The sequence below is a fragment of the Zalophus californianus genome, chromosome 10 (assembly GCF_009762305.2).
Source record: "Zalophus californianus isolate mZalCal1 chromosome 10, mZalCal1.pri.v2, whole genome shotgun sequence".
NCBI lineage: Eukaryota > Metazoa > Chordata > Mammalia > Carnivora > Otariidae > Zalophus > Zalophus californianus.
Window position 1 is genome coordinate 2,075,515 of NC_045604.1, and position 123,733 is coordinate 2,199,247.

The following is a 123,733-nucleotide window of genomic DNA, read 5'->3' on the forward strand; positions in this document are numbered from 1 at the left end:
CGGTACAGGTCACTGCATTGTACAGATAGGAAGCCGGGGCGCCAGCACTGGGACTGGCCAACCCCGCCATGGGGCAACTTCCCGCACTTGGGAGACGCCCCCTCGTCCCTCTGTGCTTCAGCAGCACCGGCCTGTGCGCCCGCTGCTGGGGCCGAGCCACACCCCGCGTTTGCCCCTCCGGCAAGGCGGCACCAGGTTGGGGGGCCCTCGGGGGGGGCCCTCGGAGAGCAGGGAGAGGCTCCCTGGCACCGTTAAAGCACCTTGAAGGGGGAAGAGGGCAGCCCGCGTCAGTGGAATCCACGGCGAGTTCTTGCTGGTGGCTGGAGCCCTGCCCCCCATGACCCTGCTCCTGACCTGGCCTAGGGCACTGCTTCTCTGCCTCTCGTGCCCCAGGGCCCCCCGTGTGGCTTCCCCCAGGACAACCCCGGCCCGTGTGGGGCAGCCTCTGCTTCTGACAGGACCTGGAAGAACCGCTCACCTGAGACCTGGGAGCACCCCTCACCGCCCCGCCACCGTGCTGAGCGGACCCTCGGGCCACCCTGGTCCTCTCCTCCGCCGCCGGCCGCGCCAAAGAAACCAGAACCCAAGCCCAAGTATCAGAAACGTGTATTCTTTTTAATAGTAAACCTCTTTACAACAAATATAGTGAAAGAGTTTTCAAACAAAACTCATAAGAATCCCGAGGACTTTGTCTCCTTATTGTGTAGAATACTAAGAAAGCATCACCATACAGCACGGAAAGAAATATTGAAAACAAATCAACAGCCACACACTTGGACTCGCCCTGCCCAGGACCCAGGAGCAGCCCCAGGAGTGTGGGTGATTGTCGGGTTTTGGGGGGGCAGCTCCATGCCTCCCTCCCTCTCCCCCTTCCCTTTGGGACTTGAATGGGGAAGACAAAGAGAATCCAGATTCTCCATAGAACATTCGAGCCCCTGCCCCCACACAAATCCCACAGCTTCCACCATCGCTTAGGGGGTGGACAGAGGTGGCAGAGGAGAGGACAAGAGTTCCCAGGCTCCAGGTCTCCTCTCCTCTACGAAAGCCTAAATTCACCCCCACCCCACCCCAGGGGATTCCAAAGAGTCAGTTAAAAATATATAGATATAGATATTTCTAGATACACTTTTACATCATTTCTGTCTCTCCAAACAAATAAATAATCATCAAGAGAAGGTGCATTAATTCCTTCCTGTCCAAGGTGGGGAGGGCTGGGTAAAGGTCAGGGGTCAGTCTTGCTGCATCGAGGGCACTGCTGGGGAGGGGAGGAACGGTGCGTCCCAGTGGAATGGGAGGGTCCTCTTGCCCACTGTCCCTGGAAGCTGTGGGAAGGCTGGGGGAGGGAGGGGCACGGGGTGACTCCAGTGATTACTTTGGCAAACGCCCAGTTCTTCGGAGGAAGGAGTAGGTGGAGGCAAATTTGGCTTTGCGAGAGGAAGAAATGAAGCCCCCCCCTTGAGGTCTGGGTTCCCAGGGACCCATGCGTCTGGCCAGCCAGGAGCCCCTACCCCCAAGAGAAACCTTGGGATACTGAATTGCAGAAATGTCACATATTCATTCACAGACCCACCCCCTGCCCCAGGGAGAGAGAGGAAAGACACACACACACACACACACACACACACACACGGTAATCAAAAGCCAGGTTTGCCATTACAAGGCAGAGGGCAAAACTGGTGAATATTGCACCGTGAACCACAGGGGCTCTCGTCCCCACCGTGTGTCTAGTGGCGGCCAAGCCCAGCTTCCAAAGGTGGGCGGACTGCTGCCCGGAACAGCCTGAGAAGGGAAAGCCAGTCACTTGAGTTTTATTGAGCACCTATCGCTCACCCATTCGGCATTTACTGTGCACCAACTATGTGCCAGACACCGGGCAAGGCTCTGGGGACGCGTGCATGCGCAAGCCTATACCCTGGTGTACTTTGAGGCCCTGATCAAGTCTTGTCGACTCTTCAAACTCCCTCTAGGAACCCACGGAGTAGGTTGGGACATGCCGTGTGCCCAATCAGCAGGTGGGGCTTGAACTCTGAGTAAGGAAGGATCACGGCCCAAAGAAGAAGCTTCAAGAAGGAAGAGGATCATGAGTGTCACCCTGAAAGCAGGACTGGGGTGGGGGACGAGCAGGAAGGGCAGCTGCGTGTGTGTGCAAAGGACCAGGGACCGGGTGGCCACTTGTGCGTGGAGCCCAGGAGAAGCAGGGCCCCAGGGAGAGGCGAAGGGGGCAGCTGCCAGATCCCCCCCCCCAACTGTGGTCCAAACCTGTCAAAGCGGAGGGTGGACTGGGGCAGGGGCCAAGCAGGAGGGGCGTGGAGCTGAGAGCCAGGGCTGTGCAGCCCAGCGGCCACTGTCCCTCCGCAAACACCAGGCACGTGCACACACGGACATGCCCTCGGAGCTCGATTCACACAGATCCGTGGATAGGCCCAGATGGGCTCAGAGACACACACCAGTACGTCCACGCCACCATACACACACAGATACCGGATGCCCTCACGGACACGCTCAGGTACACGTGTGGTCACATACGCTCCTGCTTCTGGTTCCCTCCCTGCGTCAAGTGTCGGAATACTGCAAGCGGCTGGGTCACAGAGGCAGGACCGCAAAGCTGGGCCTTGTCTACTGTCTACTGTCCTACTGGGGTGACACCCCCAGGGAGCGGTGCGCCCCTGGGGCAGAGGAGCTGGGTGCAGGTGTAGGACCGGGGCAGACCCCCTGTCCGCCTGCACACGCCACCTGCCCACTCGGGCCAGCCCCCTCTGGATGGCAGGCTGGGGGCCTGCCCCCTCCCGTCTGATCTGGGTCCAGCCTGAGGTCCCAGCAGAGAGGGGCGGGGCGGGGAGCAAGAACAACAGCAGAAGAGTCTCATCTGTACAGTACGGGCCGCTTGAGTCATTATTATTACAATATACTTTGACAAAAATAGAATCTCATTTCATATCAATACAACGACAACAAAAAAAACAGTTTCCTGGACTGTTACACTGCTAACGTTTTCCAAAGGTTGCTATTTACAGTTACAGTAGCCAAGAGGGAAGGTGGGCTGCGGGGGGGGGGGGGGGGGGGGGGGGGAGGTGGGGGTAGGTGGGACAGGAGGTAGGCGACCAGGGAGGTGGGGTCGGGGCGGGAGGAGCTGGGAGGGGGCTGGGGAGGGCCCAGGACGAAAGGAGGCAGGCTGGCCTCCCACCCTCACGCCACCCCAGTGTCCCTCCTTTGGGGATGTGTCCGTGCAAGGAAGAGAGAGCCCCCACTCACACTTGCCCCTGGATGCCGGGGCTCCGGTCCTGCTGAGCCACCTCACTGGAGCTGCCCCCCTCCCCGTCCTCCCTGCACTTTGTGGCCTGCTCTCGGGGGCCGGTGTCAGCCCAGGGACGGGGAGCTATTGCACTGTTCATCTTAGAGAAACTGCCAGGGACGGAAGGGGGCCCCGAGTCACCCCTCACCCCAGCTCTCGGCCCCTCCTCATGGCTCTCCGTCTTTCCAAATGTGCTTCCGAGGGGCCCCCACCTCAAACCCTGCCCCCAGCCTCCGAATCCCAGGCAGCCTTCCCAGCCCAGAGGCTCGGCCGGCACCCCCACACCTTGGGGGTGCAGCTCACACATGAATCCGTGAGAGTGTCGTGTGTGTGCAGGGGCACTGGGGGGCCAGGCTTGGGCATTTCACCCCATGTGCCTGTGGCCAAAAGGAAATAGCCCAGACACAGAAACTCTTCAGAACCTGGGCTCTCTTGCCCCCTGAAACACAAACCCACCCATCAGGCCGACTTTGGGGTTTCAGTATATTATAAGGGATTTTGTGGTTTGGTAGGTTTTTTGGTTATCTCCCTCTATCTGGGGGATGGGGTGGGAGGGCTCCGCATGCAGGGCTCGGCACCTGTCCTGTCCCAAAGGCCTATCGGGCTCCCCACCCCCTCCTGCAGCATATGTGTACAACGTGCAAAGTGTCCCCCCTTCCCGCAAAAAATAGCCCCCCCCCAGCCAGTAAAATGGCGGGGGGGGTGCAGAAAGAGGGGACAGGAGCATCCTCCTCTCCAAAGCGAGAATCCAAATTAAAAAAAATATAATAATAATAATAATAATAATATAATAATTATACACAAATGTAACCGTCAACAGGACACGGAGCACAAAAGGAAGTGGGGGTCGAGCGGGAGGAGCCCAGGGCTGGGAGGGGTGGGCGGTGAGATTGTCAACTCTTCGTCAGGGAGGCTGAGGAGGGGGCTGGGAATCGTCACTTTAATGTCTGCAGAGAGAGGAGATGGAGAGCGGGGTGTCAGGGCCCTGGCCACGGGCTGGGGGTCCCTCACGCCCCTCTCCCCGCAGGGCCAGGGCCTGCGGCGGGGGGTTGCAGAGGTGGCCCAGAGGCCTCCCGGGTGGGGGCTCAGGGTGGGGGCGGTCCCGGGGTGCAGCACACACTGGCGGGCAGGAGGGGTGACGCTACAGTACCCAGGTGTCGAGCCGCATCCTCTTCACAGCGGGGCCCTCGGCCTCGGGCTCCTGGGCTGGGCGCAGCAGGCCCAGCGTGGGCCCGAAGTCCCCCCGTCCGTCGTCCCGGTCCCCGGTCTCGTAGGAGCTGCTGGCCGGGCTGCTGAGGCCGTCGCCAGGCTCCGGGCGGGCGGCCGCCGGGAACACAGCTGGAGGGGGCGGCGCGGGGCTGCGCTCGCGGCTAGGGGACACCGGCTCCGACTTGATGCTGATGTGGGGGTGGGTGGTGACTGTGAGGGCGGCCCCCACGTGGGGCAGAGGGCTGCCCGGGCTGGGCACCGGGACAGAAGCGGAGGAGGTGCGACACACAGAAGGGATGAGGGGCCCGGGAGGGAGAGGGAGGAGGTGGGGCGGGGAGGGGCAGGGACAGACAGGAGCCGGGAGAAGAGGGACCAAGTGAGGAAGAGAGGAGAGGGAAGGAGCCACGTTAGTTTTCTGTCCCCATGTCTCCCACGGCATCCTGGTGCTCCAGGCTGGCTGGGGAGGGGCTCCGGGGGGGGGGGGGGGTCTCCCAGGCCACTGTAGTGTCCCAGGTCCCGTGCTGTCCGCTGGTAACAGAGCACCTCGAGGGGGCCACCCCTTCCCTCCCGACAGGAGCCTCCTCTTCCCACCCCCAGCTCTGCCGTCCCCGAGCCTCCGGCGCCCCGCGCCCCCCACCCCCCGCGGCGCCCCAGGACTCACATCAGGCTGCTGAGAGACACGGGGACCAGATGGGGCTGCGGCTGGGGTGGCTGCTGGGGCGGCTGGGGTGGCTGGGGCGGCGGCTGGGGCGGCTGGGGCGGCTGGGGCGGCTGGGGCTGGGGCGGCTGCGCAGGCTGAGGCCAGGCGGTGACACTGCCTAGCGACAGCCCCCCGGGCGAGCTGAAGGTTGGGAGGGAGGAGAGCTCGGCACTGCTCAGCTGGTAATCTGCAGGGGTGGGGGGGTGAGAGCACGGGAGGACTCAGCAGGGCCCCCCAGCACAGGGCCCCCCGCTAAGGGAATGCACGTCGACACAGGCGGCAAGTGCCGCTTCTTAGCAGAACGAAGAGAGGTGTGTTTTTAAAATAGTGTTAACTTTTTTTTTCAGTACCACGTGTAGGTATCGCTTTCAGAATGTCAACTCAAAAAAGAAGGGGAAAGAAGTCAGGAGGGTCTAATACACGTCTGTCATCTCTTCAACTGCCAGGTCCTCACGTGCCTTTCTGAGACAGGGGCGTCATGGGGACGCGAGAGGGATGGCGCACGGAAGCTAACTGCCATCACCGCCCTGCCCCCCGCGGCTGCGGCCCCGCAGCTCATCTCGAGACTGTCAGCGCGGCAAGGGTTCAAGCCGCCGTGCCCGCACACCACCCCAGCGGACGGACGCGCACGTGCCCCTGCTGGGCCTGCAGAGCCTCGTGGGGCCCAGCGCACCGGGCCAGGATTCCATCACATTCCCCATGAGGCGGTGCTCCTTGCTTTTGACCACTCCTGTCTTAAATGAAGAAGCTGATGTTTGCACAACCAACAGCACGCTGGGGCGCTCCAGGCTGCAGCCAGTCTGGGGCAGCTTAGTAAAGGTCCCCCGAGGAGCCCAGGGCGATGGTGCTGTGGGGGCGCAGGGGCACACCCCGCGTGGTCCCACCACCGAGCTCACTCAAGGGATCACGGGCTGCAGCTCCCGTCTCTGCAGGGACGACGGCACTGCCGCGCAACCGAGCAGGAAGGTGCAGGGCAAGGGCGAGGCCTCCCGAGGCCCCGTGACCTGGGGCAAGGGACTTGCTCTCGACTTAGCAGTGGGCAGAGGCAGAGGAGTCCCGCCTGTACCACACAGCCGTGGAGGACCACGGAGCAGTGAACGCACACGGGGCACGCACAACCACGTCTGGCACACGGGACGTTTTCCGAAGGCTGGCCTGGTGCTGTTACTAATTCACAAACGAGGCAACCGCAGCCTCCAGCGTGGGGAGCCCCGGGTCCCAGAGCCAGTGGAGGAGCTAAGGCAAGACCCTGGGCTCCTCGCTTACCCGTAAGTCTGGCCTAGAGATGGTCCCTGCTTGCCTCTGGTCTCACAACATTAGCCAGCAGCTTTGAGCCATTCTTAAAAAAAGCAGAGCGAGGGCAGGAAGGAGCCCCTCGGACTCATTTTACAGACGAGGATGCCCACCCTCGAACAGCGTTCAACCTCGCCCGCCACCCCTCCACACCCGAGAGGCAGGGGCTCCCGCACGTTGCCACCACACTCCAGCCCCGTCTATGCGGAGGCCCGGGGCCTCCTGGACAGGAGGAACATGGCCCACAGGCCACCTCGCAGCCCATCCACAGCCACCAGACCTCTGCAGCCAGTGTCAGCAAGGGGCCACGCCTGTCCCTTACCCAGGACGTCACCAGAGCCAGATCGCCCGCAGCCAGAACTTGGACTGGGGCCAAGGACTACGAGCGGAGAACAGTGAAACAGCAGTGTGTCTTTGTTTACGTACATAGGGGCACCTGAACACACCCGCTGTCGAAACTGAGGCCTGCTGACCGACTGCGGCAGCAGGAGGAACCGGAGCCCTGGCTCCTGGGAGGGTGTGAGGAAGCCCACACTTCCCAGCAGGGCCCCAAGGGCAGGCCCAGGGTCAGAACCTGCCTTCACACCAGACTGACAAACAGTCTAAAGTCTGGCCTTGCCAGGCGCCTGTCCCAGCTTCACGGACGCCCGCCAACCTCCCCTCCTGCTTCAAGAGACTTGCAAGGGCCAGAGAGGATGGCAGGAAACCACCGCCGCATTGTGGGATTCCCAAACACGGCGGCTCCTGAACAGTGGTCTGTGCTGCCCTCTGCCAAACTCCCCGCCCGCCCACGGCTCTCCCAGGGGAGGACACTGGCCCCCAGGGGCACGGCCATCTGAGGTGGCCCGAGGACCCCATGCATGAGCGGACGAGGGACTGACCACACCCCACCTGGGTGGGAAGACCTGGATGCAGACATGCACGGCGGGGTCTGGCCCCTCTCCACAGCGGGGCGGCTCCAGCTCTTTCCTGCCCCCAGGGCTTCCCTGTGTCCGAGCCTGGGCCCCAGGTTTTTACCCAGGGAAGAGGTCAGAGCGTGAGAGGATCTGTACGGTGTCTGGCGTGGGGGCTTGGGGAGGAGGGAGAAGTTTAGGGGCCTTTTGATCTAGTCTGATCTCATCACAAACAGCCCCAGCACAAGCCAGTCAGGGCTGAGGGACCGTGAGGGGTGGCTGAGGTCTCGGCAGTGAGATTTCCCCACGGGGACGTCCTTCCTGACACGACAGTGCGGAGTGCAGGCCAAGACGGCCCACAGCGTCACCGACTGGTCCTGGGAGGGGACAGCGGGTACCCAGGACGGCCTGGGTACTGGGTGTCCGGTCTCAATTCTTCGACCCAGACACCTCTCCCGTGTGTCTGAGCAGCTCTCCGCCTTCACTCCCGTCCCCGACCTTCACCGGTCCCCCCGCTCCTCTCCCCTCCCCATCACCCCACCATGGAGCCACCACCAGGGTGAGGGGCCCTGTCCTCCCTCCTCGCCCTGCCCCTCTCGGCTTTCCCGGGAGGCTGGGTAAACCCTCCTGACAGGCCTTCTCTCCCGGGCCTCCTCTACCTGTGTCTCCTCTTCCTCCTCCCCCAGGAAGCCTTGCTGCACCGACCACGCCCCTCCCCTCTCCCCAGCCCTGGGCTGCTGGAATCATCTGCTCAGCCCACCTCTGGCCGGGCTCCTCCTCAGTCCCCAAGGGCGGGGGCTCCTTTCTCCATTAGGTCCTTTATTAAAAATGGGGAATACCTACTTATTAATTTGCATTTCAGACAAAACAATGAATAATTTTTTAACATTTCAGCAAATGTCTTTGACGCATATTTACCCTAAAAAATTATTCATTGTTTTATTTGAAATTCAAATTTCAGTGGGCATCCTGTTTCTATTTGCTGGCGACCTTCATCAGGAGGGGGCTCCCCCAATCCACTGGAGCATCACCCAGGACTATCTCCTGCTCCCCATCTGGTCCCGCCCCCGCCCCAAGGCCAAGCAGCTACAGGGGGGCTGAGGGGCTTGAGGACTCACCTGTGTTGTAGGCAGTGGGCATGGAGGAGAAGGGGAGGCCCTGGCTGAGTAAACTCGGTGTTGCCACGGAAACCACTGGCGTGGTGAGTGAGTGGGTAGACTGGGAGGCCCCAAGGCGCTGGGCATTGTTCTGCAGGAGGAAAGGGTCTGTCACCAGGCGGCAGGAGGGTGGGCTGCGTTCCCCTGGCCCTCCACTGCAAGGCCCAGGTGGGGCCCCTGCTCCCCACGGCCCCGGGGGGACGCTGGGCACAGAGGCGCCCGCACACACGAGCGCTGGTGCATTCCCAGAGAGGCTGAGATCCGGGGAGGGGGGCGTGCACACGTGCATGGAGGTCGGCATGCCGGCCCCGGGGCCGAGTGAGAGCAGGTCCAGTGCCTTCCCCACCCGTCCTGGGGCAGCGCACGCCCTGCCCGAGCACGCCGGCATGTGCACGGGGAGCGCGGGGCCCGGTGTGGCGTGTGCCTGCGTGTGTGCACACACGTGTGTGGGGCTGTCAGCTCCATCTGCCGCTGAGTCACTTGTTTATTCCAGCTCTGCGCTAGGGCCGAAACTGCCGCCGTGTTGGCCGCCAAAGCCCGCCTGCCTTTTCCAGCCTCTCTGGCCGCCCGTCAGGGAGCTGGGGAGGGAGGAGCCCCCGCCCCACTCCTGGCTGAGGGTGAGTACGCGAGTGTGACGGCGCGTGCGCAGCGGCATGTGCCTGAGCGCATGTGAGGCAGGCTGTGCAGGGCTGAGTACACGGGGAGGCAGAGAGGAGGCGGCGAGCCCCTGCCACGGGCAGCTCTGGCCTCTCCTTGGGCCTCAGCTGCCCCGGGGGGCCATGCTGTCCCGGTCTGGCTGGCTCTCCTCCTAAGGAGGCCCCTGCCCTGGGTTCCAAGCATGCTCAGTGGGACTGAGCCAGAGGGCCAGTCCGGTCCAGCCCCCCTAACGCAGGCATCCTGGGGCACATCCAGACGGGCCCCCTGAGGCCTGGGGTTGTCCCCCGCGGCATGCACGTGCGTGCGCACACACACACACACACACAGAGAAAGGGGTGTCTGCATGAACACAACGTCACATAAAGACATCCACATACACACAGGTACACGCGGGCATATCTAACCCCTGACCCCCGCCCCATTCACCTCTGTACCCTGTCTGGCACGGAGCACGGCTCCTGGCCAATAACCAAACAACACACAGCACACCCGCTGGTGGAGGGACATGGCGCGCTCCATGCTGTGGCACAGAGCCACGGGCGGACCCAGGCTTTCAAGCCACCGCACACATCTCAGGGCCTCACTTACCAGATCTAAATGGTCCTCAGTCTGGGAGCGGAAATAAAACCAAGGGGGCGGTTCAGTCTGCGGCCTCTGCCCTCCCCTCACACCCCGGCCCCACACCCGCCCCGTCTACCTCTTCACACATGAGCAGGACAGCTGTCCAGCCTGGGACAGAGCTCTTCGCTGTCCAGACCGACTCCAGAGAATGCCACATCCCAACATCCACCCGTTAGCAAACCTTCATCCTTCCGCTGTGGTGGCAAATCCCTCCCAACCTCCTCCCCGGCACAGAACCTTCTCTCCCACCTCCTGTCGCTTCCTCCTGCCCTTGTGGGTGGCACGTCCACGTTCCAACCTCTCATGAGGCCCTCTGGGGAGAAAGAGCTCCCGAGAAGTCCGGCTTCCACGGTCTCCCTCCGGCAGTCCCACCTATTGGCTAGCCTGCATCTCTCCTGCTGGAGGTTGGCTCTTCCCCAGCCCCAGCCCCTGCCCCTCGGTGCAGACACCCACTCACCAAGTGATGCATCAACCCCTTTCCTCCCTGGGAAGTGATGACCCTCAGGTCGGGCTTGCGGCTGGGGGCTCCAAGCTGGGCGCTGTGGGTGGGCGGGGGCGGAGACTTGGCAGGGATGCCCTTGTTGAGACTGTTGCCGTTGGTCACAGGGAGGAGACCAGGGGAAGCCCGGGCACTGACGTAGCCATTTCCTGAGAGGAGGAGATGGGGGTCAAAGGTCAGACACGGACCCAGCCGCCAGCCCGTGTGCCAGGACTCCATACTCAGACTCTGATCTTCCCCCAAAACCACCCTGTCCTGGGAGAAAAGGGAAGCCCCCTCACTCCGGAATTACTGGTTATTCCCCTGCCTCTAAGCGACGTGTGCCGGAGTGGGGGCGGGGAGCACTGGAGCTGGATGCCGCAGTGGCGTCGCCTCACCCCCTTCCCTCCTTCTGGTCTCACAGACAGGGCGTCCAGCACCTCCCAATCCCACAACCTGCCCCGACCGCTCACAGGGACCTGGCTGCAGATGGGGAGGGCAGCCTGGGACTTGGGCCTCCATGAGGACCCCCGAGGCACCTCGACCACTCAGAGTGCAGCTTTGGCCAAGAGACAGGGGCCCATGACAGGATGCCCGTGGCTCTGGGGAAGACGAGCCATCCGCCGGTGGTGGTGCTGTCATTGGTCACAGGGGACTGATAACACAGCCACCACCAGAATGAGACTGGCGACGACCAGTGTCGTAACGACCTTGCGCATTTGCGCCACAATCCACACAGGGTACGATCTCACTTAACCCTCATGCTGACTGTGTGGCGAGGCAGACGGGACGTGGGTCAGCCCCGGTCACAAAACCGCAAACTCGAGGCCTGGTTGGCAGAGGCACAATGACTTGTCCAGGGCGACGCAGCTGCCTGGAAGCCATGCCAGGCCCCACCCGTGCTCTGCATGCTGGGCCTGAGCGCCTGGAAGGACCGTCATGGCCCTTCAGGTACTTCTCCAGCCCTCCGTGGAGAGGAAAGGGCGGCCACCATCCCTTCCACTTCCTGACCCCAGTGCACAATCACTGCCACGGAGACATTAGGTGGTGCCCGGGGCTAAACTGGGGGTTCTGAAGCCCAGAGAAGTGGGGCTGACCACAGTCCCAAGTGTCACCTTGCTCTGTCCCCTGGGAGCACACTGTTCCCCTGGAAGTGTGGGGCTGCCCTCATCCCAATTCCCAGATCACTCCGGGAATGGCAGGAATGTCAGCGTGACGTCAATGGTGACATTTGAAGTCACAGTCACCGGCCGGACAACAGCACAGGGCAGGGGAGAGGCCGTTGGCAGCTGGGGGTCTGTATGGGAGCGCGTCAGCAACACCGTGCACACCCTCCAGATCCCACCCAGATGCCCCCACTCGATGGGGAACACTTGCATCCTCTCCCCCAGCTGGAAATGTTGGTCCCTTCTTCCAGCTTGCCCAGGATTCCCTGAGCCCACATCTCTGATGATCGCCCACACCCATCAGGGCTGCAGACAAGCCTCAGGCTCGACTCGGGTCCTGGGACCTTCCTCCCGTCTCATCGGGGTCCCTCTTGGTCCCTGGGCCCGCGAGGCCGCTGAGAAGGCAGGCGGGCAGCCACACTCACCGACAGGGCTGGGGCAGGCTCCATTAGCACTGTTGAGGTCTCCCCCCAGCATGGCCCCTGGGGACAAACAGAACCACGGTTAGCTGGTGGGACAGCGCCTTCCACGGCGGGTCCCCGGACCGAACAGCGGGAGGAGCCCTGGTCCTTCCCTCAGGAGCCACACAAGCGAGCGGCACAAGCCGCGCGGGGCGAAGGGAGACGGAACCCCCCAAGTCCCCAGCACACCTCGTCCCCACCTCACCTGCACTGGCCGGCCGCTGGGGCAGGCCCGGAGACACGCTGTTCCTCTGCAGTGCGGGCTGCTGGGGGGACAGGAGCCGCGGGTCCGTGAGGGATGACGTCACCAGGGAAGGGGTGACCAGAGAGCCGCTGGGGTTGCTGAACGGCAGTGAGCTCTGACTGGACACGGGCACCGTGACGGGCATGGCAAAGTTGGGGGCCGGCACCGCTGACTAGACAGAGGACGGCGAGGCGGGGTCAGGCCAGGCGCCGCCCCCACCCCGGACCCACTGTGCCCAAGAGAGGGCGGGCGCGGGTTCCTGTGGTCTCTGGGCTGTGTGTCTGAGGGCCCGCAGCTCGAGCCCTCTGCCCCGGGCCCTCTCAGAGGAAGTCTGCTGGAGGGAATGCTTTGGGATCAAGCTCTGGCCCAGAGAACGAGAACAGGCTCTGCTCATGGCGGATGGGACCAGGGACCCCCGAGGCCCCCAGTGGAGGTGGGTTAGTCCTCAGCCAGGCAGGACACACGGGGAGCAGGTTAGAGGGCCTGAATACAGACCCACGTGCACCCACACAGCTAGGGAAGGCCTGCACCGAGGGTCTCGGGCCAGGGGCGGCTGCGTAGGCCCCCGGGGACTCTGCCCTGAGAAGACCTGGACAAAGAACACAGCCCCTACTCTCCTGCCATCTAAAGCCCTCACGTCATCTACACACGCCTTGCTGGCGAGAGGGGCGCTCCAGGCCTCTCCCGGCCCGTGCTCCATCCGAAAGGAGTCCACAACCCAGGTCAGCGGTGCCTCAGTGGTCACCGCCAGCCCCGGCACGGCTCAGCGCGGGACGTGCGTCAGGGGCGGCCGGGGGCCGGCGCGAAGCCACACCATGCACCACGGGGAGACCGCTCCATGCGACTACTCACGGCCAGTCTATAACTCTGCATCATTTTATCAAACTCCTCGTCTATCTTTTTATACTTCTCCTCCGTCTGGGGGGTCAGGGCAAACACCTCGTCCACCTCGGGGCTCTCACACTCCCTGTGCTTCTTGTGCAGCGCCTGGGGGGGGGCCGGGAGGGGCCGACAGAGACACGGTGAGTGAGCTCACCCCGTAGCGCCGGAAGAGCCCGTCCAGCTCCTCGCTGGCGCGCCGGTACTTGTCCTCCAGCAGGGGGCTCTGCTCCAGCGAGTCCTCCCCGTCGGGCTCCGGGCTGTCACAGCCGTTGAAGCCCTTCTTCCTCAGGGTCTGCAACCGCACCAGGGCGTCAGCCAGCCGTTGGCAGGGGAGGAGCAGGGGCAGGGTCCCCGCCGCCCCCCTACTTTCTCCCCACCTCCTTCCTCTGGGTCCCCAGCATTTCCCGGCCATCCCCCTTCCCCGCCCTGCCGCACCATGTGAACGTGCTGGGTGGGGAGGCACCACCACGGGAGGGGGGTGGCGCGCCATGGGGCCTCAGGCCAAAGGCCCACCGCAAGGAATGCGCAACACACTTAGCAGAGACCCCTGCTTCCAAGGTGACAGGTGGGGAGGGGCCCTGGGGGGATGGGCTGGGGGCTGAGACCCTGTGGTAGCTCGGGGGTGGGGGGGGTGGGGGGGGAAGCAGTCCAGGCTGGTGTTGCCCAGCCTGGTCCCTGGGCTCTGCTCACAGGAAGAGGGGGAGAGAAGCAGAGATGGAGACAGAGGGAGAGGAAGGAGGGGGAGAAAGGCCCAGAGGAAACCAGCGTTTATAGAGCTCCTGCTGCTGTCCTTGCCCAGGGGCCCACACCACACTGGGGCACTCCTGGTAGGTCTGGAGTAGACCCCAAACTTCCCTCTTCCTGCTCAAAACACCTTCACAGATACTTGGTCTGTTTTTAGAATAAATAACAAATGTATGTTTTCCATTCCAGTCTAGAGTAAATCTGTTTTCTCTATTGTAAGGCTAAGGTCACTTCCTCCAAATCGTGGAGTTCGAGTCCCTCTCCGGGAAGGCAAGCCTGTGGCTTCCCGGGCACCAGCCTCCCTGGCAGAAGTTCTGTTCCCTGAAAGCACGCACAGCCCCCGTGTGAGAAGCAGGAACCGGGCTGTCTTGTTCAAGTCCCACCACACCCTTCAAAGCTCACACTGGCCCCATTTCGTGGAGGTGGGCACCACGGCCCAAGGCCACGCGGCCAGTAAATGTCACCACTGGATTCCAAAGCCCGTGTCCTTCAACAGCCTGTAATGCTGGCTTTTTTTTGAAACAGAAAACTGAGTCCCAGGAACCCATAAAGGGACAGAGGCAGAGCAAGAGAGATGGAAACAAAGAGGGAGACAGAGACAGAGAGTCAGATGCAGGAACAGACCAAGGATGGACAAGGAGAGCAAAAGACAGAGAGAGAACCGGAGGGAAGACACAGCAGAGGATGTCCCGCCAGCCTGACAAGCATGAGCAAAGACGCAGCAGGCTGGGTGGACACCGGACTGGGTGGGGAGCGGGCCGGGGTGGGCACCGGACTGGGGGGGCACCAGACTGGGTGGGGAGCGGGCTGGGGTGGGCAACAGGCTGGGGGGTGGGTAACGGGCTGGGGTGGGCAACGGGCCAGGGTGGGGAGCAGGCCGGGGTGGGGAGCGGGCCAGGGTAGGGAGTGGGCTGGGTTGGGGAGCGGGCCGGGGTGGGCACCGGACTGGGGTGGGCACCAGACTGGGGGGGCACCGGACTGGGTGGGGAGCGGGCTGGGGTGGGCAACAGGCCAGGGGGGTGGGCAACAGGCCAGGGTGGGGAGCGGGCCAGGGTGGGGAGTGGGCCGGGGTAGGGAGTGGGCCGGGGTGGGCAATGGGCTGGGGTGGACACCGGGCTGGGGGGTGGGCAATGGGCCGGGGTGGGGAGTGGGCCGGGGTGGGCACCGGACTGTGTGGGCAGCGGGACATGGTGGGGAGCAGGCTGGGGGTGGACACCAGGCTGGGCTAGGCACCGGACTGGGTGGGGAGTGGGCTGGGGTGGGCAATGGGCTGGGGTGGGGAGCAGGTGGGGTGGACACCGGGCCGGGCAGGCGTGTACGTGCTGCGTGGGCCCACCTCGATGATGTCGGCATTGGTGCGGCTCTCGTGAGGCTCGTTGTACTCCGTGTACTTGAGCAGCACCTTGTCCATGTCGGTGCTGGCATACTGGAACAGCTTGTTGGAGTGGTTGAAGATGATGAGCGCGATCTCACAGTCACAGAGCACACTCAGCTCGTACGCCTTCTTCATCAGTCCGAACTTGCGCTTGGTGAATGTCACCTGCAGGCGGTGGAGAGGGGGTGGCCCAGTCTGGCTCAGTCAAAGCCTGTCCTGGAGCCCCTGGCCCGGGGGAGAGATAGGCCAGCACCTCTCCGCCAACGCAGGACCAAGATGCAGCCTAGAGCGGCCTCACTGAAGGGAGAGGATGGATGGACAGAATTCCACACCTCTGTGCCAGGGGCTGTGAAGGGGTCGGGGAGGAAAACGGAAGGGCTTCTGGATCCTCCCCTGGGGGAGAAAGAGGGGGAGAATTCATCTTGGGGAACAGGGCGTGCCCAGGCATGGCCTGAGGCTTGTGTACGGTTCCTGGGTGGGAAGTGGGTGGGGGTTGGGGGTGGGGGACACACAGGTGCACCTGCTTACAGCAGCAGACGAGCCTTAGAGTTCTGGGGTACAGGGCTCCAAGAGCTGCAGGGAGGTGGGAGTTCCTCTCCTCCCAACTCAGTCCTTCCCCTTCCATAAGAGCCTTCAGAGGCCCCCTCCTCCAGGTAGCCCTCTTGGACTGGCAGGAAGGAGTAGAGGCAGAGGCCAGCTCCCTGCCCTCACCCACTCTACATGGCTCCAAGACCTCCTCACCTGTCGGTTCCGCTCATCAGTGATTCGCTGGATCTGAATCTTTTTCCTCCCCATCTTCTCTGGGGATCCTCAGTGCTAGGGAGGGGAGGGGATTGCTGGGTAGCAGGTCTCGGCACGCCTCACACTGTGCTCATGAACAGCCTGGAACCAGGGCTCAGTTCATGGTCTGCAGGACACCTTCTGCACAGCGTCCTGGGAAAGGGGGGGGTCATGAGAGGACTGTCAGCCCCGGTGACCACCAGCACACCGGCCAGGCTCACAGCACCCCTGGGGCAGGCTGACGGTGTCCACCCCATCCTCAAGACGAGGAGATGGGGGTGCCCTGAGGCAATGGTGTGCCATGGCCAGGCACAAGTGGGCACCGACGCCCAGGGCCCAGGCCCTGGTCCAGGCTCTTTCTGTACCAACTCTGCTGCTCTTGGGTTCTAGATCACTCAGAGCTGGCTTCCAAGGGTCTGGGTCCTAGAGAACGCCCCAGGCCCTTTCCTCTCCCCAGAATCTGCCTGGAGTAGAGACATCTGGGTCCGCCAGCCACCCCTCTGGCCTAGAATGGTCCTTCTGGTCCTGGCGCCTGGTGCGGAGAGCATCCACCGAGGCCACGCACGACTTCCACGGGGTACCTGGTGCCAGGAGGGGTGTGCTCTGGTGGCCGGGGCTCAGGAACACAGGGAAGGCTAGAGCCTGGGGGCCCAGAGTGGGGCTGGGGCTGCAGAGCCCCTCTCCCCCTCCCCCCAGGGCTGCTCCACCCCCATGTCACCCGGTGGGCCTCGGCCTCAAAGTTTTGTTTGAAGAAACGGTTCTGCTGCTTAAAATAAATAAACACACCAGCCTTGCAGAGCAGAGTCTGCGAACTTTTTCGGTAAAGGGGTCGATGACTATTTCGGGCCTTGCAGGCCATTCGCTCTGGACAACTCCTTGACGGCTACTGCCGACAGCACGTAAACACGGAAGGGTGGTGGAACTCCACTACAACCAGGTCTGCAACAACCGGCCCTGAGGTCATGGTCTGCCGACTCCCGCTTGGGGGGGGGGGGGGACACGACAGGACAACGCGCTGCGTCCAGGACCCAAGCTCAGGCTGGGCAGCCCTTCCCAGCCTGGTTCACCCTGGAGCTCGGAGCAAGTACAGAGCCACTGGCGTGCACCGAGGAGGTTTCTGGCAGCCGGGCGGAGGCCTCCCCACCTCACGCACCTATAAATCGGCCAGGCTCCGCAGCCAGGACGGGAGTCGGAGCCCCCGCGCCACACGAGTCCAGGATGGGAGGGCGCGTGGGGTCAGAAGCCCAGCCTGACCCAGGAAATGCCCGCGCTCAGGTGTGGGCAGTGCCCAAACAGGCTGGGTGAGCCCTCGGGGACTGGAAGGGCCCGGGGTGGGATGGAGGCACACGATGACCCCAGGGCCCCTTGGGCTCTGTGAATCCAGGAGAATCAGAGGTGGAGCCTTCCAGGAGAGGGGGGAGGGGGCAGCGAGCAGGAGGCCATGCTTTCTAAAGCCACTCTGGGTCTGAGGAAGAGCCTTGTTCACAGAATCCAGCCCACCGCTCGAGACACCCCCATCCACAGAGGTCCAGGCAGAGACCCTACTGCAGAGTACAGGGAGGTGGGCTCTCACTGCCCCCCACTGGGTAGAGGGGACAGGCACGTCTATCATTTGAAACCCCCTAACCCCCTCCCCCAGCCCCCACTTCCAGGGGCTGCTCAGTTTTCCTGGAGCCTTTCCAGCCCTGCTCAGCCATGGCCCCCAAGGTACCACAGTAGATGCCGAAGTTCAACCTTGGCCTCTCGGCCACAGGGGGCAGGGGAGAGGGGAGGCAGGGAATCTGTGGACTTGGGAGGAGCCAGAAATACCCCTTCCCACCCTGCCCCATCACCAGGCCTGTCCCTCAGTTTCTCCCCAGCCCAGCTGGAAAGAGAGTGTCTGCTCTGTCCTGAGATCTTCAGGAAACAATGCTGCTCCCTCACAACTAGAGGGATCCCCCCTCCCCCCCCCCAGAGAGGGGTCCCAGAACCTCTTCCTCTGTTCCTTGTCCTCAAGGTGCTCTATGGGCCCTGGGCCTCCTACTGTCCCCCCTCACACACCCCTGGCACAATACCAACACAGCCCAGGCAGCCCCGAGTGGTCCAGCAGCCACCCCATTCCTGCCTAAACCCCTATCTCTGCCAAAGCCCCACTTGGAAGGCCCCAGCCCAAGGACTTCAGCCCCCCGCTTCCCAGTGCAACCCCAAAGCTGTGGTTTTCAGAGCCACGGTGGCCCGGGCTCCCAGGGAGGGTGGAGAGGGCACGCAGAGGACAAGGGGGCCCCGAAGACAGCTTTGTCACAGAGCCTCTCTGGCCTGGCCTTGTGTGAAGGCTTTCACTGCCGTACTCCCATGCTAGAGCATCCACCTTCCCTCCATCACCCAGTTTCCTAGCTCCCTCTCACCACCTTTTGTGCAGAAGCAAATTCTCGCTGAGATGTAGCTTCTATCAGGTTCGGGCCACTTCTGTCTCTTCCTTCAAGTGGGGAGAGAACCCTCTCTGTGCCCTCGTGGCCCCTGCAAAGTCCTTCCTGCAGTCCGACCTTGTTCCCTTGGTTCAGGGCACCCTGTCCTTCCCTTCTGGCACTTCCCACCACCGTACACTAGTACCACTCCGTGCTTCTACTCAATGCCTGGCTCCCCAGGAGCTGGAGCTTCACGAGAGCAGGATCCACAACTGCCCTTTGCACCACTCCACCCCCTGTGAGGAGGAGCTCGGGAAATGTCTGCTCCAAGAAGGGGCTTGTGGTCTAACTCGGGTCAGTGCCACTGCAGGACCCACATCCTGCCCCTCTGCCCCTGAACCTGGACGTTTGGACACCACCGACCAAACCACTCCAAGCAGGCCTGCCTCTGCAGGCCAGGCCTCAACCCGCCCCATCCTCGGGCTGTCTGGTGCAGAGGGTGAGACTCTAAAGTCTTCTATGGAGCAGCCCAGAGCACATGGAGATGGAGAGGATGGGGTTGCTTAGGCAACTGTCGCCTGGCAACCGGCTCCCTGGCTGATCTCCTACACCCCCCCACCCCCGCTTCATGCTGGGGGAGCTGGGATGCAAGAGGGATCAGGACTGAGGAGACAGGGAAGCCACAGGGACCCCCCCCGCCCCGCCCCCAGCATCCTCTGACCAGAGGGGAGTCAGCGATGAACAGACCTACCTGCCTGTCCATCCCAGTCTCTGCCAGGGTAGCCCCCAAGTGCTTTCCTAACTCCACGTTTCCCAGGCCCCCTGCCCACCACCGCTCCCTACCTCTGTACCAACACTACCAGAGGACGAGATGCCCCTGCCTTGGGCAGTCCCTCCTCCTATCTAACCAGGAGCCCTCCTACAGAGCAGACCGAGCCTGCAATAATCTCTCTCGCCTTCTATCCACTCTACCCACTCTACATTGCTGCAGCGTCGGAGAGCCCCAGGGCGAGAACAGGAACTCACCACTGACTTTGGAAGAGGGCGGCTGGGGCCTGGGTGGGCACCCTGTCCAAGCTGTGGAGGCCCACCCCGTCCCACTTCCCTCCTACTCAATTAGGAAGATCCTAATGAACACCTGGACCTCCTTAATTAGCCCCCTGCCTAATGACCTAACCAACTGCCCAGAGCCAGAGGCCTGGGCATCTGTTCTCCAGACGTGCACCTTTTCCCCCTGGCCTGGCCCGCCCCCATCCCTCTTCTCCTTCCCGGTCCTCTCCTCCTCTAGGAAGCCCTCCCAGACCTGACTTCTGGCTGTCTCTCCAGGGCTGGAGGGGGATTAGCAAGATGCGATGGACGCAGGGGGTTGGCTAGGATGGCTTTCCGGCTCCGATGGCCCCGCGGCCCGCCTGACCTCAGCCACAGCTATGACTCCTTGGGCTGGTGGCAGCTGTGTCACCAAGTGTAGCCCCTGGAAGGCTCCGCAGCTTCTGCTTCTCCCACTCAAGGCAGTGCTGGCCGGACAGAGCTGGGCAGGGTGGGCCTCCTGGGGGCAGGGAGTGGGGACAGAGAGAGCAGAGGGGCTGGGGGGAGGGCAGCTGGGCTGAGCCCTAGGGAGGCAGGCCAGACCCACCTTTTTTAGGGAAGAGTGGTGGCAGAGAAGCCTCAGCAAATGGAGAACAGAGAGGACACAGGGCTGGAGAGGCTCATCTGACAACACCCTTGACAAGGAGGAGGGGCTGAGGGAACCAGACATGGTGGGAAATCCAGAGCGACCCCGTGGACAGCCATTTGTCCAAGCTGGGATCCAGACCCAATAGAAACCTGTGGGTTGTATTTACATGCAAATGAGGTGCAAACATTATGCAAAATGTACCCTAAAGGGGGGTCTCAGGCTGGAGGGGGCATGGGAGAAAAAAACAGGCCCCTGCCTCCCCCAATTTAACACCTCTTGGTACCTGAGCAATATTCAAACCATTCTCGGGTTTCAGAATGATGCTATCTCAGTTCCTGTGAGGGCGGCCTGGGGCCAGTGGGGAGAGTGCGGGCCGGCGGTCAGGGTGGCCTCCTGGAGCTGCAGCTGTGTCGGGCTGCCCTTCCTGGGGAGCCCAGAGTGTCTCCTAGCTCCTCTCCTACTCCCCTGTGGCCCCCACACCCTCCCACCCACACCCGCCAGCCGGCGCCCAGCGGCTCCCGGTGCCCAGGAACTGGAGGGCATCTGCTTCCAGAGCTGCTGTACCGATGCAGGTCAAAACGGAGCAGGGGCCCAGAGAGGCTGAGTGAGCAGCCTCCTGCGCAGAGCACTGGGCTTCCACCCCGCTCTCTGCACGGCGAGAGAGGCAGCCCTCATTAGGCAGGCCCTCCGTCCCTTCCTCTCAGGCTGCTCCAGGCCGCAGGCTGGGTACTGGAGGGGAAGGCAGGAGGCGCCGGAGACAGCTGTCAGCCCTCCTCCGCCCCTTCCCCGTGGCTGGGCTGCAGGGCATGAAATAGGCAGCAGGCGCTGGGGGAGGGGGTGACAAGCCAATCCACCTGTCACCCCCACAGTCAGGCGGCCTCAAGCAGCCTGCTCACTAACGAGGGAGGAGGCGTGGGTGAGGCAGACACAGAGGAGGGTGGTAGAGGGGGACAGACCCACAGACCCGCGAGTAAGAGAGGCCAAGAGGCCAAGAGGGAGGCCGAGTGTGGGGTGCAGGCAGAGACAGACAAGGAGAGGGCCAGAGCAGAGAGGGCGAGGCCCGGAGCCCAGACTCAGAGGCAGCCCGACTGTGCCCCAGCGCTGGGCTGGGCGCGCGGCACGACCGGTGGGACGCCAGGCCTGCCCTCCGAATACCTGCAGTCCAGCCAAGAGACAGAGCGGGGGGGGGGGGGGGGGGGGGGGCAGGGGGGGGCAGGTCCCACTGAGGGCGAGGGCATGCGGGCTCCTGAGGGCAGGCAGGCCCCCACAGTGGGCAGAGGGGAAGCCCAGGAGCCCTCTCGGTCCCCCCACCCTAGCCCGGGGCTCACAGCCTTCGGCCTCTCCCCTCGAAGCAGAGACACACTGAGGTGCACTCTGGAAGATGGTGTGGGAAGGCGAACCCCAACACCAACACGCAGGGCCCAGGCAGAGGGTGCTGGGGTTCACAGCCCCCGGGGTACACACAGGGGGCCTTCCTCCGCAATCTCTGAAGTCCTCGGAAGCGGGAGCAGTGTCCCTCGCCCCCACCCGCCCAGCCCAGTTCTCACGCCCCCAGCCTGCTCCCCCCACCGCTCCCCTGCTCCTCTCTGCTGTCCCTCTTCCGTTCCACGCCCCTCCCCCAGCGCAGGGCAGCCGCTTCATTCAACCCAGAGTCCCAGCGTCTGCTTTCACAGGCACCGGCGATCCCCGTCCCCATCCCCAACCTCCTCCCCTCAAAGTTCTGTCTGGCAGGCTCCCTTCCCAAACCCCTGGTTCCCACCATCTTCCCCTCCCTCGGGAACTCCCCTCCCCCCAGCCCAGCAGCCTCAGGGCTGGGCAGGGGCTATTTTTAGCCTGGGCACTGAGCTAATTTTAACTCCCCGACAGGGACCTGGGGGCAGGCTGGCGGGCTGGGGGGAGGGGGAGGACCAGGCCGGGAAAGCTGGGCCCAGGGCAGGGGTGGTCTCAGGTCCCAGGTGCCCAGGAAGGCGAGTGGAGACAGGCACTGCATCCTTGGCTGAAGGGACAGGAACGGACTTGCCAGAGGAGCACCCCGCGTGGCCAGCTTGCTGGGCACCCTCCCTGCAGCTTCCGCTGGACACCTCTCCAGAGCCCCACCCCAGGCTTCCCGCCGGGACAAATCCCCTGGGATGGGGTCATCCTGTTCTCTGCCCAGGAGATGCCTCTCCAGTGAGGGTCTGTCTCCTGAGCCTCCTCCACTGCCTCCCCGCCCCAGCTTGTCCTTCCTGTAGTCTAGCTCCCATCCTTCCTGCAGTGGCCAGAGTGTGTCCAGTGCCCGCCAGAGGCGGCAGCCAGCCCACCCCCCAGGCTCCAGCACCGCCTACCGCAGCTCTGGCCTTCCCCTGGCGGCCTCTGGGCCGGCTCCTAGGAACCACCCCTCACCCCAAATCCTCACAAGTTTCTGGAGCCACTGGGCCCGATCTCAGGAAGAATCTGGGGTAACGGGAGATTGAATTCTAGCACAAAAGGGGTGGGTGTGGTTGGACAACAAACAGCCCAGGGAAGCATGGGGTCTTTGGGCAGGGCTTCTGGATGCCTGGGTTCTGGTGCTTGCTCTGGTCCTAAATGACTACGTGACCGTGAATAAGTCTCTGCCCCGCCAGGTGTAACCCCACTGGTCAGTACGATGGGTTGGGTGGAGGGGAGCAGGTACCCGAGTGCCCTTCTAGCCAGGACATTTGGTTCCTGTGCTCCTCAGAGAGGCCCAAAAGGAAGGGAGGTCAGGAGCGGGTTCCTCCATGGGGAGGTGAGAGAAGACATGGCCTGGTTCGGTCCACTGCCCTCTAGCCTAGGGGGAAGGACAGTGTGGGGGGGTGGATGGGGCTGCTAAAGGCGGAAGGTGCTTTCTGAACAGTAACCCTCGTTAACAGATGGCAGAGGGTTGAGAAAGGCTCATGGTCCGCCAGGGCGGGTACCAGGTGGGGCACACCAGGGCTCTGACTGCAGAGATCCAGCCACCCCAACCCCAAACACACCTGGAATGCCTATGAGACCCAGGGCTTGGGTAGTGACTGCCCCCCGAGGTCACGGTCATGGTCATTAGTGCGGCTGGTTCTGGAACCGAAGCCTGAGCCTTGCTTCAAGCTCTACCCGGGAGACTGATCTGTAATGACTCACTACCACCATTTGCATGGCGATTTGCATAGTGTCTCTGACCCTATTCCATCAGGCTCAACTTCCCATTCCAGGAACTGGGCCACCCCCACCCAGCACACCTAGGCACTTAGGATGCAGTTCCCGGCACCTTGTCTAGAAAGCATCCCTGAACCAACAGAGAATCCCTGGGGTACTGTCTAAACTCTCAGTCCCACAGGGCCCTCTGCTCTTGTCCCTCCTCTGAGTGGGGTGGGAGTGTGACCCTGAGACGAAAGCGAGCATCGGAGAGAATGGCGGCTGCCTGGGGGGCTCCCAGTAGACAGAGCCCGCACCTTAGTGCCCGGACGGGGGCGGCAGGAGGACGAGAGGAGACGGCCTCGTGCAGCACACAAGACACGTGCTAGGCTCAGAGAGGACGGCCCAGGGCTGCACTTTTGGCCTCAAAGTCGTCTCTGGGGCTCAAGTCCGCTTTGTTAGAAGTCACCCAACCAAGCAGGGGCAGCTGGTAAGGTCTCGGGGAGCACGGAGGCCCCGGCACAACGCTCCAACCAACGGGGACTGGAAGGCAACCCGTCCCCGGGCTTCCCCGAGGAGGTCGTCTGCGTGTCCAGTCAGAGCAGCACCCCTGGCAGCCCTGCCCTGGCCGGGTGGTCTGCTCTCCCACCGCAGCCAGTCCTTCCACTCGGGTCATCTAGATGAGAGTGGTGGCCGGGAGGCCCCTGGCCATCCGAAGCGGTTGGGACGGTTAGTGTGTCACCTTCTACCTCCCCACCCAACTTCCCTCTGGGGTCTCAGGAGACAGAAGTGAAAGTGGCAGCTGGGGCCTTGGGGGCGGGTCAGCTTGAGAGCCGTTGGTGAGCATAATGCCACCAGCGCCGCGTCTGGGCTGCCCGCCACGACAAGCGGGTGGGCTGATGGTTAGAGCAGGGGAGGGACTTCCCATGGAAATGAGGGCATGGGGTAACTATGGAGTCCAGGCCCCCGAGCGAAGGAAGAGCAGGCTGAGAAGGAGAAAGGAGACAGCAGGGCAGGAGACGGGCCTCTGAAGGACGCTCTTCCAGGGCGGCGGTGGGACGCTTCCTTCCCGTGCACAGAGCAGAGGCAGGTGGCGGGGTCTGGGCCCTGGCTGCCAGAACGGGAAGGCGAGGAGAGAGCACACAAGGCCCGAGGCCCGGGCCCTCACCCGGGGCAGCACCCAGCCTGACGGCAAGGCAGCTGGAGGGTCAGGTTGTGAGTGCCCACCTACAGTCACAGACGGGGCCCAAAAGAGGCCAATCCAATCAGAGGAAGCAAATCCTCCTAGAGACATCATGACCTCAGGGAGCCACCGAGGATTTAAAGGGGCCGCTCAGGGCGGTGGCTGGGTCTCCTCCTGACTCGAAGGACAGTCCTCTAAGCCCCTGGCAGGGGAGGGCGGGCAGGGCGGCTGCGTGGGCCTGCCGAGGCGGCCAGCCAGGCAACTCTTACAGGATTAGCTCGCTGCTTTCAGGAAAGGTGCCAGGTGAGGCTAAGATGCCCAGCCAGATGGATGGGGCCCAGGCGGGTGGGGGGGTACCTCTACACAGCTACACAAACCCTTGCCCCTAGATTCAATTCACAGCCTTCCCTTTCGTGAGTGGACTGTGCGAAGACCCCCGGCTATCAACCAGCTTTCTGTGCCTGTGACCTGGCACCATCCTGGCTCTGAGTGGGGAAGTCCTGCCCACTGTCTACTCTCAATCCTTCTGCCACACTTTACAAGCGACCCCCCCCCCCCGGCCCTGCCGCGAGCCCCAGGGAGCAGGTGAGGGGACCAAGGGGTTCCTACTCTCCCTGCTGGCCAGCCCCTCACGCCTCACCCCTGGGCTGACAGGTGGGAGAAACAAGAGCAAGCAGCTGGGCCAGGACACCTGTCCCCACCCGGTCGGTCTGGGCCCCACGGGCCTGCGGCGGGTGCAGAGGGGAGTGGGCAGAGAGGCGAGCAGCTGTGGGGGCCGAAGGAAAGGACCTCAAAGGTCAAGGAGAGATGTGACTGGAAGGCCTAAAGCCCCCCTTTCAGGCTCAGCGCTTCCTCCAGGGCCACCCCCAACCACTGTCCCTCACCCGTCACAGAGCACGCTCATGCTTTAAGGGCAAAAACTCGAGGTCCGAGGTCATCTGCGCCATCTCCTTGCCTCCGTGTTACTTGATCCAACCAGAGCCTGGAGCAGGAAGACTCCAGAAACGAGACAGTCCACTCCCCTCCCCTCCCACCCCCACCCAATGTTTTCTGAATGTTTTCTCTCGAGGTTTGGGGACGAGCTCCTTACTCCTTGTTCTCCCAACCCTCAACCCCAAGCATTTGCTGGCGGGGGTGGGGCGGGGAAATCGTGAGGAATAAGGAAGCAAGCAGCCAGGGGATCTGCTAAGACTCAGGGGGAGGTGGAGGTGGAGGGAAGGCTCTGAGGCAGGGAGACAGCTGGCTGGGGAGTGTCCCCGGCCCATGCCAGAGTCAGGCTGAGCCCCTGGCCTGGAGGCCCCCCGCAGGGCCGGCTCAGGCAGCTCCCACACACCAGGTCCTCGCTGGGACACTGCCTGCCCCCACCCCACCTTCTGGGCGGCTGCCTGAGCCAGCAAGTCCTGGGCCAGGCTGGAGCTGGGGTCTAGAAGAAAGGAGGCTCTCACTTCCCAAGCACCTGCTCTGGAGGGCCCCACATTTCCCCCACTGACCCTCCTTCCTTTCCCAGGGGAGGCGGCTCTTTCTGTCACCTGCAGTGAGGAGCAGAGGTGGGCTCACTGCAGGTCGGGGCTTCCCTCCCTCCCCCTGGGAGTCTGAGCAATTCCTTCCAGGACAGTCCCAAACTTCGGGGCCTGGGCAGGCTCCTGTCAGCCTCTCGCCTTCAGACCAGCCTGAGCTCACGCTAGCCGCGCATTACAGCCAGCTTGAGAGGGGACTGGCAGGCGTCACTTGGTCCCTTTTCTGGGGGCTTTCTCCCATGGCAGTCCATCGGGGTACGATACCTTCTCAGGACACCAAAGCAACATCTCCCTCAGCTGCCCTCAGGCAGGGACTCCTACAGGTTTGCACTTCCCTTAACGCCCCGTCCTCGCCCCCCGCGCCCCCCTCCCAGGTCTCTCTGGGTCTCCTGCTCCCTTGGACCCTTCCCTTAGCGGCAGACAAAGCCCCTAACACTTCCCAACCGGGGAAGAGGGACCGAGGTCTTCCCGCTCCAGCTGGATCACGTGACGTGGAGGCAAGGGATGGCGTGGATGACCCCCTTAGCAAATCACTTAAGTCTCTGACTCAGTTCCCCAGTTATAAAAAACAGTTATGCCAGGAAACCAACGAGTCTTCATACGTTCCCGTGCCCAGCACAGAGCCTGGCACACAGGGCGCGATGAACAGAAGCTTCCTTCCTCCAGTCCCCAGGGATCTCAAGAGCTTTAGTGTCAGGTCTCCAAAGTAAGAGCGAATGGGGTACTGCCCATGGCGGAGGTCCCCTGACCAGAGGGCAAAAACATCTCCTTTTCTATATGCTTCCCTGGTCTGCCCAGCTCCCCGGGGAGTGGCCAGAGCACCCAGCCAGAGGCACCAAGCCAAGGTCAGTGACCAGGCCTAGAGCCCAGAGCCTCCTGGGAGGGTGAGCTTAAATGAGTAAATATGGTCCCGCCTGGGTGTGGCCAGCAGCAGGCTGAGCTCTGGAGAAGCCCCTCCCCTCCTAGCCTACAGCAGAAGGGAGAGAGCTCGCCCAGCAGGCACAGCCGCCTCCCCACTCCTGCGAAGGCTCACGGGGTCCTGTGCACAGTCTGTGAGCATATCCTCTGGTCTCCATGCCAGCCAGGACCAGCCAGAAGCATGGCTAGGCTCCCAGGAAGGGGAGGTTGCAGCCACAGCCTCAGGAAAAGGAAAAAGCAGATGCCAAGGGCCTTGGGGACCCCCCCCCCAGGCCAGGGATCTACCCCACAATGCCCGAGGGCTCAGATGCAACCTTGATACATCGGGGTGGCCTTGCTCATCAGAGTGAATGGGGAGAGAGACAGAGACTAGCGCAAACCATCAGGCCTCCCAGGTGCTCTGATGGCCACCAGGCTAGTGCGACTCCTGTCCACCTGGAAAGCTGACTTACCCCAGGGCACGTGGTCCATGGGCGGGGAGGGGGGCGGAGGCGGGGCGAGAGCCACGGCCACGGGGAGGGGCCCTGGGGGCGCTGCAGGGGCAGTGATGGGAGTCAGCCAGCGCTCCTCGACTGGCAAAGCCACGCTCTAGGGCTGCCCATCTGTGGTCTAACCTCAATCCCTCCTGCTCCAGTCAGCCCTCCCTCTTCCAAGTTCTTGCAGGCCTCCGCCTCCTCGCCCCTGGTCCCCCACCCATCCCCAGCCTCCAATCCCTTAATCATCTTCCCATGCACTAGCCCTCGCCCCCTGCAGGGCAGCAGCGTGCTCCGTGGGCGTCTACATGCCCGTGTGTATGTGCTTGCACACCTTCATGCACATGTGCTACTAAATGCTGGGGACCTGCCGGGTGCGTCTGGGCACGGCAGTCTGCACAAGACCCTACCCAGCACCCCTCGGCGGGCTCCAGGACAAACTCTCCTCAGCCTCAGGCAGGGGGGCAGAAGAGAAAATAAATACCCCATCCCCACCAGGCCACTGCTGGAGGCCTTTCAGAAAGCAGAGCCACCAAGAATGGCTAGAGAGAAAGCACTTTGAGATCCCCACGTTTCCTAGGCCGAGTGAGAGCCACCCCTGTCCCCTCATCTGGCGCCACCGGTAAGTTCTGCCTGAAGTCTGAGCTCCGTCCTGCCCGCTGCAGTGGTGGGCAGATGGACCGGCACCAACCACAACACAGTGAGGTGTCCAGCTTCCCACACACCGACTACTAGCACCTCACGCCTCCCCCTCCCACCATGAGTAAGTCACCAAACTGGGACAGGACAGACGGTTGGCCGGACTCCGGCCCCATGACTGCTCATAAAAGCCACCGGCGATTACAGTGATGCTGAGGTGATGCTGGCCCCTGCCACCTCCTCCCTCCCTGTAAAAAGCCAGGGGCCACAGGGAGCCCAGAGTCCCATGGGCTGGGGAGAGCCCCCTCCACAGTGCCACACGATCCAGACCCTGACCCCCGATGATGGACTCGAGGCCCACGTCCGACCCGAGGCCGGGCCTCGGTTGGCCACCCCCACCACCCCTCTTCTCCAGTGAGGCCCCCGCCTTCTGGACCAGAAGGGCACAGACGCCAGAGGCCTGGCTCCAAATACAACCAGGGAAATGCTGGAGCCGCCCATTCGTCCTGGACACGCTTGCTCCCACACAGGCACATCAGTGGGTGGCAGACTGTCCGACACAGGGCCCACCCACACCAGGCCAGGGTAAGCACGGAGATTCTGGACCCGGGGCCGACCAGGGAGGGCAGGTGGCCCGGGCGGCCAGGGGAGAAGGTTCGCAAGACGAGCAGAAGGCCAGGCCTCTCTGGGGGCACAAGGGCTAGGGATGCCCGCAACAGAGACCTGCCCAGGGCAGGGTCAGAGGAGGGTGGGAGAGGCGAGGTCACAATCAGTGAGGGTCGAACCTAAGGCCTCATCTTCCCTGGGCCCCGAAGGGCCCTGGAGGGCCTCCCCCAGCCTCCTTGCCACCAGTACTCCAGACCCCCCTGGGGATTCTACCCTCCACCTTCTTCCCCCATCACACCTCTCAGGAAAGACCAGGAAAGATTAAAAAAAGAAAGAAAGAGAGAGAGAGAGAGAGAGAAAGAGAGAGAAAAAAGAACACCCTGCAGGAGAAAGATTATATAACAGCAGTCGGAAGCCTACCCTATCTCCCGGTCTGTGCGAGGAGCCTGGAGCCAAGAGGGGCAGAGCTGGGACGCCCAGGCCCCTCCAGCCCAGGAGCGCGGGCACAGAGCGCAGTGGGCAACGGGCGGTACGTCCGAGCTAGTCTGGGTCCTGGTCCTCCACCGCCTGGCCAGGCCGTGGCTACAGGAGACAGAGCTCCAGCCCAACCTCTCACGCCCATCCCCCAACACAAGGGTCAGGATGCTCTCTCTGCCTGGGGCGGGCTGCTCCCCTTGGACCAGGGGTTCCAAGAGCAAGGACCGTGTCTTCCCTCTCATGGCCTCTCCCTACTATGGAGCCATGCCTGAAGGATTGGCACTTCGACGAAAGCCCTGACACAGAGCTGCTGTGTGATTTCAGGTAAAATGCTCAACCTCTCTGGTCCCTAGAGGAGTGGGAGTGAAAACCCTTCCTTTTCCCAGAGAAGCCAGAGAGCCCTCACTTACGAACGTCCACACACACACAGACGCGTGCACACAGGAACACAAGCACATGGAGAGTCTGCTGAGGGGCAGGGAAACACGACGAAGAGAACAGGACCACTGAGACCCAAGGGTCCAGATGCCTGTCCTGGGGCAAACTGGGAAAGAGCCACACGTAAGCTCTAGGGTTCCCCAATCACCCCACGTAAACAGGTCCTCAGCCACCCTCCCGCGGATCCCACCCCACCCCCATCTCCTGCCCAACACACTGGGAAACCACAGGAAGGAAATTCATTCCCAGGCAGGCCGTGGGAGCTGGGACAGCCAGGCGAAGTCCTGGGGCGGGTGTGACCCGGCGGCCACAGGCGGGCTGGACATCTGTGGACACTGACATGTGCCTCTTCAACGCTCTCCTTGGCTACCAAGGCTTCCCCGTTGGGGGTTTGAAGACCAGTGGGAGGTGGACAGCTCCCTAACTTCAAAACACCCAATCTCGAGCTGGCCTGGGCTCCCCTCCTATCTCGAGGCCAGAGCAGCCCAAGGTCACTGCCCCAGACGGCAAACTTCCCATAGTCCAGGCTGGCCCCTGAATTGCCTAGCAGACCCACCAAGGGGATGGGGGAAGGGTGGGGGAGGGCCACCCCCAAAACCAAAGAAACCAGGCCAACAAGGAGACCTCAAAAAGGGGACTGGGCACAGGGAAGGGGAGCAGAGGATCCACCCACTGTACCCTCCCCCAAACCACCAACAATGCCCTGTTTAAGAGGAGGTACAGAGAGCCTCCCACTCAGAAGGACAAACCTGGGATAATCTAGTCAGTGGCTGCAAGAGTGCCCACACCCAGGAGCCCTCCCCACGTGGGGAGGGACCTCCAGAGGCTGTCCAGAGGTCGGCTTGAACCACTAAGGAGAAGGGGCCTTTCCTCTCATCCCCGAGACCCAAACCCGACAGGAGGGGGCTGCCATGGGGGCGAGACACAAGACCCACCCTGGTCTCCTTGGACTTCCCTCCCCAAAAGCCCCCCAAACACTCCCTCGACCCCCACTCCCAGACCAGTTCAGCCCGCCATCGGTGGAGAGAGGGACTGGAGAACTCTTGCCCAGATGTCGAACAGCTGCAAACTTCTGGCCAGGGTTTCTCCAACTGGGGCTGCTGACAAACCAGAGTGGGGGTCTCGGAATGCGGGTGGGAGGTCCCAAGAAAGGGTCGCGCGCCCACCTCCGTGGTGACTCGGCGTCCCAAGTCCACAGGCACCCGGCAATCCCGGGCCCGGACACACACACACTCACACACCCCAACCCACCACCCCGGTGTCATCTGAACAACGTCCCCCCTCCCTCCCCCGCTTCCCAAACAGCTGCGGCTCCCCCCGCCCCCACCCTCCCGCCGCCCTCCCAGGCCCCCTTCTGCACCATTTCGGGCCAAGGAGGAGTGAACAGGCGGCGCGAGGAGGGAGAGGGAGGGAGGGCCGGCTGTTAAAATGTCAGTCGCTCCCGGCTGTCACCGGAGACCCCCCCTGAGAATGGCGCCCCTTCCCGGACCACTCGCAGGCCGTCGTAACCCCCCGATACCCACAGACGGGCGCGCTCCCAAGCGCGGGTCCCCACCCCGACCCCGACACGCAGGGGAATTAGAGCCCCCTGCACTTGTCCCCCGGCCGAGTCTTCTACACAAACAAGCAGCCCCCCACGTAGTCTCCCACCGACGCCGCACAGAAACAGCCAGCTCCGCGAGTTCCTCCCACCCGGGGGCCACCCCATCCCACCCCTCAGGGGGACGGTCCAGACCACCCTCCACCCCAACCCCAGGACGGGGTGGGGGAGGGGGCCTCTTAAAGCGGCAGACGCATTATTTTTCCCTACTCACCGGCCCCGCTGGGGGAAGGGGGTGTCACGGCTGGGAGGGGTGGCCCTCGCCCCCGGTCCGGGGGATCTTCAACACCGGGCAGCCGCAGCTCCGGACGGGGGGGAATAACAAATGAGGCCGGCGTCCGCGCGGGCCCTGGGCGGCGCCGGGGGGCCTGGGCCCCCGCCGTGGGCGCGGGGGCGGGCAGGCGCGCGGCGGGCAGGGGGGACCGGGGCCGAGCGCCCGAGACGCCTCGGCGTTGTTGATATTTTGCTTCCTTCCTCCTTTCGGGCTCCAAAGGTAACTCCTCCAGCCCCCGGGAGTCGAGGCCGACGTAGGCACAGCTCAGCCTAGCTTGAGGGGTGGGACCCGGAGCTGATGGACAGGCAGGGAGGCCAATGGGAGGAGCCCGCGCCGGCGGGGCGGGGCCGGGGGGCGGGCCTGGCCGCGGCCCCGCCTCGCGCCTCCCGCGGCCGGCCGGGCGGGCCGGGCGCCCCACCCACCGCCCTCCAGGCTAGGCTGCGGCGCCGGGAGCGGCGGATCCCTCCGCCGGCCGGGAGGGGAGGGGAGGGGAGGAAAAAGGAGGGGGGCCGGGCCGGCGGCGCGGAGAGGCGAGGCCAGGCGCCCGCGGAGGGACTGCCCGCGCGAGATGCCCCTCGGTGCTGCTGCCCCCGTGCGCTCCGCGCGGTCCTCCCCGGAGGCTCGGCGGCCGCCGCGCACTGGCACACGCGAGCGCGCCCCCCTCGGCCCCCAAGCTCCCGGGAGAGTTGGAGGTGGCCGTCTAAGTAGACAAATTCAGGGTAGACGCTAAATGGCTACAAGACTCCGTCTCCCCCACTGGGTGTGCGCCGAAACCCCGCGGAGAGGAGCATGTTCGCGGCCGGGGGTTACCTGGGGAGCTCGCTCGCTCCTCTACCTGTGTCGGGCCCCTCCCCTCCCAGGCCCGGCTCGGCAGACGCCCAGCAATTTAAAGCGATAGCTCATAGTTCTGGGGTGACCTAATCCCCAGTGCCTGCGGCCCCAGAGCACTTACAGCCGAGGGGGGCAATTTAAAGGGGCGGGACCTTAATTTCCCCCAGCACAGGAAACGCCCAAAAGCATCTTATTAAAGAAGCCGTAGTAGCTCTTAAAAAAAAAAATTAAAATTAAAAAATCCCTAGTTGCCCCGGGGCGTGGTGAATCTTTACGTGCCCTACAACAGGAGTGCAGTGCCATGCCTACCCACTGGCCCATCAGACTTCTCCAGCATCCCTGTTAACCTCCAAAGCCTGCTGCTGTCGACCTGGAGCGTGAGGAAATGATGGAATATGGCTTCTGTCTCTAAGAACCTTGCAGAACAGAAGGGTACTCAGTTCTTAACACACCCTGATTTCTATCTGGCTGGGTCTGATTTACTGAACAAGGACTAGATTCTGGGTTAAGTGCTGGGTTAAGTTCTGAGTGAAAACACTAATATGCACAGAGAGAAGCAGCAGGTCATGGTGATTAAAAGCATCAACATGGGAGTAGCCAAGCTGCCTTGGTTCAAATCCCCATTCCACCATGTATTACCTGTGAACACGCGGACCTTACTTAACTTCGCTGTACCTCATGATCCTCATGGGTAAAATGAAGATGGTGATAATAGTACCTAGCTCATAAATTTGGTGTGACAATTAAATTAGTTTATGCAGGTAGGTTGCTTAGAACAGTGCCTCATGCTACATTATAATACCTTAAGTGCTGGACTGCCAAGACCCCTTTAGGCCCTTTATCCCATACAAGCCTCAAAGGAGGCAAGATCAGTAGAACCCATCTTGCCAATGATTTGGAGGCTTATCTTGTATGTCCCAAAATGGGAAGCCAGCACGCTCTTATTTCTTTGGCCTCAGTTCCAACCCTTCCACTTGGCCCCTCTTTCAGGAAACCTGATTTAAACAGTGTCCTGCTTTGTCCCCACATGTAGCTTCTCAGTTCCCCGTCAGACCTGGGAGATGGGGCCCCAGCACCAGAAGATGTCAGTCTTCCCTGCCAGGCAGGGCTAGCTGGCCCCCAAGTCCTCAGGACAAGAAGGGGAGCCCATCTGCCCTGTCCCCTAGGACCGTGAGAAGAACAGAGCCTTGTGCCAGGGCTGGGGCTGTGGCAGTAGCAAGATGGGAAAGTGTCCCCCCCCCCCAGTGGGGAACCTCCCCTCACTTGTGGCCTCTATTTTTAGTGCTTCCCCAGGCTCTAGCTGGAGAAACCGTTTAGTCATCAGGGTGTTTATTTTCCGGCTGTTTCCGACGTCGGGAAAGCAGAATGTTGAGACTGGAGAGACAGGGCTGCTGGAAAAGACTTCTTCGGAACAAGCCTGGGAACGCAGCCTTCAGACCACTGGGTCCCAAGATCACAGGAAAAAACCAAAGTGGGCAGGGGGGCAGCTAAGCCCCCAGGGGACCAAGAGAGATGGGTTCTCAGCCTGCCTCCAGTTTTGAGGCTCTCCAAGCCAGAGACGCCTATGGCCCTAGCTCCCCTTGAAGGATTCTCTCCAAGAACATAAGCAGCCCCAGAACAAATTCTTTCCTATGTGGGATTTCCAGAAACCCCCTCCCCAACCTCTGATAGATCTGGACCTGTGAGCCTCCCGCCAACCACAGCTCTAGCCAATCTCAAGCCAGAGGCAGGCTTGCCCGGGCTGTGATTGGCTGGCTAGTACTCCCTGCCTTGGAATGTTGGGTCCTTAACAAAGGAATGAGGAAGGAAGGTGAGTCACCTGGGAGGGCATTAAAGGGCCAGGAGCTGGAGAGAGAAAGGAGGGAAGATTTCAGTGGGGGAGATGGAGTATCCTGGACCCTGAGATGCTGAATAATTCACTAGAGAACAGAGGAGGAGAGAGTCGCAGAGGCTGACATTACAAGGGGGATAGAATTTGCATATATTTATATTTATAGAGAGAACTTCATGAAAAGGAAAGGTAGCAAATATGAGGTCTTGATTTCCATGGAGGACTAAGAAAGGATCCAGGGAGTAACGTTGCTGGGAGTTAGATTATAATAAAGACTTCCTGAAACTGACTCACACCATCTTTTTCTTCTAGCTCCTGCACTACCCATGCCAGAATCCTCTAGGGGGAAAACACCCTCTTACCTCAGGTGCCTGGGTTTCATTTTTCCTTCTGCCCCTCTGGTTCCCAGCCCATCTTTTGTAGAGAAAAGTCATCTTACAGCCCAAAGCTGCCATAAAATCCCTGAGGAGTTAGATGGGTGCCCACCAAAGTCCTAAGAAGTGGGTAACTCCTCTGTACAGTATCATCTTCATAGTTTCTACAGCAAAGGCACCAACAGCTCCCTTTATTCACATCTCTCCAAGCACCCTAGTCCATCTTTACTTGGAAAGGTCTTCCCCACCCCCAAGAGCTGCTTCTCTTCCTGCCTGCTGTTCCAGCCTCTGCCTGGCTGCTCCATTGACCCCTTTAGCCTTCCTCACAGCCCTATGGACCATCCCCACCCCACCCCCACTCCATCCATTCCATCCCTTCTATTGGGCTGATCATGCTTCCTCCCAGGTTTTCAATCTCTCCCCATGCCTTCCACCTGGTTTGTGAGGGGAGGGGCCGTCAGCACGTGCTTGGTGGTCCCTCTGTGTGCACATTCTCAGGGTGGGCTTCTGCATCATCCTGCACCCCTCTTTGTGCAGAGTGCTCTCGACTCCAAGTGGCTACCTCATCAGTACACACCAGACTGGAGTGACATTTTTGGTTTCCAGTTTATTCTTCTTCACCAGATCCTGAGCTCCTGGAGGGCACCAGATCCTTGAGGGCAACAGTTCAGTCAGCTTTGGGATTTCAGGGCCTTGCTAGGCCCGGAGTGGAATGCACTCAGCAAATGTCTGTTACCTGAATCTGTGCATATCTGTGTATCTTAGCTAACATTATAAAAACTGTATTGAATACCTCCTCTATTTGTCCATTGATAACTCTGTGCTAGCCCAGGGATAAGGCTCTGATCTGGGGCCTAGACAAGTCCAGCTCTGGGCCAGGAAGGGGGGGGGCGGAGTTAAGCAGAGAGCTGTCCTAGGCTGTGCTGGCAGAGCTGTGCCCCAAGCTCAGTGCCAGGGTGCCTGGGGCCAGGCCCGGGGCAAAGGGCACAGGCCCCACCCTGGATCTGAAGAGGGCAGGAAAGGGGTGCCAAAGCTGGGTCCTCCGTCCGTGCCCCCCCCCACAAGATTTCCCTGCCCCAGGCTGGGCAGGATGTGGTGGCAGCTGCAAGAGGGTGGGCAGGATGTGGGGGTGGGGGCAGCTGAAACGAAGCCTGACATTCGCCTCCCCAGCTCCTCCCTTCTTCCCTCTCCCCCCCATCCGCCCCCTCCAGGTCACGTGCTTCCAGCCCGGGCACCGACGGACTATTTCTCCCTTTCCGCGGAAGGACATAATTGACATCGCAAACTCAAGTCACCTTCGACTTCAGCCGTACCACGCCTTTTTCTTGCCTCCTAGCCCAGGACAGAAAGTTTGCCAGATGCACATTTCTTTAGCTGCCTGACCACTAATTCGGGAGTGTCCCCTTTAAATGCAAATGAACCGCCTTCTCGCTCTCGCCCCCCCACCCCCATCCCAACTTCGCTCCTCGTGCCCAGACTCCGCCAGCTGCCATTGACGTCACGCGTGCGTCAGCGTCGCCAGCCCAACCAGACGGCACGTGGGGGGAAGAAGGTGGCCTTAAAGGGCCAGACGCCTTCGGCTTTCCGGGTTGCTGCTCTGAGTTTGGCCTTGAGAAAGAGGAATGAGATGAGAAGTGGGGAAATCTATTGGAACAGGAAGAAATGCAGGATAGACGTTAGGGAGGACAGGTAGGAGTTCTGCTCCTTCCCAGAGTGGGAGGGCCAGGCCTTTCCTCTAGATTCCCCAGGAGTTTGGGGTTTGTGCCTGGGAGAACAGAACAACTCTGAAGGTAAAGGAGGCTGGCATTTAGCCGTCAGCCCTTCCTTCACCCCTGCCCAGCATGCCCACAGTGCACGAACTTCGTTCTCTTCCGTGTCTCCGGCACCAAGGGGACAGGTATTCGGTATTTGTAGAAGTGGTGGGATCCGGTGCAAAGCCGCCTCCTTCAGGAGGCTTTCCCTGCCTGCACCTACCCGCGGAAAGACGGCCTCACTCTCTCGAACACCTACGACCACGACCGTGCATCTTCCTTCCACGCATTAGGGACCGCAGGGCAGCGCTTAAGCGCAGAGGCCTCAGAATCGCGGAGACACGGGTTCCAGTTCCATTTATGCTGTTTTCTGGCTGAAGGATGTGGGACAAGTCTCTTCATCTTAGTTCTGCTCAGTGTCAAATGGGGCTAATGCTGTTCTGACCATAGACTTCTCTGCCGAAGCTCTTGTATGGGATCTGTTTCATATAAGCACTCCATAGTGGTAGGGAGTAGGTTTTAGGATGCCCATCTCCCCCACTAAACTGTGCTTCTAGAGAGCGAGGCCCTTGCCATTACTAATTTAGTCCCAGAACCAACACAGTGCAAGGCTTATGGTGATTTAAAAATGTTTGTTGAATGGGTAAAACATGAATGAATGAATGATTTCAGTATTTCCTGAGATCTGACCTCCAAACTCACCCCCAAAGTGCTTACCCAAAGGGAGAAAACGTTACAAATGCCCCCTCTGTGCCCCCAGGTTTTTAGCTCTGTGGCAGTGCCTCAAGGTGGAGTTGGGATGAGGCCCAGTCACTGTGGTTAAACCAAAAGTATTATGCAAACAAGCCGCAAATGATCGGTCTGCAGTGGAGACCTGAGGGGCCTCCCCACCCCTCCCCAGCCCCAGCTGAGGTGCTAGAACCCTGACCCAGGAAGCCGGGGCCGCTAAAAGGGAGCTGGAGGAGAGTTTCTTGCCCCTTCAGGGTTTCTTAGCCCAGACACGAGTCCGTCTTTGTCCTTTTCCTTTCCGGAGCCAAGGCTAATCCGGCGCCAACCCTCCCTGCCCTGCTCTGAAGTCCCATCGCCCACCCCAGCCTTCCTGGGCCCTATGGCTTCCCAGTAGTTCTAGTGAGGGGTGAGGGGGGAGGGCATGAGACCTCCTACCACCTGATTCCAGCTCGCTGGCCAGAGGAGCAGTAACCACCCCATCCTGGTTCAGCCTGTCTCGCAGCTGCTTATCGATCTGATTTTCAACATCTGTCACCATCTGTGAAGTAGAGGGCCGACAGGCAACAGAAGGAACTTCCTCCCCAGGGGAGGAGCTCTGAGCAGGAGGCACTGGGAGCCCCCTCCTTCCCTGCAGACCAAGGAAGAAGTGATGAGACCCTCCTGTGCTTGAGAGCAACCCTGTCAACTCAGGAACCCTGAGGGACACGGGTGGGTCCCCACAGGAATCTCCCATCAGCCTTGGTGCTGGCTCCGCCCCCTGCAGGGGTAGGGTGCTGCCCAGGAGCACTCTGTGTTCCAGAAAACCCCAAAATAACCCAACTTTGCTGTCCAGCTGCTATTTCTGTCCATCTTGTTTAATTATTCAAACCCAAGTTGGGGAGTGAACTATAAAAAGCTCTCCTACTCGGGGACCCAGGAGAGCTGGGAGGCTCGCCAGGTTGCAATAGGAGCAGAGCACATGGTTTGGGTGAGGTCACTTGGTCCGGCCTCCGGCTTGAAAGTTCCATCTGCTGTTGGCCCGCTTCCTCTGCTAGAAGGCGGACTCCAGGCCTCCCTCCTTGAGCCTCCCTCAAGCCCTCATCTCTGCACCCCTCCCAGCCTGTCCTGCCTGGGAGCTGGGCCCCACCCGCCTTCCTGTACTCTGGAAGGGTTTCCTCTCAGCCAACCCTTCGCTGACTGCTTCCTAGTCCTGGTTCTTACCCCACAGATCCAATTATCAGACCCCAGCGTCTGGGACTGGGGGGGGTGGGCAGGAAGTGCAGGTAAAGAGGTCAAGCCAGGTGCACACAGACAGGAAGATGGATACCTTGCCCTCAGAGGGCACTCCGTCAGCAGGGGTGGGGGACTTTTCTGGGTGAGGCAGGCTCCTGACTGTCCCAGGGGCTGAAGCCTCTTCAGGGCTTCTCTTGGGGACTTTGACATTGTGGCTGAAGGGACAGAGGGAAGGCAGGCGGAAGGACTTTCATTTTCTGGGCCTAATCCTCTTCTGGTTGGCCGCAAGTTCAGCGCTAGTTTCCATTGAAACCGAAGTCCAGGGCAGGGGAATGTGGAAGCTAGGTACCCCTGGGGGCCTGTTCTGTGACCCTCCCTCCCAGCACAGGCCTTTCCTAGAAAGGTGATCACAGGGGGTGGGGCCACGGTTGCTATAGCAACACAGGGAGCGAGGGGATTGGTGCCGGAGGCCGGCCTTGCTCCGTCTGAGCAGGAGGGGCCCAAGGAGAGGCTGGGCCAGCGCCTGAGAGAGGCCGGTGGAGGCGGGGTTACAGGATGGACCAGAGGACAAGGGCTCTGAGCCCCAAGAGAGGAAGCGACCACAGGGGCAGACGCGGAGATCCAGGGCAGAATCGGGGGCGGGGGAACGTCCAGTGTGGGAGGGGAAGCAGCCGGCTGGCAGGCGCTGGGGCAGGGCTTTCCAAGAGTCAGTGTGGGACCTCAGTGTTCACAGAGGACCCTGGGTTTCACATTTGGCCTATTTTGGGGCTTGTTCCCACACGTTCCCTGGCGGCGGCTCCTGTGAAGTCCAGGCTGCCGCCGCCCCCCACCCCCCGCCCCGCCCCGCCCCGCCCCTGCCACGGCTGTGCCGGAGCTACCGGGGAGGGTGGCTGAGGCTGGCCGTTGCTGAGCAACCAGAGGCTGTGTACCTGGAGGGCATGGGAGGGGGCCCGGGCAGGGACTGTAGGGGCGGGGGAGGCAGGGAGACCGGGACGACGCTGGGCGGACAGAGCTCAAGCCTCCTTCTCCCACCCTCCTCATGCCAGTTGCAGAGGAGGGATGTACTTGTTACCCAGCAAGTGTACGTGTGCGGTCCTTCTCCACGATGCTGTGACCACGTAGCCCCCATGGGACTCTCTCTCAGGACGGGGCGGGGGGGAGCGGGGCGGGGCAAGAAGGACACAGGTTAAGCATCTTTCCCTGGTCATGGGAGGGGTGAGGGCTTGCCCTGCCCAGGACAAGATAGGGGCCCCTGTGCAAATGTAGGGGCGCCAGGGGGCAGCAGGGTGGGGAGGGGACCTCCGCCAGCCTCCGGGTAAGCGAGGGGCTCCCCAGAGGAGAGACTGCCTGCAAGTCCGAGGGTTCTCAAGGCTGACGTTCTCCCCCGTATTTCATTATTTTTTTTCTGTTATTTTCCGTATATTTTAGGTGGACTGGAGTCTGACAGAGGTAGCCATCGATAGGAAAGACTCTGTTCTTTGTGCTTGGAGCCCTGATCCCCACCCAGCTGCATCTCTGCCAGGCTGAGGAAGCTGCTCGGGCCGTCCGCAGTGTCGACATGGGGCTGTCACCACTCTAGACCCGTGGTTCTGCCATCGGCTCAGCTCCCATCCAGAAAGAGCACCTTCGTGGGGCGAGCGTTTGTGCACCTGTGACGGGGCCCTGGGGAAGTGGCCTGGGGTGGGTACTGAGCATGCTGCCCATACTGGTTGGGAACTCTTGCTGTCTGTCCTGGCGGGGTCCCCGAATTCTGCAGGGAACCTCTCCGTAAAGGCTGGGAAGTTGCCAGCCACCCACCTCCCACACCCCAGTCTTGCCCCTGAGGGCCATGTTGCTGGGAAGACACAGGGGCCTCCTGATTGCTGACCCGGGAGAAAGAGAGAAAATGGGGGTAAAGGGTACAAGCTTGGCTTGTTTTCGTCTCTGCATCATGCCAGACACTCTGGAAGGCCCGAGACGCACTCTTGCCATCATCATACGACGAACTGTCCATTGGTCACAGAATTCTTATCCTCCTGGTACAGATGATGGTACAGAAGCTCAGAGAGGTTAAAGAGCGTGTTCGTAGTCACACAGCAAGAAGGGGCTCTGGGTTCGAAGCCAGGCCTGTCTGTTGCCCTGACTACGGGGTCACAGGGACCCTGGAGGGGCCCGGGAGTCCACACGGAGGGGAAGCCCCAGGGCACAGTTAGTACCCTCACGGACTCAGTGTTCCAAGTGCTAATAAAGAAGAAGAGGGCCCTCAGAACCCCCTGTGCTCACACAGCGACCTCAGAGTTGCTCAGGTTTAGAGAAAGCCAGTGGAGAAGGCCAGGTCAGGCAGACTTGAGGTCCCGTCCCAGCTCAGCCATTTCTACCTGTGTGACCTTCGGCAAGGTACTGACCTCTCTGAGCCTGGCTTTCCGCAGTGTTAGTGGGAAGCTGATACTCCTAGTTTACAATAGAAAAGGCAAACAACGTGTGTTTGATACCTTGCAACAAAGCCCCTCTCCTTCCATCCCTCCAGAAGGCGAAGATCCCCTGGGACCAAGGGCAAGTTGCAGGGCCCATGCAAACTTGGTGGAGCACCAGCTGTGCTCTGGGGGAGCCCCGAGCCTCGCCATGGTTTGTGGAAGGTCTCTGAGGTGTCTTCCTCTCTCGTGGCAGGGGCCCGCAGGGAAGTCACGCGTGGAGCCAGTTATCAAGAAAGGGCCAAGGGGCGCCTGGGTGGCTCAGTTGGTTAAGCGACTGCCTTCGGCTCAGGTCGTGATCCTGGAGTTCTGGGATCGAGTCCCACATCGGGCTCCCTGCTCGGCGGGGAGTCTGCTTCTCCCTCTGACCCTCTTCCCTCTCATGTGCTCTCTCTCTCTCTCTCTCTCTCTCTCAATCTCTCTCTCAAATAAATAAAATCTTTTTAAAAAAAAGGGCCAAAAAAGCGTCCTCTGCTGGAGAGGTGAGTAATGACAACAGGTGACGGAGGGCACAATTGCTAGGACTTCTTCCCATTCTTCCCCGTAAGACAGATATTCAAAGTGGAGACCAGAGAATGGGAGTTCTAGAACAGTTAGAATAACATCCCCACCCGCTCGTTCATGGCTTCCTGTGTGCGCCGCAGGGAGCTCAGCTGCAGACCCCTAGCCTGTAGCCCGACACGGTGGCCCTGCCTGGTCTGGGAGGCATTTTGTTTTTTTTGTTTTGTTTTGTTTTGTTTTTTAAAGACTTTATTTATTTGACAGAGAGCGAGAGTACAAGCAAGGGGGAGCAGCAGGCTCCCCGCTCAACAGGGAGCCCAGTGCAGGGCTCGATCCCAGGACCCCGGGATCATGACCTGAGCCGAAGGCAGACGCTTAACTGATTGAGCCACCCAGGTGCCCCCTGGCAGGCATTTTGGAGAAAGAAGTACCAAGACTGGAGGGGAGAACAGGAGGCTCCAGGGGAACTAGGGAAGCTAGATACTCACAGCTCCAGGCTGAGCCTCACCACAGTTTTGGAAGGTCAGAGAAGAAGGCGGGAGCGGGCTGGGGGTGGCCAGCCCCCAACCACTCGGGCACACACAGGCCCAGCCAGCAGGCGGCCAGAACTGCCCAGAAGCGCAGCCCGCTGCCAACCTGCTAAGCACAGCTTGCGTTTACCAAATGCACAGGTGATTTGAATGTACATTTGAGACCGAGAAGCACCTCTCATCACTGGAGGAACGGTTAGTAACTGTGTGGTCGTGGCTGTTAGCTGGACTACTGGTGGTGACCATTTCATGGCACGCACAAGTATCGAGTTCCTTACGTCCTACACCTGCAGCCAGTATGCGGTTGTATGTCAATTATATCTCAAATAGAAGGGAAGGGAGGACAGACCGAGCATCACTGCGGTGCGCTGTGCACGGACTCTGTGCCCAGGAAAGGGATCTTTAAAGGTGTCATTGGAAGCTAGGAGCTCCTCAAGGGCCCTCCCTCTAGGAAGGTTAGTGAGGAGCGGGGCGTGCAGGGCCCTGCGGTTTCTTTCGTTTCACTCGGTGGGCTTCCACGTAAGCCTTCCTTTGAAGACCCAGCCCCAGACAAAAGAAACCATTACGGGATGTCTCTGCTATGGAATGCCGCACTGCCTTACAAAGCAAGACGTGGGGCTGGCCCTGTGACACACAGCGGTCGGAGACATATTGTCCAACGAAAAAGCAAGTCTCTCGGGGCACCTGGGTGGCTGAGTCGTTAAGCGTCTGCCTTTAGCTCAGGTCGTGATCCCAGGATCCTGGGATCGAGCCCCGCATCGGGCTCCCTGCTCCACGGGAAGCCTGCTTCTCCCTCTCCCGCTCCCCCTGCTTCTGTTCCCTCTCTCGCTGTTTCTCTCTGTCCAAAAAAAAAAAAAAAGGAGGCGCCTGGGTGGCTCAGATGGTTAAGCGTCTGCCTTCGGCTCAGGTCATGATCTCAGGGTCCTGGGATCGAGTTCCACATCGGGCTCCTGGCTCAGCGGGGAGCCTGCTTCTCCCTCTCCCTCTGCCTCTCCCCCTGCTCATGCTCTCTCTCTCTCTCTGTATCTCTGTCTCAAATGAATAAATAAAATCTTTAAAAAAAAAATCTTAAAAAAAAAGAAAAGAGGGGCGCCTGGGTGGCTCAGTTGTTAAGCGTCTGCCTTTGGCTCAGGTCGTGATCCCAGGGTCCTGGGATCGAGCCCCACATCGGGCTCCCTGCTCCACAGGAAGCCTGCTTCTCCCTCTGCCACTCCCCCTGCTTGTGTTTCCTCTCTCTCCGTCAAATAAATAAAAAATCTTAAAAAAAAAAAAAAGAAAGAAAGTAAAGAAAAAGCAAGCCTTGGGGATACCCGGCAGCCTCAGTCGGTAGAGCATGCGGCTCTTGATCTTGAGGTTGTGAGTTCGAGTCCCACATTGGGCGTGGAGACTACTTAAAGAAAAAAAAACGCATCTCCGAGCAATCTAACTTACAGCAGGCCACTTGTGCAAACCAGCTTGTGTGAGTAACCATGTGGGTGACCATTATCTCTGTAAACTTAGCAGCTTGGAACAACAGCTATCTCATGTTAACTTGTGGGTTCAGGGAGTGATTGGGTTCCACTGGGTGGTTTTCACTCAGGATCTCGGGCTGCTGCGTTCTGACGGGGTTGGGGGTGAAGGTGTCCTCAAGTGTCTGGCACTCGGGCTGGGAACACTCGAACAGGTGGGCTCCAGAAAAGCTATGATCCTGTCTCTCCGTAGTCCCTCTTTGTGCTCTCTCTGGCCCGGGGGCTTCCGGGGAGCCGGAATTCTTATGAGGTGGCATAGGACTCCAGAAGTTATGTGTCCTACATAGCGAGCCAAGGGGGATCAGCATTGCTTCTTAGGACCTAACCTTGGGCGTGACCCCACATCTTTTCTGTCACACCCTCGTGAGGCAGTCTCGGGGCCTGCCCAGGGGCCCACAGAGCCTCCACCTGGTGGGGCACGGCAAGGTGTTGGAGGAGCACGTGGGAGAGGACATATCATGCCCATCTGTGGAATATACATTCTGCCACAGTATGGTTGTACACATGAAGGTAAATACATAGGCGAAAGGCCCAGAAAGATCTACACCAAAATACAACAGGGCTTCCCCGTGGAGAAGATGGGGTGCAGGTGTGTTTTACCTGCTTTCGTATGTACGACTTGAGTCCTTGGAGATGATATATACATTATTTTGTTTAATGAAAAGGGAACGGGAGAGAAGAAGAAAGGAAGAGAAGCCAAGTAAGACTTTGCTGTAAGCCCTTCATAATAAAAGGTTTGATAGATTAGTATTTCTGGAGAATAGTGCCCAATGCATCTGAATTTCATGAGCACATTTAATTAGGTTGGTTATATTTTATTTTATTTATTAATTAATTTTAATTTTTTAAGTTTACTTTTTTTAAGATTTTATTTATTTATTTGAGAGAGAGAGAATGAGAGATAGAGAGCACAAGAGGGAAGAGGGTCAGAGGGAGAAGCAGACTCCCCTCCGAGCAGGGAGCCCGTTGCGGGACTCGATCCCGGGACTCCAGGATCATGACCTGAGCCGAAGGCAGTCGCTTAACCAACTGAGCCACCCAGGCGCCCCTTAAGTTTACTTTTTAAAGTAATCTCTACACCCTACGTGGGGCTCGAACTCACAACCCCAAGATCAAGACTCGAGTCACATGCTCTTCCAACGGAGCCAGCCAGGCGCCCCACATTGGTTATATTTTAAGTAAGATGCAGAAATATGGACAGAGTTATGATTATTTTTCCAAATTTATTGAGATATAACTGACATATAACATTATATAAAATTAAGGTATACAAGGTAATGATTTGATATATATGTATATATATCAAATCTATATATATAGAGAGAGAGAGAGAAAGAAAGAGAAATGATTAACTACGATAGGGTTAGGTAACCCCTCCATCACCTCAGATAAGTACGATGTTCGCACTTGTGTGTGGTGAGGACATTTAGGATCTGATCTCAGCATCTTTCAAGTGTATGATACGGTGTTGATATAACTATAGTTACCACACTGTGCCGATATTATGTCTCCAGAACTTACGCCTCTTTTTTTTTTTTAAAGATTTTATTTATTCATTTGAGACACAGAGATACAGAGAGAGAGAGAGAGCATGAGCAGGGGGAGAGGCAGAGGGAGAGGGAGAAGCAGGCTCCCCGCCGAGCAGGGAGCCCGATGCGGGGCTCGATCCCAGGACCCCGGGATCATGACCTGAGCTGAAGGCAGACGCTTAACCATCTGAGCCACCCAGGCGTCCTAGAACTTACTCCTCTTATAACTGGAAGTTTGTGACCTTTGACCAACGTCCCCCCATTTCCACCCCTACCCCCCAAGGACAGCATTATTCCTTCATTTAACAAGTATTTCTTGAACACCTGCTGCATGTTAGTTGAAGAATTATAGTCAGAACATGTTAATAATCTGAGTCAGCTTCAAGGGACATCTCTGGGAGTTCCATCCATGGCCTTGTCCTGTTTTCACCCTTTTATGTGGAAAGAGAAAAGGCGGCCCTGTCAAGGAGGTGGCATCATGGTGTGAAAAGACTTCAATGTATTAGATAAAAATGGGGGCGCCCGGCCGGCTCAGTCACTGGAGCGTGAGACTCTTGATCACAGGGTTGTGGGTTTGAGCCCACATTGGGTGGAGAGGTTATTTAAAAATGAAATCTTTAAAAATATATATATTACATAAAAATAGTGAAGATGTTCAGCTTTACTCTTGCAATTATGTATTGTTACATAATAAACCATCTTAAAGCTTAGTGGCTCAAGGGGCACCTGGGTGGCTCAGTTGGCGTAGCGTCCACTTGGGATTTCGGTTCAGGTTGTGATCTTAGGGTCATGGGATTGAGCCCCGTGTTGGGCTGTGCGCTCAGCGGGGAGTTGGCTTGAGGTTCTCTCTCTCTCCCTCTGTCCCTCCCCTCCCCCTCTAAAATAAAAAATAAATCTAAAAGAACCCACTTATGACTCAAAACAGCAATAACAACGTGATGATTCTGATTGTGGTTCTGGCCCTGGCTGAGCTCAGCGGCTGGAGACCCTGCGGAGCCTCCCTCACCTGGCCAGGTGAGAGTGGGGGCGTCAGCCGCATATGTCACAAGGACACCGACACCTGACTTCTCCACGAGACCTGCGCATCCTCACAGCATGAGAGCAGGCTTCCGGAAGCAGACGTCCCAGGACCAGCGGAAGTCCCAGCATTGTTTACGACGTCGCCATAGAAGTCATGTAACCTCGCTGTCACTAATTATCGACCTGCCAAGATTCGAGGGGAGGGACATAGACGTCACCTCTCAATGGCGGGAATGCCAATGTCGCGATAAGAGCATGGGGAAGGGCGATTGTGTTATGTCCATCTTAGAGAATACAGTCTGCTACATTCATTAATCATCAAATAAATTAAAACTAAACAACAAAAAATACAGTGTGTGTAGTTTTCAAATTTATAACCACGTTAATTTGTATCGCATCCTTCTGTATCAGACCAGGAGCTAAGCTGCCCGGATGGGCACCCCCGAACCTCAGAGCAAGAGGCTCAGTGCCGGGGGCGCCCTGCTGCCTCAGTCAGAAGAGCGTGCCACTTGATCTCGGGGTCATGAGTTCGAGCCCCATGTTGGGTGTAGAGATTACTAAAAACAAATAAATAGAAAGATCAACTGAGAAAACGAAGTCTCAGTGCTGGACCGAGTCTGTCTGCGTCGGCTGCTAGCAGCAGGTGGCTCAGCTCAGGACGTATGTCGCACCGCGTTAGTAGGGAAAACTCTGCTGGCACAGAGTGACCCGGGGGCCCGGGCTGATGGAGGCCCTGCCGTTTCCTCGCCCTGCTCCCTCTGGAACAGACAGCACACCAGGGACGGGAAGACTAGGGAACCACATACGTGGTTGTTGATGCCCGAGCCTGGAAGCAACGGGCTGCACTCGTACTCAGTGCTCACGTTCCCTTGGCCCAGCTGGGCCTGTCCGCTGGCAAGGGGCTGGCAGCTGAGCCAACGGGCTTTGGGCAGTGTTGGGTGGCCTCTGCCCCATCTCGCTGGGCACCGAGAAGGCCATGCACGGGGTGTCCTTCCGCCTTGCCTGTCACACCTTTCTCCAGATAGCAAGACGGCTTCCCACTCCTCCTTCCAAGTCAGGCCCAGATGTCTTTTCCTCGGGGAAGCCTCTCCTGGTCACACTGATGAAAACTGCAGCCCATCCCTCATTCCTCTCCTTCACCTGTGTTGTCCCTGATCCCGCTCTTTCCCCGAAGCACTTACTGCTTCTGACACAGTGAACTATCCGTCTTCCCCTGCCTGCTGTCGGCTCTGGGAGGGCGCTGGTCCTCGGCTGCTTGGCTTCCTGACGGATCCCAGCGCCTGAGATAGGGACCTGCACCTAAAGGGCATCCGGGGGGTTCAGTCGGTGAAGCGTCTGCCTTCGGCTCAGGTCGTGATCCCAGGGTCCTGGGACCGAGTCCCTTGTTGGGCTCCCTGCTTGGCCGGGGGGTCTGCTTCTCCCTCCACCCCTCCCCCTGCTCATGATGTCTCTCTCTCTCTCTCTCTCAAATAAATAAATAAAATCTTAAAAAAAAAGTATTTGTCGAAGGACTGAATTTTTTTTTTTATGGGGGAGGGGGAGAGAAAGTCTTTTTTTTTAGATTTTTTTTTTTTAATTTATTTATTTGACAGAGAGAGACACAGTGAGAGGGAACACAAGCAGGGGAAGTGGTTGGTACAGATTTTCTGGATGCTACGCCACGTGTAAAAAGATCCTTTATAAAGCACACACCCTTTTTTTTTTTAAAGACTTTATTTATTTATTTGAGAGAGCGAGAATGAGAGAGAGAGAGAGCACATGAGAGAAGGGGGAGGGTCAGAGGGAGAAGCAGACACCCTGCCGAGCAGGGAGCCCGACGCGGGATTCGATCTCGGGACTCCAGGGTCATGACCTGAGCAAAGGCAGTCGCTCAACCAACTGAGCCACCCAGGCGCCCAAGCACACACCCTTTGATGCAGCAACTTCCCTTTTAGAAATAGAGTCCAAGGAAATACACACGGACACAAAGGTTTAGGTACCAGGATGAATCAGGAAGTAATCTCTGTAAGCGACAAAGCGTCGGGCTCAGGAACATCAGCAAATGGGGAGCTGCCGCATGGCATTCAGGTTTGTCAGGAGTGGGATGACCTGACCTGGGGGAGAGTGACAGTCTGACCCCTCTGGGGATCCTGGTGCCAGAAGCTGGTGGCTGTCTCCGCAGGGTGTTGTGAGCGGGTGACTCAGCCCAACTGGCTTCCCTTCCTGGGTGCCGCCCTCAGAATTCAAGTTCCCACGGCCCAGGGGAAGGAAGTCTGAGTGTCTGCTCTGGAGTCCTGAGCCCACGGTTCTGGGCGGTGGGAGGCAGATCCGCTAACCGTCAGGCCCACGGTTGCGTGGAGGGGGGGGCTCAGTTCCCCAGCTAGGAAGAGACCCAGAGAGAACAACGCCACGAAGGGTTGTCACACAGCATTCTTCTATCAAAACATAAACCTTCTAGATGGTTGGGGTTTTTGTTGTTGTTGTTTTAAGTAGGCTCTATGCCCAACTTGGGGCTTAAACTCAGGACCCTGAGATCAAGAGTCGCCTGTTCTACCGACTGAGCCAGCCGGGCGCCCCTGGAATACCCCATTTAATATGGGAAAGTGTTTACAATGGAAATGGAAATAAACAGGTTTTAAAATAAGATGCAGGGCGCCTGGGTGGCTCAGTTGGTTAAGCGACTGCCTTCGGCTCAGGTCATGATCCTGGAGTCCCGGGATCGAGTCCCACATTGGGCTCTCTGCTCGGCAGGGAGTCTGCTTCTCCCTCTGACCCTCTTCCCTCTCGTGCTTTCTATCTCTCATTCTCTCTCTCTCTGAAATCAATAAATAAAATCTTTAAAAAATAAAATAAAATAAAATAAAATAAAATAAGATGCATAGCATGATTCTAATCACAAATATGGTTGAAAGAAAAGACATCAAAGTGTTACAAGTCGTTATCATTTTGTAATGGTATCATGAGTTATTCTTACCCCTTTTTTGCTTTATAAATATTTCCCAAACTTTCTAAAATGGATATATAATTGGGGGAAAAAAACAATAATTTTTTAAAAGTTCATGCTCAGGGTGCCTGGGTGGCTCAGTCGTTAAGCGTCTGCCTTCGGCTCAGGCCATGATCCCAGGGTCCTGGGATCAAGTCCCGCATCGGGCTCCCTGCTCAGCGGGCAGTCGGCTTCTCCCTCTCCCACTGCCCCTGCTTGTGTTCCCTCTCTCGCTGTGTCTCTCTGTCAAATAAATAAATAAAATCTTTTTTTTTTTTTTAAAGATCATGACCTGAGCCGAAGGCTGATGCCCAACGACCAAGCCACCCAGGCGCCCCTAAATAAAATCTTTAAAAAAAATAAAAAAAGTTCACGCTCTTTGGGGAGCCCGGCTGGCTCCATCGGGAGAGCATGGGACTCTTGATCTCGGGGTTGTAAGTTCAAGCCCCACATTGGGTGTAGAGATTACTTAAATAAATAAATGAACAAACTTTAAAGAAAAAAAAAAAAAGAAAATTTCCTGCTCGGTGATCTAGTTGTTTCTGTTCTAACATTCTATTCTAAGGCGGTAAGTTAGAAATAGAAAGCTCTCGGACACAGATGGCCATTCCAGACTTTAATAGTGAAACTGGAAACCAGCAGCTTACCATTGCAGGGAGGTTAACTGCATTAAACGTATGAGCTCCATCATGGGGCTGAGACGTGAAGAAATTTTTTGAAGAAATTTTAAAGACACAGAAAGACGTTTCTCATGGCTGAAGGAATACAGCAGGACGCAAAACTGTGCCGACAGCATGATCTGCGTGGCCGATCAGCGCCGGCTCTGATCCGACAGGGCTCCTTCCTCCGTGGCGCCCCCGGGAGCAGCTGTCCTCAGACTGTCTGTGGTGAAAGCCGCCTTCCTAAAATTTCCACTGTAATGGACTGATCTGTAGATAGATATATTTCTGAGTCGGCTCCACGCCCAGCATGGGGCTTGAACTCACGACCCCGGGATCAAGAGTTACCTGCTACCGCCCCCCCCCCCCCGCCCCAGCCAGCCGGTCGCCCCTGGACGGTTATTTTTGTGAAATGCCACAAAAATGAGTTACTAGAAAAATGAAGTGAGAAAGACCCATAACATATGAATGAACTCGATCTTTAATTTTTAGATTCAGTCTTTTTTAGAGTTTTTTTAGATTTTTTAGATTTTTTGATTCACTGCACGCTGGCTGTAGGCACCGGGGTGCTTGCTCCCCGTTTCTGCGCGCATCTGCCGGCGGCTCTGGGACGGGGGCCGGTCGCCCCTCGGCATGCTCACACCGCAGTTCTGGAGCCTGCGTGCGTGCGTGCTTCCCTTTCCCCGAGAGTGACAGAAGCTCACGGGAATAACAGTGCAGAAAGAGGTGCCCCCTCACTCCTGCTCCCCAAAGGTGACCCCTGCCACGGTTCTCCTGTGTCCTCCCAAACATACACCGGGGACACTCGCACCTCTGGGCTGCGTGAGGGCCCGTCCTGGGGCCGCTCCTCTGCGACCATTGTGGCCACACATGGTCCCGCAACAGACACTCCGCAGCTCCCCGGCCAACAGACGTTCCTGGGAAGCCCTCCTCGCTGGGTGTGTGCACCTACGGTTTGAAAACTAACAGCTTGCTTGCTTCTTTTTTTAAAAAAGATTTTCTTTATTTGCTTATTTTATTTTATTCTATTTATTTTTTTTAAAGATTTTATTTATTTATTTGAGAGAGAGAGAGAATGAGATAGAGAGCATGGGAGGCAAGAGGTTCAGAGGGAGAAGCAGACTCCCTGCTCAGCAGGGAGCCCGATGTGGGACTCGATCCCGGGACTCCAGGATCATGACCTGAGCCGAAGGCAGTCGATTAACCAACTGAGCCACCCAGGCGCCCCTTTATTTGCTTATTTTAGAGAGAATGAGAGAGAGCGAGCGAGCAGGAGGACGGGCAGAGGGAGAGGGAGAAGCAGACTCCCCGCAGGACTCGGTCCCAGGACCGGCCATGTCAGGGGCAGATGCTTACCCGACCGCGACACCCACGCACCGCAAAGTAACAGGTTTCTTGAAACATAACTTGCATACCATAAAATTCACCCTTTTAAGGTATAAAATGGAGTGTTTTTTTTTACTGTGTTCAGAGTTGTGCAGCCATCACTAAATTAAGGAACATTTCCACCGCCCCGAAACGAAACCCCACACCCACGCGCTGTCACTCCATTCTCCCCTTTCCCTAGACCCTGGCGACAGCTAATCTACTCTCCGTTCCTACGAATTTGCCATCCTGGACGTCCGTATAATGGAATCATACATACGCGACGTTGTGTCTGACCTGCGTGTCGCACGTTTTCAAGTTTCCTCCATGTTGTCGCATTATGTCCTGCTTCATCCCTTTCCATGGCTGAACAGTATTCCATTGGTATGGACACACTGCCTTTCGTTGATCCGTCCATCAGCTGATGGACATTTGTGTATAGACTTTCGGGGGACATAGCCTTCCAACTTTCTTGGGTATATACCTAGGAGGGGGAAGGGCTGGCTCACAAGTTTAACGTTTGGAGGAAATACCAAATTGTGTTCCAAAGTGGCTCCACCATTTTACAACCACCCTAGCAAATAGCCCTAATCTCTCCACATCCTCACCAACCCTTGTTATTACCAGTTTTACTTTAGCCATCCTAGTGGGGGATGAAGTGGTTATCTCATTAAAACCTAATTTGCATTTTGCTAATATCTAATGATGTTGAGCGTCTTCTCATGTGCTTATTAGCTATTTGTATGTCTTTTTTTGAGAAATGGCCGTTAAAATTCTTTGCCCATTTAATGATGCTGTCTTTTTGAGTGTAAGAGCTCTTTGTACATTCTAAAAGCAAGTCCCTTATTAAGATAGATGATTTGCAAGCATCTTCTCCCTTCCTGTCGGTTTTTTTCATTTTCTTGAAGGTGTCCTTTGAAGCATGAGTTTTTAACTTTGATGGAGTCCGCTTTATCTAGTTTTTGCCGCTCGTGCCTCTGGTGTCCTCAGAAAGCATGGCCTGATCGAAGTCATGAAACTAGGTTTTCTTCTAAGAGTTTTATAAGAGTTTTGGCTCTTACATTTTGGTCTATGATCCATTTCCATGTTTGTGTGTGGTGCGAGGTAGGGGTCCGGCTTTGTTCTTCCCTATGTGGATATTCAGTTGTCCCAACACACATTTGGTAGACAGATCGCTCTTTCCCCATTAAATGGTCTTGGCAACCTGCATGTACGTTTTTGTTGTCAAATTGTCCTCCAGAGAGATTGCTCTTTCCCCAGAGGAGCTACGTGCCCGTGCCTCAGATTGGCCATATACGGTTAGGAAGACCCTGACGAACTGACGCTCCTCAGGGACCATCAGTAGGGTTGAGCAGTGGGCTTGAGAGAGTGGCATGAGAGCGTGGGCTGAAGGAAGTGGAAATGCTTCTCTCAGAAAAGACAAAAATGTGGGGGAATATCCACTCAGACTGAGCAGGCCCGAGTTTAAAGCCCTGCTCTGCCCCTTATCGCCTGTTGCATCCTTGGTCGGTCACCCAGACCTCGGGGTCTCAGTTCCAAAGCGAGGGGCGGCTTACCCTCGTGGGGTTGCTGTGAGGAGTAAGTGCATATAAATACACCGGCCGCGACAGGCCCTCGAGGACAGTAGGTACGGTGACGTTGCAACACGCGGTGTACATGGCGGAGGTCATGTGATCACCGGGGAGCATCACAGAGGGACAGTGCCGGAGCCATTTGGTGAGTGTGACGTTTTCTTTCTTCTTCTTTTTTTTTTTAAAGATTTTTTTTTTTTTAATTTGACAGAGAGAGCACAAGCAGAAGAGAGAGAGGGAGAAGCAGGCTCCCTGCTGAACAAGAAGCCTGATGTGGGACTCGATCCCAGGACCCTGGGATCGTGACCTGGGCCGAAGGCAGCCGCTTAATCAACGGAGCCCCCCAGGCGCCCCATGAGTGTGCGATTTTTCAATGATGACTGCTAACGTGTAGAAACCTGGATCCACTATGTGTCACTGTCACCCAGAGCAAGGCGGTACTTGAAGTCTCTGCCGTGACATGTCACGGGAAAGAGAGGATGTGACAGCGAGACAGATCCTGAGTGACAGGGAGGCAGGCTGCACCAGGCAAACTTGGGGGTGCCCACTAGGGACTTCTTGGGCGCTCAGAGGTCAGGGCAGGTGTCTCTGTCCCGTCCCCTCCTCCCCAGGCTCCGTCCCTGTTCCCTGAGAGCAAGGAGGAAAGGAGGGGGCTTTTGTCCTGGAAAGGGGATTTTGACCAGAGTGCAGGAGCTACGATACACTAAGGAGCTTCGGCGAGAGCACATCTGGGGTCACTGAAGCCCAGGAAGAGAACCTGCTGGAAATGTGTGCAGAGTGGGTGGGGCCGAATTCAGACTGGTTTCTCCTCCTCTAGGCTTTAGCCTTCAGAGGGCGGCCACTGGGCATCGAAAGCTGCACCTTCCTTCCTCCTCCCCGTCCCCTGGGGCAGCGGCCGGAGGGGGAAAGGCCACATCCTGGGAAGCAGGCAGAGCGGGCCCACGTGGGAGGACACCCCGGCGCTCAGAGAAGAGCTGTCCCACAGCTCGGGGGCCTGCTCTGCACGAAATGAAGCCACGGCTTAACGGCGGAGGTGGGGTGATAGCTGCTTTTATTCAAGTGACATCAGGGGCAGAGGGACAGGAAAGCGGGTGCAGATGGACTGGAACTGCCCAGAAGAGTCGGAGTCCTGAGGGGGAGAGACGCTCCTCGTACCGTCGGAAGCGGGCGGAGTCGTCAACACGCAGGGATCCCTCCTGCCCCAAGGTGCCCTGACGTTACTGTAAATGTGGGACGTGACAACTCCTCTGAGCCCAAAAAGGTGCACGAATTACAGCCATGATCAAAGCTGCACAGTGACGCACGGTGCGTGTGCTGGGGAAGAACAAATCCCCGAGGGACCCACAAAGGACCGCGATCTGAGTTGGACGGGGGCCACCCTGGCCAAGCTGCCACGGGGGCGGGCAGCGCCGCCCGTCCGGGGAGCGAGGGGCAGGGGCTGGGGGGCATGCGGCGTCCGAACAGCACGGTGCCCGCGGGCGGCGGGGCAGCAGGGAGAGGGCGCCCGGCCCTGGCTGGGGGGCGTGCAGGGAGAAGGGAGGGGGAGGGCCCCCGGGCCCCAGGGCAGTGCGGGTCATACTGGGGTGACCACGGGAGGGCAGCAGCCTCCCCGGGGCAAAGGGCAGGCCCCGTCTCATGCCCTGCTGGAGGGAGGCAAGGGCTCTGGGGCTTATCAGCCACACGGCCAGACTCGGGGCCAGGCCCCCGTTAGCCGAACACCCTGCCCGTGACCACCTGGGCGGGGTGGGACTCCGCGGCTTGCCCCGTCCTGAGCCCCGGGGGTCCTGAGCCCCGGTGGGGGGCCCCCGCAGGGAAGTGCGGTGGTGAGTGGGGGGTCAGACTAGCATCCAGCAGGGAAGAGGGCTCGGGGAGTGCCCACGGCCTCCGTCACTGCCGCAGGAGTTTCTTGTTGAGGAGGAAGATGAGAAGGTTGACGTTGACCCTGGCCTTGTTGAAGAGTTTCATAACAGCTACACCTTCGTACTGGAGCTGCAGGAGGTCCTGGGGAGAGGGCAGGGGTGCGCAGGGTGAGGGCTCTTGGCGGTGCCCCTGCCAGGCTCCAGAATGCTCTCGTTCTGGAGCCTCCTGGCCCATCCGGCAGCGCGGGCCACCGAGACCCCACTTCACAGAGGAGGACGCCAAGGCTGACAAAGCACGGTGACTCAACCAAATGTAAGCTCAGACACAACGAGGGCTTGACGTATGTTTTACCGTTCAAAAGGCCAAAGAGCAGAACAAAAAAATTGGGGTTTAAAATCCCTGCTTCCAGGGGCGCCTGGGTGGCTCAGTGTGTGAAGCGTCTGCCTTCAGCTCAGGTCACGATCTCGGGGTCCTGGGATCGAGCCCCGCATCGGGCTCCCTGCTCTGCGGGGAGCCTGCTTCTCCCTCTGCCTCTGCCCCACCCCCACTCATGCATGTATGAACGTGCGCACTCTCTCTCTCAGATAAAGAGAATCTTAAAAAAAAAAAAAAAATCACTGCTTCCCTGAACTCTGGCCTGTGACGGGCCAGCTTCTTCCGCATCGGCCTCAAAGCCTGAACAATTAGGGTAACGCCGTGGGGCCGTGCGCAGGGTGCACAGGGGAGCGTGCATGGTCACGGGCATGGGCTGGGGCTTCGAGTACTTGTCCTGCTCTGACATCACTAGCCCGAGGCAGGGCCTGCTGCTTGGCAGCGGGGTCTGTGTCAGGACCTGGGGACAGAGGGGTTTGGGCTGCGAGACCCTCAGCCTTCTGTTCAGGAACAGAGGGTACTGACCGGGAGGGGAGTGGAGCTGGTGTCCTCTGAGGCCTAGGGAAAGGATGCGGACCTACTGTGCTCGGGCCAGCACCTAAGCCCAGCGGGTGGCTGGCAGGCCCATGGGAGGCCCCTCACCTGGTAGTGAAGCTGAAACCGCTCCATGTCCACACCCAGGAACTTGGCATTTACTTCGAACTTTCCTGCCTCATCTCCAGGGGTGATGTCAAAGATCACGTTTCTGAAGCTGTCAGGGTCAGGATTCGAATTGGGGACTCGGGTGCCTCTTTCCAGGGCCCCAGCCTTGCCCCTCCACCCACCGAGGCGCAGCCAGACAGCGCTGTGTGTCCCTGAGCCCAGACTTGCCCTGGGTTCCCACGGGCACGGCGGCCTGTCTTCCCTGCTCACCACGCCGTGGACCCGCCACCTACCCGCCCTTCTCAGCTGTCCGCTCCTCCAGGAAGTGTCCCCAGCGCCCTCCACCGTGGGCCATCTCGGACCGTGCCGGCTCACGTCCCCTGGCCTTAGCTTTCTGCCTGGACGTGTCCCGTCTCCACCCCCCCGGCCGCCCCCATCCCCACAGCCCCTCCTCCCTCCCCACGCTGGGGCACGGCTGGGGTCTGACACGTACTGAGAGGTGGGAAGATCCTCAATTTCCACCAGGACACCCTTCTCCAGGAGCTGGGCGGCGGTGTAACGGAGCGACAGCTGCTTCTTCCCTTTCCCAGAGCTCCTGATTCAAAAAGGCCGCAGAGAATTTACCTTAGCAAGTCTTCAACTCCAAAGACACTGGTCCTCTGTGTCTCTGCAGGAAGGAGATCAGAGCCCGAGGACCCTCCCTGGTGGAGGACAAGGGGCTGCGCTTGAGCCTGAGGCTCGGAGGCCACGCTCAGACAGGGACCATGCAGTCCTGGGACGGTGTCCCTTTCAAAGCTGGTGGAATGGGGCAAAGGCCCCTTGGGCGGGGGTGAGAGGTCCCAGGTAGCCTTGGGAGTGCAGGCAACACCTACGTGGAGCGGGGGGCCAGGTGGTCCAGGCAGGCCCGGATGTAGCGGCTGTAGTAGTCACCCTGCTCCTCGTAGAAGGTGGTCTTGGCGTCCAGGCCCTGCAGTGTGGCCTGCAGCTTCCCCAGCTCGGCCTTCCGCCGCTGCCGGTGCCGGCGCTGGTTGCGGATGTCCTGGGGTTGGGGGACCAAGGCAGGGTGAGTTGGCCCCCTCTGACAGGAGAGCCTCAGGGCCTGAGCAAGCCCAGGGCACTCCCAGGGAGCGGCTTCAGGAAAGGCAGGGAGAGGCTGATCTCACAGCTGCTTCTCCTAGGAGGAGGGCAAGCTCAAGGACGCCATCCCAAACCCTCAAGGGACCTCCTCGTGGCCTGGCCAGCACTGAGCAGTAACTGTTTCGAGGCTCCTTGCTTTTTTAGTAAAGGAGAGTTGCAAGAAGAGTCCGCTCCCTGAGACCTTCCCTTCAGAAAGGACCCTGCTGTGTAGGTCCGCTGGCTTTCCTGGCTGGTGACAAGTTTGGGTGGACGCCTGCCAGAAGGAGGCCTGCCTTTCAGGCACCTGCGCACCCACCCCAGCCCTGCCCTGCCGACACACCCGCATACGCCTGCGGTGCACCCCTTCCCGCCCCCGCCCACACCTGTCCCGCGCACCCACACCCACGACCCGTCCATGCCTGCCTGGCCTGGCGCCCCGCTCCCCCCCCCCCAACCCCCGTGCACCCACACCTGCCTGGTGCCCTGCCCCCACCCCCCACGCCCACCCCCAAAGCCCCGCCCCCACCCTCACGCCCTTGCGTGCGACCCCAGACCTCAGCCCTGGGCCGCTACCTTGGCCAGTCCGTCCACCAGCCCCTGGTAGCCGTCGCGGGCACTGACCAGCCCCAGGCCCTCCAGCTGGCGCAGGTTCCGCAGGACGCGCCGTCGCTTGTCCGCCAGCGGCAGGAGGGCGTGTGCGGTCAGCGAGCGGTGCCGGCGCAGGGGCTCCGGGGTCTGGCTCTCGCAGGCCCGGCGCTGGCACATCAGCCGCTTGTGGGCCGCTTCCTGGGGGACAGAGGAGCTGGAGGGACCCAGCCGGCGCTGCCCCTCAGCCTCCCGGGGCAGTCCCCCAGCTCCCGGGGGTGGGGCCGGGCAGAGCAGGTGGCTTGGGAAGAACAGCCAAGGGTGGCATCAGGGACACAGACGGGCCTGTGGTCAGCGCAGGGGGACCCCGACGGGAGCCGCAGCAGAGCCACCTCCCAACACGGCTCCAGGGCGTTCATTCGGGGGTGTTCCTCGCCTTTGTCCTGTTTGGGACAAGCTTCTACCTGCCCGCCGGCCTCACCTTTTCCCTGGGAAGCCCGTGGCTTAGACCTCCACCCACTCACTACCTTCTCCTGCCTCCAGACCTCCCGGGCGCCCCCCCCCCACACCCAGCGCCAGCCCTCCGGCGCTGTCCAGGACAGCCGCCCAGACCGCGGCCCACAGCACCCAGCCCGGGTGTCCCTGGAGCTCACTCTTGTTGCAGGGGGGAGCCCCAGCATCGTTCCAGGGAGCACAGCTGTCTGCCTGTGGCGGGGTGTGGGCGGGCCCAGGGGAGGGAACGGGCGGTGCTGGTAGGCTAGGGGGTGCACACACAGTACTCGTGAGCGAGCTGGCCACTCACCTGCTCTCTGGTCGCGGGGAGGGCCAGCACCTCCTCGAGGGAGTCCCCAGGCTGGAACTGCATGATGTCGGCTAGCATCTGCTTGGTGCTGCAGGGGCAGGGGCAGGGAGGGTCTGGACATGGGGCTGGCCAGGGACTGAGAGGGAGCGGACGCTGGCCGTGCCATGGCTGCCAGGGACGCTTCCGAGGTCAGGAGAGCGAGTGGGGAAGGAGATGTCAAGGTGGGCTGAGGGGTCTCTGTGTGCACGCACCGTGCTGCCTCACCCCTGCGCTCTGCTGACTGCCCTCCCACAGACTGTCATCGAGAGTCCTGGGGCTGAAGGACTCGCTGCCTTGTCTGGGAGACCTTCCCCAGCTCTGATGTCCCTTCTGCTGACGGCCACCTTCCTCCTGGTGGCTCTGGCTGTGTGCTCTCGCCTGGCCCCACCCTGCTAGGAGGCCTTCGGTGGCAAGACAAAGCTGATCACCTGGCTCCCTGGTTTACTGGGTGAATGGGTGCAGGGAGGGGGCTGCCATGCTGGTGTGCGACTGAGGTAGCTACTTGGCTCCTCTTCCACCCAGACGGCCAGCCAGCCCTGCTGGGCAGCCCCCTCACGCTCACAGAACTGGGGACGGGAAGCTCCAGGCCCCTCTCCTGACCATCACTTCTGGCAGGCCACTTCGCCCCCGTGTCTCTGGACCGTACAGCAGGGAAACCGTCCCCAACTTCACAGTTGTCCCTCAGGTCAAACAGTAACATGTGAAAAAGCATTTGGTAGGCAGCGCGACATCATGCCAACATCAGGTGCTACCAACATCCCAAGTCTCCCCCGGCCTTCAGCTGAAGCCCAGAGCCAAGGCCGAGGGGGACACAGAGGTCCGGTGAGGGCAGTGCCAGTGAGGCCTCAGGGAGAACTGCCCGAGGGACAGCAGCCCAGGAAGACGGTGGAGGGGCTGAATCCCCGGCTGAGGCGGCCTCACCCACCTCAGAAGCAGGCTCCGGGCACTGGTGTCGCCCACGTCCGTCTCCAGCCCTTCGAACTTGTTGGCGAGCGTCAGGGACACCTCCAGCTTGCTCAGGTCCAGGCTCCCGTCTGCAGCCACGCCCTCCCCTGAGGTAGGGCGAGGGATGAGACCAGCGTGCGTGGACGCGCACGGACGTGCCCGGACGGCCACGCTAGCCACCTGCTCCGTGCACGTCTGGACCAGGAGAGGCATGTCCACACTGCCCAAGGCAGCACCCTGGCCCTCGGCCCTCGGCCCTCAGCACCGATGGGAGGGCTGTCGCCCAGAGCTCAGCCTCCAACCAACACCCTCGGCCCAGGGGCCTGGAGTTCCCGGCTCCCAGCTTGTCACCACCCCAACCCTGACCTTCCACCCCTGGACCGTTCCTCTCATTCCGTAGCTCCTGTCGGAAACCCTGAGACTCAAAACAGACCCGCATCCATCCACATCTCTTTCACGTGATTTGATCGGCCATTTCCATGATGGCACTGGGCCCGCCTACTGTCTGTCCCCTTTCTTCCTATCAGTCCGTGTCCACGGGTCCAACTTAGGACCAGGGAAGAGAGGAGGGGCGCGTGCGGACAGAGGGCTTCCTGGCACATGTCGCCGACTTAGCAAGAACTCCAGACGGGGTGTGCTCACCCGCCTGCCATCCTCCCTGCAGGCCCCCCAGCCAGCCCCCGGCCCAGCACGGCACGCACCGATGAGGTCAGTGACGGTGGGCAGCTCCCCGAGGTCCTCCAGGAGCTCATGCAGCGGGTCGCGGTGGTCAGGGGCGACCCAGTCCTGGTACGCCAGCAGCAACTGCAGGTCAGAGCACCCCAGCAGATGCAGGCCCGAGCGGGGCCTTCCTCCAAGGGCCAGCCCCCCCAGCGACCCCCGCTGCGCCCCTCACCCTGTGCATGTCGACCAGCTCCCCGACGGTGATGTACACCACGGGCTTGGTCACAGCCACCATGTCCGAGTACTCGTCCATGGCAAAGCGCTCTTCTGGCTCCGGGACCTGGCAGGCTCGACACACGAACCTCCTATGTCCAGAGGAAGGGTGTGGGAGGGGCGGGGCGGGCAGCAGCCCCCATGCTCTGTCGCCCCCTGCAGTGCCCGACAGGCCCCCCAGCCCATCCCCCCAGGGTCCCCTCCAGCCCACTGGGCAGGCCTTCCAACAATCCACCCTCCGGCTCGCTAACTACACGCTTCACCTCCGCGCAACACTTCTTCAAGGACTGCGGGGAGGCAGGCGGGGCCCGACACAAGGCAGAGGGGGGCAGGAGGGACAGGGTGCCAGGGCCCAGACCTGAACTTGAGGTGCGTCTCCTCCAGGTAGTCGTTCAAGACCTGCAGATGCCGGCTCTCCCCAGAGAAGGCCTTGCCCGCCGCAGCATGCTGCAGGACTTGAGCCACAGCCCCGAGTGCGTGCCGCTGGGAGGTGGCCAGGGCGCCGCCCGCTGCCACGGCCACAATGTCGAAGGCGTCGGGGGCCACGACGGCTGGGTTCAGGAAGCGGTAGTACAGGAGGTTCCCGACCACCTGAGGGCAGAGGAAACCATCCCAGGAGTGCCCTGGGGTCTGCCTTGGTGCCCCTGCCCCACTCCCCAGCTCCCGTGGCTGGGAGGGACCACGTGGGCCAACCCTGTCATGTTCCACAGAACACCCACTCAAGGTCACACCGCAAAACGTGAGCAGGAGCCGGGACCGGAACCCAGACCTCCTGACAAGTCCAGGGCTGTCCGCCCTGTTCGCTCACGGCCCAGCTGCCTTTGCACCTGCCAGCGGAAGGCCTGCTGGTGAGCCGGGGCGGAGAAGGCCGTCCCGCTGGGATTTTTACAGAACAGGATTTTCTATCCTTTTGTCTCAGTCCAGGGGTTCACAGGCACCAGGAGGACAAAGGAGAGCTCTGGAATCTGGGGAGGACAGACGGCACTTGCCTTGTAGACCTCGTTCTCCGAGGCATCAGGGAACCTCTCTGCCAGAGTGGTCTTCAGGACCTTGGCCACATACCGCATCCCGTACCTGGGGACAACGTGTGAGCGCACTGTGGTCCCGCCAATCCGCCAGAGCTCAGCGCCCACGAGTGCTGCCTCCTTACTTGCCCGGGCCTGGCGCACTGGCCCCCCACTATCCGCAGCCCGTACCTGGAGCCAGGCCCTGCCACCCGCTAAGCTGGTGTGCAGCCTTCAGCCTGGCCTGAGGGCCTCGGCTTTGCCTCTCTCCAGTGTCCCCTGGGGACATCCCAGAGCCCTGGATTCGGCCTGCCTTCCCCCATAGTGGCACCTTCAGCTTGTCCCCTGGGCATGTGACACAGCCAGAACCGTGTCTCAGGACGTCCTGGGAGCCTCCGAGGAGGCCCGCCTTGTCTCATCACAGAGCACCCGGGAGGGGCTGGGAGGGGCTGGGTGGGGCTTCAGGCACGATAGGAGGACAGGCAGGGACCGGAGTAGGAGCTCCAGTCTCGCCTCCACCGCGAAACAGATGGCGGCTTACAAGACTCCCTTCCCCTGCAGATTTGCCCCCCGCTCTGGAAAACTGAGGCCAGTGTTCTTTCTCTCTTTCTAGCTCAGGGTTTTTGTGAGAATCTAGTGAAATGATGTTTGTGGAAGTAGCGTATAATGGTACAGTGATATCCAGACGTGCTAGACTTTATTATCACGATTCCTATTATGGATGTGCCACCTACAAATTCAATCTCCTTCCACCTCCCGGGGTTCAGCTCCCAGGGGCCTGGCTGGGGCGGGGCGGACGCACGTACGGGATCTGCTCCACAGAGGACATGATGGCCACAAGGAACTTGTCGGTCATGGCGAGGAGGCTGCGGAGGGAAATGTCCAATCGTCTCTGGACCTCGGGGTGGCTCAAGGCCTGCTCTGGGGTGACATCGTAGGGGAGGTGGCTGTGGGCAGAGAGCCAAGGTATCAGCCAGAGCCCCTCCCACAGCCTTCCCTCCCGAAGCCCCACCCCCCTGAACTCTTCACCTAATAACAGGCCCCCCCCCCACACGCATGTGCACACATGCACACAAACGCACACGCAGACACATGCACACACGGGCATGCACGGGCACACACACACTAAGGGCAGCCCAGCGTGCTCAAGGGGACCAGGCCAGACCAAGAGAAAGGTCTCCAAGGGAATGGAGCGACGTGGGTGGAAGGTGAAGAAGAAAGAGTGGCAGGGCCCACAGAGGGTGGGCGAGTGTAGGACGGATGGACAAGCCGCAGTGTGTAGAGGACTCCTCAGGGGAGCTGGAGTCCATGGCTATCCTGCATCTAGTCTTTGGCAGTTGGGGCAATCGGGAAGACGACCTATAAGCCCACATGCCACGGGAGAAGCCCCCAGCACGGGCTGCTCCTCGGCGGCCCTGCTGCCTAGGGACCCATGCGCCTGAGCAACGCCCCGTGTCTACAAGCCCAACCCAGCTGCCGCTGCCTCATTGGTCTACTTATCTGGAAATCTGAATGTTCAGCTATCTCCCATCAATAAGGAGTCCATGTTCCAACTCCTGGCCAATTGGACGTGTCATTTGCAAGTAGGACATGGCAATTAAATACATTTGCATACTCATCTGTGTTCATTCTGTGTGAAGCACAGCAGCTCCATGTAAATTACCGGGGGGGGGGGGCGGGGGCGGCGAAAAGGCTACTTTATTTCATGCGATAGGGCGGCTGGCCGATTTGCATCCGTCAGCACGCTCTGATACGCTGCCCGGGGGAGGCCCCAGAGCAAGCTGGTCCAGGGAGCTCTCCCTCCGCCGTTGCTCACCTGCGCTGTCCGGTCTGGGCCTCGCTCTGGTTGATCCAGCTCTTGTAGAGGTGAACGGGGTCAGTGTGGACGCTCAGCGTTCTGTCCTGCAGCACATCCTGGATGACTCCGCCCAGGATCTCCCGCAGGGCGCTCTGGCCCCGCCCATTCCGGTAGAACCTCACCACCAGCCTCACCACCGTGGGGTTGCCGGTCACCATGTCCTGGGGCCTCTCCAACTTTGACCTGCGGTTCAAGAGGTCACGGAAGCTGGTCTCCTGCCTCTGGGTAGTTCAAACAGCTGTGTTTCCTTCTTGAGATTTTGGCTCTTCGAAGCCCACTCTGGATGCCTCCTCTGAAGGCAGGTCCCAACAGCTGGATCTCGGCCTGTGCTACCCTTCCGCCCCCGTCCTCCCTCCATCCTGTCCTCGGAGAGGTCCTCCGGGCGGGCCTCGGGAGGCTGAGAAAAGAGGCCTTCTGATTCCGTTTCTCCCCGCCAACCTCCGCAAATTCTCACTGGCTGAAGGAGCCCGCAGCGGCAGCTCGGCCGTTCCCTCCGCGTTCCTCGGCACGTGGGAAGCCTACCTGACCTCCTCCTGGAGCGTGGTCTTGAATAGCTGGAGCAGCAGGTAGGCCTCACGGTGGTTGGAGGCGTAGTTATACAGGCTGAAAATCACGGACTCCACGAACTTGGTGGTTTTGTTCTGCGGCATGTGAAAGATCAGCTTGGCCAGGTAGATGGGCTGCGTCTGCAAGCAATGGGGGAACGGGAGCGGCTTACGAGGCGCCTGGAGGACTAGCGATCCGACGAAGACAGGCTCTCCTGCCAGGAGCTTCCTCGGAGGACAAACAGGAGTGCGCAGTCTCTGTCTCTGGGGTCAAGGCATTGGGGTTGGGAAAGGACACCGTACGTGGAGACAAAGGCCTCGAGGCCCCAGACCCTTCAGGGATGGTGCGGTCCTCTCCTCACCTGGAGGAGGTAGAAGAGGTGTTGGTAAGCTTCTAGCTTCTGCCTTTTCTCTTTGCTCAGCGACTTCAGTCCCTTCTGCTTGTCCAGAACCATCATGCCCGCCAGGTGCTCCTTGTTCTTCTTGGTCAGCTTCTTGCAGTGGGAGACCACCTCCTGCAGGGACGGGGGTGGGGTGGGGAGGGCATGGGGGGAGGGTGGGCCGGCACAGAGTGGATCGGATGGTCAGCATCGGCACCTCGAAGAGCCGGGACCTTCTGCTGTTCAAGGCATTCACGGCACGAGTAAGAGATAAACGGTTCTGGGATGTGGAGGGCCCCCCACCCCAGCCACCCTGACACTCGGTCTGGCTCCTCCGCTCTCACAGGGGGAGTCCCCGCAGAGAACTGGGTCACCAGGCCCTGACGTCGTGTCTGTGGGTTTTTGCTACTCTGTCTTGAGCTGGAGCTCTCATTCCTCCCCATCGCTGCCTGCTCATTCACCGTCGGAGGAGCTTCATGTCTACCTCTACGCTGGCCTGGCAAGGACTCTTCCTGCTTCCCAAGGAGGAAACAGACCTCGAGATTAATGGGCAGCCCACATCCATGACGAAGAAGCAGAGGCAGGCGCTCTCATTTCACAGCAGGACTCCGTCCGCCCAGTCACCGGCCCCCACCGACCACCGGAAGGGCAGGGACTGCTGGAGAGAGTCCCCAGGAGCGGCTGGACGCAGCAGCGGCGGGCCGGCCCCTCACCTGCAGGGTGATCCGGTTCTTTACCAGCAGGCCGATCTTGATGTCCATGAGGTTGAGGTCCTGCTGCAGCTGCTGATTGGACCGGATCTTCCGGACCACCTCCTCCTGGAGCTTCAGCAGCTCGGCCTCAGCCAGGAAGTCCTCCTGGCTTTGATTCAAGAGGTGGGCAAATCTGCATACCACGCGGAGAGGGGGATGGGGTGCGTGGACTGGCGGGAAGGGAGAAGCGTCAGGACTAGCGGTGCCCTCCCAGAGGCTTCCTCGCCAGCCCCCTGCCTGTTACTAGCCCTTGGTCCCCATCCGGCTTGAGGCCGACAGGTCCCCAACGCCCAGCACTTTTCTGACTGGCCTGCTTGTGCTGAGGGTGCAGCGGAGTATGCCTCAAGCCACTCTTGTCCCCAAGCTCCCTAGGTGATAGCCAGGTACGAGGGATGAGGGGTCCGCCCCTTGCTCGCCCCCAACCAGAGCCCACGCCAGAGACCTCCCACCCCCAGGTCAGAGCCCTAGCTCCCTCTGACGAACCCCTACTCCAATTTGCTCCTCAGATGGGCTGAGTGCCCACGGTCAGAGGGACCGGCGGCACCCCATGGGCAGGACGGGCTCAGAGTGGCAAAGGACACGCAGCTGGCGCCGTGCATTCTACTTGAAGTCCAGGAGTGTCGCCTCAGGCCCGGAAGGCCCACATCTCCCAGAACCCAAGGGCTGGAGGCCAACTTGGAAATGGACCCTGGGTCCACCTCACAAAGAGGAGGACCTCCAAGGCTGGGCTTCTGGTCTTTAAGAACAGGAGCCGAGAGCAGCCCAGAAGGACCTGTGTGAGGCTTTAGATGCGCACCCCACCAAGGGGCCCGAGGGGCAGGACAAGGGAGTGCCGTCTGCTGCTGGCACTGAGGTCCCAGCACCGTATAAGGCTTCACGCTGCGGGCCCATCGAGGGACAGGGCTGGGGGAGCTCCGGGCCACACAAGAAGGCAAAGTGCGAGAAGGTGTGGACTCTAGGGGGAGAAGACCCTGCCCTTGTTTGCTTTGGTGGCAGCAATGGGGAGATCACTGAAGCCTGGGACAGCAAACACCTGCCGAGGGGAGCCTTCGCCATGACCAGGCTGTTTTCGGGGTGGGCGGGGGCTTTGGCTACAGCCCTTATTTGATGACGTTCCTGTACAGACGTCTCGTACCTTCTCTTTCCCTGCTGTGCGGCCCCGGGAAGGATATCTAGACCTGCCTGACTCCGGGGAAATTCCTGTCTCTCCCTCCAACCTGAGGGATCCCCAAAGGCAGAGCACATGTCCTCACTCCCACACGCTCCCCGGGTCCGGAGGCTTGCTCACGGTTGCGGCATCAGCTGTTGATGAGGAAGGGGCTCAAGAAGGACAAACAACTTCTCCAAAACCCAGTTGTAAGCCATGGGGTGGCATGACCTCTGCCCTGCTGACTATCGAAAGCCATGCCACTCGCAGACAGAGGAGGGAGAAGGGGCAGTTTACTCACAGCAAAGAGAGGGGCCCAGGCAGCGTACCTAACATCCTGTAGTCGTCCCGGGCCTTCTGGGCACGGAAAAATGCCTGGATCTTCACAATGGACTCAACCTGCCATGAATGCAGGTAGGGAAAGGCTTACTGGCTGCCCTCGCCTTGTTCTCCTGGGCGAAGGCTGGGCACGGGGATGGGGCAGCAGGATGCACTCACATTCTTCTGGAAGTATCCCAGACGCCTCCGGTATCGCCTCCGAGCTGCCCACATCCGGACCCAGGTCTGGATCTGAGGACACACGCTGCCTCAGAGCTGCATGTGCGGGCACCAGCCCTCGGACCCGGGCCAGGCCCCGGGCGGGCCCAACCATCTCCAGAGGTGGCGAGAGGACTAAGGATCGTTCTCGGAGGGCCCTTCAGGAGACAGGAACTGCCCCCCACCCCCGCGGCAGCGGCAGCTACCTTGATCACAGCATCCGAGTTTGCTCTGAGATACCGCAGCCGCTCCAGGTACGCCTTCCGCCGCCTGTAACCCCGCCAGTGAGCCTGTGCGTCAGGAGAGGGGGCAACCTCCGCTGGTCCCTGCTGGCCAGAGAGGCCATCCCGGGGGGCACGGGGTGGGGGAGGCAGGCGGGGGGTTGGAGGGGAAACCAGCCCCGCTCTCAGAGGATGTCTACCCTCACGGGGAGACCTGCACCAGCCAAGCACACTCTGCACCACCACCCCCCCCCCCGGTCCCAGCACACACGCACGTGCAATCCACCGCACGCACCGTCATGGAACCCAACTGTAAGACCCAAGCTGTAAAGACATTAACGAAGTCTACACCAACTTCAGGGCACGCACCGGGTCCCCCCAGATGCACTCACGTGCAGCCTGGGGAGCACAAGGGGCTCGGATGGAAGGCGTGTGCCGGCACAGAACCTTGCAGCCCACCTCTACCGAGGCCGTGTGGGACACAGGCCACGGAGGCTCCCCTAGCTCACGCTGCTTGCCACGCCAGCACCCCCGCCCCCGCCAGCCTGCCCCCCACAGTGCCCCACCCCGGCTGGTCTGCCCTGAGGGGCTGGGATGACCGGTTCCTCTGTAAACCACACCCACTCTGGTCTCTAACACACAAACCTGGCGGCTCCCCTCCCCCTTAGGGGCCTCTCCCCTTTCACAGCAAGCTCGTGTGAGATCAGTTTTCCTCAAGAACCACCTGGACCACGTCTCTCAGCCCCAGAGCTTCCCGAGGTTCTCAACCACCTGACCCCATGCGACTCTCCAGCGGTTCCTTCCTTCTTCGTGACTCCAGCCACTTCAGACATCGCGCTTCCTTCTAAATGCGCGTGGTGATGCTCTGGCCCCAAACCCGTTTATGCCCCGACTCCTGAAATCCCTCCTGTCTTTTCGGGCCCACGTGAAACATCTCCTGGGCACTCAGGCCCTGGACGGTCCTCCACCCCGGACACTGCAGCAGGCTGGCATGTTCAGAGCGTCCCTGTTCATCCAACGGTCCTCCCAGCCCTTCCTAAAGCCGGCTCTGCTGGCCGCGTTCCACCCTGTGGCTGACCCTGTCGCTCTGTTGGGACAGGATGTAAGGGGCAGCGTGGCCTGGGATGGCAGCTGTCCACCTAGAGCCTGGAGGCCAGGAAGCCCCCTGCCCCCTCCCCCCCGAGCCTTTCCTCAGCACTGCTTCCTCTCCTTCCCCAGGCACGGCTGTCCCTCTCAGGGGACCCCTCTCAGCTCTTCCCCCTTAGAGAAGAGGCCTCCCAGTCCGGACCGGTCAGAAGTCGGGACCTGATTGTGCGGCTCGGCCAGGCTCAGAGCTTCTGGGAGCCCCACTTCTGACTCCTACTTCCCTGAGGCTCCGGGCCTCTGCCAGGACCCAGGCCAGAGCCCGCACAGCCCCAGTGCAGGTGGCACACGTGCCCTCTGACCCCACGCCCTCTCCCACTGTAGCCTTTCAACTCTTTAGTTTGTGTGTGAAATTCCAGTCCAAGCTCAGGAGGGAGGCATCTCCGCGATCAGACCACTAAATGCTAATTACCAAGGTTCTGTACTGAGTCCTGGGACCAGTGCCCTACAATTTAACACGTTCTAATGGCTGCCACCCGCAGAGGGCTCACTGCCCTCAGCGCCCCGTGTACTTTCCCGCTGAGCCCGCACAATCCACACACAAGGTGAGGATCGTCGCTGTGAATAAGAAATGGTGTTGGAGCAGGCTTAGGAGAGGTGCCCAAGGTCGTATGACCCAGAAGCGAGAGGATGAAGGGGCAAACTCCAGCCTCTGACTCTACAGCCTGAGCCCCCAGACTGGGGGGCTGCACCGCACAGCCCCAGTGCAGGTGGCACACGTGCCCTCTGACCCCACACCCGCCCGCGCAGCGTCCTCCCACCGCCGGGCTCTTGGGGCTGCCCTCATGTTCCCGCCGTCACAGCGTCAGCTGTGCCCCGGGTCCTGCTGAGGGAGCTGCGGTCACTCACGTGTCCCATCGGTCTCCTGCCCTTGCCCGGCCCAGGGGGCATCCTTGCAGATGTTTAGTCAATAAAGAACCTTTGCGCTGCGCGTACCACGGCACGGCCTTCAGGTCACATCTACCTGGGGTCTGTTTGCTCAACCCCCCTCTCTCCTGGCTTGTAAAGTGGGCGGGCCCGAAGCCCAACTTCCCAGTTACTCGTGGGTTCCACCCGTGGCCACACTGGACCAGCCACAGGGCCAGCTGGAGAGAAGAGGGAGCACCTCCCCTCGGGGCTGGTCCACCCTGTCCAGCTCGGAGGTCCTCGTACCTGGAGCCCGACGGCTTGCTAAATGTCACTCCCACCTCCCCACAGGGGGGTGACAAAGGGCTCTTGCCCTGGGGACAGGGAAGGTGACAGTAAGCACCTGCCAGCCAGGCACCGTCCAGATGCCCGCACGAAAACCCTATGCGGAGGTGCTACAACGTTCGCATGCCCATTCTGCAGGTGGGGAAAGGGGCGAAAGGGAGCGCCTGTCGAGGTCACATGGCTGCCTGTGCTGGAGCTGGGACTCAAACCCAGGCAGTCCAGGCTCTAGACAGAACACTCCGAACCCCTACTGCTGAGGCCAGAAGATCATCCCCCCCTCCACTCAGCAAAAATCAAGCAGGAAGGAAGCCCTGAAGCTCAGATAAGCCCGGCCCCAACGACTTCGAAGGCCAGAGCCCGCCACCTGGATCTTGATGACAGCCGGCAGCCAGGTCCTCAGGAAGTGGGAGCGTTCCGCAAACGCCTGCCGGACCAGGAAGCCGCGCAGGCGGGCCTGGAGCTGGATGACAAGGCTGATGCTGGCCTTCCAGAGCTGTTGGCGGTCGTGGGCGGCGGTGACCCTGGTGACGGCCGACTGCAGGCAGGAGAGAGCCTGTGGCACCTGGCGGGCGGGAGCCCCCTCCCCCGCCCCTCCCCCTCCTCCGCAGGGCCTCTGCCAACCTGGATCTCCTCCCGAGTCAGGTGGGACTCATGCAGGCGGCAGCCAGCGGGCCGCTCCCAGGTGCCCTGCAAGGTCTGCAGGTGCAAATAGTAGGCTAAGCCGTCCTTCATGTCGTGTCGGACCCAGAGAGCGGTGTCTCCTGAGCAGAAGCCGAGTGAGGACAGAAGGCTCGGAGGAGGCGTTGGGGGCCGGCGGAGATGCAGAGGGCGAGGCTGGGGCTGTTACCTGGGTGCTGCTTCTTTGCCAGGGCGCCTTCCAGGACCCGCTGGTAGCTGTCAGCACAGTTGGGAACCACCCCTCGGAGGGCCACGGTGGGGTTCCGTAACACCCGCTCCGTCTGGGCTGCCTTGCCCTCCCTGATGGCCTGATTGATGGCAGCCACACCGAGAGCCACTGACAGGGGCATCGGGAGGGAGTGGTTGGTCCTTACCCCTTCCCCAAGTCCCTCCCCTGGGCTCTGTCCTGTCCATGGGGGAGGGATTCAAAAAAGGGGAACACAACCCCCCCATCTGATGGGGAGGGACAGGGCACATCCGAGCATGGGTGCAGACCCAGATGAACACAGCAGCATGCAGCTGTGCCTGGAGGAAAAGGCAGCAGTCGAGGAAGGCTTCCGGGAGGAGGCAGCGTGGGGCTGGCTGGGGCTGGGTCAAAGGACAGCTCCAGGTCTCTTGTACAAAAGCTCAAAGGCAGAATGCGGGCAGAGAACCTCAAGGCAGTTTTTTCAGAAGAGAATAAAATCCAAGAAGTGCAACACCTACCTTCGTGTCACTCAGACAAACGGACAGAGGGACCCCAGACACTACTAGCACCCACAGCAGAACGCTGGTATCTGCACTGATCCTGCCTACTCGTCCTCAAAGCCAGTCTTTTCTGCCCCCCACGACCGGAGCTGACAGCGGGACCCCAAACTCCAGTTACCAGCACCGGATGGGATGGACCTTTGGCCACTGCCTGATTTCATGTGCTCACGCTTCGGGGCGAGTACCCACAGAAGGCGTGGACGGAGGCTCAGGTGGACTGTGGGCTCTCAGCCCCTGAGACTTCCCCGCGCAGCTGCAGCCAGGAGACCTAGCGTCCAGGCCAAGCGGTGAGGCCCTGCTCTGGTTCTGGCCCACCTCCCCACAGAGGTTGAAAGGGAGAGGGGGTGAGTGCAGAGCCCACATCCCCTCCCCCCCAGCCCTCCCCTGGACTCCTGCGGGGCCCCCAGGCCCATGTACTTCTCTGCACGGCGTCTGTGTCCTGGTTGGCTCTAACCACCTCCTGGCGGATCTCTTCTAGCCATAGCACTGCTCCGGGGTCCCCCGTCGCCTAGGAAGTCGAGATGGGAACGATGAGAGCCTGGGCCAGCCGCCCCAGGCCCCAGGCTCAGCTGCACAAGAACCAAAGTCCAAGCAGGCTGCAGGAGCCTCAGGGACAGCCGTGCCTGCTCCTTCCACCTGCCACGTTCAGGCGTGGCCTTGTCGTTTCCTGGGGCTGCTGCCGGCTCAGAAGGTTCTTTGCCAGCCTGCTTTCAGGCTGGCCAAGCAACAGCTTGCTGGGGTGCAGCATACCCAGAACCCTTGGAAGCCTTCAGTCTCCTCCGCCCTCCGAGCAGCTCACTTCCCTGCCCCTGTGCCCCAGCCACAGACAGGAAAAGCCCACACTGGATGCTCCCCCTTCCTTCCCCTGCTTCCCATTCCTGTGCCCCCATGCACACCTTCTCAGGCCGACCTTGACCCCGACCCCCACCCTGTCCTGTCCATTCCTACTGCAAACCGTTCTGCCAGGCAGTGCCTGGGTTACATGCGACCACAGGCTCACTCAGCCACAAGGTCAGGCAGGGTCCCCCAGCCCCGTGCCTCACCCAAACCCAACCCCAGACTCTGCTCCCCCCGACACTCCTCATTAGCAGAGGGAAGTTTCTTTTTTTTAATTTAAAGATTTAAAAAAAAATTTTTTTATAGATTTTATTTATTTATTTGAGAGAGAGAATGAGATAGAGAGCACGAGAGGGAAGAGGGTCAGAGGGAGAAGCAGACTCCCTGCCGAGCAGGGAGCCCGATGCGGGACTCGATCCCGGGACTCCAGGATCATGACCTGAGCCGAAGGCAGTCACTTAACCAACTGAGCCACCCAGGCGCCCTAATTTAAAGATTTTTATTTATTTATTTGAGAGAGCGAGAATGAGAGATAGAGCACATGAGAGGGGGGAGGGTTGGAGGGAGAAGCAGACTCCCTGCTGAGCGGGGAGCCCGATGAGGGACTCGATCCTGGGACTCCAGGATCATGACCCGAGCCGAAGGCAGTCACTTAACCGACTGAGCCACCCAGGCGCCCAGCAGAGGGAAATTTCTAAACAGACATTTGCTTGAGCACTATGTTCCAGGCAGCATTCTAAAACACTTTCTTGGGGCGCCTGGGTGGCTCAGTGGGTTAAGCGTCTGCCTTTGGCTCAGGTCATGATCCCGGGGTCCTGGGATCGAGCCCCGCATCAGGATCCTTCCTCGGCAGGGAGTCTGCTTCTCCCTCTGCCCCTGCTCAGGCTTCCTCCCTCTCTTTCAAATAAATAAAATCTTAGAAAAAATATAAAAATAAAAGTAAAGCACTTTCTTCGGAACCCACGTTTGTCAAGCGCACAAACAACGCTTGGCAGAGAAGAGTCCCATCTGTGTTAGCTAGAGCTGCTGTCATTCTGCTCACCGACAGCCCTGACCCGGAGAGAAGTTTATTATCACCAAACGCTTGCAGGGGAGTGAAAGGTGTGAGACACATACGCAGGGCCGGCCGCCAGGACGCAAACCCAAGCAGCCAGGCCCGCAGGCCTAGCCCCCAACTGCTAGGCACTGCTCGGAGCCACACAGAAGCCTGCCACGCTCTCCGACGTGGGTGATTTCCTCCTTCTGGAAGGTACGGAGGACCAGGACGCACAGTATTTTACAGATGGACAAGCAGAACTCAGAGACATTAGGGATTTGCTGGAGGTCAATGTGGTCACTAAGTGTCAACGTGGAAGTCCAGCCTGGTTGCCTGGCCACCAGGCCTGTGCTCCTGCCACCCACAAGGCCCCGCCATTCTCTGCACATTGGCAATTGGAGCTCGGGGCAGCAGGGCCCGGCCCAATGGCCACCTTCCCCCATGGCCCCTCCTGCCCTCCACCCCCAGAAGGGACTGTGTCATCAGACTGGGCTCTCCCAGGGTGCATCCTGGGCACAGCTCTACCCACAGGGGATGCTCTTCCTGCTTCGGGGACCAACCCAGCCCACTCAGACCTCACCTGGGCCTTCTGCTTCTTGGCCGCCACGAGGAAGAGATGGTACCGAGGGGCGACAAGAAGGCTGACGTCGTCCAGGCCGGCCGAGGGAAGCAGAAGGGCAGACAGGGTCTTCTCGGGGCTGCCCTGGTCCAGAGACTCGTTGATGAGGCTGACTGCGAGGACCTCTGGGAAAGAGAGATCTAGGTGGGCACTGGGCCCAGACTTACGGTAAGGGATGGGCTACGCATGCCCAGCTGCCTCCCCCTGCCCTGGACTCCACTCACGGTCGGTCTCCTCCTGCACCTGGGTGTTGACCCGGTGCACGGTGGCCTGCAGGTCGTTCCAGCTCAAGACGGCCCCGTCCAGCGCACGTCGCAGCTCCACCAGAGCACCAAAGTAACTGGCAGCAGGGGGAGGAGTGGGTGAGCAGGAGGGGCATCGTCAGCCGGGAGTGAGGGCACTTCTGAACACTGCTCAGCCTCCCGCTCATCCATGCTCCTGGTTCTATTCGCACCTTGTGGGTCGTTCTTTCAAAGCCCCTGTGCTGGTCTCTTCCCTGACGTCTACGTGCCCGAGCCTCCCACCGCTCAGGCTGCATACTCCTATCCTGACCTCCTGGCTCGAGACGCCATATCCTAACGACTCCCCAGAGTACAACTGCAGCCCATTCATGAAGACCAGCTGCCCCCTCACGCGTCCCTGTGAATGCCTGAGGAGCACCCCAAACCTGACCTGAGCTGACCCCCCGTTCAGCCTGTGTCTCCCAGTCCTGCCCGCTTCGGCCAACACTCACTCCAGCCTCTGAGGACAGAGATCTTGGCGCCAAACCCACACTCTCTCTCACAGCCCATATCCACACACAGCCGGATACCGTCAGATCCCAAACCACGCTCCCACTACCACCTCCACGGCCCCCGCCCTCGGCTAAGCGTCCCTCACACCCAGCCCAGAGGCTGCCTGCCTGTCCCGCCCAACCCGGGAGCCCACCCTCTCCGAGCAGCCAGTGAGCCTGGCAAACGTAGCTCGGACTGCCCCTCCGCGCTGAAACCCCTCCAGCCCCCTGGCTTCCTTCTTGCTCACAGGGAAAGCCAAGGCCACAGCGTGGTCTCTGCTGCTCCACCCTGCCACGTCCAGCACCTGTCCGGCTCCGAGCCTGTGCCCTGCACGCCCCCCTGGCAATCACAGAGGCTCTGAGGTCTCTCCCAAAGCCCCCTTACCAACGGAGTCTTCCCTAACCCCCAGCACATCCCCACCGTTCACCCCCTTGGCCCGGGCTGGTTTGGGCCATGGCGTCCTCCCTTCTAGTCCTGCCGTGTTGGTTTCTGTCTGTACCCCTCCATTAGCAAGTCGGTTGGAGGAGAGCAGGAGCCTGGTTTTGTTCACTGCTGTTTCCCAGCACCCAGGACAGTATCTGGCACCGGGGATACTCAAGCCTCCTCTAGGAAGCACGGAACATGCAGGAAGGGGGGATGACCGAGCCCCACTCCCAGGACGAGTCATGGGCCGGGCCGAGGAGCTGCGAACAGACCCAGAGAGGGGCCGGCCCAGAGCAGGGCAGCGCTAAAGGCGGGTCTCCACGCAGAACCGAGCCTTGCCTCCACCGCCCTGCCTCTGGACTTGGGGTTAAACCTCTCTCACCGCTGAGCGTTCTCTCCTTCCACCTGGGCCAGGCCCGTGGCAGGGTTCACCAGACTGCTCCAGAAGCCGCTGACGTCCCCGGCCTCCAGGGCCTGGTTGATCAGGACCACGGCCGACAGCATCTCCACGGCCACAAAGAGCTCCTCGTGGCTGAGCCCCTACAACAGGGGAGTGCCAATTCCCACGGGGCTGGCGACGGGCTTGGGGCCACTGCCATCCTGCCCTCAAGGCGCCCCTGCATCCCCGTCTCTAACCCAAGCCCCAGCGGCCTCCTTCACTCACTGACTAACCATACCTGATACCTGAGAGCGCTCCCCACGTGCTCAGTGGGCAAGCACCTCACACACAGTATCACTTGTCTTCCTAACAGGCCGGGGAGGGAGATGCCATTGAGATCCCCCTTTCCCAGGTGAGCCCATAGTCATGGAAGGTAAACCCACACTGGGTTCCAGGGCCCACACGCGACCAGTGAGCCCCACAGGCTCCTTGCTGGTTCCTAGCAGGCACCAGGAAGTGTGCAAGGCCTCGGGGGACAGAGAGGCCCCTCTGTGCCACAGCACACTCCCCAGAGGCCCTGGCCCCACTCGGTGGCTTAGGCTTCTCCTTCTTCCCAAACCCCAGCGTGAGCTGCTCCCCATGTCCGGAGCACCATCCGGTCCCCCACAGACAGAATCCCAGCAAGGAGAATCCCAGCAGCGGGGCTTACGCGCCAGGCTCATGGCTAAACGCGTGCAGTGACTCTGACCCTCACAACGATCCCATGTGCTAAATATATTACTGCTCCCGCTTCATATATGAACTGAGGGGCAGACAAGTCACTCACTTGCCCGAGGTCACAGGTCACACGGCAAGGAGGCACAGAACCGGAAGTTACCTCCCGGCACGGGTCCCATACCGCAGCTGCCCATGTGGAGACAGCGCCCTTCCTCAGGGCCAGGACCAGGGTCATGCTCTAAAATTCCTGCCGTGGGTCTGATTCTGCATGGGGCTCCTCTCTTCCAGGAAGCCTTCCCAGACTTCCTCCCAGCTCTGCTCCCTCCATTTCCTAGTCTGAAGTCCTCCAACCCTGACATCATCCCCTTCTCCCTGCCTGTGACTATCTGGACCTCGGTGTATTCCAGCCCCCACAGGGACTGGGAAGTCCATGCAGGAGGCCACCCCGCTGTCTGGAGACCAGGAGTGGCGGACACAGAGCGGTGAGCGGCACGGGCTTCCGTACATCTGCGTTCGCTCCCAGCACGGCCGGCTACAGCTGAGTCGGGAGCCGTGTCCGCCTCTGCATCTCACTCTCCTTGTCTCTCAAACGGAAATCTTACCCGATAATGTTCTCACAGGGAACATTAAATGATGATTAAATGAGTGTGTGTAGAGCAGTGTCTGCTGGCTAGGGTCTACCACTTGAAGGGTCCACCCTTGCAGGAGCGCTAACACCTAGGATCTGCTAAGGATGGCGGCCCACGTCCCTCCCCAATCCCGCCCGAGGGTGCTCCGCACTGGGGGTGTGGTCTGGGGCTCACCCCTCCCCGCTGCTGCTGGAGCACCATCAGCTCGTGCTGGTACATAGTTGGGGTGCGGGGGTACACTCGAGGCAGCTGGGCCTCGGGGCACATCAGCTCCTTCACAGTAGCAGCGGCCACCCCGCTCTGGATGGCTCTGTTGATCCTGCACACGGCCTGGAGCACTGCAGGGGAGGAGGGAGAAGGCTGCACAGGCTGGGCACCCAGGGCCCGTCCCACTCTCCTGGCTAAATTGGCAACTGCTCTTCAAAATTGTTCTGCCTTGGGGCGTGTGGGTGGCGCAGTCACTTGAGCGTCTGACTCTGGGTTTCAGCTCAGGTCATGATCTCAGGGTCCTTAATGGAGCCCTGGGTCCAGGCTCTGCAGGGAGTCCGCTTGGGATTCTCTCCCTCTGCCCCTCCCCCACACCCCACATGCTCTCTCTCAAATAAACAAATCTTTTTTTTCTTTAAGACTATAGTTTTTCTTTTTTTTTTTTTAAAGATTTTATTTATTTATCTGACAGAGAGAGACACAGCGAGAGAGGGAACACAAGCAGGGGGAGTGGGAGAGGGAGAAGCAGGCTTCCCGCTGAGCAGGGAGCCCGATGCGGGGCTCGATCCCAGGACCCTGAGATCATGACCTGAGCCAAAGGCAGACACTTAACCAACTGAGCCACCCAGGCGGCCCTCAAATAAATAAATCTTAAAATAAATAAATAAATAAATAAACAAATAAAGCACACAACTGTTCTGCCTTCTGGTAGGTTCAAAAGAAGTTTCTAAGTGTTTAGGAGGAAGAGGTGCTGGGTGGCTTTACAAGGCGCTGGAAGAAGCAACCTGTCAGGCCCAGAGATGGAGCAGCATGGCAGGTAGGGGTGGCCGCCTTGGTGGAGGGGACAAAACTGGCAGGAGGCTGTGGAGCGCAGCTGAGAAGGGCCGGTCAAGGGGCTCCAGGGGCCAAATCTTGCCGACAGCACAAAGGGACAAGCAACCAGCCCCAAAGTGGAGCCGTTGGGGCCACAAAGAGCAGGAGTAAGCTTGAAGGGGCTATGGGGCATCAGTGGGGTCTCGAACACCAGGGCTTGGAACATGCCAGGCAGATCTGGGCCCTGGCGTCAAGAAGGTGGATCTACGGGGAGAAATGAGGATATGAAGACCAGTCACCCAGTGTCAGCGCTGTCTTCCATCCCCCAGAGCTCCGGCCGTCAGGGGAGCACGGAAGCAGTGGAGGCCGCGCTGGGTGGGCATGGAGCCCGCCCTCCATGGGTGACAGTGTGCAGAAACAAAACCCAGACAACCGGAGGCCCAGCAGTGCGGCAGGCTGGGCGGCCAGGGAAGAGCAGCCCGTCTGGAAGGCTGGAAACGGGCAGACGAGAAGGGAAGGGAGAACCGCAGCTCTCATCTGCCTGGCTGAATGAATGGGACTGAAGTCTAGGCTGAAGCATGGTTGGAGGAGCCCAGGAAGGCCTGCAGACGTTCAACAGAGATGTGAACAGCAGGCCTGTGCACTGGCAACAGGCGAGCCGACGACCGCAAGCGGCCAGGCCAGGGGGTAGTGCCCGCAGCTGTGACAGGCCCGGTGGCCACGGGCTTCAGCCCCGCGCTCAGCCTCGTCTCGCTCCTGCCGTGGGCGGGCTGACCCGCGGCGGGGACACGGTCACCAACCTGCTCCTCCAATAAAGAATTATATTGCACACAGTGTTTTTAAGGGGGAACTGAGTGGGATCATGCGTTTCTCTCTCATCTGGAAAACCACTACATTGGAGAAGCCAAAGGCCTCAAGCAGGTTGAAAGTGGCCACACGCAGGGGAAGTGCCCTGCAGAGAGCCACCTGCCCAGAGCCAGCCCCGCAGGATGGACCGTCAGGACCCCATGGCCTTCAGGAAGCTCGCCGTCCTGTGCCTCCAGGCGGTCTGGGCCGGGCAGGCAGGGGGAGAGGCCCCGCCAGCAGCAGTCCGCGGCAGCCCTACGCGGAAGCCCGCCCAGGGCCAGAGGCGGCAGTGACGGCCCCGGCCGGGCCCCAGCCACGCCTCAGGGGAGACTTACTGGCTTGTTCCTGATCAGCCTTCACGTTGGCTACAGCCACACCAGCCTGGACCTCCTCCTTTTCCAGAAGATCCAGAAGGCCCAGCTCCTGGGGAGGGGAAGGGGTGAAGCCGCGGGGAGCCCTGGGCTGTAAACCGGCTCCCAGCACCCCCCGACGACCCTGCCTCGAGCCTCTGCCTCCTTCTTACCCAGCAGGCACTGACACAACCACCCGGACAACACAGACGTCGCGTCAGGGAGAAGACGAGACTGCCATGCTGAGGACCCACTTTGGCAACAGGGGAGTCTGTCACCGCCCGTCGGGCTGCCCTGGGTCCCCCCCAACCCGCCGTCAGTCTACGTCATTAAGCTTTGGGGTGATGTAATCATTCACACATGTAGTTGGCACTGCCTGAATACCAGCGGGTGCCATAGGTGATGCCCAGGCAGAGGCCTGCCCCCAGCCCCCAGCCCCCAGAGCAGAGGGCAGTACTGGAGCCTGACCTGTGCTTTCTGTTCTCTGTCTGAGCTCAGCTGTTCCAAGTACCAGTCAGCAAAGTCTCTCCGGACCCCTCGCAGGGCCAGCGCAGGGTCCAGAAGGGCCTCCAGCAGGGCACTGGGGCTCTGTCTTTCTAGCGCATCATCAACAACTTCTAGAGCCCCATGGACTGCAAAAGACCAAGACTCCACAGTGGACAACATGTGAAAGCCCAGCCCTATTCTTCCCACCGGCCCAGAGCTCCCCCACCCCGCCCCAGCCCCAAACCCTCGGTGGGATCTTGGCAACCTTCCCATAGCACCGTCCCAGACCTTCAGGACGTCCTGCCCCGAGCAGGCCGATGCCTCCTCCATCCTGAGCCTTCCAGCAGCCGCTCCCACCCCCACCCCCTCCCGCATCCATTCCTCACACCTCCCTCTCACGAAGGACCCCGGTCCGGCTGCCCCTGGCCCCAAGAGCCGGAAGGTCTGTTCTTGCCTCTGCCCCCTCCCCATGGATCTCCATCCAAACAGAAACATCCTCGACGGGGCCACCTGTCTAGACACGGACAGCCATACAGCAGAGCACGCGCTGCTTCTTGACTTGGATCCTTCCGAGACGTGAGGGCTGGCCCAGGCGAGAGCCACCCCAGACTGCCTGATACAGAGGCTCACCCCGAGAGCACCCCAAGGCCTCCCAGCCCACTTCTCTCACCGTTGACGTGGTTGATGTTGCCTTGGATCTCAGCCTGAGTCAGGAAGCAGTCGTACACGTCCCGGGTCTCTCCGCCATCCTGCACCGAAAGCAAGGCCTGGGACACGGGCTCCTCCCTGTCTCTTCTCCTGCCCCCGCAATCCTGCCCCGGGGCATTCCCAGCCAAAGGGCCGTCTGGCCAGGATTCTGGGGAACCCAGGGGCTCCAGGCTTTGCCTTTGGCATCTCCTGTTGGTCCCATCCAGTCCGACGTCCCCGTCTCAGCCCACCCCAAACATCCAGGCCCCAGAACCCCCTCCTGCCTTCTCTGAATCCTCATTACTCTCCCCGGTGCCTTCCCTCTTTCTCTGCAAGAACCCACAAGCGACACTTTCCCTCAGCAACTCTGGGGCGTGGGACAGGGCACACAGGGGTCCTGTCCGCTGCAGGTCTTCCGGGCCACCCGGCGCTCAGCACCCGAGGCTCCTCCTTACACGGGTCTGGGCACTGGAGGCCTTCTCCGCCTTGGCCTGGGCCAGTAGCTCCTGGTAGATGGCCGCCAGAGGCTCTCGAAGGTTCACCAGCAGGGCATTGGGATTCTGCAAGGCAGCCAGGGTGCCTTCGACCACCCCTCGCTCCACGGCCTCATTGATGGCAAGGACAGCTGCGTGGACTGGGAGGCGCGCAAAAACAAGGTCAGGAGGCCAGACAAACCCCAGACCGCTGTAGCACGGCCGGCCGCAGCCGCCCTGATGTCATTCCCTTTTCCCACCCAGGAGGCCTGGCAGCCCTGCCTACTGATGAGAGGCACCCAGAATCCATCTGAGGCCCAGAGTCCTCCCGTCCTCACTGAGCCCACCCCCACCGGGCAGAGCCCAGCCCCTACCTGTAGCCTCGTCCAGCGACAGCTCATTGGCCAGAATGCCCCCGAGCTTGCTGAAGGCAGGCAGCTGGAGGCCGTATTTGGCCAGCTCAGAGGCCATGTTGCTGAGTTCCTCGGCTGCAACAACATCACAGGCACCTTTCCTCAGGACCCGAGCCCCCAAGACCCTGCCCACACAAGCGGCAGGGGAAGGGGCCGGGCTCACCTGAGAATTTCACTTTCCCATACAGATCATGTATCTGAGGGGCCAGTCCCAGCCGGAAGAGGAAGAGACTGGAAAAGAAGGGAAGGCATTGGGGCTTATTTACATTGACGCGCTGGATGCATGGGTCTGCACGAGATGCCACAGGGACCTGGACGTGGGGACCGAGGCCCCCCCGGTCCACAGGGAGTGGCATTATTGGAAGTGAGCCCGAGAAAAGTGCTACAGAAGAAACAGGATGCTCAAGAGATCGGGTGACCAGGACTTCCCAGAGAAGGGCACATGGCAGTAGCAGCTCAGTGTTCAGAGATGGGGCATCGTAAGCAGAGACCCGCAGGACCAGGCACATGGACGTGGGAAATGACGTCAGGAGGAGGCGACGTGGCAGACACAGGGACAGGTTGGTCACTTTAAGATTTAGCCACTGGTTGCTAATGGCTGGCCGTGGATAGAACCAGACAGCCGTCACCACTCCTACTAAGTGACTTGCACGCGACACCCTTGATGGGGTCTGTTCTGATTCCTCTGTGCCCAGGACACAAGTGGAAGACCCTTCCCTGCTGCCCTTTTCTTCACCCCCATGAGTCACACACACACACACACACGTGTCCACAAACATGCACATGAGGGGCGCCTGGGTGGCTCCGTTGGTGAAGCGTCTGCCTTCGGCTCAGGTCATGATCTCAGGGTCCTGGGATCGAGTCCCCAGTTGGCGGGGGGGGGGAGGGGGTTTCCCTGCTCAGCAGGGAGTCCGCTTCTCCCTCTCCCTCTGCCCCTCCCACCCACATGTGCACACACTCTCTCTTTCAAATAAAATCTTTAAAAAAACACACACATAAATCTAGACACAACTATAAAAATCTAACGTCTCCCTCTCCTAAGAAGTGCTCCTTGTGGCCTATCTGCCCTCCTTCCTGCTCCAACGTCTGTTGCGGACTATTGGTTGCATCCACCGAGAGAAAACCGGAGGACAAAAGTTTGGGGTCTCTCACCTGAGCGCGTGGATGCAGTAGATCACCCGGGGCATGTTCTTCTTGTCATAAATGTCTGTGGTCTCCGGGAAGAAGGTCTGGAGGGGAAGCCAGCAGTCACTGCCGTTGGAAACATCGCAGCACCAGCCATAGAGAGAGGGGCTGAGGAACGGTCTTCCTCTCCCACCTGGGTGGGCTGTGTGCCCCTTTGTTGCCTGGGGCTTCTTGGTCAGTCTCCCCAGCCATTTACAGCCGGCACTGCACCCACACACTCAGTGTTAAAGAAAGGCCCTGGGGCCACATACTGAACCAAAGCCCAGCCAGACACACAGCCCTGGGCTCACCAGACACAGGCAGGGTGGTCGAGGTTATAGGACAACGGACATATCCTCCAGGAGAAAGAGGCCCCCTGTCCATCCTAGAGACACAGCGAGCCTGTGCCCCTCGCCTTGGACTCTCGCCACACAGGTGGCCATGCTCCCGCAGAGGCCCAACGAGGCACATGCTATCAGGGACCACAAAGGGGGCAGGGCACTCATCCCTGCCTCTAAGCCAGAGGCTTCTGAGCAGTGGGGGCCCCCGAAGAGCCGAGCCCTTGGAGGCATGGCCGTGCCCCCTGGTGACTAGTGAGGTCTAACCTCAAAATCTCTTGGCTACTTTAGATTCCTAGGAGACGTCACAGTGTTCCCGCCTCACTGAGGACAGATGCATCTATTGCCCCTGCCTCCCACCAAGTCTTTCTTTACTGCCACCTCCTCAGTTCCCCAGAAGAGGAGACACACTGTAGAGTCCTAGCATGCCCTAATGCGTCCAGTTCTCTACAATTCGCAGAGGGAACCGTGCAGATCATCCGGTCCTCCCGACAAACCGTCCATGGATCAACATGCCCCTTTTACAGTCAAGAAACATGTAAGGTCCAAAGAGCCAGATGACATGCAGGACATGTCCAGCAGGGGTCTGGGGCCCAGGCTTCCGAGTCCACCCCTGAGGAACGTGGCCTGTGGCATGCCCTTGCTTCACGCCCTGAAACTAGCAGGAAGAAGGCTAGCTAACGTAAGCCCATCTCCTGCGCCACATGGGGGCCTCGCTCACTAATGGGGACGCTGCAGCTTGGGTCAGGGAGCCTCCATCTCCCTCCACTTACCCCACCCACAGAAGGAGAGGCAGCGCCAAGCAGCGTGGTTGAGAGACAGGCAGCGCCATCAAAACCCTCTGATTAAGTGTGTTCAGGAGATGCAGGACGGTGAGGGCTGAAGGGTCCCGGGGAGACAAAGCATGCATGCGGGGATTGGGGGCTGGTGGAGAGCAAAGATGAACCCCAATCTTGAGGCCCAGTGTTACCGAAGGCAGGCCGACGTGGGCTATCGCAGACAGCCAAAAGTTGATGTTGTCCGTGTGCCGGAAGTGCAAGCCGGTTGCCTGAAAGGGAAGGGAAGAGACGAGAATCTATTTCTATGGTTCTCAGGGTTCCCTGTGGGCAGAGCCCAGACCACAGCTTGGAGGTCTGAAGGGCAGAGGGAGCCACAGGACCCTGGCCTACTGGTTTCTCATATTCCGTCCCCTGGCCCCCCAGGACAGATGGAAGCCGCCAGGAATGGCTGACTGCAGGACATTTAGGAAGGAAGGCACAGATGTGGGATTAACAACCCAGGCAGGCTTCCGAGTAAAGGGGAGTCCAGAGGTGAGGCAGGAAGGAGACAAGGGCTGGGCTGGGCTGGCCATGGCGCAGGGAAGGGGCAATGGGCCCGAGAGTACCGTTATGGTGGCAAAGCCCACAGCCTCTGAGTGCCAACCTGCTTAGAAGTGTCCTACCTGGGGCGTCTCAGGCCCACCTAGCAAGAGTCCCTTGCTGCTAAAGCCCGCACGCAGTGTCCGGCTGGGGACCCCAGCCCCTCCTGTTGGCCCCGTGCAGTGATTGATAGTGCCCCCTTTCATCCTCAACTGTGTCCAGGTCTGGACAGTAAATCATACGGTCACCCTACTGTCACAGCCTTGAGGAGAAGGGGGAGTTTGAGAGGAAGCGGCTGGAAGGTAGAGACCGCCCTTCCCCACCTGGTACCGCAGCTGCTCCACATCATAGATCTTCTTCACGGGAACCACGGCGGGCGCAAAACAGTGGCCCAGCTTGGCCAGGAGCACTCCATTCCGGAGGCTCTCCTCCAGCTCCACCGGGGAAGGAAGCTCCTCCTTCAGGCAGGCCTCCATCCAGCTGAAGGCACAAGAGCAGGAGAGCGCCTGCCAACCACTCTGGCACCTACCCCCACCCCAACACAGAAGGGCCTCTGACCCCTGTGCCAGCCCCCACTCCCGGCTCCCCTCCCTGCCTGTGGTCTGGCTGCTACCACCCGACCCCAAGCCACCCTAAGCACTGGAATGGCCAGTCGTCAGCCCCTGCTTATCCCTGGAAATCTTCCCTGACAGATCCTGAACCTGTGCATCCGCGGGGAGGCCCATACCCGTTGCATGCTAGACCGTCTCTCAGTGTGGTTGGCATGATGGTCACACCCCACCGCTCACTGCTCTTACTCTGTGTGTTTTCTGAGAACCCAGGCCTGAGGGTCACATCTACACAGCTCAGAACTCGGCTTTGATGATGACGGGGGTCGTGGGGAACCCCCGGGGTTGATGGGAGGGCGCAGCACAAAGGGACAGAAAGGCCAGAGCCCTTGGAATCGGAAGAGCAGCTTTGCACACCATCTCCCCGCCCCCAACACCTCTCGGAGCCTCACTGTGTAACCTGCAAACCGAAGAGAGTGCGGCCGCCCTCCCTGCCTCAGGGGGCAGCTGCCGGGACTGCACAGGGCGTGCGCGAGCTGACGATGTGAGCACGCTGGGGGAAGACACGTGAAGCATACTGTTACTGATGGTGGCATGAGGGGGGGGCATGGGACCTCCAAACTTCTCCATGCACAGACGCCTACAGGAAAACCTCCATCTTCAAAGAGAGCCAGTCACACCTCGCTCTATGCCTTCCCGGCCACAGACACCTGATGTCCTGTCTACCCACGCTACCTGCTTTTCTGGAGAATGTTAAAAATATAGTATTGATTAAAAGGAAAGAATGAAGCATTTTATGCTGCCTTTAGAGGCAACATCCATTTGCAGGAAACATGAGGTACAGAGGAACAAGCCGGTGGACACAAGGAAGCAAACAGACAAACCCAGAATGTAAGGCGTCTACACGGCAGACGAGCCGGTTTCTTCACCAAGTCAGTGACATAAAGGGCTGCTACGGGGAGGTGGGGCTATTCTGGATTAAAGAAGATTTAAGAGACACAACAACCAAATGTAATAGGTGAGCTTTGTTAGATCCTTATTTGAATAAGCCAACTGAAAAATACGTTATTTTTCCAGACAATCAGGAAAGTTTGAAAATGGCCAGGTGTTGATCTTCCAAGGATTAATGAATAACTTCTCTGGGTATTAGGATGGTGCTGTGGTTATTACGTGAGCAGACGTCCATACATTTAGAGACAGGTGCCGAAGAATATCGGGGGATAGAAGGTTGTGGTGCTGTCTTTGCTCACAGACAGCATGACCGTCGAGGTGGAAACTCTGAAAGAAGGCAACACAAAACCTCACACAAGGCTGTGGGACACAAGGTTAACACACAAAAGTCAGTCACTGTCCTATGCACTGTAATGAACAAGTGGGATTTGGAATTAAAAACACAATACGGTTTCCGTTAGCACCCCAAAAATGAAATACTTAGGCATAAATCCAACAAAATATGTACAAGATCTCTGAGGAAAACTATGAAACCCTGATGAGTAAGATCAAAGGAAAACCAAACTAAGTGGAAAGATACCCCACACTCGTGGGCGGGAAGGGTCTACGGATTCAGTTCGATCCCAAACAGACTCCCATTTTGTGCATATCAAGATACTGATTCGAAGGTTTGTTTTTTTTTTTTTAAGATTTATTTATTTATTTGAGAGAGTGAGAATGAGAGAGAGAGAGAGAGAACATGAGGGGGGGAGGGTTGGGGGAGAAGCAGGCTCCCCGCTGAGCAGGGAGCCCCATGCGGGACTCGATCCCGGGACTCCAGGATCATGACCTGAGCCGAAGGCAGTCGCTTAACCAGCTGAGCCACCCAGGCGCCCCTGATTCGAAGGTTTGTATGGAGAGCCAAAAGATCCAGAATAGCCAACACCATATTGCAGGCAGAGAACTAAGTTGGAGGACTGACACGGCCCGCCTTAGCCGGTAATCAAGACAGTGTGCTTTCAGTGAAAGTTAGGCCAGTGGAACAGAATGAAGAGAAACAGACCCACAGAACAACAGTCAACTGCTCTTTGATGAAGGAGCAGAGCAATCCAATGGAGCAGAGGGTGTCTCTCCAACAAATGGCGCTGAACAACCAGACGTCCACATGGCAAAAGAAATAAATCTAGATGTAGACTTTACTCCCTTCACAAAAATCAACTCAAAATGGATCAACTTAAATGTAAAATGCCAAACTATAAAACTCCTAGAACACAGGGGAAAACCCAGGTGACCTTCAGTGCAGTGATGACTTTTTATTTATTTATTTATCTATTTAATTTATTTTTTTAAAGATTGTTTTTGTTTATTTTGTTGTGGTTTCAACAATTCATATGTTGATTTTTTTTTTAAAGATTTTATTTATTTATTTGACAGAGAGAGACACAGCGAGAGAGGGAACACAAGCAGGGGGAGTGGGAGAGGGAGAAGCAGGCTTTTCGCGGAGCAGGGAGCCCGAAGCGAGGCCCAATCCCAGGACCCTGGGATCATGACCTGAGCCGAAGGCAGACGCTTAACGACTGAGCCACCCAGGCGCCCCGACTTTTTATTTTTTAATTTATTTATTGATTTTTTTTTAGTAATCTCTCTGCTCAACGTGGAGCTTGAACTCATAACCCCAAGATCAAGAGTTGCATGCTCATGCTCTCCTGACTGAGCCAGCTGGGTGTCCCTGGTAATGACTCCCTGCCCCCCCCCCCCCCGGGCAATGACATTTTAGACACAACACCAAAGACACAATCGTTGAAAGAAATAATTGATAAGCTGGACTTAATTAAAATGAAAAATTTCTGGGGCGCCTGGGTGGCTCAGTCATTAAGCATCTACCTTCGGCTCCAGTCATGGTCCCAGGGTCCTGGGATCGAGCCCCGCATCGGGCTCCCTGCTCCACGGGAAGCCTGCTTCTCCCTCTCCCACTCCCCCCGCTTGTGTTCCTGTTCTCGCTGTCTCTCTCTCTGTCAAATAAATAAAATCTTTAAAAAAAAAAAAAAGCCTCTGCCTTTGGCTCAGGTCATGATCCAGAGTCCTGGGATCGAGCCCCGCATCAGGCTCCCTGCTCAGTGGGGAGTCTGCTTCTCCCTCTACCCCTTCCCCACCCTGCTCACGTGCTCTCTTGCTCTCTCTCAAGTATATAAATAAAATCTTAAAAATAAATAAATAAATGAAATGAAAAACTTCTGTTCTAGGGCGCCTGGGTGGCTCAGTTGGTTAAGTGACTGCCTTCGGCTCAGGTCATGATCCTGGAGTCCCGGGATCGAGTCCCACATCGGGCTCCCTGCTCAGCGGGGAGTCTGCTTCTCCCTCTGACCCTCTTCCCTCTCGTGCTCTCTATCTCATTCTCTCTCTCTCAAATAAATAAATAAAATCTTTAAAAAAAAAAAACTTCTGTTCTAGAAAAGAGAATGAGAAGACAAGACACACTCTGGGAGAAAATATTTGCAAAACACCTATCTGATAAAAGACGAGTATCTGAAATACACAAAGAATGGGGCACCTGGCTGGCTCAGTCAGTGAGGTCATGCAACTCTTGATCTCGGGGTCATGAGTTTGAGCCCCATGTTGGGCGCAGAGATTACTAAAACAGACACATACACACACAACTCAAAACTCAACAAAAAAAGAACTGACTAAGGGGCGCCTGGGTGGCTCAGTTGGTTAAGCGGCTGCCTTCGGCTCAGGTCATGATCCCAGGGTCCTGGGATCGAGCCCCGCGTCAGGCTCCCTGCTCAGCGGGGAGTCTGCTTCTCCCTTTCCCTCTGCCTGCCTCTCTGCCTACTTGTGCTCTCTCTCTCTCTGTCAAATAAATAAATAAAATCTTTAAAAAAAAAAAAAGAACTGACTAAAATATGGGCCACAGACACCTTGCCAAAGAAGACGCACAGACGGGAAATAAACACCTGGAAAGAAGCTCCCCACTATATGTCATCAGGGAAGTGCAAATGAAAGCAATGAGATTCCACGGCACACCTGTTAGAATGACCAAAATCTGGACCCCTGACAACACCGGATGCTGATGAGGATGTGCAGCAACAGTTCTCGGTCACAGTTCATGGGAATGCGAGATGCTGCAGCCACTTTGGAAGAAGTTTAGTAATTTCTTTCTTTCTTTTTTTTTTTTTAAGATTTTGTTTATTTATTTGACAGAGAGAGAGAGAGAGACAGCGAGAGCAGGAACACAAGCAGGGGGAGTGGGAGAGGGAGAAGCAGGCTTCCCACGGAGCAGGGAGCCTGACGTGGGACTCGATCCCAGGACCCCAGGACCATGACCTGAGCCGAAGGCAGACGCCCAACGACTGAGCCATCCAGGCGCCCCAGTTTAGTGATTTCTTACAAAACTAAACATACTCCTGCCATACGATGCAGCAATCATGCTCCTTGCTAATTACCCGAAGGAGTTAAAACACATGTCCACACAAAAACCTGCACACAGATATGTATAGCAGCTTCATTCATAACCGCCAAAACTTGGAAGCAACCAAGATGTCCTTCAGTAGGTGATAGATTAATAAACTGCGGTACATCCAGATAATGGAAAATCATCCAGTGCCAAAAAGAAATGAGCTGTCGAGCCCCGAGAAGACATGGAGGAACTTCAAATACATATGACTAAGTGAAAGAAGCCGGTCTGCAAAGGCTCGTACTGTATGATTCCAACCATGGAGAAACGATGGAGACGGAAGAGAGGAGTGGCTGCCAAGCGGTGGGGTGGGGGACAAAGAGGCAGAGCACAGAGGATTTTTAGGGCAGTGAAACTACTCTAAGATACTGTGATGGTGGATACATATCATTCACCATTTGTCCAAACCCACAGAACGTACAACACCAAGAGCGATCCCTAAGGTCAACCACGGACCTGGGGAGACTACGTGTCCAGGTAAGTTCATCAGTTGTAACAAATGTGCCACGCTTACAGATGTTGACAATGGGGGCCGGGAGTACCTGGGAAATCTTTGTCTTCCTCTTGTTGCTGAACCTGAAACTGCTCTAACAAAATAAAGTCTTAAAAAAAAAAAAAAAAAGAATGCCTCCTCTCCTGTATCAGCTAGGGGGCAGGTGCCCGGGGTGGGCAGGGTGGGCAAGCAGAAGGGTGGGACCAGAAGCGGGCAGTCCCTCTGCTCACCGCTTGGCTTCCTCCAGCCGGCACAGGTACTGATAGGCAACATTCTGTCTCCTCTGCTCATCCATCTCCTCAGCTGTGAGGCGTTCATCTGAGGAGTGAAGGGGGACAAGGTCGAGGAGAGGAGCATTAGACAAAGGGCCATAGCGCTGAAGCTTCTTCTCAGCAGACTTTCGTGGGCAACTCTGCCCGGAGACCTGAAGTACCTCTCATACATCCGTCCCCCTCTTCCTGACACCCCTGGCTCCAATCTCCGGCCCCCATCCCATAAAGCTGCCCTGGTCGGCACCCCTTAGCAGGGGGCTCCCCTGTGTCAGAGGTGCTCCCTCCTCTTTCCCTCCAGCCATCTCCTGACCCCTCCTTCCCATGTATTTCAAGTCCTTCCCTCAGGGCTCCCAGCACAGATGTCCAGGCTCCTCCACGGCTGGGAACACAGCCCCTTATTTTAACCCTAACAGCCTCTGAGTTCTCCAAGACCTGGACCCGTGTCAGCCTCCTCAGGACCCCTCCCAGAGGCGAGGCTAACAGGACCAACTGGGACTCATCATTCAACAACCATTCATTCAGGCACTACCTTCTGTCTGTCAGGCCCTGGGCCAGCGGATCCTTACTCTCAAGAAACACAGATTAGCATTAGAAAAGAAAAACACACAAGGGAAAAATTCCAATTCCTGAAGTGACGGGTTTGATTATAACCACAGACGATGCAAGCCGCAGACGAAGCAAAGGGTTCTACCCATGAGTAGGATCTTAGAGAATGAACCGGTGGAAAGGGGGGAGAGGTAGTTCAACAAAGGAAATCACGTGGGAAAGGGCACTCGCTTGGGATTAAGTGGAAGGACAGAGAATCTTAAAAGATCACGAAGATATCTTTACTCTCCATTTTGGTTTAAGTCACCTGAGCAGGAAAATAATGTCCAAGCTAAATGAAATGCAGACAATCCTCTGATCCCCAAATCCGCTGGATGAGGCAGCACACACAGTCTGCCTCAGCCTCAGCCTCCTTTTCTCTTGCCCTTCTCCTGTCTCCCACCCTTCGACTCTCCTTGGGGCAAACAATACAAACTTAGGGAGAGAGAAGGTTGTACACATACACCCACGAGAAATAAACATGAGGGGTTGAAGGGAGACAAGTCTGTCTTTGACCCAACACTTAATCCTACTCCTTATGTCCTTAGATTGCATATCCTGCAGCATGATTTGGACGAGGGGCAGGGCTTACTGGAATGGACAGTTGAGCAAGTTCACACACACACACTCACACACACACACACACACACACACACACACACACACACACACACCCCATCCACTTTCAGATCCGAAAGCACCGGCCAACTGCAGAAAATCCATCAGTTCCTTCAAGGGTGTGTACAAGGAATAAGCGCTGGTTGCTAAGCATGGAAAATAAACCAGTAAGCGAATGACATCACCTCAGAGTTATGAACTGAGGGCTGTGTGAGATGGGCAGGGCTTTGTACACACACACACACACACACACACACACACACACACACACACACACGAGCCTTGGAAAAAGTTGGTCCTCCTGTGCTTCTCAGGCCCGGAACTAGCTTTCCTTCAACAGATCTGAGAACACAGACTTTGTTTTTTGAACCCTACTGGCAAGAAAGGGGAAGGGCGGGAAGAAGGAGATTTTGCCTTTCATTCAGAAGGTCAGAGAGCAACCTTTCTGCCGTCCGATCCCTGACCCCAGTCTCTTTCTAAAGCAGTGGTTTTGCAAAGTGTGGTCCGTGGACTACCTGCATAATTACCTGTAAAAAGCCCACAGTGCTTGTTACAAATGCAGACAATGGGCCCCGACCCACTGGAGCTGCAGCCGCGGGGCAGGGCTGAGGAGTGTGCATTTGAAACAAGCTTCCCGGCTACTTCCCACCGCAGTGGGAGACGCGGTCTCAACGCGGCGTCGAAAGCCAGGCTCTCCGGGCGTCCTGTCCCCTGGCGGCGCTTGGCAAGCATGCCTGCCATCCGTAACTGCTGCCTTCTTATGGGGCCATCCAGACCACCCACATTCGCCCAGCCCCAGAATTTGGGAACGAGGGGGGAAAACTCTGCAAAGCTCTGAAGCGCGGCGGAGTCGGGGCGTCTCGCCGCTCCCGGTTCCACCCGACCCCGCCGGAGACCCGACTGGGGGCTCCCTCACCGCGGGGCGCAGGCCCGCCGCCCTCCTCGGCCCCCTCCGCACTCACACAGCGCGGGGCCCGCGCCCGCTCTCCGCCGCTCCATGATCCTCCTCCTTCCAGGTTTGAATCTCCCGCCGCCGGGCCGCCGCCCTCACCGTCGCCGCAGCCGGACAGCACTTCCGGCCCGAGCCGCGGGGGCCGCTGGGATTTGTAGTTCCAGGCGGCGCAGGCGCCGCGGCAGGAGCGCCGCCAGCGGCGGCGGAGGAGGCCCTCGGGGGCAACGGGAGCAGCCTTCAGCTCCCTGCCCAGCGGTCTCCAGTTCCCCTAGGGCTCCTCGGCTGCCCTTGCCTCCATCATTTACCCCTAGTGTTCCCACGAACGCCGCTCCGCCTCCTGTAGCCTTCTGGGCCCCTGCTAGCTTGCAGACCACCCTGCACTGAATTGGATGGGGCGGATGCGGAGAGAAATACGCATAATTAGGGGCACCTGGCTGGGTCAGTCGGCAGAGCATGCTACTCTTGATCTGGGGGTTGTAGGTTCGAGCCCCACGTTGGGTGTAGAGATTACTGAAAAAATAAAAATAAAAAAGTCAGCATAATTAATGCCCTAAAGCCTGCTGTTCTGGAATGAATGACAGACATAAAGTCAAATACATTGGAGGTCTGCGATATTCAGAGGGTTGAGGTCACTGCTGTAATGAGGTTAAGGGCAGGGAAGGGCAGGAAGACTTCCTAGTGGAGGTGACAGCTGATCTGGGTTGGAGAGGGAGCAAGAATTCATCAGCCTGAAGGAGAGAGGCATTTCAGTCAGCGAAAGAGCACGTGTGAGAGCAAGAAGGGAGTTCAGGAAATGAAAATCAGTGCAGTCGTACAGACAGACAGAGCTCAGTCAGGGAGAGGCGGGACGAGAGCCTGGAGGGGCACGGCCAGTGGCAGCAGCCGGCTGAGGAGCAGCCACAAGCCGAAGGACACGTTCCACATCGGTCAAGGCCAGGTTTGTATGTTACAAGGACTCCTTTTGGAGCAGGGTGAGGCTAGGGGCAGAGACCGACGGAGCGCCTTCAGTAGCAGCACAGGCAAAAGACAGGCAGGTCTGAACTAGTAAAAACATGATGACACCTGCCCTAAAATTTTTTTTTGCTGTATTATCTAATAGGCCTCCTTCATCCGGTATCTCTCCTTTTGCCCTCCCTCTCACCCACCAAAGCCCCAGTCAAGCGGCAAAGCAGCCTAGGCTCCCAGCCTCAGGGGAGAGATTTGAAAGGGTAGAAAACTGAAAATATCCAAACCTTCAGAGGAACAGAGGAGACTCAGGGCTGAGACAAAATGGAAGGAGATGTGGGGTTTGCAGGGGGTGGGCGTTCCCTGAGACCAGAAGGGATCTCCTTTGCTCACCACGCAGGAAAGTAGAGAGAATCTAGACTCCTGGTGACCGAGGTCCCACTCCCTGCTTTCTGGGAAGGACCTGGGCAGCCCAGGACCCTGACAGGGAACAGTTGTGTAATGAGGCCCTTATGTACAGAAACCCCCAACCCAGCCAGAAAGGAAGGACCTGGGTGAGCTACCCCCCTTCTACGTGGATTGAGGGCCCCCGGAGCTGAGAGGGCCAGGTGGACTGTAAATAGGGGGCTAAGGACCCGATGGGCCTTCCCTCTCAAGCCTTAGCATCTCATACTCCCTCCAACTTGGCCTCCACTGTGGGAGAAAGGAGGGGGCAATCCCAGCTCACTCACACCGTGTTCACCATCCAGGGCAACAGGGGCTGGGTACAGCGCCTGAGGAGATGTATTTCTCGCAAACCGGCCGTGTTAGGCACCACTCCTGCAGTGACAGGCGCTGAGTGTTTATTGTATGCTGGAGCCATATTTAGCCTCATCTTGTTTGAGCTTCATAATACGGACGAGGGAACTGAGGCTCAGGAATGTCACACAGCTAAAAACCAGTGGGGCCAGGACACAAACTCAGAGAGTGCGGCTCCAGGCTTCAGTTCCCACAGCTGTGCCTCCTCCCTGCTGCAACACGGCCGGGATGGGTGGGGGGCTCTGCGGAGAGGGCTCAGGGGCTGAGCCCGCGGCAGGGCTGAGCACAGGAGCAGAGAGGGTCACGGACCTCCCACCTGACAGACCGGGTTGGTGGTGGACCGGCTAACACCGGGGACGGGGGATGGGTAGATGGGGGGAAACGGGAATTTCGCGTGGACAAGCCAAGTCTAGAATCTACATTTAGAAATGGCTGGCTTATGAGTGGTGGGAAAATCAGAGCAGTGGATGGAAGGTTCGTGGAAGTGTCTGTAAAGTAAGAAGGGAGCGAAGGGCAGAGGGGTGGGGATTGTTTGTGTTCAAGGGGTGGACAGAGGGCCCAGCAAAGGGGAAGAACAGGGGCCAGGACACAGTGGAGCCTGGAAGCCAAGTGAGGAGACAGTAGCAAGGTACGTCGCCTAAAGTGGGAATCCGGGGCGCCAGGGGGGCTCAGTCGTTAAGCGTCTGCCTTCGGCTCAGGTCGTGATCCCGGGGTCCTGGGATCGAGCCCCACATCGGGCTCCCTGCTCCGCGGGAAGCCTGCTTCTCCCTCTGCTGCTCCCCCTGCTTGTGTTCCCTCTCTCGCTGTGTCTCTCTCTGTCAAATAGATAAATAAAATCTTTTTTTAAAATTTTTATTGTTATGTTAATCACCACACATTACATCATTAGTTTTTGATGTAGTGTGCCATGATTCATTGTTTGTGCATAACACCCAGTGCTCCACGCAGAATGTGCCCTCTTTAATACCCATCACCAGGCTAACCCATCCCCCCACCCCCCTCCCCTCTAGAACCCTCGGTTTGTTTTTCAGAGTCCATCGTCTCTCCTGGTTCGTCTCCCCCTCCGATTCCCCCCCTTCATTCTTCCCCTCCTGCTATCTTCTTCTTCTTTTTTTTTTCTTAACATATATTGCCTTATTTGTTTCAGAGGTACAGACCTGTGATTCAACGGTCTTGCACAATTCACAGCACTCACCATAGCACATACCCTCCCCAATGTCTATCACCCAGCCACCCCATCCCTCCCACCCCACCCCCACTCCAGCAACCCTCAGTTTGTTTCCTGAGATTAAGAATTCCTCCTATCAGTGAGGTCATATGATACATGTCTTTCTCTGATTGACTTATTTCACTCAGCGTGACACCCTCCAGTTCCATCCACGTCGTTGCAAATGGTAAATAAAATCTTTAAACAAAAATAAATAAAGTGGGAATCAAACAAGCAGATGATTCAGAAAGGATCCCTAGGTCACTGAGAGGTCAGCGGAACTTGGCGAGCCTAGTTTCAGTCCCTGCCCCCTCCCCAAATCTCTCCCTTTAAGGGAAGCCTGCTGAGTGGCCATGGGCTGAGCTGCCCGGCCCTGGCCAGGCTCTGGTGGTGTCCTGGAGGCCAGCCCGTGGGCAGCCGAGAAAGCCCACCTCGGCCGTGGGCCCTGTCGGTGGCACCCAGCACAGTAGGGGCCCACGGCAGGCCCTCAGCAAAGGCTGCCCAGTGCAGGGGGGTCTAGCGACTTCCTTGTAATTTTTTTATTATTATTATTTATTCATTTGAGACACAGAGATACAGAGAGAGAGAGCGAGCATGCAAGGGGGAGAGGCAGAGGGAGAGGGAGAATCAGGCTTCCTGCCGAGCAAGGAGCCTGGCACGGGGCTCGATCCCAGGACCCCGGGATCATGACCCGAGCTGAAGGCAGATGCTTAACCATCTGAGCCACCCAGGCGCCCCCTTCCTTGTAATTTTGTTTCTGGCAAAGGCCTCCTTACTTAAAAGAGACCTCTCCGCCAGTAAATGAGGACATTTGCTCTGTGCTGCAGGCCACCCTTCGTGAGTTAGCGCCGTAGGTGCCCGTCGTCCTGGGGCCTGCTCGCCTCTCATCAAGCAGAGCGTGGAGGTTGTGGATCAGCAGAGCCGGGGAAAGGATTCGGGAGCCAAGAGACTCTTCTGATGACCACCAACCTTTAACCCCGCTCGCAAATGTGAAATGCACCCCACCGAAGCACAGTGCACAGGTGTGTGTGTGCACGCATGTACGTGTGTCTGTGTGTGTGGAAGGGTTAACATCTAGGACCGCCCAGGCCTCATTAAAGTTTGCAACCACAGTGCAGTGGAAGGAACCCTAGGCTAATTAGCCTAGAATCAGAAAGCCGGGGGTCTGATCCCAGCTGCACAGCTGCTCTGTGATCTCATCAGGTCCCACCTGCTTTCTGAGCCTGGTCCCCTCCTCCCTAGAATGAGGGTACGGGACAGACGACCCCTGAGGTTGTAACTGGTAACAAGCCATCATGCTTTGATTCCTTGCTTTCAGTGGGGGACTGAGAGGTGCGCAGCGGTGAAGGGAAGTGGAGGCAGGAAGGGCGATGGAATCCAGGTAACTGCAGACCACGGCCAGGGGTGCAGCCCTAAGATAGGGCGCCTGAGCTGTCCGTCAAAAAATTCCTAGGAGTGGAGGGCAGCACCTGGTTGTCTGGTAACTCCAGGGCTCTGAGCTCAGAGCTTGGCGAGGTAACCCAAGCCAGAGGGACCATTCCAGAAAGCCAGCCGCAGAGAAGATCGAGGGAGGTAAGGCATCCCGTGGCTGGCGCCCCAAGGCCTGGTGGGGGTAGCTAGGAATGCCCCAGGGATGAGGGCCTTGAAGGCAAGACTCCTAGGTGTTCTTAGTTGCAGGGGGAATTTCTTTAAAAAGAGAATCACCTCTTCCTGCCTCTCCTAAAAAAGAGGGGAAGGACAAAGGAAAGGGGGGGGCTGAGAGCCCAGGCCTGAGTCTTTGCCATCTCTTTCCCCGGTTCCTGGGAGGAGAGTTCAGGAAAAGGCTTTGCCTTTCCAGGGGAGAGATCTTAATGGGGAAAAGCATATTTGAGACCAGAGCAGGGCGCTGGGGGACCAGAACTAGCCAGCCATGGAGAAAAAGGTCCCCTGAGATAGGGCGTGGGCAGTGAATGGAGAGACAGCATCCTCCTTGCCAAGCTGACTCCTTGCCAATTCAATAGCCTGTTCAGCTCTGTGTCCCTAGTGCCCTGTGGCTCCTGGTATACAGCAGGTGCTCACCAGCGTGTCTGCTCAACTGCCTTGATCTACACCTTGGGATCAGGCAGCAGGAGCACCCGTCCTTGTGAGCGGATGGGTGTCTGTGGAGGAACAGTGTGAAGGAGGTGATGGAGAGAGGCCCTGCATACTCTGTTCATCTGTCTATTCATTTATTCCTTCAGTGAGGATTTTTTTAATTGTGGTAACATATATATAACATGACTTTTACCTTGCTAAGCCGTTTCTAAGTGCACAGCTCAGTGGCTTTAGGTACACTTGCATCATTGTGTCCGTCTCATTCGATGAACATTTATGGGGGACCTACTATGTGCCAGCCCCTTCACGCTGCTCCAGATCTAGGAGAGGAGATAGACCAGAAAGTCAGCAACTTTAACCTGGCATGATCAATGCTTTGAAAGACACGGGCATAGGTGCTCTGGGAGTCCAGACGGACCCAGGTGGCTGAGGGAGGAGGCTCTCCGGAGGGTGCTGTTACTTGAACTGGGTCCCAAAGGACTAAGAATGAGTTGGGACATTGGAGTAAGGGTTGATACGGCCCCAGGAGGATTGATGAAGCAAAGGAAGATTGCAGAGAGAAGTCCTTGAAACCCTGGGGTCACAACAGGGCAGGGGTGGGGCTGAATAACGCTGGAGGGATCCTGCTTTGGAGGAAGCCAAGGGTGACATAGTGACCCCTCTGCTCCCCATTGTCAGCACTATGTCTTTCTCCAACCCTGAGGATGCCCCCCAAGAGCCTGAGCCTGAACCCTCAACCTCCAAGAAGAAAAAGAAGAGAAAGCAGCCACAGCAAGAGGCCAGCGTCCAAGCCCTCACCAGGGCTGGCCACGGAGCCCTACTGGCTGGCCGGAACCACGAAGCTTTGACCAGCTTCCAGAGGGCCTTCATCCTGGCCTCTGAGGCCCCACAAACTCGGGACACCCCTGTTCTCCGGGCCTGTGCCTTCAACCTGGGGGCCGCCTACGTGGAGACTGGGGACCCAGCCAGAGGCCTTGAGCTGCTCCTGCGAGCCCAACCTCAAGAGAAGGCGCAGGGCGGGTGTCATGGTGACCAGTGTTTCAACGTGGCTTTGGCCTACCAGGCCCTGGGCAAACTGCCTCAAGCTTTGGCTTGGTACCACAGGGCCCTGGGTCACTACCGGCCACTCGGCGACGAGGGGCAAGCCCAGGCAAAAATGGGAGCCTGCTACCAGGCTCTGGGACAGCCTGAGCTAGCAGTCCACTGTCTGCAGGAGGCTAGCCGGGCCTATGCCCAAGCAGGGCAGCCCCAGGCTGCAGCCCTGGCCGCGGGGGCTGTGGCGGGGTGTATGCTGGAGAGCGGGCAGCATGGGGTGGCTGAAGTGCTGCAGGTGCTGGAGGAGAGCCAGAGGCTTGCCGAGAGGAGCCCTGAGCGGGGACTGCTGGGTGAGGCCCTTGGGCAGAGGAGGCATGGGGTCTGGGGATATGCAGCCCAGGTGATGCTCTGAGAGGTGGGGTGCAGGGGAAAGGGGCGGAGGGCCCCAGGAGAGTGGGACAGGGGCCATACCAGTACAGCAGCAGCAGCAGCTGACCTGGCTACCGGTGACCCTGGCCATGCCCTCCAGGGCAGCTCTATAACGACCTCGGCCTGACCTACTCCCAGCTCCGACTGTTCCCGCTAGCAGCAGAGGCCTTCCTGCGGGCCCTGCCCCTGTGCCGGGGGCCAGGAGAGGAGGCCACGGTGCTGAGAAACCTCGGGACGGCCCACAGTGCCCTCGGCAACTATCAGGAAGCCCGGGACCTTCACCAGAAGGCCGCTGACCTGCACGGTGGGTACCAGGGCCTGGGGAATGGGATAGGATCTCAGAAGGGCTCCAGCTGGGGCTCAGGGCAGAAGAGTGGACAGACCTTTAGGACAGGGCATGGGGCCGGAAAGCCCAGAACCAGGCGGTGAGGGCTGGGGGTGCAGGAGAGGGGGTAGGCAGACAGGACAGGGAGGGTGAGGGCCCAGAGGCCGAGGCCTGTGGTTGGGAAGGCGGCAGTGGGCACTGGGAAGAGCCCCAGCCGGGAGAGCAGGGCTCCTCCGACTGAATGGTTGTGTGACATTCAGCGAGTGGTTTCGGCTTTCCGAGCTTCGGTTCCCACCCAGGTAAGCAGGGAGCCATCGATACCTGCCCTGCCTGCCTCACTGGGTTGTCGCATGGCTCCAGCCAGCCGGGGGTGGCGGTGGGGGAGACGCGTTCATGCCCAAACTCAGGCCTGAGGAGAGGCTGGTTTTTGAGAGCTGAGGTCTCCGGGGTGCATCTGGAGGCATGCTGGGGCTAAGCGCCAGGACTCCTGGGAGCCCGCCCTGGTTGCTGCGGGACGCCTCAGCAGCCAAGGTCCCCTCTGTCATCAGGCTCTGTGGGGCAGCGGCGGGAGCAGGGCTGGAGCTTCGGCAGCCTAGCATTTGCACTGAGCCAGCTGGGGGACCACAGAGCAGCCCGAGACAGCTATCTGCACGCCCTACAGGCTGCCCGGGACACCGGTGAGGGCCTAGCAGGTGGCTTGGCAAGGGGGCCAGGCCGAGGGTCCCGGGGACTGGTGGCGAGACCTCTGGAAGGGAGGGTCAGTGGTGCGGGGACCCATGAGAGGACCTCCCGGGCTCCCTTCCCCAGGGGACACGAAGGGGCAGTGGCAGGCCTGCGAGGGGCTGGGAGCTGCAGCAGCCAGACTGGGGCAGCACGACCAGGCCTTGCGGTACTATAAGGAAGCGCTGGCCCGGAGTCAGGTGAGACCCCCCCCCCCATCCCAGAACCTAACTCTTCCTACCACGCTTCCAGGAGGCCTCCTCTGCTGACTGTCCTGCCTTCTGTCTTCTCCTTGCCTTCTGTCCACGCACCAAACACGCATCGGGCACACTGTTGTGAGGAAGAGCTTGTCTCTTCACGGTTCTGGGCAGGTGGTAGCAGGATCCTGACAAGGGCACGGGGATGGGGTAGAAAAGAAAGGAAGACAAAGCCCCCTTCCCTCCTCCCTCTCCAGTTTCTTGCTTCCCTAATCCCAGAGGACCGCTTAGCCCAGACCTTCCCCATCCCCCCATTATCCACCCTCTCCCCAGAAGGAGCCAGACTCTGTGCGGGATCGGCTGGTGGCCAAGCTGGCAGACGCCATGAGGACCCACTTGGCCCAGGCTGGGCTTGTCCCCACGTACACCCCGGTGAGGTGACCCCTCAGACAGGGAGCTGGGGGTGTGGAGAGGTGACCCCTCAGGGATGCTGCACTGGCCCGTGTGTTCATCTGCCCCGGAGCCCGCGTAGGGGACACAGATCACTTTTCCGAGGACACCGGGGGTGGGAAGGTGGGCAGGGGATTCTGGCCTGTCTCCCAGCGCTAGGCTGTGCCAGGCCTTTGCCTGGGTGGTAACAAGCCCAGCAGCTGAACACAGAGATGCAATCAAGGATGCTGAGCCCTACCGCTCGGAGGAGGCGGAAACCGGCCAGTCCTTGGCTGCAGTTCTCCAAAAGGCCACAGGGTGGGGGCAGTGCTCCAGCGAGGTTCCTCTTCTGGCCGCCCTGGCTGGGGGCGCTTCTCCGTGGGTCTCCACCGCCCCCTCCCTCTCTGGCTCCCCCCAGCCTCTCTCTGCCTCCCAGCCCCTCTGCAGGTCCTGTGCCTCACACCCTGAGATACCCTCAGGCAACCAACCCCCCACCCGGGAATTAAAATTATACTTTAATATTTATTCTACTTATTTAATGGGGTTTATGTCTTCTCTTAAAGACCAGGACACTGTATTTATAATTTGTGAGCAAAATTAAATTAGTCTGGTCCAGGCAGAGGACTGGCGGCCACCAACTTTCTGGGACTTTGCCCGGGGAGGCCCCACGCAGGGTGGGGTGGAGGCTGGGCTCTGGCCAGGCCTGATAGTCGGGAGCCTGGTTCTAACCTGAGAGTCACTAGCAGAGACCTCACCACGGCTTTCCACTCTCAGATGGGTGGCACGCCCCAGGCTGCCCACAGCACTTCTGTGTCTCTGTGGGGCCATAGCCTGTGCAGAGAACGTACACTCGTGGATACACCCCTAAGCCGGTTCCCTTTGCTCCCCACCACTTCCAGACTTCAGCGCTGGGGAGGCCCCAGGCTCCAGGTGCCGCCAGGCCCCCAGCCAGGGCGGGAAGGGGCAGAGCAGAAGTGCTGTGCAGGTGAGTGGGGGTGGGGCTGGGGCTCCAGGGTTGGGGGGGTACACGCTGGAGGTGTGCAGCCAGCGGGTGGGTGGTTGGGGCCTGCGGGTACCCCAGGGAGGAGGTGGCTGGCCCAGTGCCGCTCTGTCCCCTGCTCCCCGCCCCTCTAGGTCTTCGCGTGTGTGGGAAGAAGAAGAGTGCATGGAGGGCCAGGAGGAGAGAGAGGACCAGCCGCCACCTGATGTCCCCGTGGTGTCTTGGGCACAGAGACTGGAGTGTGAGTGGGAGCAGGCCGACCCCAACTGTGCATCTCCTCCCTGAAAATGGGAGCGTTCCCCCAACACCTTCCAGAGGCCCCTGCCCCGGTCTGCCCCCGAGGCCGACCAGCCCTCTCCCACCCGCTGGCTGCACACCTCCAGCGTGTACCCCGCCCCCCCGACCCTGGAGCCCCACTCACCTGCGCAGCACTTCTGCTCTGCCCCTTCCCGCCCTGGCTGGGGGCCTGGCGGCACCTGGAGCCTGGGGCCTCCCCAGCGCTGAAGTCTGGGAATGGTGGGGAGCAAAGGGAACCGGCTTAGGGGTGTATCCGCGCGTGTACGTTCAGGTCTCGAGACCCTGGCCGGTTTCCCTGAACCCTTCCACAGTCACCTCTCCTCCTGGTTCGCACGGCTTTCTGAGCCTCCAGAACTGTGCATCTTAGAGCACCAAGTTTTGTTGAGAGCCTACTGCCAGGTACTGGGTGCTGATCTTGCCCTAGCTCACTGTTTACCAGCTCCCCCCAGAGGCTTCAACCTCTGGGGGGAGAGCCCCTGGCTACTGGCTGTTCAGACTGGAATTCCCTGTTTGGTCTATAGTGTGTTCGTCTCCGGGCAGCAGAGAGTTGCAGTTAAACACCTGTGTCCGGTACAGAGTGTCGGCTTTGGCGCGACCCCCGTGTCAGTGACCAGGGCATGCATCCTGGCCCCCGCCGTCCTTGCTCTTCTCCCAAGCTTTCTCTTTCCACCGTGTGGTTCTTGGTGCGGAGAGGCCTGTGATAAATGTGACTGTCTCTCTCCATCCAGGTCCAGGACCTGGGGCCCATCTCCTGCTGGGAGGCCAAGGCCCCCTCCAAATGGAGCAACCTGGCATTCCGGTACCCGGTGGCCCCAAAGCCAATAGGTGGGTCCCTGGGGGGGGGGAGGCCTTGAGGATGGATAAAAGAAGTGGGAGGGAACGTGGCTTTGGATGGTTCTAATGGAACATGATCATGATCACCGTTCAAACCGGGGCAAGATGCGGCCCAGTACTTGTGGGTCTAGTGTTTGGAGCCTCTCTGTCTTTGGCCTTGAACGATATGAACAATGCTCACCCAGCTCTGGAAGCCTGTGGCGTCCACTGTCTCCTGCACAGCCTGACTGGAGGCCTCCCAGAGAGGGAGAATCCTGCTGAACTGAACAGGGCCAGGGGTGGGAGCGGGCGCTCAAGCCTCCCTCTCCTGCCCTGGGGCCCAGCAGCCGAGATGAGGGCCAGGGAGGGCAACAGGACCTGCAGCGAGAGCAGGCTGCCCTCTGCTCTCTCCCCAGCCACCCCACTGGCAAGCCCCTCCCTGCCTCCCACAGGTCGTCCAGCTGGCCCAGGGAAACCCCTTGCAGAAACCCTCAGAGGAGACCCACGGAGTCTGGCTTCTGTGTGATCATGTGACCCCACTCTGCTGGCCCTGAATATGGCCTCTGTGTGACCCCTCCCCCCAACACACAAACAGTAGGGGTTTCTGGGATCAAGCCTCCTCCCGGTTGTTCAGTGCCCTATGGACACAGAATGGAACACCACCACCACGTGCCCTCCTATGTCGGCTGAACAGGGCCTTTGCAGTCTGGGCGCTGAGGTGTTCAGTCTGCTCCTTGTTGGGAGTTTTGGACTCAACGGGCAAAAGAAAAAGGGGAAAACGGACAGTGAATTTCCCTTTCTTCCTTCTGGATCCACACCTCATGATTGCCGAGGCCCTTTCCAGTTCTAAAAGCTGTGACATCTCTCTCTCTCTGTCAAATAAATAAATAAAATCTTAAAAAAAAAAAAAAGGGACGCCTGGGTGGCTCAGTCGGTTAAAAGCTGTGACATCTTGGTCAGGAGGCTGCCATCACGGACTGTCTCCAGACCTCCATCTTCTCAAAGGGGAAATGGGGATCTAAACTACAGAGGACACATCTTAGCCCACTGACGGACTCCACCGCCTCCATGAAAGTCGCGGGTTGGGGAGGCAGCCCCTCAGGCCTGTCGGTCACTGCTGTCAGCGGCCACATTTTGTAGATGTGCTAATCACTCAGCGCACACCACACTCTGCTCTGAGCGCTTCCCAAGTGTTTTCTCCTGCAGTCCTCACAGCAGATGAGCCCCTTTCACAGACGAGGAAAACGAGTGTGTCCTCCCCGGCCACACAACTAGTAAGTGGAGAAGCCGGGATTCAAACCATGGCAGGGAGCACCTTCTAGAATGCCGTGCAGCCCTGCTACCCCACTTACGCTAATGCTTACCAGGAGTCGATTGTGTTCGTACCAAATGTGCTTATGCTGGGTGTATGCGTTCTTGTAGTTCGTGATTTGATTAAATATTACATAAATTGATGAACTAAGTGTGAAAACAGGCACTGTTTGTATGAAAACGAAGTTGAATCCTTGGAAGTCTTGATTAAGGTGAGTCAATTCAAAAACTGTTGAATTAGATGTGAGCAAGGCGATTATCACATTTTGGGGCAAAATAGTAAAAATCTAGATGAATTTTTGCACTTGGATTGCTTCAAACACACCATTAACTGTTCCACCTCAAGGAAGCAAACTGGAAATCGCAGGTGACCCGTAATGAGGTTCATGAGGAAGGATGGAGAGCTCCAGCCCCGGGCTCAAAGAGAAGACCCTGGCCGCACTTTGACAGATGGCAAATGGATGCATTTTTAAGTTGAAATAAGATACCCCATTCTCCATAGTAGAAGAGGGCTTCTACTACACCGTGAACCACTTCACCCTGAGATTTTGAGGACCTAGCATGTGCCGAGCACGGAATTGGCAGCCGGGGGGGCGGGGGGGGGGGGGGACGCAGCTGCTCACCTTCCTTATTAGCATCTTGTCAGGCATTCAAAATGTCTTGACTGGGATGCAGGTTCACCTGCTGTAAGAGAGGCCAACGTAACCCTGCCTTTAAGCAGAGACAGCTCTGTTCCTCTCTTATGAAAGCAGCCCCGGCTCACGGAGCCCGGGGGGTCCGCAGGGCGCTCTGCCGTCCTTGACACAGGATTCCCACACCCTGGTCTAAAATGGCTGCCCGCCCACGGCGGAGCGCCTTCCTTCCAGCCGGGAAGAGGGAAAGGGGAAGTACAGGCAAACAAGCCTTTTTTCAAAGGGAGGACCAGGCAAGTTGCACATCATCTCTGCTCAGCCCTCATTGGCCAGCGTGTAGTCACATGCAGGTGCCTTGCTGCGGCAAGGGAGAGTGGGAAATGTAGTGTTTGGCTGGGCAGCCACGCCGCCAGATACAACTCAGGGGTTCCGTTGCCAAAGGAAGAGAATGGATTTTGAGGAACAGGTAGCAGCACCTACCACATGGGAATATTGCCACTGGGTCAGGCCAACTCCGTATCAACCATCCCTGGCTCTACCATTTAATGGCTATTTGATCTTCGGAAAATTACCTCTCTGTGCTATAATGTGAGGATAAAACTACGTCATAGGATTGACACGATGAAATATGTAAGCATCTGGAATTCAGCAGGGGCTCGATCCCTATGTCCTTCCTAAATTGGTTTTAAAGGCATTTCCCAAAGAAACTCTACAAGTCTGAAAGGCAGTGCTAAGATGGAGTAGGTCTTCAGCTCCACCTTCCTGGAGACAGCCCTCCGGTGGTTGTCTTATAACTTCTGGGGGCATGTGGTGGGGTATGTGTGTGTCACTATTTTATTCTTACATCTCATCAGAAGGAGGTCAGCAGTGACCATGCTTTACCTATTTCTGCACTTGCAGAAGGCAGTACCTTTCGGAATGCTGCTTTCTAGCTCAAGCTGCTTGGATCCTAGCTCCACAGACAGCTATCACTGTATCATTGGGCATGCCAGTCAACATCTTGGAGCCTTAGTTTCCTCCTCTGTAAAATGAGAATAACACGGTTGCCACAAGGATAAAATGAGCTGATTCATGCTAGCATGTGGCACATGCTCAAAGAACATGCTTCACATTGTGTTTTAGAAATGAATCTTCAGGGGGTGCCTGGATGGCTCAGTCAGAAAAGTGTATGGCTCTTGACCTCGGGGTCGGGAGTTCAAGCCCCATGTTGGGTGTAGAGATTACTTAAATAAATAAAGTTAAAAAAAAAAGAATCTTCAGAATCTCTCCAAATTAATAGGTCTATAGGGAATCTTGACTAATAAATATATGTAAGTAAAGCTACCTAGGGACGCCTGGCTGGCTCAGTCCAAAGAGCGTGTGACTCTTCATCTCAGGGTTGTGAGTTAAAAGTAAAATCATTAAAAAAAATAAACAAAAGTAATCTCTACACCCAAGGTGGGGCTCAAATTCATGACCTGGAGATCACCAGCCAGGCGCCCCACCATAGGTATGATCTTGATTAAGGGGCGGTAAATATTATGATCAGGGAAATGCAGCATGCTATCCTGGTAAGCAGAGGTAGGTGGAGGCAGCTAATGTACTTGGGACAGGGGTCCTAAATTACGCTGTCAACAGCAGTCCAACCGGTCTTACGGTTAACTTATTTCAAGCTTCTGCGCTCCTTGCTTGCTGACCTGAGTCCCTTAGTCTGTAGCAGAACACCTTTCCTCGAGGAGCGAAGGACCAGACTCTCCGGAACACTAAGCCTGCTCAGGGTCATGTGCACCAACGATTAACCGCCTGGGCACCAGCTTCTCCCGCACCGAGCCCCCACATTTCTGGCGCCCTCCCCTTCAAAACCCTCAGGCCTCGCCCGGATCGAAGATGGGCTTTGGGGGACGCCTGGGGGGCTCAGCCGTTTAGCGTCTGCTTTCGGCTCAGGTCATGATCCCAGGGTCCTGGGATCGAGCCCCACATCAGGCTCCTTGCTCAGCAGGGAAGCCTGCTTCTCCCTCTCCCACTCCCCCTGCTTGTGTTCCCTCTCTCGCTGTCTCTGTCAAAAAATAAATAAAATCTTAAAAAAAAAGAAGATGGGCTTTGAGGTGTTCGTCCACCCTGTTCCCAGGTCGCCCGCTTCCTGAATAAAGCCACCCCTCCTCTCCCCGCCCCGCTCCCGCTCGTCCCTCCAGTATTGGACCCTGCACCGGGAGCGCCCCAGCCTGAGCGCGGAACCGCCGGCAGCGTAAACGAGACGCGAGCTCCGCTCCCGCGCGTTGCTCGCGGGCGCTGGGCCGGCTCTGCAAGCGCGGGCACCCGTGAATCGCGTGCTCGCAGGACGCCGAGACCAGGGGTGCCCCCGTCCATTCAGCCGCGAAGTGCCAGGGCAGGAACCCGGGCTGCCCGCCCCGCCATCAGGCCCGCGAAGGGGTCAATCGCGCCCGAGGAACTACTACCACCCACGTGACCGGCAGCGAGGGCCCCCCCCCCCCGCCCCCCCGGAATGCGCGGCCCGGCGCCCGCGCTCTCGCGAATGGGCGGGGCGAGGCCGCGACCCCGCCTTCAGGGGGCGGAGCGGGCGCCGCACATGCGCCGGGCGAGCTCCATGTCCGCGCTGCGGGCGCTGCTGGGTTTCGGGTTGCTGGCCGCGGGCTCGCAGCTGCGGCGCGTCCCGGGCCAGACCGGCTCCTGCCGCGCGGGGCCCGCGTGGTGGGGGACGCGGCGGCCGCACTCGGGCGGCCCCGGGGAGCCGGCGGGCATGGCGAGCCCGGCAGTGAAGTACCTGAGGTAGGCGAGGCCTGGACGGGCTCGCTCGGGGGCGGGAGCTGGGACGCGCCGCGCGCAGGGCGCCGGGACTGAGGCTGTGGGTGTCCGCAGCCAGGAGGAGGCCCAGGCCGTGGACGAGGAGCTGTTTAACGAGTACCAGTTCAGCGTGGATCAGCTCATGGAGCTGGCTGGGCTGAGCTGCGCCACAGCCATTGCTAAGGTCAGTGGCCCGGGCACAGACGAGTGGCGGGGACAGCGGGCCAGGGTGGCCCGGGGCCGCCCAGAGCCCCTCTGACTGCCCTCCGGCCCCGCCTCCAGGCCTACCCCCCCCACGTCCATGTCCCGGAACCCCCCCGCGGTCCTGGTCATCTGCGGGCCCGGGAATAACGGAGGAGACGGCCTGGTCTGTGCGCGGCACCTCAAACTCTTCGTGAGTATGGGGGCGGGGGCGGGGGCGGCGGCGGGGCTTCCGGGATCCGGGCTTGGACGACCACTCTCCTTTCCTCTAGGGCTACCAGCCAACCATTTATTATCCCAAAAGGCCGAACAAGCCACTCTTCACCGCCCTGGTGACCCAGTGTCAGAAAATGGACATCCCTTTCCTTGGTGAAATGCCCCCAGAGGTAGGTGGCTCCAGTGGGGGTGCCCTCCTCCTCCCCCAGCCACCGCCTGTGTCCTGCTCTTCCTCGTGTCCTCAGGCCGAGCTCACTTGCTGATCTTCCTCTCTGGAGGGTGGACTCTTTAACAGTGGGGGGGGGGGAGTGCCTGAACTGTGCTGTATGAGTAGGGGGGAGCCCCTGCCCCCTGCACTTCCACAGTCACTCCTTTCTCCCTGAGGTCAGGACCTGTTCCTGTAGGCAGTACACACGCTAGCCACTCCTCTCAGGGGCTGAAATGACTGCCTCATCCTAAACCCTTTCTGCAGGGACAGGGATTTAAGGATGGGAAATGAGAACTTTGCTTTGAAGTTTAACACATTCTACACATAGACTGTGATGGTGCAGAGAAGGCAAGTGGCTTGTCCTAACTTCCAGCCTTAGGCAGGAGCCCCACACTGTACCTCCCCAGTGGCAGGCAGGCTCTCGGAACAGAGAGCGTGTCTGGACTCAGCTTGCCCTACATCAGTGACCAACCTGCATTGAAGCCTCGGCCCCAGAATGCCTAGACATTTCATCTGAATGAGATGAAATGATATTTGTGCCTCTGCGAGTGGCGTGTGCAAAGGATCGTTGTCTCTTATTAAGGGACGTCTGTGCAGCTGCTGGCTCTGACATGCTTTCCCCTCCTTCTGCCCCATCACAGCCCATGCTGATCGACGAATTGTACGAGCTGGTCGTGGATGCCATCTTTGGCTTCAGCTTCAAAGGCGATGTTCGGGAGCCGTTCCGTGGCATCCTGGGTGTCCTGAATGGGCTCACGGTGCCCATTGCAAGCATCGACATTCCCTCAGGTGTTGGGTCCAGGGAAGTTGGGGGTGGGGGGGTTGGGGCTGGGACCCTGCCCTGTCTTGAAACAGGTACCTAGGAGTCCTTGTTGTCGACCCAAGGCTCAGACCAAGCTTAAAGTAAGTTGAGTCTAGAGGGGCAGAACACAGCTTTATGGATTCCACAAAAGGACCAGGGAGCAGAGTTCAGGACTGCCGTTATATGTTGGATCCAAGAGACCAAAGCCCAGGAGTACGTGGAGCTTCGAGGATGCAAGTTCCTCGGGAGGGGACACAGAGGGCCTCCCATTCCTTCAGGACTAGGGTAGAGCAGGGTATGGAAGAGAAGTAGACTTCTTCCTCTCTTCCTGAAAACCACCCTCTTTCCAGGATGGGATGTGGAGAAGGGGAACTCTGGAGGGATCCAGCCAGACTTGCTCATCTCTCTGACAGCACCCAAAAAGTCTGCCACCCAGTTCACCGGTCGCTACCACTACCTAGGAGGTCGTTTTGTGCCACCTGCTCTGGAACAGAAGTACCAGCTGAATCTGCCGCCCTACCCCGACACTGAGTGTGTCTACCGTCTGCAGTGAGGGAAGAGGGGTGTGCTTTCCTCCCAATAAAGACTTAGTGCCCCTCTCCCGAGCTACAGAGTCCTGGGAGCTTTCCTGGCAATAAAGGTTAAGGGGTGGCAGGAGCCAGGGAGCAACACAGCAGACACAGCGCTACCTCTCCGGGAGAACAGAACGGGCAAGGGGGGGGGCGCGCCTGTGACATTTGGGCAAATGAAAACCATTTTCAGACACGGAAAAAAGCTCTCAAGTGAGGTTCTCTGAGCCTTCCCCTTCCACTCAACGGGCAGCAAGACTATGGGAGGTTAACTGAAGGAATTTCTTTAGAGGCATCCAAGGAAACTAGTGTGTATTTGGGATGTTCCCAGGCCGGGAGTGGAGATGCCAGTCAGGACTTACACACAGGCTGGGAGCCCGAGCTGATGTTGAATAGTTTAAGGCTGGGGCTGGCGGCCTGTGGGCTGGATGCCATCTCACACCGGCCACGTTTGCAGGTGGCGTGTCCCTCCAGAGGGTGTCTGCGTCCCGCCACTGCCTGGCTCCCACGGGCACCTGAACTCTTGCTCTCTGTCCACACTGTCCACACCCACCTCTGCGCAGCTGGAGTTCCGAGGTCAGCTTCCTCCTCGGGAGGGGCTCCTCACTGCAAGGGTGCAGGAGACCTGTCGACTCAGGTCTGAGGCTTCAACTCTTCCAAAGGAGTCCGTGGAGTCCCACCTTGACCTGACCTTCAGGCTGTCTTCTGTTTCTTCTTTCTTGCTCTCTGGTCGGGGCCGACTCCAGCCCTTGCCTGCTGCCACCCCTTATCTGTGCTGCTCGAGCCGGTGTGCAACCCGCTCTCCACCTCCCTAGTCCCGCCGCCCTCATCCCCTTCATCCCTCACATCCTGCTCCTCTTCCTGGGACCTCCGTCTTTTCTTCTTGCTTTTCCCCTCACGGTGCGCTCTGCTTGCTGCTTCCCCAGCCCCACCATCTGCAGCAGCCCCCGCCACTGCTGCTTCTGTGTTTAAGACGCCCTCCTCCCGCTGCCGCCACCTCTTGCGTCTGCGGCAGGGCTTGGCGCGTGCCCGACTCTCCCCCTGCCCCGTCCCGGCCCTGGCCGCAGCCTCCTGGCCTCCTGCCCCTCCGTCCGGGACCGCCATCTCTGCGCGCTGCTGCCTCTTCTTCGTCTTCCTGCGGGGCGGGGCAGCTTGCTCCCTGCTCTCCCGCTCTCCAGATCCACCCATTCCTGCGGCCTCTCCGTCCGCGTCCCCGACAGCCACTCCTTCCCACTCATCTGCCACCGCTGCTTCTGGGTTCTGTCTCATCTTCCTCCTGCTGCCCCCACCGGCCTGGCCCGCACCTCCTGGCCGCTCTTCTGCACTCCCAGCGGCTGCTGCACCGGTGGTTGCTGCAGCCTTTCTCTCCTCTCTTTGCTTCCTTTTCTTTTTCTTTTTTTTGGGGAGCTTGCTCTCAGACTGCAACTGAGGGGTCCCAGGGTCCTGTCCTTTGAGACGAGCCAGGAAGGCCTGCTCCTGGGCCTCCAACCGGGCAAGCTTAGCCTTCATCGTGATCCCAAGACGAGCGGCCCTGAAACGGGGGGGGGGGGCGGGGGGGGCCCAGGTCAGAGCAAGGTACGGGGAAAACAGGCCTAGTCCTTTGCAGTTGCAGGTGACACTGGTGTGTGTGTGGCAGGGAATCATTCCCCTGGCGGGAGAAGCGTACAGAAGGGGCACAGACCAGCCTCAAGGGCTTGTGATGGGGAGGAAAGAGAGCCCAGGGAGCTAACCACTACTTACTTGTGTGCTGTGCGCCCCTCACAGGCTTGGAGCAGCATCTCATCGGTCAGACTGTTGGGGGGAGATCAGAGATCACAAACAACTCGTGCAAAGGCCTGACCTCTCCTGCTCTCTAAAACATCCCTTCGACACTGAGCTTCCTTTCAGGACCTGGCACTTTCTAGGTGCAGGAGAAGCAAAGATTAGTACCACACGGTTCCACCTGAAGAAGCCCAGTCAGGCCTGAGACTTGGTCCCTTCTCTTGAGATTCAAAGGCCTCTCCTCCCACACACCCCCAGCCCTAAAGTGAGGCTCACATCTTTGGAGGCTTGCGCCCCCGGCTGTCGTCTTCACTGTGGCTCTCCCAGTCCTTGTCTGGCTTCTCCCCACCTGAAGTCAGTGTGGCCGCCTAGAAGGAGGGAGACAAAGCCCACTCAACAGCACTGCCAACCCCTCTTCCCTCCCGAAAGCCCCCTGAGGAACTGGCAGCCACAGGCAGAAATTTGCCACCCCCGACACAGCTCCCTGCAGACCCACAGAGGTGGACTGCAGCTGTGGGGCGGGGGGCGGGGGGGCATCAGTGGGCAGACCAAGAAGGGATGGGGAAGTGCTCCGGGTCATCAGGTCCTCCTGGTGTCCCCTGGTGGTCGTCCCGTGGTGCCTCTCACCGCCCTCCCCCACACCTACCACAGTGCTTGTATCTAAGCAGACTGAGAACCCACTATGGGCCGATGGGTTGGGATACAGAGTAGAACGGGAACAAGGCCGGTCAGCCCAGACGGAATCTACACATGGGGCCAAGGGAGGATGACAGAACACGGGCAATCATAAAGTGTCGCCTGTGCTGGAAGAGGGGTACCGATCAGACTTCAGGGTTTGGGGACGTTTCAGGAACTCTGCTCCAGAAGACCACCAAAAGTGGACAGGTAAAGGGAGAAAGGCAGCAGAATGCTGCGGGCAGGCAGCAGGAAGAGCATGTGCAAAAACCTGCAGGTGAAGGAAGGTGGCACCTTCAAAAGAACCTGATCCCATCTGGCTACAAGTGTAGAGGCCCCGAGAGGGGTGAGTGCAGGACAAGGCTCAGGGCCCTGTGAGCCAGTCTGACATATGGGGATGGTCATCCTCGGTCAGGGGTGAGCCAGAGCCCCAGTGAAATGTGTTAGCACTCTGGCAGCTGTGGCGGTGAACTGACAGACGGGGAGTGAGACGGTAGGAGGCTGTGAACGAAATCCAGCAGGAGAGGGCAATGGCCACAGAGGCGAGGAGAAATGGGAAAAGCTTGCTACAGAACACGGAGCGCCCTTAGCATGTAACAGATGGTCACTGAATGTGATCTCCCTTCTGCTGTTGCGCTAGAGAGCGTGAGTCTGAAGACTGCGATTCTAGTCCTGCCTGCAAGCCACTCTTCCCTGCTTGTGGCCACAACTGCAAAATAGAGGATGGGTCAGGTAATCTGTCAGGTCTCCTCTGGATTCTAAGTCCTTTGCACCGGACCTCCCCTCCCGCTCTGCTCTGGCGGCGCCTGCCCGTGCCCCACCCCCCACCCCCAGACCCATGGGACCTGAACGTCTAATTCTGCCCAAGGGTCTGGGCAGTCTAAGCAAGCGACAGCGAAGCTGCTCACAGGACCTGACAATGTTAGGACAGTCCTAGAATAGGTATGAATGGGTAAGGCAGATGAAGCAATGGTTCAGGCCCTGGGAGAGGCCAGAGAAGGAAGAAGGATGGACCCTCCCAGCCCCAGCCCCTAATACCTTCACAAACTTCTGATACAGCATGTTGGGCTTGGGATGATTACGGCCGGTGGTCTCCTTAGAAAGATGCCTTAGCCGTACTCCATCCTGTGGGGGGGTATCAGTGAGTGGGTGACGTGGGTGTGCCCCTCACCCCACACGTCCCAGGCCCTCGTGGTCCACACGCCCATCAGTCAGCACCCCATACCTGCCCAGCTTCCACAACCAAGCTGGCCGCAGCCTTGTTGAAGAGCTCGTTCCACCAGTGGTCTGTGAACTCCCTGGCAGGGTCATGTCCCACCTGCCAGGGGAAGAAGCATGAACTCCAAGGGCCTGTCCCTGCCCTGTCCCTGGGGCCCCCCTCTCCACCCACACTGACCTCCCTCCGCCTGCCCAGTCTTACCCCGTGAGTGTCCTGCTTCAGTGTCACCTTGAGGGCCTGGGTGATGCCATTCTCCTTCCGGCCCAGACCTTTGCCTGGAGGACAACGAGTGATGTGGTTTATTCTCCTGCCTGCCCCAGGCCCTCCAAGGCACCAGCACGGGCCACTCCTTGCCACACCGCACACCGAGCGTTGGGCCTACACCGTCCCTGGGGGATGCCCTCCAGCCCCCTCCTTCTGGTGCCTGTCCATGCAGTGTCCCTGCCTTTGTCTGAGCCCGAGCCATCTTCTCCTTCATGATTCTTTCAGGACAGAAGTCATGACCCTTCCTCCCTCCCCCAGTCCTCCCAAACACTTCTTTCTCACGACCCACTGTCAAATTTCTTCCACTCGCCCATTTTCTGGAAAAGTCAGACAGTTTCTTCCACAAATTTCCCTTTAAACTGTCTTTTCCTCCTCCAGCTGAATGGGCTACATAAAGGTAGCCCAGCATGACGTTACTCCCCTGGGCACTAGGTGGGCAGGGAGCTGGGGGGATGTGGAAGGGCCCCCCCCCGGGATGACCTTGCGTCCATCCATGCTTTCGCAGCTGCTCCTCAGCAAACTTCATCCCACGACTCTTGACCTCTGGGGTGATGCTCATGGTGAGAGAGGAGTCCCAATCCGCAAGCCCTCACCACAGAAGGTGACGCTGTCATCGTCCTTTTAAGAGAAAAGGAGAAAGTGCCCAAATTACCCATCAGCTCCATCCTGACTGCTGTCATAAAAATTCTTTTCTGAACCTGGGGCAGAGACGAAGGAGGTTGGTCTTTGGGGGAGCTCCCTGTCTGACCACCGAGAGATCATCAGCATGTCCAAAAGTCAAGGAGGACTGGTGTTGTTAATAACACCTAAATTTACGGACAGCTCACCACATGATTATTTCATTTAATTCTCCCAGCTCGGGAGGAGTTCCTAACGTTCCATTCAGGAAAGCAAATGAGGAAACGCGACTTGCTCTGGGCCACACAGCTAATGTGTGTAAGAACAACCAGACGGCCTGTCCGTACAGTCCCGCTCTTTACCACCACGTGGTACAGCTCCCGAGATCCAATGCCACGTAGAAACAAAGAGGTAAGGGGTTTTCAACCTGCGTTATGAGAACACTCAATGGAGCCCATGTCTTACACCCATGCTCCAGCACTCTATCCTCTCAAGTGTGGGGGCTCCGCACCTCTTCCCCACTGCCGCTCTTCAGCCTTGCTGGAACAACACCCCTTTTGAAACCGTCCAGCTTAGGAACGGCACCCTTACTGAGCATTTCATGCATAACAGGTTGATTACACATACTGTTGTATTGTCTTATTTAATCCTGATCGTCCTGTGGACAGCTATTATCTTTAATTTACAAACAAAGAAAAGAAAGCCTGGCCTGGGTCACGTAGCTAATAAGAGATGGAACTGAAATACAAGCCCAGGCTGCCTGCCTCCGAAGTGGCCTCTTTCTACCCTATCAGTTACTACTTGCATTTCTTTATGGTCATGCAGATGATCCACCTTTTGGAGCCCAGAATGGCATTATCCAACTTACATACAAATCTGCCTCTGAAATGGTTAAGCTGGCTTATCACACAAGACACACAAAACTAAGACTACCACTGCTGACTTAGCTCACTAAAGTTAACTTGGATTAAGATAATTTATTATAAGGCGCCTGGGTGGCTCAGTCGGTTAAGTGTCTGCCTTCCGATCGGGTCACAATACCGGGCTCTGAGACTGAAGAGTAGCAAATTCAGGACGACTTACATTTCTGTTCACATTTCTACTGTGAGGGATGATTACCTGAAAACGTGATACCTTTTTTTTTTTTAAGATTTTATTTATTTATTTGACAGAGAGAGAGAGAGAGAGCGAGAGCAGGAACACAAGCAGGGGGAGTGGGAGAGGGAGAAGCAGGCCTCCGGCCCAGCAGGGAGCCCGATGCGGGGCTCGATCCCAGGACCCCGGGACCATGACCTGAGCCGAAGGCAGACGCTCAACGACTGAGCCACCCAGGAGCCCTGAAAACGTGATACCTTGAGAGTCCTGACAGAAAAGCACTAAGTGAAGAAATGGCTCCATCTTGCTTCTTGAATTTGTAAGAAAAGTAAAATTCAAACACTGGGGCCTTTAAGACCACCTCAAAACCCGGCCTCCTCCCGGAAGTTACCTCTGATCTATCAGCCCCCAGATTTTAATAACAACAATAACATCTAACACTAAGTCATTTACTCGATGCCAGCCTGCTAATTGCTTTACACAGATCATCCTATTTCATCCTCCCGACAGCCTATTTGGAAGTGTTATTACCGACATTTGCAAACAAATCGCAGAGAAGTTTATTCCTTGCCTAAATCCAATAGCTGGCAAGTAGCGGACCCAGGCTCTCAGGCATCCCAGCACTGGTGTTCTTCATTACCCCTCGGCCTCTTACAGCTCTGTGTTTCCTGACCTAAGGTTTACCACCGCACCCATTCGAAACTACACGCCCTGGAAATCGGAGTGGGGCTTTATTCAGGACCCCCACGCACTTAATGCAGGAGTGAGAATGCGCTCAGTCGCTATGACACGGGTGCTTTAACCTACTGACAATGGTAACTGTGGACAGAAGCAACGAGGCCCCAGGCTGTGCGCCGCAGTCTCGTGAAGGCTGCGAGCGCGCTTTCTGGAACCACTTCCTCTCCGGTCAACCTCAGCTTTCTAATGTTAAAGCCGTCCGGGGCCACTCTTCTGACAGCGGTTCCAAAGAGCCGCTATGTCCCTGGCCTCGTTAGGTCTAAATGCAGCCCTCCTGCCGCAGTTCCACCCGGTAAGGCTACTGTGCTGCTCCCACCTTCACTCCTGAGCCCGGTCTCCGACTGCCACCGTCCGGGGGGCGGCAGCTGCTCACCGGCACCGCGGAGCCCTCTACGCGCGAACACGTGCGTCCTCCGCCCTGCGCGCCGCCATATTCCCGGAAGTTCGGGGTCGGTCCCTCTAGGCTGCCGATACCATAGAGGCGCAGGCCGCCCAGGAGTCCCGGTGTGGGGGAGGCTCTCTGGATTGCACTGTTGCAGCGGAAACTCGTCCGCGCGCGTCCGTTTTCGGGCCTTCGGCGGTGTTCTACTTCCGGCCAGCCTGCAGCCCCCGGGCGGCCGAGGGCCTCGTGCTGACCGGCCCTCGGCACGCCGAGAGCGGCTTTCGCTGTGATGCTGCGCCAGTCCCGGACCCAGAGATGGGGAAGGAAGCCCCGGGCAGCGCGCAGCGGCGGCCCGAGCGGGGTGTAGGGGCGGCGAGGGAGGATCCCCTCGGGGGTGGTTTGCAGGGATGAATACTCAGCCGCGGGGACAGTCGTTGGGAGGTTTCAGTAGGTTCACCAAACACTGTGCGGGCACCTGCCCCGTTGGAACTGTTGATGCGAAGATGCGGAAGACGCGCGCCCTGACTCCGGGAGACCTGCTCTGGCCGGGGCGGTAGAGACGCTGCGTGGGGCTGGAGGGCGCGGGGGGCACGGAGCTAGATGCGGATCCCGGATCGCGCGCGGGGCTGGGGACCTTGCGCTTGCCTGGTAGGTGTGAGGCTCCTCTGAGCAAACTTCGCTAACTGCAGAGAAGTTGCCCATGCCCCATCCACACAAACTGTGCCTAGGCCTGCCTCGCCCAACCACCCAAGAACTAAAACCTGACCGCCCCCCCCCGCCCACCTCCCTATCTCAGTATTTACGGTAACTCAAGCGCGCACCTCCCCAGGAACCACAAAGAGAAAAACCAGCATTTCCCGGTAAAGCTTTGTCGCATTGCTCAGTTTATCACACTCATCTTCATCAAATTTTTCTGTAAAATTAACTTTACTTTTATTAGTTAATTTATTTTGGGGGGGGCAGAGGGAGAGAGAGAATCTCAAGCACACTCCACGCCCAGTGCTGGCAGCCTGGGGCTCCATCTCCCCACCCTGAGATCATGACCTGAGCCCAGATCAAGAGTCTGAGGCTTAAGCAACTGAGCCACCCAGGCGTCCCTAACTTTACTTTTTTAATATATGCTACATGGCGGGGCGCCTAGGTGGCTCAGTCGTTGAGCATCTATCTGCCTTTGGCTCAGGTCATGATCCCGGGGTCCTGGGATCGAGCCCCACATCGGGCTCCCTGCTCCACGGGAAGCCTGCTTCTCCCTCTCCCACTCCCCCTGCTTGTGTTCCCTCTCTCGCTTTCTCTCTCTCTGTCAAATAAATAAAAATTAAAAAAAAATGAGGGCAGAATAAATTATTTAAAAAATATATATATATATATGCTACATGGGGACACTGGTTTAAACGATGGATCTTGCTTTGTGGAATTCTAGAGGCACCAGCGATATGGGATGCTTGGAAGGTACTCCTCAGAGGCTATTTCAGTAGGGGAACGTTCTGTGAATGGGAGTCACATCTGAGTCCTTTTCCCATTCGCCACTGATTGTGAGACCTTGAACAAGTCACTTCTCACGAGCACTCTTTCCCTGGTCTGTAAAATTAGACTATTGGGCTAGTTCAATCATTTTTACAAACTTGGCCTTACTGTGGTATTTCGGGCTGCTGAGGGAATTCCACAGACCCGGCTTCAGCTTCCACCATGTCCCCTTCCATCTCTCTGTCCCCTCTACCTATCCGAGGCCATGTATCATACTGTGGTCATGGCAGAGTTTGGAAGCTCCGGAATGAGGCAACCTCAAGGGCCCTTTCCAGCTAACAGTTTGTGTGTGGCACACTTTGCAGCCACGCCACAGGCCTAGTGGCCACAGTTCTCTGACTCAAGTTTCCTAGTGTGACCTAGGGTCGTGAACTCCTTGCTCTGCCTGACTCACTCATCCAGAGGCATTTGTTAAGGGTCTTCTGTAGACCAAGGGCTGGAGGTATAAAAATGTCCAGCCTTTGTCCTGTTGGACCTCACAATCTTGTGGGGATATAACAAGTTACCAAGGATTTATGTCACTGAGAGCTCCGGCCAGGTTAGGACAGTGCTGGGGCCCCAGTGCAGGGCCCCCGGGAGGAGCTTTCTGAAGGATCCCCCTTGAGGGTGCAGGCCCGGTCCCGGGGATTGCATGGGATTGCAAGAGAAATGGGCCTCAAGGAGTTCCAAGTTGCATGGTTCTCACGCCTCCTCACAAGAGTGGGAATAGAGGCCATTAGGACAGAGCAAGCGTACGTGACTATGTACACGATCTGATATGCAGACAGCAAGATGCATAGAAATTACAGTAATATTTAAAAATGGAGAAATTGTAAAGAACCAAAATATCCCACAAAAGGAGAAAGGCTAAATAAATTAGTGTAACTGTACAATGGACTAATACGTAGCCTTAAAAAAGGTTGCTGAAGAAGGACTGAATAACTTGGAAGTATCTATGATACGATTAAAGTGAAAAAAGCAGATACAAAATGGTACCTATATAGTAAGGGCTCATCTGTGTTAAAAATCCATATGTAATAGCATCAGAAGGAATAAAACACTTAAGAATTTAATAAAGGAAATGTAAGACTTGTACATGAAAACTACAAATTGAAAGAAATTAAGGAAGATCTAAATAAATGGAAAGATGCCTGTGTTCATGGATGGGAAGACTTACTGATGTTTTAGGTCACATTACCGTCCAAATTGGTCTCCAGATTCCATACAATCTCCATCAAAATCCCAGCTGGCTTTTTTGCATAAATTGACAAGCCGATCCTAAAATTCATATGGAAATTCAAGGGGCCCAGAATAGCCAAAATATACTCAAGAAAGAACAAAATTGAGGGACAAATTCTTCACTATTTCAAAATTAACTACAAAGCTACAGTAATCAAGAGTGTGGTTCTGGCATAGGATAGATTTATAGATCAATGGAATAGAATTCAGAGTCCAGAAATAAACCCATACATTTACGGGCAATTAATTTGCAACAAGAATGCCAGGACAGTTCAGTGGAGAGAGAATACTCTTTTCTTTTTTTTTTTTTCTTAAAGATTTTATTTATTTATTTGACAGAGACACAGTAAGAGAGAGAACACAAGCAGGGCGCCCTTCTAAAAGCCGCCCTTACCAGCTCCCAAGCTGCTTCCTCCAAGCCCCGGCCTCCTCGCCTCAGCCCATGGGTCTCCCCACTCTTCAGGCTCTGCGTACTGTGGAGTTAGGGGGCGGCGGGCTCCACCTCTGCCAAGGGGCAGCCCGAGCGCCCCTCTGGTTCCCACACTTCCACTGATTACCCCCTCCCAGCCCCGCGTGAGCGTCCCCCTGGTCATCTTTTTGTGGGGGTTCCCCCTTCGTCCCAAGGCTGCAGGATGGTGTCCTGGATGATCTGTTGCCTGGTGGTGTTGGTGTTTGGGATGCTGTACCCAGCTTATGCTTCCTACAAGGCTGTGAAGACCAAGAACATTCGTGAATATGTCCGGTGGATGATGTACTGGATAGCCTTTGCACTGTTCATGGCTGTGGAGACCTTCACAGACATCTTTATTCCCTGGTTCCCTTTCTACTACGAGATCAAAATGGCCTTTGTGCTGTGGTTGCTATCACCTTACACCAAAGGGGCCAGCCTGCTTCACCACAAGTTTGTCCACCCATCCTTGTCCTGTCATGAGAACGAGATTGACACCTGCACCGTGCAGGCCAAGGAGCGCAGCTATGAGACGGTGCTCATCTTTGGGAAATGGAGCCTCAACATTGCTGCTTCAGCCACTGTGCAGGCTGCCACCAAGAGTCAGGGTGCACTGGCCGGGAGGCTGCAAAGCTTCTCCATGCAGGACCTGCGCTCCATCCCTGATGTCCTTGCCCCCGCCTACCAGGATCCCCTCTACCTGGAGGACCAAGTACCTCGCCGCAGGCCACCCATTGGGTACTGAGCAGGGGGCCAGCTAGACAGCGACACCGACGATGAGTGTTGGTCAGACACAGAGGCAGTTCCCCAGCCACCCAGCCGGCCCCGAGAGAAGCCTCTTGGCCGCAGCCAGAGCCTGCCTGTGGTCAAGAGGAAGCCACCGGTGCGGGAGGGCACCTCCTCACGCTCCCTGAAGGTTCGGACAAGGAAAAAGACCATTTCTTCAGACATGAACAGCTAGGGTCTGCAGAGCCTGGTCTAATCTTACCTCTTGCTTTATGGGGCGCTGGGGGCTGTTTGGAGGGGGCCTCTGGCTGCACGTCTGACCTGCCTACACCAGCCGCTCAGGCTCTGTCCTCCTGGCTTCTGGTGTCGTTAAGGGCCAGGTGCTGCCGGGGCCATGCACAGGGCTATACCTGTAATGTACCAAAGCAGGCTGGGCCCAGGATTCTATTTATTGTCTTTCTCATCCTTCTACCCTCCCGGGTGTGTGGGACCAGAGTCCTTCCCAAACCTCTGCAAGTGAAACCAAAAGTCCACCCAGCTGTGTTCATTCCTTCCTGTCCTTCAGAGTACTTGACAGCCTCCTCCAAGGCCTTGTGTGTGTGTGTAGGTGTGTGTCCTGGTTGTACGTTTTGTGTTGGTGAATGAGGTCAGGTTTATGCACGTTTTGGTAAATAAACACATACAAGTGAAGGCGCCCTGAGAATACTCTTTTTAACAAATGGTGCTGGGACAACTGGATAGCCAGATGCAAAAATTAAATAAAACAAACAAACAAATAAATAAATAAAGTTGGAGCCCTCCCTCATATCATATGCAAAAACTAACTCAAAATGGGTCAAAGAACTAAAGCTCTTAAAATTAAAACTTTCGTGCTCCAAAGGACACTATCAAGAAATTCAAAGACAGGGACACCTGGGTGGCTCAGCTGGTTAAGCGTCTGCCTTCCGCTCAGATCTTGATCCCAGCGTCCTGGGATCGAGCCCTGCGTCCGCTCCCCCTGCTTGTGCTCACTCTCTCTCCCTGACAAACAAACAAACAAACAAACAAATAAATAAATAAAATCTTTAAAAAATTCAAAAAATCACAGAATAGGAGAAAATATTTGCAAATCATATGTCTGATAAGGCTCTAATATCCAGAATACACAAAGAACTCTTACAAGTCAACAATAAAAAGACAACACAATTTAAAAATGGACAGAAGATTTGAAAACACATTTCTCCAAAGATCTACAAATGGCACATAAGCTGATGAAAAGATGCCCAAACTTATTAGTCACCAGGAAAATGCAAATGAAAACCACAATGGGACAGCATTTCACACCTACCAGGATAACTGTAATTTTTTTTTATAGGGTAATAGCACATGTTGGAGAGGATGTGGAAAAATTGGAACACTCAGGTCTTGCTGGTGGGAATGTAAAATGGAGCAGCTGTCTTGGAAAACAGTTTGAAAGTTCCTGAGAAAGTTAAATATAGAATTACCATAGGACTCAGGGATCCCACTCCTGGGTATGTGCCCAAAGAGAACTGAAAACAAAACTTGTACATGAATGTTAACAGAAGCATCATTTATAATACTGAAACAGTGGAAACAACCTTAAATGTCTATCAACTGAGGGATGGATCAAAGAAACACAGTAGACCCACAAAATGGAATATTACTTGGCCATCAGAAGGAGTGGGGCACACTGGGACACTCCACAACATGCAGAAAACCTGGAAACATGCCAAATTTAAAGAACCAGAAACAAAGGCCACGTATATGCCATGTCCAGAATAGGCAAATCCATAGACACAGTTCAGTTTGGGAGGGGGCCATGGGGAGTGACTGGTATGGGTACAGGGCTTCTTTTTGGATTGATGACTTGTTCTGGAATTAGATAGCGGTGGCAGTTAAATTCATGAATATCCTAAAAATGACTGAATTGTACTTTAAAAGGTGTTATGATACGTGAATTTTATCTTTAAAAAATGCATAGGCACACTAGAGCAAGGGAAGAACACTAACCTGTTATGTGCAGTGAACCCTAGGTAAAGGGATTACAGGTAAGCCTTTCCTCCTCTTTGTGCCTTTCCCCTGAGCCTCAAAAAAAAAAAAATTAAGATCGATTTATTTATTTGAGAGAGAGAGAACATGAGCTGGAGGGGCAGAGGGAGAGGGAGAGACTCTCAAGCAGACTCCGCACTGAGCGCGGAGCCCAATGCGGGGCTGGATCCCAGGACCCTGAGATCATGACCTCAGCCGAAACCAAGAGTCCGAGGCTTAACCAAATGTGTACAACTCAGAGTTAGTGCTGAGGGACTGGGGGTGGAGAAGAGGAGAAATATCTGCAGCAGAAGTGCAGGGGGAAGTGAGAGCAGCCCTGAGATTACCAACTCCAACTCCTTTCCGGGTGTCTGGGGTAGAATTAAATGCTCCGGGTAGAGGTTCACTTTCCGTGCGGGGTTGAAATCCCGGGGGGCTTGGCAGCGCCAACAAGGCCTGTGGCTCGGGGACTGCCCCGTTGCTCCTCTCCCTCCGCCTCTTGCCAGGTCCGTTTTTCTGCTGGTGAAACGTGAGGCTGAGCGCGCAGAAACTAGCTTGTGGTCGCACCTACAACCGGGATTTTTTTTTCCTTTAAATTTTTATTGTTATGTTAATCACCATACATGACATCATTAGTTTTTGATGCAGTGTTCCATGATTCATTGTTTGTGCAGAACACCCAGTGCTCCACGCAGAACGTGCCCTCTTTAATACCCATCACCAGGCTAACCCATCCCCCCACCCCCTCCCCTCTAGAACCCTCAGTTTGTTTCTCAGAGTCCATCGTCTCTCATGGTTCGTCTCCCCCTCTGATTTCCCCCCCTTCATTCTTCCCCTCCTGTTATCTTCTTCTTCTTCTTTTTTTTCCTTAACATATAATGTATTATTTGTTTCAGAAGTACAGATCTGTGATTCAACAGTCTTGCACAATTCACAGCGCTCACCATAGCACACACCCTCCCCAGTGTCTGTCACCCAGCCACTCCATCCCTCCCACCCCCCACCGCTCCAGCAACCCTCAGTTTGTTTCCTGAGATTAAGAATTCCTCATATCAGTGAGGTCATAGGATACATGTCTTTTTTGATTGACTTATTTCACTCAGCATAACATCCTCCAGTTCCATCCACGTCGTTGCTAATGGGAAGATCTCATTCCTTTTGATGGCTGCATACTATTCCTGTGTGTGTGTGTGTGTGTGTGTGTGTGTGTGTGTGTGTGTGTATGTATACATGTGTGTGTGTATATATATATATATATATACCACATCTTCTTGATCCATTCATCTGTTGATGGACATCTTGGCTCTTTCCACAGTTTGGCTATTGCTACAACCGGGATTTTTAAAAGCCTGTGTCAGGAGCACTGGTCACCGAACAGACTACTTTTCTTTCCGTGTAGAGAAGAAGGGGTCCTGCTCTCAGACTGTTTCTGAGACCGATTCTACTTCCCGATCCTCCGCCTAGGCCGCCGCTGGCTTTTCCGCTCCGTTGACTGAGTTCACGGTAATAAAAATACTACAACCCTTTGGGTGCGGTATTTAGAGTGGTGGTTTACGGTTTCACTAACGTCCTCCTATGACCGTCACCGAGATCCCACGTCCTATGTAGTTGTCCCTATTCCCCCTAGGGACGCCCGCCGCGGGCCCCGTGGCGCACAGCGGGGGACAGATGCGGGGGACCGGTGCGGGGACGGATGCGGGGACGTGGTGTTCGGTTGGTGTGCGACGTTGGTGTGCGGGTTCGGCCCCCCCCACGCGTGTTCCTCTGAGGCTCCGTCGCCACCTGCGCTTGCTGCCCCCCTCCTCTCCCTTCCAGGTCGAGGCCTGAGCCCCAGGCTCTGCCCCTCCAGCGCTTGTGTCCGCCTCTCTCCGGCTTCAGTGTCCCCCTTGAAGGGGCTTGGAGCCCGGGGGTGGGGATGCTGGCCGCGGGCGTGGGGCGGGGAGAGCGGGCGGAGGGTGGGCGGCAGGGGGCCCGCTGTCCCCCCGCAGCTCTCCGGCCACCTCCAGAGTCACCCTGGAGGAGGACAGTCCTCAGGGTAGCAGACGCATCCATTTGGGTTGCTTCTTTTCTATCTTTAAAGTGCAGTACTTGCAGACACGTCAGTAGAATCGCCGTGGGACCGTCTCTGCACCGACGCGAGTGGAGGCGGAGGAGCGCGCTCGAAGGAGCAGCCAGGGCCCCGGCCTCGCCCTTCGCCACGCACCTGCCGCCCCGGAACCTGAGAAAGAGGCTTCGAGAGGTCGGGACTCCGCGCCCTCCGAACTAGAGCCCAGCGGAGCACGCGAGGGCTGCCCGGGGTTCCCGCCGCCCGGCGCTGGCCTCTCTGAGCCGCACCCTCAGCCCCGCCCCGCGCCCCCTGCTGGGCCTCGGGCGCATTGCACGTCACCGCTGCAGTCAAGGCTCCAAACTTCGCGCACGTTATAAGGTTCTTTTCCTTTTCTTTTTCTTTCTTTCTTTCTTTCTTTCTTTCTTTCTTTCTTTCTTTCTTTCTTTCTTTCTTTCTTTCTTTCTTTCTTTCTTTCTTTCTTTCTTTCTTTCTTTCTTTCTTTCTTTCTTTCTTTCTTTCTTTCTTTCTTTCTTTCTTTCTTTCTTTCTTTCTTTCTTTCTTTCTTCTTTCTTTCTTTCTTTCTTTCTTTCTTTCTTTCTTTCTTTCTTTCTTTCTTTCTTCTTTCTTTCTTTCTTTTCTTTCTTTCTTTCTTTCTTCTTTCTTTCTTTCTTTCTTTCTTTCTTTCTTTCTTTCTTTCTTCTTTCTTTCTTTCTTTTTCTTTCTTTCTTTCTCTTTCTTTCTTTCTTTCTTTCTTTCTCTTTCTCTTTCTTTCTTTCTCTCTTTCTTTCTCTCTTTCTTTCTCTCTTTCTTTCTTTCTCTTCCTTCCTTCCTTCCTTCTTTCCTTTTCTTTCTTTCTCTCAAGATTTTTATTTATTTATCTATTTGACAGTGAGCGAGAGACGGAACACAAGCAGGGGGAGTGGGAGAGGGAGAAGCACGCTCCCGGCAGAGCAGGGAGTCCGATGTGAGACTCTATCTCAGGATCCGGGGATTGTGACCTGAGCCGAAGGCAGACACTTAACCAACCGTGCCACCCGTTTTTTGTACCCACCCCTCCAAGATGTCTAACTAGTTGTCCCAACCTCTGGCACCCTGAATATCCCACAACAGGCATCTGGTTACCTAAGGTGCTGGCAAGCCAGACTCGGGAATGCTATGCAGCCGCAGGAGGGAATGAGCAAAGCTGTATGTCATGTACTCGTGGGACAGAGGCTCACCACATATCATTAGGTGAGAAGAGCAAGTAGGGAACAACTTGTATGATATGATCTCAGTTGGGTTAAAAAAGAACATGGGGCATCTGGGTGGCTCAGTCAGTTAAGTGTAAGATTCTTGATTTCGGCTGAGGTCATGATCTTGGGTGCCTTAAGATGCCCTAAGGGCCCCCTGCCCCCCACCATGCCCTCAGAATAGAGATGGTTGATGAACCTGCACGTTGGCTTGCTTGAGATGAGGACAAGGTGACCCCCCCATTCCATTCCTTTGAGACTTTGCAGAGCCAGGAGGAAGCTGCCTACACAGCCAGTCAATGCCTCCCTCTGGACATGTTCAGCTCCAGTTTCGAGGTCCTGGACAGTCCTGAAGTGGGCACTGTGATGCCCACTTCTCAGGAGCCCCAAGCAAAGGGGTTGGAGTGAAGGCCAGGAGATGGAGCTCTGTTCAGGACCTCCAGGCAGGGCAGGGCCCCCCAGATGAGGCACAGTCTCCTGCCGAGGCTCTGCTGGGCATCTGAGGCAGGGGGTGAATCCTGATGCTCCGCACAGAGACGGAAATAGAAGGAGTGAGAGGGAGCGGTCCTGAGTGGAAAACGTGCCTTCCCTAAAGGCTGACTTTCCCCACCTCACCCCCACATCCTCCTGCAGTGACGCTGGGATCCAGCCTCACAGGGCGCCTCAGCCTGGGCCAGAAAGAAGCATGGCCTGGGGCTTGCAGGGAGGAGGAGAAGGCGAGGGACCTCTGCCTCGGGGAGGCAGGGAGGTGGCTGAGGCAGCTGTGTGTGAACTTCATGAGAAGGAGAGGAGGTCCTGCCAGA

General features: G+C 58.2%; 5 protein-coding genes, 1 long non-coding RNA gene and 1 pseudogene across 17 annotated transcripts; 3 read left to right on the plus strand and 4 right to left on the minus strand.

Annotated features, from left to right (window-relative positions):
• Positions 1-594: 594 nt before the first annotated feature.
• MEF2D (myocyte enhancer factor 2D) lies at positions 595-31,496 on the minus strand. Of its 6 annotated transcripts, none has more exons than XM_027611526.2 (12): positions 31,188-31,496; positions 15,914-16,105; positions 15,134-15,337; positions 13,024-13,158; positions 12,133-12,343; positions 11,892-11,948; positions 10,280-10,470; positions 9,790-9,810; positions 8,506-8,635; positions 5,163-5,388; positions 4,443-4,752; positions 595-4,239 (listed from the first exon to the last, which is right to left on the minus strand). In XM_027611526.2, the coding sequence occupies exons 2-12, from the start codon at positions 15,965-15,967 to the stop codon at positions 4,228-4,230; spliced, it is 1,551 nt and encodes a 516-aa protein (XP_027467327.1). In that variant the 5' UTR covers positions 15,968-16,105; positions 31,188-31,496; the 3' UTR covers positions 595-4,227. The 6 variants fall into 6 exon arrangements, with proteins under 6 accessions (XP_027467327.1, XP_027467324.1, XP_027467326.1 ...); XM_027611523.2 differs by lacking the exon at positions 13,024-13,158 and adding an exon at positions 13,208-13,345 and having other exon boundaries at positions 31,188-31,493; XM_027611525.2 differs by lacking the exons at positions 13,024-13,158; positions 31,188-31,496 and adding exons at positions 13,208-13,345; positions 30,540-30,561.
• A 21,615-nt stretch (positions 31,497-53,111) lies between these two features.
• Positions 53,112-90,720, minus strand: IQGAP3 (IQ motif containing GTPase activating protein 3). Of its 6 annotated transcripts, none has more exons than XM_027614209.2 (38): positions 89,981-90,720; positions 87,774-87,861; positions 82,442-82,598; positions 81,731-81,808; positions 80,411-80,487; positions 79,422-79,489; positions 79,220-79,333; positions 78,828-79,006; positions 78,356-78,434; positions 77,668-77,831; positions 77,185-77,272; positions 75,158-75,321; positions 73,641-73,798; positions 72,287-72,402; positions 72,024-72,187; positions 69,988-70,078; positions 68,993-69,160; positions 68,767-68,903; positions 68,510-68,680; positions 65,797-65,880; positions 65,552-65,623; positions 65,383-65,452; positions 63,868-64,076; positions 63,137-63,289; positions 62,752-62,915; positions 62,188-62,412; positions 61,178-61,318; positions 60,357-60,441; positions 59,726-59,958; positions 59,327-59,459; positions 59,133-59,235; positions 58,412-58,538; positions 57,448-57,535; positions 56,634-56,846; positions 55,817-55,983; positions 55,438-55,539; positions 54,945-55,053; positions 53,112-54,071 (listed from the first exon to the last, which is right to left on the minus strand). In XM_027614209.2, exons 1-38 carry the CDS (start codon positions 90,015-90,017, stop codon positions 53,958-53,960), a joined length of 4,890 nt encoding a protein of 1,629 aa, XP_027470010.2. In that variant the 5' UTR covers positions 90,018-90,720; the 3' UTR covers positions 53,112-53,957. The 6 variants fall into 6 exon arrangements, with proteins under 6 accessions (XP_027470010.2, XP_027470011.2, XP_027470009.2 ...); XM_027614210.2 differs by having other exon boundaries at positions 56,682-56,846; positions 68,767-68,906; XM_027614208.2 differs by having other exon boundaries at positions 68,767-68,906.
• A 611-nt stretch (positions 90,721-91,331) lies between these two features.
• On the minus strand, positions 91,332-102,410 carry LOC113933058. The gene is made up of 4 exons (XR_003523225.2): positions 102,173-102,410; positions 97,744-97,887; positions 95,187-95,313; positions 91,332-92,528 (listed from the first exon to the last, which is right to left on the minus strand). It is a non-coding gene; the product is annotated as an uncharacterized LOC113933058 (long non-coding RNA).
• TTC24 (tetratricopeptide repeat domain 24) lies at positions 95,676-101,137 on the plus strand. Its single transcript, XM_027612741.2, has 9 exons — positions 95,676-96,378; positions 96,558-96,761; positions 97,331-97,459; positions 97,590-97,702; positions 98,033-98,131; positions 99,028-99,113; positions 99,263-99,369; positions 100,154-100,250; positions 100,691-101,137. Exons 1-9 carry the CDS (start codon positions 95,676-95,678, stop codon positions 100,770-100,772), a joined length of 1,620 nt encoding a protein of 539 aa, XP_027468542.1. The 3' UTR covers positions 100,773-101,137.
• A 2,323-nt stretch (positions 102,411-104,733) lies between the features above and the next one.
• On the plus strand, positions 104,734-106,995 carry NAXE (NAD(P)HX epimerase). Its single transcript, XM_035722530.1, has 6 exons — positions 104,734-104,947; positions 105,038-105,147; positions 105,247-105,356; positions 105,436-105,549; positions 106,229-106,376; positions 106,740-106,995. The coding sequence occupies exons 1-6, from the start codon at positions 104,748-104,750 to the stop codon at positions 106,940-106,942; spliced, it is 885 nt and encodes a 294-aa protein (XP_035578423.1). The 5' UTR covers positions 104,734-104,747; the 3' UTR covers positions 106,943-106,995.
• A 149-nt stretch (positions 106,996-107,144) lies between these two features.
• GPATCH4 (G-patch domain containing 4) lies at positions 107,145-113,774 on the minus strand. Its single transcript, XM_027613249.2, has 8 exons — positions 113,645-113,774; positions 111,358-111,495; positions 110,815-110,888; positions 110,620-110,712; positions 110,433-110,519; positions 108,996-109,087; positions 108,699-108,749; positions 107,145-108,489 (listed from the first exon to the last, which is right to left on the minus strand). The coding sequence occupies exons 2-8, from the start codon at positions 111,434-111,436 to the stop codon at positions 107,652-107,654; spliced, it is 1,314 nt and encodes a 437-aa protein (XP_027469050.2). The 5' UTR covers positions 111,437-111,495; positions 113,645-113,774; the 3' UTR covers positions 107,145-107,651.
• A 3,277-nt stretch (positions 113,775-117,051) lies between these two features.
• LOC113933296 lies at positions 117,052-118,146 on the plus strand (annotated as a pseudogene). The gene is made up of 2 exons (XR_004819382.1): positions 117,052-117,641; positions 117,800-118,146. The product of XR_004819382.1 is annotated as a receptor expression-enhancing protein 4-like (transcript).
• Positions 118,147-123,733: the final 5,587 nt, after the last annotated feature.

What these genes read in the sequence shown, in the direction of transcription:
- IQGAP3 (XM_027614208.2), bottom strand. Translation starts at nt 90,017, where the DNA reads ATGGAGCGGCGGAGAGCGGGCGCGGGCCCCGCGCTGT. An exon ending in GGGCGCGGGCCCCGCGCTGT is followed by an intron (nt 87,862 to 89,980) that starts GTGAGTGCGGAG and finishes TTCACTCCTCAG; the next exon opens with ATGAACGCCTCACAGCTGAG. An exon ending in TCCTCTGTGGAGCAGATCCC is followed by an intron (nt 60,442 to 61,177) that starts GTACGTGCGTCC and finishes CGTTGTCCCCAG; the next exon opens with GTACGGGATGCGGTATGTGG.
- TTC24 (XM_027612741.2), top strand. Translation starts at nt 95,676, where the DNA reads ATGTCTTTCTCCAACCCTGAGGATGCCCCCCAAGAGCCTGAGCCTGAA. An exon ending in CCCTGAGCGGGGACTGCTGG is followed by an intron (nt 96,379 to 96,557) that starts GTGAGGCCCTTG and finishes CATGCCCTCCAG; the next exon opens with GGCAGCTCTATAACGACCTC. An exon ending in TTGGGCACAGAGACTGGAGT is followed by an intron (nt 99,370 to 100,153) that starts GTGAGTGGGAGC and finishes CTCTCCATCCAG; the next exon opens with GTCCAGGACCTGGGGCCCAT.
- NAXE (XM_035722530.1), top strand. Translation starts at nt 104,748, where the DNA reads ATGCGCCGGGCGAGCTCCATGTCCGCGCTGCGGGCGCTGCTGGGTTTC. An exon ending in CGCGGCACCTCAAACTCTTC is followed by an intron (nt 105,357 to 105,435) that starts GTGAGTATGGGG and finishes CCTTTCCTCTAG; the next exon opens with GGCTACCAGCCAACCATTTA. An exon ending in AAGCATCGACATTCCCTCAG is followed by an intron (nt 106,377 to 106,739) that starts GTGTTGGGTCCA and finishes CCCTCTTTCCAG; the next exon opens with GATGGGATGTGGAGAAGGGG.
- MEF2D (XM_027611523.2), bottom strand. Translation starts at nt 15,967, where the DNA reads ATGGGGAGGAAAAAGATTCAGATCCAGCGAATCACTGATGAGCGGAAC. An exon ending in CCAGCGGCCGGCCAGTGCAG is followed by an intron (nt 11,949 to 12,132) that starts GTGAGGTGGGGA and finishes GTTTGTCCCCAG; the next exon opens with GGGCCATGCTGGGGGGAGAC. An exon ending in CTGAGGACCATTTAGATCTG is followed by an intron (nt 8,636 to 9,789) that starts GTAAGTGAGGCC and finishes TTCCTCCTGCAG; the next exon opens with AACAATGCCCAGCGCCTTGG.
- GPATCH4 (XM_027613249.2), bottom strand. Translation starts at nt 111,436, where the DNA reads ATGAGCATCACCCCAGAGGTCAAGAGTCGTGGGATGAAGTTTGCTGAG. An exon ending in AAAGCATGGATGGACGCAAG is followed by an intron (nt 110,889 to 111,357) that starts GTCATCCCGGGG and finishes GTTGTCCTCCAG; the next exon opens with GCAAAGGTCTGGGCCGGAAG. An exon ending in TGTATCAGAAGTTTGTGAAG is followed by an intron (nt 109,088 to 110,432) that starts GTATTAGGGGCT and finishes CCCTCCTTCTAG; the next exon opens with GCGGCCACACTGACTTCAGG.